The sequence below is a fragment of the Chaetodon auriga genome, chromosome 17 (genome assembly GCF_051107435.1).
Source record: "Chaetodon auriga isolate fChaAug3 chromosome 17, fChaAug3.hap1, whole genome shotgun sequence".
Lineage (NCBI taxonomy): Eukaryota > Metazoa > Chordata > Actinopteri > Chaetodontiformes > Chaetodontidae > Chaetodon > Chaetodon auriga.
The window spans coordinates 21,725,364-21,838,349 of NC_135090.1; the positions used below are offsets into that span (position 1 = coordinate 21,725,364).

Below are 112,986 nucleotides of genomic sequence, written 5' to 3' on the forward strand. Positions count from 1 at the left end.
TTACAGTTTAGCCTGAGCAGATACAATGCAGATATAAGGACGGTCAGTCCGCAGAGGATGTGCTCTTCGCTGAGACGAGGACTGAATTCACAGATGCTTTAAACGCTCATGAGGTCAGAGGATGGCGTGGAAAGGTTTGCTTTTATAACTCGCACCTATTTATAAGGCTAGTGGAGGCAGATGATGGATGAGGACGATGGCCGGACTACTGAGCCACGGCATTGAGGAGAAGATGCCGCAGTTCAGCTCAGGCGGACACAAAGAAGCCACGAGGCCGAGTCACGACGCAGAGGGTCTGCTCTGCGCTCGCATGTGTGCGACTTAAAGGGAGCTTAAAGGTACGTCGGGTCAGGGTTAGAGAACGTGTCGCCTGTCAGAGTGCTGAGTAGATTTATGACGGCACAGCCTGACGCCCACTGCTGGGCCTAAAGGAGGTCAAGACATCATTTAACATGAATACTGGGACTCCACAGCAAGCTTCACCCACCGTTTGGCACATTCTCCGTCTGCTGAGAAGAGTTTCACACACTAAAACAGGACAAAACTATATTCAGGATAGACACGGAGGAGCAAAGACAGGCATGACCTAATGTCCTGCTGTGTCCAGGTTCAGGTGACAGCTTCATTGGTTAAACTGGGCAGACGTCACCATCGTCTGCAGGCAGACGTGTCCTTGTACGTATGTTCAGGCGCTGTGATCCCTCTGAGTTCTACTTTGTGTGTTTCTGTCACTGCTATTGCAAAAGCATCACATTACTTTTCAATGAGTGAATAAATGCTCCGTAAGAGAAGAAGTCCTTGAAAGCAACATGCTTTAGAGACTTAGATGAATGGAGTTGTGTGCAGTTGTGAGTTCAGAGACTGGAAATGAGACAGAAGATGCCAAGTGTGCCAGAGGAAGTCAGACAAAAAAAGTGAAGTTCACGGCTTCGTGCGCCTTCAGAAACACAGAAAAAAGACTCTAACGTCACTGTAATGTCACGTTTAACATAATCTCTATCTCCAGCTGCCGGAGAGGACGATTCACTCTCACACTTCACTGATCAAGACCCACGATGGCCCTGAACGTCGCGATAAACATCTGTCCTCTGTTCGTCCTCGCGCTGCTCAGAGACGTCGTCCTCTAAACCGTTCAGTGTCCAAGCGCACGAGGCTCAGATCACATCTGAGAGTTCAAATAAAACACATCTGATTGTAGGAGGCGAGGGATGCCATGAAATGAAGGTTAGCGGTGGGATTTCTGTCTGATCGAATTAACTGAGACGTCAGTCATCCCGTATAATTACACCGGTGGTCACTTTGTGTCCATGCAAACCAGGAAACAGCAAAGTTTCCTCTGAAATGACATCGATTCAACTCCCTGACTGCACAGAGGTCTGCAGAGGAGAGCGAGACATCAGGGAGAGGTGACCGCTTCAGAAGAAACCACAGGAACGAAGATCCCGTCAAAATAAAGGCACATTTAATATGACGGCCAATCAGATGTGCTTTTGATGTGTGATGTGGCCGATTTTAATTATTAGACTCTATTTTGTGTTTATTTACTGGAGGATGATCAAACTGTAGTGCTTGTTTTGGATATTTCCGTTCAGAGCAGCCAAAATCTGGCAACATTTTGTGCTCCCATGTCGAAAAAACGGACAGATTTTCAATCGTCTGGTGTAATTTCTGAGGCAAAAAACAATATTTCTTCCCTACCTTGACTAAGATCAGTTACTGGTCCAGGGGACTGAGTAAAGGACCTTTTCTTTCTCTTTTGAAATGCGCTGTCTTTCCACTGTCCTGCTCTGCCTCACCTGGACAAATAAAGGTCAAATCCAAACATTAGAGCAAACAATTAAAGCACTTAGTAAAACTTTATTTCTCTACATCGTTCACAGTTTTATAAATTTGAGTTAACATTTGACTCCACTAAAAGATAAATAAATAAAAACCCTAACCACAGCTACAGACAGACAGAAGAAACGAGCACTTACTGAGCCCCCTTAAGAAATGGACACACTCATTTTAATTCACTCAGACACAAAGAAAAAGCTCTCTGATAAATATGCAGCTTTAAAGACTTTCAAGGCGGCACCTGAGAAACTGAATCCAGGAGATAAGAAGAGTGAGAGAGGCGATGGAGCGATAAAAAAGGTCAACGCGTGAGTGCCAACATCCAGGCCGAGCAGCTCCTCACATTAAATAAGGTTTTTTTTTTTTACAGCCACAGCTGAGTTTAAGGAGGCGGGGCATTTCTTTATGTTGAAGCTAATCAGAGGTCCAATAAGAGGCTAGAGGATGGTCAGGTGACCAGTAAGTTCCATTAGATGGTAGTTTTGACATGACAAATCAAAACAGTGTGTAAAGTCAAAGTCAAAGTGACAGCCGGCTCCGAAGCTCTGCGCAGCTTTCAGCCTCTTTCAGTGTGTTTTCCAGCTGTTCACGAGCTGCTTCGTGTTTGCTGAGAAGAAGGAAGTCGAGTCACTTTGTCCGTGGTTGTCTCACCTGAGCAGCTCCACGTCCTGTGATAATCACGATGCTAAAGAGGTCATTTATTAAGCTAATTGATGCATTAATTGGAAAATACCTGTCTGTCGGCATCGTTTAACACATAGATGTCACATGACAAACTGTCAGCTGTCAATCGCCGTCATGAACTCCAGCCATCACTCTGTTTTGTCACATTTTAGAATGAAAACTTCTGCCTTTTAGCATCTTCATCACAATCCTAAATCATTCAGAGTCGTCATGTGTGATTTTTTTCCCTCCTTATGGAAAAAACAAGCTCCGGGACTGGAGCTCGGCTGTCGTCAGCCGCCTTCAGCTGCACCATCTATCAACTTAAGCGTGATGAGATGAGCTCCGCGGCTGCATCCACAAGGTCAGCACACAATTTGGAGGTCGTTTTGGGGCTTTAGCCAATCTTCCACAGTGGACTGAGCAGCTCCATTAGTCCACTGCTGTCCAGATGGTCTGTTGCCAGTTAAAAAAATCAATAGCTCCTGCTCTCATCCGATAAAAAACCTTGTTTTCTTAAAGACACATAAACGATCAGGTAATGCTACTGCGCAGGGGTTCACTGGGTTCACGCTGGTTTGGGCAGCAGAGGTTTGGATTACTCTAAAACACAAATCCACCATATGCTGCTCTGGAAAGCACTGTGACGCATAGATGTGTCTAATTAATCAAAAGTGGGACAAAGCTAATGAGAGCAGTACATTATACATTCATTAACTGATTTAAAATGATTTAACCTTAACGATTTTGCCTTAAGGAGCCGCTAACAATGAAATACAATTTACAAATTAATTTTTCAGGGTTTCAGTGGTGAGTTTTGGGTACTATAACTGCCTTAGCACTGTTTTGGATGCTATCACTCCCTGACAGGAGAATAATCCTGGAGGCAACCGTCATGTGAAAATCAATGAGGAGGAAGTGCGGCAGGACAAGTATGTAAAAACAAACAGACAGAGGGCTTATTAAGGGAAGACAGAGAGGGCGAGCAGGGCAAAGGAAAAGAAAACACCTAGAAGAACGTCCGTGAAATGAGCAGACTGACTGCGTGAGGGCGGGAGAAACGGCTGAGCTTCAAGCAAACACGCTGCGTACTCTGCGTGAGTGGAGACAAAAAGAGGTAAATGGGTGTCCAAAGACCGGAGCCACAAATTAAGAACAGAAGAAGAAAAACAATCACACCATTAAAAAAGTTTTCCGATATAAAAAACATAACCCTCACTCTTATCCAATCTAAACCATTGGCTCATCGTCGCTGTCCTCATCCCCCTCAAAGAGTCCCTGTCGGGGTCCCAGGGTGGACAAAGGGATGGAGGAGGAAGAGGGGACAGGGGGAGGAGTGGAGGAGGGAGGGAGGGTGAGGTTGCTGTTGTAGCTACAGCTCCTGCTGGTGGAGGTGCAGCCGCCGGTGCTGGTGCTGCTGTCGCCGCCGCTGCCTGCACTGCTGCTCCTGCTCTCCTCCGCCTCCCTCTTCACGCCCTCTATCCACACCTCTGTCTCGTTCTCTTGGCAATGATGGTGGTGGTGGTGGTGGTGTTGGGAGGGTGAAGGAGGCTGGGGAGCGGATGGAGTTGAGGGAGAGGAGGCGGAGGTCAGAGTTGAGGAAGTAGCGGGAGAGGAAGAAGGTGGAGGTTTAGAGACAGAGTTGTGGTTGCTGATGTCGCGGAAGCTGGCGAGGGGAGGACGGAGCCGGACACCAGAGCGGGTGGAGCCCTCGATGGCTTTCTGGAGCTGGAGGAGGAGGAGGAGAAACAGGAAGTGGAAAAAGAGGAAAGAATAGAAAGATGAAGGAAAAGAAATGGAGAGAGAGGATGGTGATTAGCGAAAAGGAGAGATGGGTGAGTGATGGGATGAAGGGATGCATGAATAAATTCAGGAGGAGAAGAGAAAGAAAATGAGGTTTCAGGATGGAAGAGTGACAGAAAAGGAGGAGACGGAGACAATAACAAGGAAAGACAGAAGGAATGAAGCAAATCAGAGAAAGCCTGAAGCGGACAGAGAGGATATTGATTAACAAAACCCTCATACATAATTCAAAAAACTTTATGAGAGTTCAAGGAAAACAGGAGCAAAAACCAACTGGATTTTGTTTCCTTCAATGTCAAGACAGACAAGGGAAAAGTTAAAGGCAGAGATCAATGTTTGGATTTAGAGAAGAACAGAACAAAAGGAGGGGTTTCTTACCTCTTTGAGCGCCACGACTCCCACCAGTTTGCCGATACTGGTCACATAAGCGTGACTTAGGCCCAGCAGGGAGAACAAGGTGTGGGTCTGTGGAGACAGAGTGAAAAGGTCAGCGTCAGACCTCCACCTCTCAGACCAGGACGGCCTTTTCACACCAGTCTGCGAATCCACAGAAAGTCCTTCGGTGGGTTTCCGTGCACGAAGCACTCTGTTCGTACTCCAGTGAAGGTCACGCTTTGGATGAGCTCTTTGTATGCATCAGCACACCTCCATCACCGAGCCTCCTTTTGTACATGATATTAGCATGAAAATGAAATGAAGACAAAAACAAACTGCAAACAGTTTACAGGCTTCAGCGTCCTGAAAATCCTGGATCACCGTCACATTTGACCTAATGTGAACGTTTCATTTCTCATCATTATTATTGGACAAGTAATTAAAATATAATACAATAAGAATAATATACTACTAATAGAACATATCTGCTGCCCATTGATGCAATCCAACATTACTTTGCAGCAGATTTAGAGGACAGCGCAACAAGACGCCTGAAAACTAAAAATCAAAGGGACAAAATGCAAAGAACGAATCCAAAGAAATCACATCAGATCCTGCAGACATTCCAGCCGAAGAACAAACGTATCTGCAAAACTTTGGACTCAGAAAAATAAATTCTTCTTCTGCACGAGCAGAAAATTCCACATCACGTCAGACGATGGACAGCAGGTCACAGAGGGAGCTGGTTATTAGTTTGTGTCCGTTAACGACTGAAGACTCGTCCATGACATGATGATCCGTCGCCTTTAGATCCACAGACGACCTCCCTGACTGTCAGCACACACAGTGACATAAAATACCAACTGCTTCACTGAGATCTCCTCCTTAAGCAACTACTGTCAGGAGGCCACTGAGCAAGGCACTCAGCATCCTGCCTCTAAACGGACACTCAGCCTCTAAACGAACTGTGAAGCATGAAATGTGGCTGCTTCTGTTGTTGCTAACGGTTTAAAACGCGGCCTCACAGCGTCTGTTAACAAATAAAAACTTCCCTCATCTCGAACCGACAGGCGCGACTCCCACACATGAATGTTTGGGTGTTTATGTAAGAACGCCTCCGCCCACCGACGGGTGCAAATAAGATTCTGTTCTCAGTCAAACAATGAAAAGCCGTCGAGTCTTCCTCCACTTAGTCAGACGACGCCGTGTGAATAAATCCGAGTCTTCTCTGTGAGTGTTTTTCATGTGCAATTACCCCTCTGTCAAGGTTATCCACATCCTCTGCTGAGTGAGCCTTTACAGAGGTAAACAACTTAAGGAGCCGAATGTGGGAACATCAACAAAAGACCTGACGACTGCTCGAGGTGCTGAACTCCATTTATATGCCTCTTTGCTTGCATAAGACCTGTGACAAAAAAACATAAACTCTCGTCCACGGTGAATTTACACTGCGCAATAAAATCAACCGCAGGCTGTCCATCCAAGTCATTTCATGCAGATTATGAGGTAATGAAGAATAAATTTGAATGAAAATGGGATAAATTGACAATATTTCCTCAGTTTCTTTGTCTATTTTTCTTTCTTAAATGTCACAATAACTGGTGATGGAAATGAGCCCGTTGGGTGAACAGAGTCGGCTGAGGCTCACACAGAGGTGCTGTTACTGTGCGTAACGCTGGAAAAGCAGAGCAGGCTGATTCTGTGACCACTTAAGATTTTTTTCTATATCAAACATATAGAAAAGGAATCCAGCCGCTGAGGGTGAAGCACATCCTGACAGACGGCTGCTGACCGAAGAGGCGCCTCGTGTCCACAGCAGGTGACAACAAGCATTCAAATAAGTGATGGTGAGCAGCTCGAACATTAGAACACTAATCAGCACTAATTTCAGTGGCAAATTCATTAAAGTGATGCTGCTGCACGAGCCCGGAGAGATTACAGCGTCCTTTCCATTCCCCCTCACACAAACAGATTTAGCTTTTTTAATCATTTCTACAGAATTCCTGGATTGTGGTGTTTGCTTAATGTTGACTTCAGCCTGTAGGTGGAAATTAAAGGGACCCTGCGCAGTTTTTCACCACTTGTGGTCAATGGTTTTAGGAGCGGGGCTCGAGTTGGTCGCAGTAAAGCCAACAAACTTAAATAATAGAGGCGGGAAAGCATGAGACTACTAGCTAACAGGCGTGGATGCAAACATGGTCCAAGTGTTTGAGAAGAGAAAGGTGTTGTCTGTCTCTGTATGTCACCTTTAAGTTTCCAACCAATAAACCGCCACCCACCATCAGGTGAAACCATCTCTCTCACTAACTGACAGCCCATTGGTTCACACACACCATCCTGTTCTCGTTTATCTTTGCGTTACCGCACCAACCTTGTGTAATGATGTTCTCTCAACGAGCTGGAAGGGGGACGGGTCCACTCGTATGTCATCCATCTCCATCGGCTCGTCCATCTCTGCCTCCTCCCACGCTTTGATCTGCAGCAGCAAACAAGAAAGGAGGTCACAGAGGTGGACGGGCTCAGAGTCGCTCTCATGGTGGGAAAAATCCCCTCTCTCATTCAAATGCATGAGTTCAGGCAGAGGTAAAGATCAGCGTTTGTTTTTATGAAGGGTCACACGCTGTACATGCAGATTCAACCACTATCCACCAATAAATAAAGATGAAATCACTGAGCAATACGTTTGGGTAGAGCTGGAGGTGTGTGTGTTTGCAGAGTGTGTGTGTGGCTGCAGGAGGGAGAAGCCGGTTAGCTACATGAACGAGAGGTTTGCAGCTGTGAAAAACCTTGAAAGCCTGTGCTGCGTCCTTGCATGTCACCAGCGTCCCCTCTGAGATTTAGGACGTCTGACACCTTTTAGCCTCTCTATGGATTTTACCTACAAGCCTCAGCCTGCTGTGACAGGGGCAGCAGTCTTGTAGAATTTACAGGGCGATGTTACGGGCCATTCTGGGGAAGTGCCAGGAAGAGTAAAGGGAGCGCGGCAGACGGAGCGGGACTGGAGGGCACAATATTGTTTTGGTGCTCTTAACAAAAAAAAGATGTCTCATTTACAATTCTGGCTGTGATCACACTGCAGCTAAAAAGTGCCCCAATTCTGAGGCTGGTCCTCGAACGTGACACGGATCTCCAACACCTGTGACCTACATGTGACATGGGTTTGAATGCTGCAACTGAGATCTGCCAGCACTGACTGCATGTGAAGTAAACCTTAGAGGACTCAGTCGGGACTGTTGGTTTAATGAGTTAATTTGATAAATGTCGATTCAGGACTAAAAAGCTCATAACATAACTGAAATATGACCAAAACAGCTGCAATTTTCTCATCATGTGTCAGTAAATGTGTTTTTAGATACACGTCAGGTCACACTGCTGACAGCTACAGGCTTGTCGTTTTAAATCTGATTTAACTTTCCATATTTAATCATGCAGAAAGCTTTGGTTTTATGTTATGTTTTACCCCAACACCACAGTCACATCACTTTTATTTACATAGCACCAAATCATGACAGAAGTTATCTCAGGGCACTTTCTGTGTCGAGCAGGTCTACGCTGTGGAAAAACTCCCCTTTAACAGGCAGAACGCTCGAGCAGAAGCAGGCGACCACCTGCCTGAACGGCAGGATTCAGGTTAACTGAATTCTGATTGTCTACTCAGGACTCAGTCTGGTCTGTGTCAGTATTTGGAGACTCTTCTGTAAAACCATGCACATCCATCATCATCCCTCCGCGCTCACCGTACCTCCTCTGCTGTCATGGTGTCTGACAGGGGCGGAGGACAGGGCTCCTGGAGGAAAGAAGGAAGAGACAGATGAGACGTTTGTTCGTGAGGGATTTTATAAAAGCGTCCTCTGACACTCGGGTCCTTCTACGCTGGGCGGGATGTCACATCTGAATCTCACACGAGGAGAGCGAAGTCAAAGGAAGTTTCAACTTTTGGTTCTTCTGGTTTCACGATATTACAAGCAAATACGAGAGATTATTCTGTCTCTTAAACTGTCTAAAGAGATAATAACTTACTCTGAAAATACAACATTTAATCTAGATTTAATCTACCAATCATGACAAATCACAGCTTTCCCTTGTCATCAGGCTGCTCTCATCCGGTTTCTTCTGTTCATCTTTCACCCCCGCAGCACATCCAGCAGCTCTGTGAGCAAACTGGATGCAGAGGGTGAAATTCAGGCCAACACCTGCTGTGACCTGTTTTGTAAAATCTGAATTTATTAGCGACGCATCCCTCATTCATTCTCTCGCTGTCGAGGCAGCTGCTTCTGTCCTTGAAGCAGCAGAAATAACGGTGACTTGCTGAACAGGGTGCAGTAATTGTCCGGTCGCAGCAGGAAGCTTATGTGTCAACTGAACACAAACGAAAGGAAGGTGTGACACACTGACATGATCCTCTGTTATTCTATCACTGCTACTACAGCAATTCTATGAATGCAAGAATTAACAAGATGCTGACACTATCACAGCAGCCTGATAATACTATAAAGGTCAGCGTCTGATTACCTGCCATCTGTGGCTGCTAAAGTAGACAAACACCAGAATTCAGCCACGGTTTGGTTTGATTGTTGGTAGCAATTTCCTACTGTGAGTCTATTTGATATTCAGGGCTGTGGTACTGCGGCTCGGCGCTGTAGAAACAATCCCCCTGCAGGAACAGGACTGAAGCCAAAAACATAATAGAGAATCAGACTGGTAATTTACAAGCCACAGCAGTGGGCACAACAGAAATCAAATTCTAATCTTGCAAGCTTACAAGCATATGCTTCTTTCCAGTGCCGTTCTCATTCCTGCTCGTGTAAACACATGACATGTATTGCTTTCCCTGTGAGCCAGGCTCACCGCCAAGCTGAATAATAACTCTACCTCCAGTATCTGGCTCCCCCATTTCCATATGAGAGAAGGTTGGAGAAAAGATGCTCGACTTCGGGGACTATGTCTGAGGACGAGGAAGCGGTTGTGTATTCGTGTGCCTCTGTCAATCAGATAAGTGTGTGTGCCTGCCTGAATAGAAAGCAGAGCCCGTAATGAAAAATTCACCCGGCAAAAAATAATGGATAAATATTTATATGCTGGCAGTGCCAGTGTGAGGACATGGGTTTTGGGATGGTTTTGCCAAATGGATGGGGGTTTATTTGCATTTCAATGATTCTTAACACAAGGGAGAATTTCTTGACTAGCGAGGACTCTTCAGACATCTGTGAACAGCCGAACAGAGAAAAGGGCACAAAGGTTTACAAAGACAGGAAACACACAGACGTGCTGAGACGCGACATGACGGACAGCGTAGAGGCCGAATTCGAATGTATTTTCTGTGTCAGAGTATGCTTAGGACTGGACAGACGTGCAGTAAAAGTACATTAAAACACACATAGGTTTGTACTTCTATCCCAGCATGCATCCCTCCCAACCCTGACCCTAACCTAAACCTAATCCATCATACCCTTAAAACCAAGTCTGAGCCCTCACACAGCCTTTGAAGGTCTGTCTGAAAGTGAAGACCAGCCAAAATGTCCCTATTTTCCAGACATGTCCTCACTGCCAAGCTCTAAAATTCAAACTGGCTCTCACAGAGATAGTTATAGGAGAAGACACAAACACAAGCGTCAACTTCGGTCACTTTTGGGGACGTGACTTAAATTCATTTCTGCCTTCCCTTAAATTAAACCACCGTCCCAAAAAGCAACTGCTGTCCCCAATTAACTGGTCTTTCGTCTGCAATTCGTCCCCGAAAGCAGCCCACGTCAGAAACACACACACACCTGTGACTGTCCCTCCGTCTGTCTGTCCTTAGGGGTGAAGAGACTCCTGAGCGTCTTCCTCACAGACTGCAGAGGACCTTTTTCTGGGGGGGAGAGAGAGGAGAGGAGAGGTGAGGGGGGAGGTGCAGTGGGTGAAGGTCAATAAATTATACAAATGCAGGTTTGAAAGACTTCTGGTGAAAATAAGTGCAAACGGAGAGACTGCGACAAGCGAGCGACTCCTCACTGTTGTTGCCTGATAGCGTTTGACTGGGAGACAGCCTGTTGTCGTGTGTGACGGGCTGCTGAGGAGTTTACTGTGCCACAATGGACAGTCACACTCCATCTGGTCACTTGCAACGAACACGCTGCCAAACTGTCCCTCATTGCTGTTCGGGCCGCAAAGTTATTAATTCCAATCTTCTGACATCTGTCGAGGTCTGAGACAAACAGACTCGTTCCAGTCAATGTGGCAAACAGTGTGAAAGACTGTCAAATTAAGAAAATAGACCGTTCTGACCTTTTCTCTCGCGAGCTAAAAGGCTGGAGGGACATATGGTCGGCGGCAGGATGCTGCCAGCTCTGAAGCCTTGTCTGTTAGCGTCAGGAAGTTAGCGCTTCTTTCCACTTTCAGTGCTCAGGGAGGAGATGAGAGCTAATGTGACGCTCACCAAAATAAATACACGTATGGCCTGTCGCTGTGTTTGACCTGCACATGCTTTGTTGCTGTTGTTCTACAGACTGTACAACATCACGTCGCTCCTCGTGATTAGATTAATTCCTTTCATACTTCATAAACGAGATGTGTTTGTGTCCTCTGGGCGTGAATGTACTTAACACATATGAGAACCTGGCGAGGTTCAGAGACCATCTGGGCTCTGACTAAACGCTTAGTCATATCAGTTGACATATTTTTCTGAGAAGTTAGAGAAGCAGAGCAAAGAATAAATCCTATCACATCTCTGAAGTATCAATATTACGATGACAAGCCCCATAATACTCCCACTGGCCAGCTTTGACTCTGTGTCAACTGAGATGAGGAGAAGAGAGGAGAAGGTTTGATTTGTTTCTACATAAACATGCAGGCAGCACATAACTTCAGCTTGATTTGAGGGTCACAAACAGGTGATCGTGAGTACAGTCTTCAGCCTTTGTGAACCTGGCAGAAGCTGTTTTCATCCCATCCTATTAACACCATGTTAATTCCATTTACTCCTTCTCCCAGAGGCAGCTTGTGCAGAGATAATGCATGACTATGACACCTCTACTGACTCAAAACAAAAACCCAAAAATGTACTCGTCTCAGCTCACCAGGAGCAGGAGCAGTGTGGTTTGAAGAGGACTCCTGAGGCTTCGACGGAGGCAGGGGGCCGTTCCTCTCCTCCTGCACCGGGCTGCCCTGCAGACAGCAAACACACCGGGCGCAGTGAGCCCCGTTAATGAAGCACCTTTCAGCACAAACGGTAGGTGTTGGTTTAGAGACGGTATAAAGGTACAACGAGCAGCATATCACAAGAGGAACCGCCGTCTGCTGCTCACTATGCTCTTTGCAGTAGCTTTCTTTGGCTAGCTGCTGTTAGCTCAGTTAGCCGTGCAGCTACTCGCTGACCGGCTGTGGCCCAGCTGAGCGCTCAGAGCACCGGGGGGCTGTTGGTGTTTAGAGCCGGGCTCAGCAGCCTCCCAGTGACCACGGCTGGACCGAGACTGAACGCAGCCTCTGAAAACTGACTGCTTGAAAACAAAGGTAAGAAATGAGCGTCCCACCTTCTCTCCGTCCTCCTCTTCCTCTTCATCCACAAAGGCGAAGGATTCCCAGCTGTGTTTCTGAGACTGGTTCTGCTCCTGCAGGCTCTGACCCTGAATCCAGATCCAGGTAAACAGATCAATACAAACTGGTGATGTCACTATATCTGAACTGTGTTTCACTTTGTTTCTCCTTCTGGCCCTCTGAGGTGAATTTTTAATCATCTAAATCTCACGTCTTAGGACAGGATAGGATCCTAGTCAGAGCACTTAAATCCCTAATTACCTGTCAGATAGATTGAAACCACAATATTTTACTGGCTTGTATTCATTCATTTTCCTCATCTGGCATCGTCGTCTGTCTCTCCATAGAAAAAAACCCACAAAACCTGTTCCACTAAAAACAAGAGGCGCTCAGGCAGCCTCATTTCCAGACATAATGGTGTGAATTAAACACAACCTGTTGTGTTATGTAGATCAAAAAAGAACCCAAGTATTGCACTAAAAATTACTTTTATATCTGCATTCGAATAACCCACAGTTTTGAGTTCGTGACGCCAATTTCAGCTCGAATGGATTCACAGTGGGATGAACTGACTACATGTCACAGAGTCTTTGAGTGAGAACACCACCTGACAGCCGTTTGGTTTCTGACCGTCCTCACCTCCATCAGGAGCCTCCTCTCTGGGGACAACCACCAATCACAGAGAGCCAGAAGCTCCAACCGGTCAATGCTGCCCAACAGGATCATTGAATCTAGAAGCAGGAGGACAGACACAGACTGAACTGCCTCGACTGTTTTCATGATTTCATTCATGCTTGAAGATGATGACGGTAACTCTTCAACCTGAGTAAATTCAGAGTGAACTCTTTTACCTTTCGAGTCGACCAGTGGGATGGATTTGAGCGAGGAGGAGTCCAGCAGGAGTTTGACCTCTCTGTAAGTGGACTGAGACGATATAAACTTGACTTTTGTCACCATGATGTCTTCTACAAAGATGTTGTATTGGCTGTGGAGCAGACAGACACAGACACAGACACAGACATGGACGCAGCCGCAGAAACAGAACGAAACAATTTGTCAACATGTTTTAGAAATCAATGCAGATAAAGATGTGAAACAAAAATGGATTTCTGAGCCCTCACTGAGCCTTCATCATGAACTGGAAGCACAGTTGTTGGACATATAAGACGCTGCAGCTGACCATTCGGCAGCTCAGCAGCAGCGGAGGACTTTCAGGAAACATCTGCCGAGTGAAATCAGCACGAACCTCATGTGTCCAAAGCCGAGCTCCGGCAGGTACGGCAGCTTCTTCACCTGGATGATGGAGTCGTACAGGGAGGGCTGCAGGCCCTGGGCCACCATGTTGGCCAGGATCACTGCCACCATCATGGGCAGGATGTGAGAGATCTGGCCCGTCAGCTCGAAGCAGATGACCGCCGTGGAGACGGTGTGAGTCACAGCTCCGGTCAAAGCTGCCGCTCCTGTCGGAGACATGGGATGGGATGATGAGGAGAAGGAGGGGGAAGAAGAGGAGGGAAGGATGGAGGTTAAAGAAGAAAGACAGAAGAAGAAACATGAGGATGAACAAGATGTGAACAAACAGCAGGTGGCAGGGACACAAGGGAGAGGAAGATGAGAAGTTTAGGACAGAGGGATGGAAAGAATGGATAGAGTAAAACATGAGAAAAGAGGAAGATTATGTGGGCAGGTGAAATGAAGGAGGGACAGAAGAGCTGCATCAGAAGGAAAAGGACAATCAAAGAGTGAGACGAGGAAGAAGAGGGAATGAGGAGGAAAGAGCTCCATGAAAGGGTTAGGAAGAAAAAATACATGAATAAGGTCAAAATAAAAATACTGAAGAGAGGGAAGGATAAAAGGGATGAAACAAAGGACAGAGGGGGAAGGGAAGGAGTAACGTGAGGAAACAAGGAGGGATCAAGGGACAGAGAGGAGAGATGGGCTCTGTAGGGCAACAAGAGAGGGGCTGAAGCAAAGCCACGTTTCTGGGTCAGTGGCTGAGGTGAGGACGGCAGAGGGAACCCACAGTGACATTTCACTGTCACAGCAAAGTGGCCACATGCTCTGATGGAAAGGAGGAAGAGGAGGATGAGGGAGAGGCTGACAGAGAAGGGGAGGGAGAAGAGGAAGATGAGGTGGGGAGGACAACTTGACAACAAGTGACAACTGGAGGGCCACAGCGCTTGACAGGAGAGGAGGAGGAGAAGCTGGAGGAGGAAGAAGATGAGAGAAGTGACAGGAGAGAAGAAGGGGACATCTTGACCACCGCTGACAAGCTGAGGGTGCAGGAGGCTGACAGTTAAGGAGGAGGGGGGAGGACAGGGAGGTGGCAGAGGGGAGGTGGGTGTGCCTTGGTTACATTAGATTCTGTGGTAACTGCTGCTTCTCAGACTTTGTCCATGCATCTTCATCATGACTGGAGGAAAGTGAGGAGAAGGTGTGGATGTACTGACAGAAAGTGAACTGAAGACAGGGGGATCGCTCAGAGGAGGAGAGGGAGACTAACCAATGACTGCGTACCCTCCAGGGATGATGCGGTAAAGGATGCCGTCAAACACGATCCCATGAGGAAACAGGGTGGCCATGATCTCCCCAACCAGCCTGCCGAACGCAGCTCCTACACGAGGGAAGAAAGGTTCAGACGTTTCAAACTACTGACGCTAAATATGCTTTCAAAATAAAAGACGTAAATACAAGACGGTGTGGAGGAGGGCCAGAGAGCAGAACACCTCTCTGGTTCTTTCTAGAAGCATTTTACTACAATGAAATAATCATGACGTTAAGTCTGAGACATCTGTATGAATGCAGACAAACAGAATATCATTACAGCCTCTGCTCGTCTCTGAACAGCGTTTTTTTTTTGGTGTTTATCACCAGAGCAAACAGAACGGAAGTCATCGGTGTTTCCAGTGACAGCAGATGGTGAAAGAAATCACTCCCAACCGGATTATGTCCCAAATATCACGTCAGAGGAACGCCTGTAACAGTCACTGCCATGTTTTCTATTTTTCACAAACGGTCTCATTTAAAAAGTTTGCAAGTCTACCGCTTTGTGCAACTGTACTGCGTGACAAAAGGAACTGAGTTTATTTTGCAGTTGTTTACAGCTGGTGATGATGAATATTTTAAAGTGAAGCACTGGTAAAGGTCACGCTCCAAAAAACAACAGATGAACTCCAAACTACTGCAAACACTGATTCCTGAAACGCTGATGTGAATACTAAAAACCAATCTCATATCAAAGTTAATGAAACATGGACCTTGGGAACAGAAAATCAGTTTGTTCAGATGTTACTAATTAAACAAGAGTGAAAACCATGTTTTCTAACCGGAGTTTCGCAGCAGTTACTCTGCAGCACGTTTCGAGATTTCAGCTGCTGAGCATACAAAATTCAGTATGACTGCAGTCAAAACACAACTGATAACAGACAAAAACTGACCAAAGGCGCTTTTGCTCACCCAGTATGAAGACAGGCATGAAGGCCCCGGATGGAATGGGCATGGTGGTGGCCACTGCAGACATCCAGAACTGCAAGACAGTGAAGGTGAGACGCCAGTCAGACTCAGAACTGCTGACTGATCGATGTTAGAAACCACCTGTGGACGAATCGAACCAAGGCCAGCAAACAGCGTCGAGTCATGGTTTGAGTCAGATACCAGTATTTTCTGATTACAGCCGATATTGGACAAAAGCAGGTGACAAAACTCCATGTCTGTGTCTGAACCCAACACACCGTCAGTGTCCCACTTTGACGAGCTGAACTCCACCTTCTCTTCCAGGAGCAAACAGGTCAGCAGCTATTTATCTCTTTTGTTTGTTTGTTTTCAATGATATCTCCTTTGTTGGTTCAGGTTACGCACCTAATACTAATGAGATCGCTTCAAGATGTTGTGCTGCACAGCTACAGCAGTGACGTAACGTCGCTGAGCCCTTTGAGCTCTCCTAGTGTCTGATTTTTGCATTTGATTGGGAGAAAAAAATCTTATTTGGTCGCAGCTTGATGAGTTACACAAGTGTGTGTATGTGGTGGAGGAGGGGACCCAATCACCCTTGGGTGTCCTTGAGCAAGGCACTTAATCAACAGCTGCTTCAGTGTAGCTGCAGAGCGCCTGTTGCTCCGCTGGTTGGCTCCCAGGCGAATACGTGGCAGTGCCGGTCTGAGCTGGGGAGACGCTCAGAGGTGCAGACTCCTCTGCAGCCTAAACTGAAGCTAACCTCGACCACCACACATCGCGCATTCATCACAACGTAACTTTGAAACACCGAAAGACACGTTTTGTTCTCGGCTGCAGAGAACTCATCAGAGATAATAATCACCTTTACACAAACTCTGGGTTTTTGGTGTGTGTGTGTGTGTGTGTGTGTGTGTGAGTTTCACCAGCATCCCCTCACAGGCACCATACCGAGCTTCCTCCTTCTGATTCGAAGGGATTGGCAAGAAAAACTGTTACCATTTTAACAGTCCAGATAACTATTGTACGCATCGTTTGTCATCATCGTTTGAGAACTTAATTACTGTGGTACAAGATAAAAACTCATTAGCACGTCTCTCACAGGGTGGCTGCTATCCTGTGACAGAGAGGGCTGCGCTCACGGTCGTCTTCTCTCCTTTAATCCCGACAGTCAAACACAATCATGCAGAAACACACAGCGCACTGAAACGGGCACACGCAAGCATTCGGCACACTCTTTCATCAGCGTCATGCGTGCTGAGGCAGACGGGAGCAGAAACCCTGACACGCAAATTTAACTCCGCCGTTTGGTCGAGAACGACGTGGAGAGTGAAAATGAAGAGCGCAAATATGGCTGCATGTTTATGTGAGATGAAGACGGAGATAGAAGGAAAACAGGTAAGTTAGAGCAGAAATACAGACTGAGATTGTTGTTTCTCATTTAGCACTCAAAGTTTTGTCCCTCCTTCATCAGATTTGAATGAAACTCGGTGTGTGTGTTCGGGAGAAAGGGCGGGACGTCGACAGTGAGTTTAGTCAGGATTGGTCAAAGGCATCGTGACATATGAGCAAATATGTGATGATCTACCAGCACCTGCACCGATCGATACGGCCGAGTTTCACGACTTTAGCTCGTTCCAGTTTGCAGTAATTTGAGCTGCTGCAGCAGAAAAATAATAACAAAATTAATAATAAATCAGCACAAATACAATGTGGTTCTGCTCCTTCAGGGCTTGAACCTTAATAAACAAGATGCTTTTAGGTTTTCTTTAAAAGATGGATCAACACAGAACCAGAATCAGGGACCCATGGTTGTTTAAGACAAATACGATAAATTTTTATGTCAGTGGTTAAGGTTAGGGTGTGTGTGTGTGTGTGTGTGTGTGTGTGTGTGTGTGTGTGTGTGTTGTGTGAGAAGAGCTCTCAGATTTGGTTGAATTCTTCAGTTTCACTACACTCACTCCCTCTAACTGAGACTAAACCAGCACAGCGTGAGACGCTGAGCGACAGGCTTTAATACTCTGTTGATAATATTATTTCTGTGGCATTTCTGTCTAATTTGACCTCAAACAGAACACAAATGAAAACGTGAAAGATGTGTTTCGACATGAGAGCGGCTTGTCTCCAACTGTAATCTCAGGAAACAACACGGTTGAGTTGGAAATGGATTACTAAAGAATGGTTAAATCCCAACCTCTTAGTGGTTTAACTGGCCAGAGACCTGACGATGCTGGACAGCACGACATGGATGTAAATACTGAGAGAGACTGCAAAGCAAACACAGGCCAGCTTTTGTATTTACTAAGAAAGTAATCTGCTTTAACAGTTTCTCACTTCTCCGCTCGAGCTCTTGGGAAGCTGCAGATTTTCAGCAGACTGGAGGCGGAAGCGACTCGGTGCTGGTTTCTGTGGCAGCCAACAGACTGTGGGCGGGCTGGAACCGAGTATTTAGAGACCAGACTTTGTCTGTCTGTGTTTTTCATTTATGAAACACTTGAACTTGGAAGGTCTGGTCACACCATTTCTAAATAAAGAACAAGACTGGGGGAGGGCAGATTGACAGAGGAGCGAAAAGCACTCTGAATATCAAGAGTCCAAACACGAGGAGGACGATGCTATGCCTTCAGAACGGCTTTGACTTGTTTGAGACATCGAACTGACGGCTGTCGTTCGGTGGTGATTTCCCAGTGGGTCAGTGCAGCAGTATGAAGTACTCAAGCACATTAAGCAGTACTTGCACTAATAAAGAAAAAGGATTAAGGTACTGTCCTGTTCTTCTGCACACTGAACTGTCTGCAGGGGGACATTAGACCTGAAAACCTTCAGCGGTGGTTCGATCTGGGCTGTGAAACGATCTTCACAGGTCCACTTTACCCCCGAGACTGTTGTGTCTGTCGATACGTCTGACACCTGCGAGGACCTAAGCAAACGTGCCATCATCATCATCACAGGTGAAAAATACTGTTTGAGGCACGTGGAGATCTGCAAGGATAATACACGTTTCTACTTATTTTTGAATGAACTGTTAATCATGTTGCTGCCAGTACTGGTGCTCTCTCTCCCTCTCTCTCTCCCTCTCTCTCTCTCTCTCTCTCTCTCTCTCTCTCTCTCTCTCTCTCTCTCTCTCAGGGTCTGATCAGGTATAACTGTTCTCAGCTCTATTCCAACTCAGTCTGACTGTCATCAAGCTCCTTTCCGATGAAATCCTCTACTCTGAGACTGTCTGGATGTTAATGGAGGCACTCGTTAATCTGTGGGCAGGAGCAGTCACTGCACTTCAGAGACGTCTTAAACATGGACACGACGTGACCGCACGGTGCCTGCATGAGACCTTCTGACTCCCACCAGACAGCTGTGTACAAACCTGCGTTCATCACCTGTGAACCGATTTATGAACCTTAACTTGCAGCGACTAATTGTTTTTTTTTGGCTAATTGTCTTTTTACTGTGATTTAGTTGTCTGCGTGCACGATGTGGGACGTTTTCACCACCAACCCAGCACCTAGACCAGATCTGTGTGTGTGTGTCGATGCTAGTAACGACTGAGATAGCAAAGACTGTAACTCTCCAATGTGTGTGTGTGTGTGTGTGTGTGTGTGTGTGTGTGCATAGCTGCTTTCAAGAAAACATAAGACTGCTAGAACTGCTGGCAGCCTGCCAACACTGTTGACCTTGGACAGGAAGAAAAGGAAGACAAAGACACACACACACACCCACACACACACACACACACACACACACACACACACAGATGTCCCCGTCACCAACACACAACATGAGTGACCTGCAACAAATGTCCCTAATGAAGAAGAGGAGGAGGATGACGAAAATGCTGACGTCAGGTGGAGCCAGGCAGACACACACACACACACACACACACACACACACACACTTGTACCCACACACATACAGAATCCCAACACTTACACAAACACACACAGAAACAATGACACACACTTGACCTGCATAAAAACACTGATTCAATCCGGTAAACACAACACACACACACACACACACACATTTTCCAGCAGCCACAGACCTTCATGAGGAAGAAGAGCAGCAGGATGAGGAAGACACTGACATCAGGGTGCAGCCAGGCGGCGGAGCGACCGAGGCCGACCGGAGGAGGAGATCCTGAAATCTTTGTCCATGTGAAGTTGTCAAACAGGGAGTTGATGCACTCCCTGGGCATCAGCTGGAGAGGGGGAGGAGGGAGGAGGGCAAGGAGGGACGGAGGGTGGAGGACAGAGTGGAAGCAATTGAAGAGAGAGGAGTCAGAGAGGGAAAAAAAGCAGAAAGAGGAGAAAAAAGAATGGCATGAGAAGCAGCAAAGAGGGAGAGGAGAAGAGGAGGTGAAGAAAAGAGAGAGGAAGTGACGAGGAGAAAGATGAGGGTGTGTAAAGGAAACTGGAGACAAAAAAGGGTGAGAAAGGGATGAGAAAGATGGATGGGGAGAGAAAGAGAAACTGAGTGGAGGAAGAGGAAGAGGAAAGGGAGGGATGTGAGAGGAAGAGCAGGGTAATGAAGAGAGGGGAGAAGAGGCCAAACAGAGAGGGATGAAGTTTAGCGACAAAGAGGAAACGGATGAAAGAGAAAGGAAAGAGTAAAGACAGAAAAAGGAGAGAGCAAAAAAAAAAAGTGTGGGGAGGAAGAAAGTCAAGAGGGATAAACAAACAGGAAGTCATCCAGAACGCTGGAAGCAGACGGGGACGGGTGGCCGTGTCCAATGACTCACTCTCTTTAGATGACTCATGAATGACTAATTCACTTCAACCATTTTGCTCCACATTTGCATCGATGCCTCTGAATGTGCTCGCAGGCACAAATCGCAGCGCCTCCCGTATCTGAATGACGCCGCCGGGGGGAAAAACAACACCAACGTCATTTCGATTTTTCTACTTTTGTGCTTCCTACTCGAGCAAAGGGGTTGAGTCGAGGCCCTGAAACTCCGCACTGGGTGTGTGAGTGGAAACGTTGAAAGGCTGCTGTTGGCCTCGACGCAGCGCCGTGTAATAATAGGCTTTCCTGTACCTTTTTGAAGTCGCGGGTTCACGTCTGGTTCACAACCCGGGTAGCATTTAATCTCCTCTCGCTGCGCCGCTGCGTCTGTCACTCAGCGCCGCGCTATCAAGTTGGAACGGAGGGATTTCGTTCCCCAGAAGCCGCACTGCACCTTTCAGGGGCCAGGAGCGTCAGCCGAACACAGATTCGTTTTCTGAAGTGAAATTACTGGAATGAGAGATCGCATCGCTCCGCCGCCACGTTAAAACGACGCTGCGAGTTTGTTAGAAAAGTCTGAGATATTTGTACGACGAGGGTGTGAAAGACACACACTGACGGCACAAACAAACAAAAAAAAAACATGCTAAGGTGTTCGCTGACATATGCACACATTTAAAACAGCATGTAACACACACACCTGGTTCACACTAAGCGTTCTATTCTGAGCACCTGTGAAACACATGATTAGCTCTGAGCTCCAGGTGGGTGAGCTGCTGATATGTAGCCGTCTGAGCTTTTACCCTTAAAGTCCCTTTGTGCTGCAGCACAGAGGGCTGCGAGGCTACGATGTAGCCTCCGTTCACGGATAAACGCTGACGTCACAGTGAGGCCGCAGACGCACATGACCTCACTGATGGTGTTCAGAATGTTCGAGGTTAGAAGAAGATGCAGCTTTGTGCAAACTGAGCACTTTGAACAACATGAATTCCTTCTGAGACTCTTAAAAACTTCAGTGGATTCATCCCAGCACACTGATGCCACTGCAAGATCAGCTTTTCAAAGGTTCACGGAGCAAATGAGCAAATGTTCATGTTGGCGGCTCCCTGTGGCCACAACTTTGCTCCGTGTTGCTTTGAAGCAGCGTAAACACGCGTGTCGTGGTGTTTTAAAACATGTAAATGAGTCACTGCTGAGGTGGATTTTACCGCTCTGCATCTGTCCGCTTTGACACCGGTACAAACAGATTTACATCCCCCAGATTCGGTTTTGTTTACACGAGAGGCAGGAAGGAAAACAAGGTATGAACTCTGACCTCTCCTGCCATGAACTGTCCAAACCCGGGTGGGAACGTTAAGGTGGCGATGACCAGCGTTACCACGGCAGGAAAGATCAGCCGGCTGCGGAGAAAACAGGGAAAAGCTTAATTAATGAAACAAACATTGGTGATTACCTCTTATGAGCAAAAACTAAAGAAGACACCCAAAGCACAAGAATCAGATCAAAGCTGTAAACACAGAAAATCTACAAGCTGTGACTCGCAGGTCAATACTTCAAATTAAAGGTATAGCAGTGACAGTACAGCAAACCGCCACATCTCCCCCCATCAGTCCCCGACAGCCTCTCCAGGGATTAAACCATCACTTCTTCTCAGGTCTATCCCTGTGATACTGTTCTTCAGCTTTAAAATTTGCAGCAGATATTCAAAGTATCAACCCCACCGACACACCGAGACTCACTATTTGGTCAGGAAGCTGGTCATGGCGTTGTGTCGCCTCATGAACAGCACCACCTGCCTGTTGAGATAGACGAAGAAGGCCCCCAGGAACCCACAGGAGATCCTACACAAACAGACAAACAAACGTCACATGAGCCCAGTTAAGACGTAATCACACCATCGTGCACGCACCTGTACAGTAAGCATGTACAGATCTACATGAATATTTATATAACACACACATCTTCACTTCTTCTACCAAAACATCTATGAGACATGAGGTCCCTCTTTCTGCCCCTGAGGTCAATGATGAGCTGATAATTGGATTTCAGTGCTTCAAATGTTAGATTTTACATAAAGTTTGACTTATTAACATTTTTCCATCTTGTCCGTTGGGAAGTCTGGACACACACGGAGCCCACATGAGCACACAAACATGCAGCTATGTGTCTTTATCTCAGTTCTCCAGTCGCTCACCCAATGATGGCAAACGCCGGCAGCTCCTGCAGGTCAAAAGGGAAATCCATGCGAAAGTTTGTCCTGAACAGAGCTGTGATGGTTACTGGAAGATGAAGGAAATGTGAAGAGGTGGAATTTATTTCACCGCTTTACGTGATAGATACAAGATGAACAAAGATGATTCAAAAACTGGATTTAGTCTCATAACAAATGTGATCTTTGTCGCAGCAGCAGCTGCTGTAGAGCTTTTCACAGCGAGGTAAATAAATGGTACATGGTCTGTGTTTTGCAGTGCTGTTCCTCCTTGTATCGCAGAGTAATGGGAGAATGTCGTCCCAGTGAAATGAGCAGACGTGTCTCAGTCTGTCTGGAATCAATTTAATATTCTTCTCAGAAACTTCAGTAACCTGAGCCAGGCATCAAAATAACCTGCTGCCACACGGTGGAGGAGGACACCATCTAGTGGAAAATGCATGATGTGGCCACAGTTCATACATTCAGTCAGTGCCACTGAAAAGATGTGACAGTTCGCTTGGTGACAGTTACTGAAGTGAGGCTGCCCTCTAGTGCATGTTTAAAGAGAAAGGGACTTAATATTGTCCTGTATCTCACACACAAATGCCATATTCACACTTTGAATGTCGGTATGTAGATGAATACCTGCGTCCTTGTTGAACACAGACAGCACTCTGAATATGAAGGCGCTAAAGGTAGCAGCAAAGTATCCTCTCCAGTAGTTTCTCACAGCAAAGTATGTGGACGTGACCTCGATGCTGAAGAGCACACCTGGTGGAGGAAGACACAGAGGCATGGAGCAAACGGACGGTGACTGAAATCAATGCACTAATCCACAGCTAAAGAAAGGGACATGCAAACAAGCCGACGCTTCCTGGAAAATGCCCCCCCCCCAGCTTCAGTTTCCTGTGCGCGCAGACGTCAAATGAGTGGGAATGTCCTAAAGGTGAAGGTGTGATTATGACTGGTGAAATACACAAATATCTAATGCAGAGATATGGCAGGAGAGGAAAGGAAAAGGCTGCGTACCTCCGAGTGGAGTACCAAAGCAGCAGCCCACCCCCACAGCACAGCCCACTGTCAGGATGTCTGTGTAACAGTATGGATTCTACTGATGCAGAGAGGAGGAAGAGGAGACAGGATTGACACCATAGAAAAACAACATAGGGATGAGGAGGATCTCACGCAGAACACATTTTTTAATCACACCAAAAAGATGAATGTAAGTGAAAATATTTCCTGACATCAATTTACCTGATAAACTCCTGAGAAGAAGGACATGAACCTGCTGAGGACTGCAGCACAGATACTGGCAATGTGGACAAACGGGCCCTGAGTGGAGGAGACAGACAACAGGAAAATGAAATCTGATCATGTTAATAAGCAGTACACACAGTCCAAGACCCAAAACCAGCCCACAGTCAGACTAAGTATAGGCAGAGACTGATTAATTAATCTGTGCACAGACATGGACGGCCCAGCTGTATCTGAGTTCACCCACCTCTTTGCCTACAGGCATCCCGCTGCCCAGGGCAGCAGTCAGACCGATGACTTTAGCAACAAAGGCCTTGAGAGTTAAATACTCCTTCAGCACCACACCTCTCAGGATGGTCTTCAACTCAGGGATACCAGAACCTGAGACACAGCGACAGAAAAACTCACAGCAGTGTGGAGATTTTTATGGAGAATGACGCTGGAGTAGTGCAGTCAAACAGCTCAGTTACACCGTCCTGGTTTGATTACATTTCTTCTGCTCAGTGCTGTCTGCTCTTGCTTTGGAGAAAAAGAGCTGACAGGTAATCACCTGAAGTGAAGAGGTAAGAAATAATGTGAACAATGTTGAAGCTGAGGTAGATAATCGTCCATCCTGGAGGGCTTCGACTGCACGTTTTCACACAAATCAAATGTTACAGCATCTGATTTCACTGATTGGTAAAGATGAACATTATCAATAATAATAATAATGACTTCCTGAGAGACTTACCAGACCACACAACTGTAGCACCAGTTACCATCGAACAATAAGCACAAGCAGCGCAGTTCATCTGGCTCTGACCGTACGACCATATGTGGGCCATGTGACCAAAAGAAGGTCTATTTCATTATAATCACAATCCACAATCTAAATTTCCATCAAAATCTCAGTTCTCCATTTGCACCATTAAAGAACAATATTGTGTTAAACTTAGCTCTTTGTGGCACAAGCTTCTCATCTGCCGTTACATCTTAAATTACACTTTACACATTTTACGAGTGGCTGAAAACAGTTGAGCGTGAGGAGAAAAGGGGGTACAGACCGATAGCTTGAGGAGAGACCAGGTGACAGAAGAGGGAGGAGAAGAGGATGAACATCAGGGGATATGAAACCCAGGCCAGGAACTGCAGGGGGATGTTCCCCCTCAGCTCGCCATAAATCCATTTATAGGCTGAAGGAGGGAGGGACGGAGAAAGAGAAGGGAGAAAAACAATGATGGACCTAATTCAATGGCTTCTGCTATGCATTGTGGGTTCTGTAGTCTTACCTTGCAGGCTCTTTGCACTCGCATAGTCCATCGTCCAGCTGACCAGAGCCATCGTGATGCCCAGCAGAACCAGGAAGATCCAGTCTTCTCCCAGCCTGGTCACAAGGAATCTCTGGACCCGTGCTATGCAGTCTGACCACAGCAAACAGCACAAGCACTTTAAATAAAAGAGCATCCATCTATTTATTCACCACTTCCTGTTTCCTGTGGGTCGCTCACCTCTACACTTGGAGTAAGAGCGTTTCTTCTTCATGGAGGACATGAGGTCGGGCTCAGCTGCTTGCCCATCGTCAGCCTCTGCCTCCATGTTGGACTGACGCCTGTTCCTTTGTCTGCTGTGATAGCCGTGCTGATGTCCGTGTCGACCGTGGTATCCATTTTGACCATGGCTGCGGCGGCCGTGTCGTGTCCTCCCGTGGCTGCGGGGATGGTTGCCATGTTTCTTGATCTGTCTCTCTGTCAGCAGGCGTGTGGCCTCCCGTCTACCAGAGCCTCCTTGGTGCTCTTGGTACTCCCCATACAGCTGTCAATCAATCAGTAAAGAGCTCCATTAATCACTTAGAACAGACGACAACAAGCGCTATGAATACCTGGCATCCATTCATTAGACACAGACGTGTACAGGTAGTCCCTGAGCGGGCGAGAACGTGGAGTGTGATAGTACTCTCCCTTTGGCAGCCGAGCAGAAAGAGTCCATTTTAAAAATAGACGGGACCACGTGTTGACCCAAACAGCTCCAATGGAAGCGGAAACATGGGCTCTGCCTCTAGATTTATCACCTCTGGACCGACTCCACGAACTGCCCGAGACATCTGGGGAAGACATTAATTCTCATCTGTCTCTCCGTCTCTCACCAGCACAAATGTCTGTTTCAGTAGGAGATGCCCTCTTGCATTCGTCTCATCCTTTACGGCAAACGCGATATCTCACATAAGTCTCAGTGCACATTGTTCTCCTCCTCTACATCCTGAATAAAGATGCGTCAAAGAAACCCCTGTCTGTGGTCTGCTATCATCACGGCTCATACGCGTCTTCAATCTGAACAATCGGCTCAGTTTCAACGTGGACGCCAAAGATTAGAGTCACCAACTCAGGATCCGACCAAATCTGGCCTGAATCCTTGACTAACTGCCAGAAAATGTCTTTGCAGAACAATATGATCTCACAGTGAAGCTGACCTTTGACCTTTTGGATGTAAAATGTCATCACTTAGACAGTTTTTTCACAATGAACACGTGAAGTCCAAAAATCAGCCAGGTCACAGTGACCTTTGACCACCAAAGTCAAATCAGTCCATCCTTGAGCTCAAGAGCACGTTTATGGTGAAATGTCATTAAATTATTAACCACAGTAACGAGAACAGTTCTGTGTGGGGACGACAGAGGTCGCTGAAGTCATATCAAACCTGAAAGTAAAACGCAAAGACTTTAAATTTCATGTTGATGAATTTTACGACCATAAACACAAATATAAAACATACAGGTTGTAAGTGTGTCCCAGCTCTTCTTCCTCATTTCCACGACTCGGAAAGATAATCAATCTGACAGTATTGATCTACACCAGCACTGTACCACCAACATTCAATCAGGCTCATCCCACTGTTGTGACTGGCGCCGACGTCCGTGCTGCAACCTTTCAACAGCTTCAAATTTAGCAGGTTCACGGACAGACAGATTGATGGATTGGTAGATTCACACAGGCGTGCACACACACGCACACACACACATATACATAAGGTTCTGGTGGTGCTGTGTGAGCAGAGATGTCCGTCAATGCGCTGTGAAACCTGAGCAGCCAAATACACAATGTGCTGTAACTGAATGCCAACACACGACACAGACTCAAACAACAGACGCCCCACACATGACTGGACCTGGCAGGCGGTCCTGAAAGCTCATGTCTGCGAGGGCATCACGCACAAAGCCCAGCGAGACCGCAACCATTTCTTGAGAGTTGAAATTTTAACGTCTTTCGGCCTAATCTGAGAGAAACATCGCCCTGCAGAGCCGGAGAGCCCCCCCCTTTAACGTTAACATTTTAACAGCCCTTCGCAGTGGTTAACTTCACTGTTATTAAGCCAACGCTGGCTGGGAGAGCTCCACTCACATAAGGTCACTCACGTAAGCGCATCTGATTTGCTGCTGCTGCTGTGTTGTGCCTCGTAAACTGTTGTGGTCTGGGTGGACCGACGTGCCGTTTCAGGACAGCTCATTTAATGTGCCGTGTCATAACGTTATATTGGTCTCATCACCTACTGTATCTGCTGTGTTTTCACTCAGATCCACCTGCTGTGCTCTGTTAACTGACCCTCTCTCTCCTTGTCTCACCCCTCCATATTTGCGTGTGTGTGCTTGTGACACATAATGCACGACAGGTAATAGTAGTGACTGTCAACGTCTCCACTCTATGGACTAACCCGGCCATATTTTAGCTGTCAATCCACCAAACACTCTATAATGTGGACAGTGTCGGCCTGCCCTTCCTGACGCTGTGGGAAGCAGCTATAACTCGGGGCAGCTGGCTAGCTTCAGCCTGAATTCAGCCATGATGACACAGCGGTAAAGACGTCATTCACTCACTGTTATGTCTGGAAGAAAAACGTCATTGTTAAGCAGCTGACTAGCCAATAGGCTACATTAGCTAATTATAAGGTTGCATAACATGAACAGCACTTTGGATGCTCACACCTCAGCAATGATTGTTATTAACTTTGAGAGCAATCGCGATGATTAAATATATGTAGTTTAACCCACATTAATCAAATGAAATGATGTAAAATGTGCCTCATGCACTCTAGAAAAACATTAGCTGAGGTGAAACCAGCAGGTTTACAACATCAAAACCACTGAAATGAAACATCTCTGTTGGACTTGGTTGAGACGGTCGAGTTGTATGTTTGGAAATGCAATCGGCAGCTCGTTACTATACAGCCGAGGACAGGAGGCCTCCAACATGGCGTCCACAGAGTACGTTATGTTGTCAGAAATCCATCCTTCCCACACTCTCCCTCCATTACCTCTTTCCACCTCTCCTTCCTGTTTTGACCAGTGAAACTCTACTCTGCACTAATCACTTGTACTTCTTTACCTCCTTCCTCCGTTGCCCCCTACTCTCCTTCCTCCCCCGCCCCTCTGCCAGTGAAACACTACTCTGAGCTAAATTTAGTGCCGGTGTGATCCAATATTCCTCATTACACTTCCCACACCTCTCTTCCTCTCTCTCGCCATCAGAGTACCTTTCAATGCCTTATCATATTCCTTGGTTTCTCCCATGTCCCTCTCTGTCTCTCTCTCTGTCCTTCCAGTTGTCTCTCAAGGACTTAGGTGAGGAAGTATAAACAGACAAAACTACTCCAAGAAACTGAGTTGCCCCAATATTCCAGATTTTTGGTGGCTGCTAGAAAAGTACTGAGGTTTGGTACCCAGCCCCAGTTCTCGACATCAAATGCACTCTCATCCACAGACGAACACACTCATCAGTAAACACACATATACTACTCTGCACCTCTTACTGCCCTGTGAACTAACTGAGCAACAAACGCTCAGCATGTTCAGAGTGTTGACGGTTACGTTACGGTTGTTTGCTCGGTTAACCACTCAATAAGGTCCGGAGGATCATCACTGAACAAGACGGGGTGCGTTACTTACGTTCACCCGTCTGAAGTGTCAGTCGTGTTGCTTGTAGCTATTGTTTTATATTTCCATGATTAGCCAAATCGGCTCCTCCTGACCGCAGATAATTAAGACATTTTTTCTGGTGTTTGTTTCTTGCATTTTTCACCCTTATGAACAACAAACTTTGATACTCGATAAAAGCTCCTCGTGGTTTCCTGCTTTGATCCAGGCATTTTGAGTGTGTGTGTTTTAGTGCTTCCTATGCAGAAAATCACTTCCTGCCCTCCATCTGCAGATTGTGCTGTTTGTGGTGTCACATGCAACCTTTTAGTGCTGGAAACCCAGCGAGTGTTGTTGTTATATTGACACCATATCAACAGTTTTGTACCAACAGATACGGTGATGTTTTTTTCCAAAACAGATTAAATCGCGTTGTGGGAATGAACTGCACTGAATGTCTCTTGTCCGTCCTGTGATGTCCACATACCTCCGCACAGAGCTACATGCTGAATGTGAGCGCATGCCGTGATAAGCTGTCATTTGAAGTCAAACCTAATGCATATGAAGGTCTTCTAAAATAGAGAGGGCTTTAACTCCATACATTCTCCACACGGCTGCCAACTCTGCCCCAAACATGCCCTGTGTTTACAGCAGGGGTGTAATTACTATGACGATTATTACATTAATAATAATAATCATCATTATTACTGATTATTAGAAAACACAAACACACACACACACAGAGGTGCAGACACACAAATTCAGATTTTTTTAAAAAAGTGAGAAGACACTCTTGTTTATAGTCCCCAGCCCCATGAGTGACAGCGTAAACATAAGGGTTACCAAGAACAGTGCATTCACACACACACACACACACACACACACACACACACACACACGTTAGATGACTTTACACTTCCTGGATTACCCAGTGGCATAGGGTTTCAACAACCATTAAACTCTATAGGTCACCACCATCACCAGCACTCACATACCAGCCAATCAACACCGCGGGGGCTCTGCAGCTGTATGGATTAGTCCTTGAGGATTATAATGTCAAACGTACCTTTAATATTGCTCAAAGTTGGTGAGCGACACTTTTGTATATAAATTACATTCAAGCCGCACAATTTCACACGATGCTGATTAAACCTACTCCCACCAAGAGAATCTATCTGTATCTCCCCTCCCCCTCAAAAAAATGTATTGTATATCATGTCTATTTTTCTGGTCCCTCAATGTCAACAACATTTCGGGTTCTTTAAAAGAACATCCCAAAGCCGTGATGAAATCCTCCAGATGTTCTGAGACATCCTTCACGCCGCCTTGTCCAAAAACACACATGTCACTACACGAATGGTGAAGATTAGCACCACTGCAAATGCACGATCAGATTTCCCCTCTTTGGAGCACAGACGGACAGACCACCAGCACACAAGAATGAACACACACCTGCACAAACATGAACGCACACATTCTGTAGATGAACACACGTGTACATGGAAGGTACACACACACTCTCACACATAAAAACATGCAAACATTCTGTGTTACACACGTAACAGAAGTCCTTCCTACACGCGCTAAGACCAACCAGGGCTTAAGAAATGAGGCGCAGAAAGGGTAGAAAACAGGTGGCCGATGGGTTAAGAAGGAAATAGCAAGATAGCGATAAAGCGTGTGTGTGCATGTGTGTGTGTGTGTGCACGAGTGTATGTGCATGCCAAGATCAGGGGTGAAGGAGGTGCACAGCGTCTAAGCACCTGTTGCATGACCCTGTTGTTATACATCAGCTAATTGGTCTTGTCCATGTCTTGAACTCACACAAAAACACACACACACACACACACACACACACAGAGTATGTGGATCAGTCACATGCACGCACACACACACAGTAAGTTAGACAGGCTCCATCCATGCACATGCAGCTTGCACTGCCAATACAGGTGCGTCATGCAAGAATGACACAGAGCGGCTCAACTACAGGAATGTAACGGAGAGACATAACTGTGCCAACAGGCCGAGGTAGAGACAGACAAACGGACACCGAAAGACAGAGGGACCAACAGAGAGAGAGAACAGGAGGAAGGAGAGAAGGACACAGACCAGGGTTTGCTTGTATCTCAGAGCCTTCCTTTCCGACGCATCTGCGGCCATTGACACACTGTCACTGACCCAAAAATAAACCCACCCGCTCACCGTCTGTCTCAGCATTACCAGGACCACGCTGGACGCCAGGACGCTCACGCACACACACACACACACACGCTACAGGGATAGACATACACATGCATGGATCCACACACACATATTCAGACATGGTGTAAACTAGCTTCAGCTGGGGTTATCCCCCCCGTGAGGTGAAGTCAGCAGTTAACTAGAAAGACTAAATGCCAGAAATGTCAAAGCACTGCACCAAATGCTTCCTGCTCGGTCTCTAAACAGAAGCCTGTTGTTGGTTCGGAGCTTACAGCGGGGTCCTGTGATTTCCACGATGCGGGAAACATTAATAGAAATTGCTAACACAACTAAATCAAATGCACAATGCAGAATATTGCAGAAAAATTGCTGAATTCAGAGAAATGAAAACAGAAAACGCAGAATATGGGAAAAAAAATTAAATGGATTTAATTTCCTTCTATTTATAAGTGAAGCTGCAGCAGCAGATCCAGCAGTCAGATCAGTGTGTGTGTCCCTACAGTGGTCAGTATTACTGGTTTCAGCTCAGGGATTATTCCTGCCGTGGGAAAATATGGAACCACAGTCCTGAATGTGCTGTGTGCTGCTTTACATGCTTTAAATCTAAGTGTGCTCCCTCTGTGGTTCATGCCTTAAATCACCTGAAGTGATTGTTTTCCTACCAACACTGAACATCAGCTGTCGAGGCAAAACATGCATTAATAACACCTTTAAGTTTATGACTATGACAGCGAAGGTAAACACGTCAGGTAAATCTGTCTTTCATAAACTTTGAGGATTACTGAAAGTCATTCTGCTGAAATAAGGATGTAAAAAAGCTTTCACCAAAAAGAACAAAAACACAAAGTGTCTCAGAAAGGGGATGAAAAGCGACCGAAGTAAAAAATGATTTGGTACGCCATCGAAAAGCATACAGGATTTATCACGTGTGACTGTTTCGACACGACAGAAACCAGAAACAGAAGTTTACATAACAATTCAGTGAGAGGACAGAGACTGCTTTAGCCAATATGTTAATTCAGAGCAACCGCTGAGGTTTCAGTATCTTCCTGAAGGAGAATTTAATGCAGACAAACAAAAACTGCAACAAACAGTGAATCTTTCAGCACACTGATCTCGTGAAAGCACTTCAGCTCTGGATGGATGAAGATGAACACGGGTGAAACCTGACCACAGTGCTATCCGTATCTGTGGGTGTGTCGGCACACCAGCGTGATGTTTTAAAGGGAGGCGGGTGGAGGAGCCCCGGCAGGTGAAAAGTCACGACTGTTCAACGTGAGCATTGTCTCCACACAGCCACCACAGCCAGCGCCACACCTTTCAGATCAAACAAAATTGATAAGTGCACATGAGCTGCTTTCCTTCATATCTTGCTCACATGAACACAGTAAATAAACTGAGGTTGTTCCATGAATGTACAACCTCAACCACAGAACCTAAGTCCTCAGGAAACTGAAGGAAAAGCCTCTAAACTGGGGTGGACGAAAAGGCCAAAAGTTTCTAGTATGGTGGAGTAATTGCTTTGTAAATTCAACCAAGAAATGGTTTAAAATAACCGTACCGTACGTCATCAACACGACTGCCAACCACTGCAAAGTGTCTCAATGTTTCAGCACAGCAGCTTCAGAGACAAGAATCTTTCAAAAGCCTCTCTGTGAGGCAAGGATGGACCGTTCCCTACCTCATGCCTGACAATTAATTCATATCTTGACAACTGCACTGAGTAACCCCGAGTCTGTTAAGTTGACAAATACAGCCAGCTGTCTGGAAATTCAACACACACACACACACACACACACACACACACACACACACACACACACACACACACACGAACATGCGCATAAATGCATGCACGTAGCAAACATAATACTGACTGCAAGGTGTGTGCAGGTGATAAGAATGACATGGAAAAACTGCTGGAAGGATGGGTGTGGCCAACCTGAGAGAGAGAGAGAGAGAGAGAGAGAGAGAGAGAGAGAGAGAGAGAGAGAGAGACTGGAGGAACAACACTAATGAGAAAACACAGCATGCTGGTGACAACAAAGCAGAGAGACGCTCTGACATCAGGGCTGAAATGAGTCTTTCTGTGGACGTCACCACACGCTGCTGCAGACTGACCACGAAAACATGAAAACTAAGGAGGTGGACTTGAATTTGTCTCACAAGTCTACACTTAAATGGCCGGCAGGGACAGCAAACCACGCGTTTTTGGACACGAGCAGCACCACGCTTTGACACCTGAGCAGTTCTACAGAGTTGACCAGGTAAGACGGGAAAAACAACCTCTGAGGGAAGTTAAATGATGTGGATGCGTGACTCAAACTCAACTTAACAGCGAGCAGATCCCTCATCTGTCACGTGATTTCCACATATTTGGTTTGTTCACTCGCGTGTCATATTCACGGTCGTCTGTACCGTGTCATTACACTCTGTGTGTCCCGGTGCATCGTTTTGTGTAAAAAAAAAGTGTGTGTATAACCACATTTTGCATGTGTGGGCGGGTGGTGGCATCACTGCATGACTGTGACATTTTTGGTGTCATCATTTCTGAGTCCAACTGTGTGTTTTGACGCAGTGCTTTGCTTGTGTGTGCATTTCCACATCGAGAATGTCTGTGTGTCTTTAACAGCATATTTTAGTTTCTACTGTCACAGTGTGTGTGTGTGTGTGTGTGTGTGTGTGTGTGTGTGTGCGTGTTGATGCAGGAGAGTTATTCGTGCATGTGAATGTGAGAGAACAATGCAGACAAACGGGTTCAGTGGCATGCATCCTTTGTGGAGGGTAAATGACAGTGTCAGTGTGAAATGCTTACTAGATACCAGTGTGAGTTCATAGAGGTGTGTGTGTGTACATGCTTGCTGTGAGTCACACCTAAAGTACACTCTATAGTCAGATTTTCCCATGTGCTGAGAGGTGAGGATGACGCTGCATTATTAGCACATGAACCATGAAGTCACGGTGCTCATTTTGAGGGTCTTCACTCTGACTCCACCACAGCAGCCTGCTGTGCACATTACATGCTTTTAATGGTGAAACAGTCCTTCAGATGACAGAAAGGGATGAGGCAGGCATGACAGCAACTTCTTAAGCATTATCTGACTGACAAGCTGCTCATCGACGAAGAACTTTTCTCTGATTACTTTCAGTCAAGTAGAGGAGGAACGTCTACTAAGTGCTTTGTTGGATTTCACTGACACGAAACCTCAAAATGTGTGTGATGGTTAATCTGAATTCAATATTTTAAAAAGCTGAGCACTTTCTGCTCTATCCAGGTACATTTCAAGTCCAACAGAGTTTAGAAACGGTCTAAAATTGGTATTACAGTCAACCTCAGACAAGCAGTGATTGGACCAGGTCAGCAGAAATCTCACCCTTGGCTCCATTTGTTAAAGAAATGAGGTGAACATGAGGACAGCAGGAAACGTGTCGAGCCTATTCCTCAATCCTAAACGGCTGTCCTTCTTTTCAACCCGCTGATTTGAGTGTGTGATTTACTTCTCGTGTAAAATACAGTTGTTTGAAAAGACCTGGGACACAAATTCAAATGTACGGGATCAAAAGTGCTCAGGGGTCATTTGCATAAAGGTACACAGACACAGAATCCCTCCCAGTCAGTTCGCTCTGGTTCCCCTGTGACGTCCAGTTCTCTGTCAGTTATGATTTCATGTACTTCACTTCCCTCAGCGTTAGGGTTGAGCGGTGTGACGGTAAACACTGTACGACGGTGGAATGTCCCTTCAGCCGTACTTTGACGGTTTGTGATGATAATGCACCTTTGTTTCGTCTCTTGTTCCCATTCGGAGCCTTAAAGCTTCATTTATGAAAGAAAGTCAGTTTTACTGCCACCACGTTGGCTTTACAGCGAGTGTCTTCTTTCACTTGTGAGTCAAGCTAATGTCTGAAAACTGCTCATGTGAGGAATAAAGGTTAAAATAATAATAATAATAATTTGGATTTGTACAGCTCTTTCAAAACAGAGTTAAACAACCCTTTACAAGACAACCTCAGATCCTCAGGCAGGGAGTCCCTGAGCTGAGGGGCCTGTCGCCTTTGGTCCTGATCTCATTTCCTGCAGTGTTCTGACACCCCACCAAGTCAGCAACTATAAAAACTTCTTCAAAAGCCTTTTAGCTGCAAACAGCACAAAAATATGAAGACATGATCCTCGACTCTCTCTGAAGCTACTTGAACATTATCCTGACAGACAAACAAACAACCCCCCTCAAACGTAACATCAACCACTCCTTGAGACAATTCACTGCGTGGTAAAAATAGGACCTTCGAAATGAATAACGCAGTTCTTGGGAAATGTTGGGATAAAATATGTTTGGTGCTTCGTGTGTGATGTGAGAAGTTTAATGGGCTGCTGAATGTCAGGTTATCCTTTGAAGGCTTTTATGGATTTTGGGTCACTGCTGAGCGACGGTAACGCTGATCTCTGCCTCTATTATCCATGAAACTAACACCAGGTTTAGTATACGCACAGAAAACAAGCTGTATCTGCTGTGCGTGTCAAGATAGAAAAGGTCACACTTCATGTTTGCTCAGTGAGGACAGATAAAACAGGCCACAGTACACATTTGCATCACTTTCTGGAAGTTGATCCCGATTACTCGACATCCTTCTGGGTGTGTGTTCTGCTGTCTACTAGAAACTCACGCATCGCCCTTAAAGCGGTGCAGCTCTGAACCTGCTCGTTCTTCCAGCTACTACTGCATGTAGAGTTATTAGAGAGGCAGATGCTCCTGAGCTTAGGGGATTTAGGGTGGCTGCTGAGCAGAGGTAATGTTGATCTGTGCTCCTCTCTTCCTCTCCAGCATGTCATCCAACTCCACGGCCGATAATCTGTGTGCGCCGGACGACAACCTCTGCAGTAAGGACACGACTGGATACTCTTCATCATCGTTTCCTACACTTCCTCCTGTGCTTCCCCCTCAGCCCATCTCCTCTCATTTCCCTTTTTCCCTTGTTTCTAACCCTCTTCCCATGCCCATACTTCAGTATTTGCTAGCTTGGATCTGCCCACAGACTGTGTAACAGACGTTTTGCCATCTTGCTTTTTGGAGCCAAAAGTGAGACTCGAGGGGTGGATGTGCATCACTATGCCTCTATCCTGACTGACTGGTCACTGTGGTAGCAACTTGTCAATCATACCAGCCACAATCTAAAGAATAACCTGCTTTATCGTATGGTTTACTCTAAATGGGACTAAAATTTAGGAAATGAGCATCATGGCATACTGAAGAAGACTTGAAACTACAGACTGAGAGCACAGTTCATTAGGAAAGTGTTTTCTGAGGTAATAAATCAAGTGAGAGGTTATTCCTCATTGACTTGTTTTTGCAAACAGTGGAGTCGCCCCCTGCTGGTCAGCAGAAAGAATGCAGGTTTAATCTTGTACATTAGCTGCTGAATAGAAAGTAATCAACAGGTTAATTAATTATTTATCTGTCTATCATCGCACTTCAATTTCCTGCCTACTGAGTGTTTTCATTAGAGTTTGTCATAAATACAAGCAGCAGCCTCATTTTGTCTGTAAACCTGGTTCATCAGCTGACAACAGACAGACGCTGAACACTTCTGTTGAAGACCTGCAGCTGCGTGATTTGTTAAGCAGTCAGTGAACGAAGGGTCTGGTTCACAACCATTAAAGTGACATACGCAGAAATGATCTCTTCAAGTCCGACAACGTCTTGGTGTTTAACAACCACAACATATGTCATTACTTCTATGTACTCAACTGTGAAACTGCCCATTGTCGACTACAATCATGTCGCAACATCCATCCTCAGGTGATGTCACGTGAGGGCCTGGTGCTCTGGTGATGTCACATTGCACAATCGCATGTACTGACTCACAGATACTGATGAGAAATCTTTGTGATTGGAGTTAATTATTAATTTATCTCGATAATCTTTTCAGTGACCACGTCAGTATGTTGGATGTTTTAGTTTTAAATCACATTTATTTTACATTAGGATTGAACGTTTCCTGAAAAAGGCCATCATGTTTAGGATACCTGGTGTGTTCTTCCCACCGTCTGTGCAGTAAATGGTTTGTTTTGATAACTTCTGTGTCATATGAAAGTTACAGAGCCGCAGCACATCCTGTCTAAAATTAATCTGCACTTTGAGCTGCATCATAATACTATTACTCTGTTTTTTTCAGTAGAAACAAACTTTTTTACCTCTTTAAGTAAAATACTGCCAGGAGCCCTGAACACACAAAAAATTACTCAGGCACCTAAAAAAATGTACCTCAGTCATAATCACTCAAAATATTGTCTTACACAAGCCCTGAGAGGTTTAGCTTAGTGTAAGCTGAGCTTACTGCTAGGCTCATATATTTGCTTAACTATCCAATTTCAGTTAATTGGGTGTTAACGACCTAAAATGTTGGACTTGTGTTGAGTCTTTGTGAAGGAGAGTTCTTAAAAGTCCAAAGTCAAAGAAAATCTAAGAATGACAAGAAATTATTTTTGCCCTCAGCACACCTGAGAATGTGCCAACACCAGAACACGATGTTTACCCAGACCAAAGGCTTCCACTACAGCCTTCTTCTTTCCAACAATACTGGATCCACCTCAGGATTTCAATAGCAGGTGTGGAAGATGAGGGATTTGCAAGCAAGCGGCGAACACGCATTGTGGTCATGTTACGTAAGGGTGTAAGTGAAGGGTCAAAATGGAGGATAGACGTGACTGAAAACTGAAAAGACTGAGTGAACTCAGGGACAGCGTTAATGTGAACATAATCTAATACTGGGTAAAACCTTGTGCAATCAGGGAGACACATATTTCCTGCTTAATGTTTAAATAAACTCTCGGGCACAGCTGCTCCTTAATGCAGGTTATCAAACAACCGGCGCCGTCTGAACCTCTTATTCTCCAAATGTCAGTGCGTGACTCACCCGAGCATGTCCGGGCCAGTCTTACTGTCCAATTATGGTCTAATTGTGTTATGTTGACAATGCAGAAACAATGCAGAAATACAAAACTTGTTTCATTATCAGCCAAGTGAGACAGAGGCAGTGAGCGATGCAATAACATGTCAATGACGAGTAATTGTGATATTTGCTGTCCTCGAATTATGCAGACTCAAAATGGCAAGAAGTACTGACACAAAGACAAAAATATATACCTAATATAAAGCAGGCTTTCCTGCAGCCCTGCGCAGAGCACTTAAACCACAACCTTAAGCACAGTTTACTGCCAATTTTCATACTTCAACATCACTCTGAGACACAAATGCATGCCAACAATTGACAACAGGGCTGAGGACTTGAGAGTCTCTGTGCTGTCTGAACTCACGCAGAAGAGGCAGGTGACTAGGACATTCCTGCTGTGTGACATTCCTCCTAATCAGGTCAACTTGTCCCGTTGAACACAAATAACTTTGTACTACACAGTCTTGAGAATGCTCTTCCTCCTCTGGGACCTGACATTCACGCACGGCCGTCTCGCTCTCGCTCTGTCTCAGTTGTACGGGAGCATGAGCAGGCCGTGATCATCGTCCCCACACTGCTCCTCCTGGCCACCCTGGTCACCTTACTGGCCGTGTGCCTGATGAGGTATTGCCATGACTGGAAGCAGACACGGATCACAGTCCCTCAGCACAACCACAGCTCATCGCGCAGACACACGCAAAGGCGCAGCCACAGGCTTCACCTTCAGGGCATTGATGGTGAGCAACCGAGCATAATGTGCCTCTGTGTCCGTTTTTCATCTTATGCTAGTTAGATTCTTCATTATGACGCAGTTTTGACTCAAACAACCACAGATGCAGATTTATCATTTATCTGCCTCTCTCTCTCTCTCTCTCTATCAACAGCACCCCCAGGGATAAACCCAATGGAACATGAAGAGCTGCCAATGTCAGTTCAACAAGTGCAGCAGCATGTCAGGCCAACAGCTGCAGTACCACAGACGTCCACAGAGAGGCACCACGGAGCGTTCAGCCAGGTCACAGCCCTGCCACTGTCCTTCTCCATCAAGCCTGATGACACAGTCAGCTTCTACAGAGCCCGCATGGACAACAGGGACGTCATCCTGAGGGTGCTGAAAGGTAAAATCTAAAACTTCCAATTGCTCACTCACTCGTTTCTTCCACAGTCTGCGTAAATGTGAAGCAGGGCGTTTGGAAAATGAGAGCACTGATTCTGAGTGAAATGTCCCCGGTTGAATAAAAGTAAAAACAGTGGCCTAACCTCTTCCTCAGAACCATCAAACAGCAGTGAGAAGCATCACTTCCTGGGTTTTGCGTCCTTCGTGTCAGGACTGGGGCCCCACCCTTTCCTACCTGCTCTGCTGGGAGTGGTTTCAGTGCAGTCGCCTCTCATGATGGTCGTGGAGGAGATGCAGCACAGAGACTTGTTGGGGTTCCTGTGGAGTTGTCGACAGGTGCAGTAATCTATTAAAAAAAGTTCCAGATGATGCTAATTTGAATATTTAAATTGGCAGGAAAACAATCAGAGGTCATCATACAATTGTGACGGGATGTTCAGTGCAGCCATTGTTTGGGTCACGCTGTGCAACACATGCATGGATTTAATATCTAAAATGTCAGGTGTATTCGTTGCCCTCCAAAATCAATGCACAGAAGTGGACTGTAAAACTGCTCTTGGCCTTTTGGGGGGAGTACAGGGCAAAAAACCCACTACTGAAAGAGAAACACCATTATCCATATTCACAGTACTTGACACTGACAGGTTAAGGATGTTCACCTATTTCTAAGACGCTGGCATACTGGCCTGACAGACGTATGGTCCTGTGTCAGAGCTGCTTCTGATCACAGACAGAGACGTATATCTCATAACATAAGACAGGTCTGACAGTCTGACTCCATCCAACCATAAGGAGACTGACATTAACATGTTTTCCCTCTCCTTCCTTCTCCTCCTCTCTCACTGAAGGATAGCACAAGCGTTGACATGACAGAGAAGAGGCTCTTCACCATGGCAGGACAAGTGGCCTCTGCTCTGGTTGGTTAAACTGCTGTCTGTCTGTCCTTCTGTTTGTCTGTCAGTCTCTCTCACTGTTTCATGCACCAATACACTGTTATTTGTGGGAATTACTTGGGAGAGGAGCCTCATTCTCCCAGTCCGTCTGTATCTCAGAGTGAAAGACGTCTGAACAATTCTTTCTCCTCAGATTAAGATTACGTTATGCTGTCATGTTAAACAAAAGGCTATGCAAATTATGAACACAATATAAACATCAAAGTTAAGTCTCACTGATGTTATTGTAGGGCTGAATTTGTCTGCTACTCCACAGCCAGGTCCTGAAAGTCTGCCTCACTAGCATCCCTCTTATTACCTGTCCTTATCTGAACATGTTCAAGGAGTACCTGCACACTCAGCGCTGCATCCATGGCAACGTGGGAGCTCGCAGCGTTCTGGTTGGTGGAGATCTGACAGCAAAGCTGTGGGGACTGGGGTCGGCCTACCGCAGAACAAAGGCCCATTCACCGGGGGACGTAGAGGACATGGAGATGAGGAAGTGGCAGGCACCTGAAGTGCTGGGCAGGACAGCCGTCAGTCAGAGGAGTGATGTGTGAGTGTCCACGTCCTCTGTAAGAATATTAAATCATGCATTGAAGATGGCTGAATACACAGCACATCAATGAAAGTGTCATCAAAGAGGAATGTTACAGATGTAAAGAACAGCACATTTCACCACCATGTTTAACATAACCACATACCATCAGCAGTATACAGTCTGTTTCAAACACTGAGATTAGCTGGCAGATGCACAAACATCATTATCCTTCGATGCTCCAAAAGTCAAGCTGGGATGGATCATGAAGGCTCAAAGGTGTTTTAACAAACCACTTCACATTTCTGGTACACAATTTAGAGCAATGAACAATTTGTCCACACCAATGTTGATTGAAGTGTCTCTAACCTAAACGTCACAAAGCAGGGGATATAAAGTGTGCAGTTCTGTTCAAATTTGCACTTATGCACTAGATGTAGTTTAATCTGAGACCAAAGTTGTATTCCTATATTTACTGACATTACCTCTTACTCTTCTTGACAGATGGTCCTTCGGTATCCTGCTCTATGAAATGGTCACACTTGGTAGGTGTTTTGAAATTCTAGACATACCTCCAAGAGAAACTGTAGTGATCCACAGAATTGGACTACATAATGTTTAAGTAAAATGTTGATTACCATGACCAGCAAAGAATAAGTCTGGAGATAATCGATAATACACTAAGACATGACATGAATATTTAACCAAATTCTTAAAATTCATACAATGGGGGCAAGTTAACTATACAGCAAGACTAGACACTATATAATACATTTTTCTGAAATGTAGATTCAGATGTCCTAACCTTCTGTGTGTATTATAGTTGCAGAGGAGCCTAGAATCTTTTTCTAGTGCGTGTTTGTTAATATGTGCTTCAATCTGATCTCTAATACTCCCCTGTGTACAGGTGACCCACCATTCGCGCAGCTCATGGCGACTGAACTCCTGCAGTATCTACAAAGAGGAAAACATCTCAAACGGCCGGCCACCTGCTCAAACTCACTGTAAGACGAACAGCCCCAACTTTGCAAGCAATGTGCAAACGTCTAAATCAGCTTCAAATCATGTCGTGCCAGCATGTCAAAAGTCAACTTTTTGCAGAATCTATAGTCCAATATCAGAAATGAACTATTTGCTTCAGGGGGCTTTACAATCTGTACAGCATGACATTTTCTAGCTGTAAACCCTGGCTAAATACATCAGCCATCGCTGGCAGATGTCACACAGTGCTGCAACAAGACTTTTGTTTTGAGTTCCCACCAATCAAAATCCTCATTACAAGTGTTTGCAATTATCAAGTATTATAAGCTGATGTTCAAAGGTTCTAATTTTTTATTCTTCCTCCCACTGAAGACCTTGGTGGGTTACACTTACTAAGTGAAAATCAGGTGACCATAACTTAAGTTGTATAGAACAGGAAAGCACTGAACACACGGGCAAGCTGGTTGAGCAGGAACATACTGTGTAGCTTAAACTAGCCTAGCTTACTGTAAGTTAGCTCACAAACTAGCAAGATAACTACTGTCTATTTTTCATTGTTTTGTTTTCCTTCAGCCAAGGCAAATAAAAAAAAGGTCATTTCAAAACACATTTAACTTAAAAATCTGTTGAATTAATTTTAGAAATTTACCTAACAACGTAAGTTACCGTTACGTTAACATTAGTTCCAACAGCACATTGCTAATGAAGGACAGTACATTGGTAAAATGTTGGATTAACCTGCTATATTTCTACACTAGCCTAAGAAAATAAATATATATTAATAAATGTGTATTTTTCACTCTTTTACCCTGGTCTGTAGGCACTCCATCATCAGGTCCTGCTGTCAATGGAATCCCCAACAACGTCTTTCAATGTCTGAGCTAATTAGAAAACTCGAGGCAGGAGAGAAATCAGCCAATGGGAGGACAGTTATCAGAGTGCCTGAACCACTGAACATTGAGAACTACCTCAGAGAGGCGGGATATGGGGAGGCATACAACTATGCTGTACTCTAATTGGCTGAGAGTGTCATCAGTCAGTCTACATTGGCGCTGTTGTTGCTGCCCTTTGGCCGGTGGACTATCTTCACACTAAGGACTAAGAACTGCTGCAAGAAGGAAGAATTCATTAAAAAGAACTTTATTTGGGAAAAAACACATTATACTCATTTCTTGTACATGAAGCATACATTGTGTTTTACATTTGTTGGCACTTTTGGAACATTTAACATGCATTACAAAGCACTCATTTTATATGATTAAAGACTAATATATTGATTGTAAATGTTTCTTTTGTTGTCAACTACGGTCATCCAAAAGACTACAATGAAAGAAAACAATGCATCCTGGACTCTTTAAGTACAACACAAAGCTTTTCAAGGTGAACAGCAGAGGTTAGGAGGTGCACTGTGCAGCAGTATGAAGGTACCATAGTACTGCACTATAAAACTAGGACTTCTTCAGTTTGATGTCTTCTAAATGGACCATCAGGTGATGATGACTTTTTGTTCCATACCTGAAAGCTTTAGCTGCAGATTTTTGCGTCATTACAACACAGAGATCAGAGTTAGTATGATTCCATGTATTCAGATGAAAACTGAAAAACCTCTGGCAGGGTTATTTGTCTTTATTAAATGACTCAGACAGAAAAAACGTCAGCTGAAAATGGAGTTTGGTGAACTGCTGGAATTAATGTCAATAGGGAATGAAGTTTGGTCTAATTCTGTTTGAAATCAATATTTCTGCTGTGTCACTATCATCTATTGTAAACCACATACAGCTTTATCTGCTGGTGTTATACTGTGTTCTGTAACCTGAACAGTATTGTATACCTTAAGTTGAACTGAATCTTAGCCCTGAACAGTCTCTGACACCTAAGCATAACCTGAGCCCAACAGGATCCTCCTCAAGGACTGAAGTTCTGATCCAGGTCACAGTCTGACACAATACAGTGTAACACCTTGCACTACATTCAAAGCATGATAGCCCACATCAACATAATGGTTAGTGAAGATTACAATTAAACTGGATCAGACTCAACTAAGCCAAGTCCAAGCCAAGTCAAAAAAGAGGTAGAGTCAGGGTCCAGGATTTGGGTTTAAGCCCCAATGCTAGACCCTGACTTCGGCTGTGGCAGGAGAGGGTAAAGTCTGCATTCTCGGCTCTGGGCTCTTCCATTCAGGGATCTTCATACAGTATAATGTAAACTGTACAATCAACATATTGTCAATAACTTTTACAGGAAATGAGTTGATGAGTAAAGTGAAAATACATTTTAACTTAACATTGTGTGTAGGGTTTAAATGAAGGCTAAAGCAAAACAATGTCACGTGAATTACAAACAATTTAAATATAGTGTAAAAAAAGATGGAATATTATGTCCCCTGTTCTTTTTAAAATCACATTCACTATGAAATGAAACACCTGACAAAACATAAAGTCGCCTCAACAGTTCAGTAGCTTCACCAGCCAGAGAAAACACTAACTAAACACGAGACGTCACATTTTCTCATTCTATCCATTTATCAAACAGCTTAACTTCAGCTAAGCTCTTCAGCAGTCGGCTAAGGAGGCTGTTAATGACTTCATGCTAATGTTGTTAGCTCCAGGCCTGTTCAGCTGAGCTCGCTAGCTTAGCTCCTGGCGCATTTATTCATTTCTCACGCAACTCATCAGTGTGTGAAAATGGCCTCTCTCACACACATACACAGACGGACACACGACTTCACAACAAAGTACACGCTGCTATCGTTATGATTCGACAACTATAAATGGTCTCGTCATTTTATTATTATCTGAGTTACATTTTTACCGCTCAGCTGCAGATCCTCAGCGTCACCAGGCGTCTCACTTCCGTATGCGCACAACAGCGCGCCAAAACTTTTGTACTGGGAACGATATGGCCCGCCCTCCTCTGCTTCTAATTGGCTAGTACTCGTTGTCTCCGTTGTTTGGATTGGTTAGATTTGGCACGAGGAGTAAGATTGGTTAGGATTACAGTAAAAGGAAAGCCAATCAGAGCCAGAGTAGGACGGGCCATGCCGGGCCGTGACGTTGATTATGAATCCATGTAAAACCTGGCATGCCAATATAAAATCAAAACATTATACCAGAATGAATCACCCGTTCTTTGTAGATCCATTTCAGAAATAAAAACACAGGCATCGCAGTTTTAAAACAGTTCCTTGATTATTTATTTGCATCATAGTATTGTTAGCCTTTCCACGTCACACTCAGTCCCTCCAAGATTTTGCAGTTTTTTTGATTATTGCAAGCAAACACGTTTTAATTCTGAAGTAGCTTCTTTATATGTATAAATAAAAAAGGCTTTTTGCAGAATCCACTTATTTTGTGAGAAAAGTGCTACTTTTTGAGAGGGCGATGATTGAATAAACAGAGTCAAGGTGGTCTGCTTGCTAAGAAACATTAACCCAGTAATCACCACACAGCTGCAGTGATTTGACTGAGAAATTGTGGCTCACATTTTTTTTAATTTTTTTTTTTGGTCACAATATGCTGAGGAATCTGCTGATTTAAACACTCCAAAATCCTGGGGCGACTATCACATATAAACACACAGCTATCAAAGATTATTATCCTTCTCGACAGAAAATACTGTAATAGCCACAGTCACTAACAATAAAGCCAAAGATAGCTAGCTAGAAAGGTAAATACTGTTGGTACACGCTATGTGACAAAGCTATGAGGAAGACAGCAAGTTTCCTTGATCAAGGTAGCTACTATTCAGTCACGCTTTTTGGGAAAGGCAACAGATGTCATTGCTTGAAATAACAATTGTAAAAAAGTAAGCACTAATATAAAACAAGGAATGATATGAAAAGCAGTTAAAAAACAGACAATCCTCATCTAAACCTATTGTAGAGACTAGTGAGAAAGGCCACAAGGTTCACAGAGAGATAACATGAGAGAACTCCTACAGTAAAAAGCTTAAACAAGGCAATCCAGCAAACAAATGTGCATTTTAATATAAAGGCAATTCTTTACACTCATTACAGTATAGCTTAAGGTTTTCTCACTCACACACTCATTCATTCAGGTTTGATTTTTTGTCATCCGTCATAAACACAGGTCCACATGTGGCTGCCAGCCAAACTTCACGTCACTTCACAAAATCAAGCCGTGACGTTACCCTTCACTCAGACACACACTTCTGTGTAGATCAGGAGCAGCTGGTTGTACCATTTGTACCAAATCCTGAAACTGCCTGACAGAATAAAACCGTCACAGATTTTGCAGATTAGAGTCTGTTTTAAGAGGAGAGTCAACAATAAGTCCCCTGTTAAAAAAACTTAAAAAGGCCGATCTCCTGGAGATGCTGAGTGAAAAAATCTTAATGTGAAAACAGTTTTGGAAAAGCATTTTGCTGTAGTGTCTTATCAGCCGTTGGTGTGCTCCGTGTGTAAAAACAAGGTCGAGATGTGAGAAAACTATACGCAACATCAGCCTCACATGAAACCTCAAACGCTCTCCGAACCTTTTGGGATTTGGGTTGAATTTCTGCAGCCGGTACCCTGTAGTTTAACTCCACCCTGTCAAGTGCAGAATAGGACACCGCCAAAATAAAAGCGTCACCTTTTAAAACTGATAATGCCTATTCGTACAAAAACATTATCATTTTGAAAGTACGAGTTTTTACATACATCACATTTACGTTTTCCTTACAAAATACTTCCTGAAAATAAAACTTGTGTATCAGTCAGAATTAAATTCGCTGATTTGTAAGTTTTAGGTAGATTTTAACTAAAGTCTGAATGTTTCTTTGCTGCACTTCTGTCCTAATTCTGTGCTGATAGCATCTTAAATCAGAGGAAGAGCTGCGATCAAACACACATTTCAGGAATAACATGAATAACGTGTTCCACTAAATGAGATCGTCGAGAACATTTTCCTCAAAGACGAGATTTCAAAGCCGAAGAAGAGGGCAAATCTTCCAGAAATAACTTGTCCTGTACAAAATGACGAATGAGGATCAGTGTGTTCGTCTGTAAACTTCTTCAGTATTTTCTTTCCTTTTGGTTTGTTGGATTGAAGCAGAGATATGAAATGCAACAAACAAAACGAAGCAGGATGAGCGCAGCATGGGTCAAAGCCCGCGAACAGGCAGCCCTGTTTGCAAGTACAGAGCTTTTAAAACGTGCACATCCTGTGCAAGCACTGAGCCTGATTACACAGCGATTTCTGCACTGAAAATACATTCAAAACATTCATTTCTGCATCTTACAACACAGGCACAAGACTGAAATTGTGCATCCAAACAGCAAAATGAAATCACTTGGTAAAAACCGCAGAAATTGACTTTTCAAGATCACGTAACTTCACCAAAATGTATTTGGTAATCTACAGCATTTTTGACTCACAGACATGACAGGCTTGCAGGGATCAATACTGTAACTGAGACAACACTTGAAGATGTGACCGAGTGGACAAACGAACACCAGACTGAAGTGCTGCAGCCCTGTTCGGGGCTGAAGAGCCTTGGCTTTGTTTGGAAAATGAACTGTACCTCATACATTCACCTGCAGGACTCTGACTGCTCTGGAACCAGTTCCACATCTCCACCGGGTGCGGACCAGGAGTTTGGGGTAAATGCTCAGGGCTTGACTTTGAACACGGTGGATTCATCAGTCTCTCAGGTTGTTAATGTGGGCGCAGATCTTGAGGGCAGGACCGAGCTTGATGTTCATGGTGGACATGAGATGCTCCTCCTTCAGCAGCAGCAGGGCCTGTCCGTCAATCTCCTGTGACAGGAACTGGGAGGCGAGCTCCTCACAGCCTGCGAAGAGGAGGAGGAGGAACACAGACAGAAAAATGAAGAAGGAGGAGAAAACCGAAAATAAACCAGGAGGGAGGAACAAAGAAGTGTGGAAGAAAACAAGAAAAGAGCAGAAGTTTATGATATTTCAGCAAAACCGTATATAGAGAACTGGGGCTGCATCTAATTTAATTTCCATTATTGATTCATTTGCTGATTTCCTCCATTCACTGATTGTTTAGTCTATAAAACAGGAAAATATTGCATGTTTTGACTGACATTCAAGAGGGTGAAACTAGTCATTTTAGGCATATCTGCTTAAAAAATGCCATTAATGATGAAAGGATTTACTATAAAGATCTTCCAACCTTGTAGTGAGGAAATAAACTGGGACACCTCCTCCACGCTCCACTGGCCGGGGCTGGCAGGCAGGCAGCTGGGTGCAGAACTCTCCGTCAGGAGCGGAGGAGGAGGCGGCTGGTGGCAGGAGGCCGAGGAGGCCGGTGAGAGGGACATGGGGTCGTCTTCGTCCTCCTCTCCACTGGACTCCTCCTCTGAATGGCTGGACTCTGAACGGCACTGCGGGGGGGAGGAGACGCAGAACAAGCCGTGAGCAAGGTGAGGGGTGTGTGTGTGTGTGAGAGAGTGACATTCTTAACACATATAACAAACATGAAAACAACAGTTGGCAGCATCACAGAGAGAAGACAGGAGAGTGATTCTGGTTGTGTCCTTTGGTTGTACAGCCTGCAGGGCCTGTTTGGAGCCACTAGGGGGCAGACAAGCTTAACACAAATGACTGAAGACTGTTGATGGACCCATAAACTGGCCTCCACCTCTGAACACGCCCAGTCCACTGCACTGACACTGTTCATACATGATGTGATTTTACTTTACACCATGTGGCCTAAAGTATGTGGACACCCTTCTCCACACACTGGTCCAGGGCCTCTTAGTTACAATAATGGGAAATCTTAATGCTACAGTTTACATTGATATTTAAGACAAGTGTCCCTCCCAGCCTCATGGCAACACTTTGAGGAAGACTTTCCTGTTTCAACATTACAGTGTTCCCCTGTACAAAGCCAGGTCCGTAACGAAATGGGTTCCCAGTTTGGTGTAAATGAGCCTCACTGGCCTGCACAGAGCCCTGAACTCAACCCCAACTCCAACCTCAACACGTTTGGGATGAACTGCAGTGAATCTTAATCTGGAGGTGCAGCAGATTAATGCTCATGGTTTAAGAACAAGATTTCTAACAATCATATGGGTGTGACATTGGGGTGTCCACATACTTTTGGCCATGTAAAGACAGCTGAATTGATCTCAAATTAACTATCCTATCCTTACTAACTGCAATCTTCTTGGCAAACTGAAGTGAAATTCATGATAACATCAGCATCAGATCACACCAGTTGTGGATTGGATTGAATTGTGGAAAGTTTTTATGTTTTTTTTATCTCAGAACAGTCATCTGTGGCTCCCACACAGCCCCACCTGAGCGTCCAGGTACATGCCACAGTCTTATTACCTCATAAATTCATATAATTTCACGCTCATCTACCAAACTTTTCCAAACTTTCAAATAACCAATTAGTCTTCCATCGTTTCTTCAGACCCGTGTCAGGTGCAGTTCCTTCTCACCTTCACAGGTATGGGTCTCCCTGCTATCTTGGCACTGGCTATCTCTGAGCTGGTCCTGCGGGGAACCCTCCGCCTGGTGATCCCTCCCTCCTCGTCTGAGTTGGAAAGGTGACCGTGGCCCTGATCCTGATCCGGAGCGTGACCTTGACCTTGACCCTGCCGCACGCAGAAGTTCTGCCTGAAGCTGACGTTGTACCTGGGGAACCAATACATACTGTATCGTAGACAAAGAGTGACATATACGGTACTGAAGCCAAGACGAGCAACACATACAGTTTTTATCTCTTTGCACCATACTCGGTATATAATCCATACACATGTAGTGGGCAAAGGGACAAATGCAAAGCAGAAGCAGAAAATGTAAAATCATACGCTGCCTCAAACAATGCAGACAGTGCATTGTTCACATAGTGAAACGATAAATACGATGTACATTTTAATATGGAGAAAATCCAAAAGAGAGTGAAGGAACAGGACTAAGTGGACTGCACTGCGGTTTGACATGGACACGGATGTAAGTCCACATGCCATTTTTTAAAGAGGAAGGTGATGAAGTGGCATTATCACAGTATCCAAACATCCCATTAATACACGAGAACAGAAAACACACATGCTGTGAAATATACAGCTGCAGCCACCTGAGAATTCACACTGTGCTGCCGAACTGTTCCTCCATCGTCACTGACTTTCTCTTCAAACGTGACACAGATAAGCGCTCAGCAGCAGTGTTTTTTCTAACGTGGCTTCCACTGCATATATTAGATTTCATGCATCTTGAAGTACCTCTTGGCACAAGACATGGAGCAGAACCTTTTGGTGCCTCTGAACTGGCTGGCAGGAGCAAAGTTTTTACAGTACTCACACTTCAGCACTGAGGGGGAAACAGAGCAGATGGTAAAGACATATTCAATGATTGTGTACATAAACACTGTAAAATCCAAGAAAACACACAACTGAAAATGAAGTAGCTTTCAGATTACTTATCGTCACATAGAAAGAGAAAAGAAGGCTGTAACGTTTCACTGTGCTGTTATGCTGCCTTCCAGTTAAAGTCGGAGGTGGGAAATTTCCATCTCAAAGGTGGTGATTAAAGCCTCGGTGCGTTCCTGTGGCCCGGCTCAGACAAACAAGGCTCATTTTCTAAATTATGCTAAATAGATTTGGCAAGGTTGACTAGCAAATTAGCATGGACGGTTAGCTTTAAGTGCGAATTAGCACTTAAAATTCACGCCCTTTTAACTCCAAAGAGTTTGGATATATTTTAGTCACATGATGCTAAAAATCCAGTTTCAGTGCATTTAGAGGACTGTAAATATGTTAAAGAATTGATAAATGATAACTGCACCCACAGATGAGTCCAGAACATATTTGGGTAATTTTCCACCCTCAAGCACGTCTGGAAGGCGGCAGCACTGTCAGAGCAGTTTGACTGTTACCTGTCGCTGTCGTAACAGTCTCTGATTGGTTCGTGTCCGGGCTGTCATTGGTTAAATCCTCACCGGTTGAGTCCTTTACTGAACCACATACCTGTCAATCAAACACAAGCACCGGTAAACGAAACGTGTCGTACGTCTTGTGCCTGAGAGGTAAGAGAAACTACAAATCCCATGCACTCACAGGGAAAGGCTCTGCCCCTTCCTGGATGACGAAGCCCTCGATGAGGTGCGTCAGGACGTTCGGTTTAACCACAGCCTGGGGGGGAGGAGCTCTCTCGCCCTGGCCGCAGACCCCACGGGACACTGCCAGCACTGGGGAGGGAGAGGAGGAGGCTGGAGGAGGAGCACCGGAGCCTGGAGGTGGGGGGTGAGAGGAGCAGTAAAAAAGTAAATATTGTGTTACAGCAGCAGCAGCGAGCCTGCTGAGAACAAAGCAGAGAACTTTGTTTCTATGCTGTTACCTGCTTTGATGGGATTGGGCGGGAGTGCTGAGGCGTGATCTCTGACTGGCTGGAGCCGTGGAGGGGAGGGGCCATCTTCGTCATTGGCTGAAGTGGAGTCTGATTTTCTTTTTAGTGAGCCAGTCAATTGTTTTCCCTAAGAAATAAATTGAAATCAGTGTAAACAGCAGAATGGGTGAAAAGACACCACAACTTCTACCAGACTCATGTAGACCCTCAGACCACCTCAGACCACCTGAGTGAGACCCAGAGGCCATTTTACAGTGTAGCAGCCCAAAATCAATTCGCCTCAGAGGACCAAAAAATCTGTACAGTATTTAGACACTTTGTATTACTGCGAATGAATGGAGAACTTGTTTCACAGGCAGTGTGTGAAATCTTGACTAACTAGCAGTCATCAGCTGACCTGTGGCGTCTGACTTTCCGATGAATCTCCATTGGTGGTCACACCAGCTGATGCTCCTCTCTGCTCTTCCGTCGTCAAGGGGAGGGAGAGGGAGGAGCGAGACATGGAGGCGGGAGCAGAGGAAACAGTGGGGGACTGTGAGGAGGCAGGGCACGAGGCCAGGGGTCCATTCTGAGCCTGTCCAGAGCTTTGATTGGCCTGCGGATGCACCTGAGAGACCTGAGCCAATGAGGGGGCCTCTTGGGGAGACTGAAGAGTCTTTAGCCCCACCCCTCGGCCAACGACCCCGCCCTCTCTGGAAGCGATGGAGGCCACCATGGTGAGCAGGCTGGACGAGCTGCTGAGGACGGTGGTACCGTCCTGGCAGCAGCTGCCTCGAGCCAGAGCCAGAGCCTGCGTGTTTCCCAGCGTGCTTTGCCTCGCCCCAACAATTTGGACCGGGATGTGTGGCGGCTGGGCGGAGCCACTGGTGGGCGGTGGGGCGGGCAGGATGGGAGGGGGGTTCCTAGAAGGGAGCTGGAGGGGCAGGCGGAGGCCTTGCAGAGTTTTGGGTTGGATGGGGATCGGCCCGTTCCCGTGGCCCGTTTTCTCCGCACTGAGCGACGTCTTCTGCAGAGGCTGCACCACCAGCGTCTGAGCGTTGACCGCCGGTTTGATGGTCGCTGTGCCAACAGGATACCCGTGGGGCTGGGATGCCGCGCTGGACGTCAGGACCAGGGTGTGTGCTGCTGTGGGAGCTGTGGTTCCTGTGGTGAGAGTCCGGGTTCCATGAAGCAGGAGCTGGGAGAGAGGGATGGAGGAGGTGGAGGACGAGGAGGAGGCGCCAGAGGTGGAAGAAGGGTGGGCTTTGAGGTTGGTGGGCTGAGGGTACGTGGGGATTTTGATGTGGGGCGGCTGGGGCTGAGGCTGGCTGGGCTTAGTCGGGGACTGGGAGTTTGACTGGTGGGAGGGCTGGACCAGGGAGTATGCAGCTGGAAAAAGACAGAAAAACGAGATACACACGGACGTTTGTGACATTTTAGCATCTTTTAATTTCCTTTGACAGAGTACAAGTTTACCCAGTATCACTGTACAGACAAAAAAAGAGTTCATCAAGTTATGATTGTGAATGAATGCGACCCTGTTAGCAAACAGAAGCTGGAGTGACAGTTTTCAGGCTGCCCTTCCTTCCTCCCTACCTGAGTCGCTCCTCTCCGGGGCTTCAGTCTTAACACCAACACCTTTGGTGCTGGACACACCTCGCATGGCCAGATTCTGCACCTGGAGGGACGGAGAGGAAGACGAAATAAAAGATCAACTCCGACAGGCAGTCAGTGCAGGGAGGAGTCAACTGAAAAGACTCAAATCGTCCCACAAACCTGATCATTATCCGATTGGCCGCTGGAAGAGGAAGTTGGTGTCGTTTCCTGTTGCTGAGCCTGTGGCTGCTGGGCGACGGTTGCCACCGCAGCGGTTGCAGTGCTGCCAGGCATAAAGATGAGCTGTGAGGAGATGGGCGCCCTCAGGGAGCGGTTGACCTGCAGGACGAAGGGACGACAGGACGGCGATCAAACACACAGAAGCTCAGGTGTTCAGTATAATCAAAGGACACACACTGATGTGCTGAGGACGTTCATGTCGAACTCACCCTCAGGTACATCTGTCCCTGCCCTCCTGCTGTCCCGCTCAGCAGCACTGACTGGCTGATTGTGGACGTTGCTGAGGCGCCCATAGGACGGCTGCTGGTTGTCGAACCTGATCCAGATGTCACGCTGGCCTGTCAAAGGATAACGAGTGACTTCAGTGAGAAGAACAAACAATCTTAGCTTTATGTGACAGAGAGCAGCCAGCAGGACGTACAGCTGTGGTGCTGGTGGTCTGAGACGAGCTGCTGCTGGAAGGACTTGACTGACGACTGGCAGCCAGAGTCGCCTGAGAGGAAGAGGAAGAGGAAGAGGAAGAGGAAGAGCTCTTAGTTTCAGTCTACTTCAAATAAAATCACAAGTTTAATGTTTGCACAGGCTGTCAGGCTGCTGAACACAACTCCAAGCTGCTGGCTGGCACTAACCAGTTTATCTAGAAATGATCGATCTGTTGACCAGTTTAAAGGTGATGGTGTGTTCTGCTGTTTGTTTTAGTCACACAACATTTGACCATGAGCACACAGAAAATGAGACCTTTCTTCTGTCTGTTTGTTCTACTGTCAGCTGGTTTATCAGGATGATGCCATCTTATTTTGGTCTGTGCTTCCTGATTCATTACGGGATACAACGGGTCTGAGACGGGGCATCCTCCAAAAGGCTCAGTCGTTCAGCACTTTGTGAACACATGAATGGATAAAGGAGATCAACACATGGACTCAGGGACACTTCCTATAACACAGTTTGTTTGTAAATGATTGACTCTGTTTTTACTTTGTTTTAAAAAGCGGCATCATGAGTGACATGACATACACACACCTTTACCTGTTGCACGGCGGCCAGGTTCTGCAGCTGGGCGTTGTTGATCTGCTGTTGCAGCATCAGCTGCTGGAAGTACTGAGCTGCATTGGGCTGCCTCTGTAACGCCTGCAGGGCCTGGACGGAGGAGAAAGGAAGACATGAAGAAGAGATGGAGAGGAAGCAAGAAGGATGTACTGAAGGAGAGAAGAAGAACCAGAGAGGAAGGAGGACAGAAGGAAGGAGGAGAAATTCTAGAAAAAATGTGAAGACTTGGAGGAAAGAAAGAGGAAGTACAGTGGTATGAAAAATGAGAGAAGAGGAGGAAGAGAAACGAGGGCAGAGGAAGCAGAGAGGGGGGGATGCTGCAGCAGAGCGTAAAGCCTCCCGCCAGCTGCCTGATGTACGAGCAGGGGCTCGTACAGTAATAAGTTGAGGGATGAAAGCGAGCGCGGCGGGCTGGATTAGTGTGCGCAGGGTGACAAAGACAGATGGCGGTGCAGGGTGACAGAAGCCGAGGAAGATCCTGCACAGCCTCCATCAACCCGGCACAGCTCAATCTCTCTTCGCCTCCCTGCTCCACTCGCTCTCCATCACTTTCTGCCCGTCTGTTTACACACGAAGACAAACGTCCTCCTGATCACAGACGCAAACGAGCTCCGTTCACACGTCAACAAACATCCAAATTCTGATTTTCAAACCAAAAAAGAGTGAAAATCAGTTTGTATGCAGCATTATGCTTTACACCACCCAAAGGTTTATCACCTAAATCCACTTTAGCCAGAATTCTGCCACTAGACACAGGCCACTTTAAAACAAACAGATTTTCTGATTAACCTACTGGAAGCAGATTTATGTTTTTAATCTTTCTTTCATCTTCGTGAGCAGCCAGAAGCTTCCTGAAATCTCATTTTGTTAAACGGAGACCTGAACCACATGTGCGATCCGCTCCCCAGGCAGGCAGCCTACTTGTGGTCTTGTTGAATGCTCCAGTTAAACATTTGTGACATCTGGCAATAACAACACCAGCTGAATCTTTTCATTTTCCTTCACCCACAATCCTCAACTTTGCCTCTCAGCTTTGCTGCTGGACCGTCATCGTCTGGGCGAGCGAGACGGGCGGTTTGGTGAATGTTTGAGAGCAAAAGACAAAACAGGACGGATCATTTAAAGTCCAGAGAAAAAGAAAAAGCTGTTCTTCACGTGGAGGAAACACATTTCAGTCCAGTGAAAGTTACAAGTGAATCCTTTCAAAGTTTTATAGAACCAGTTAGTTTCGTATTATGTTATCAATCCTCAATAAGACTCGGATAATCTTAAAAACAACGACAGCAAACAACTGCTGCATCATCAGGTCTGCTTATCCAACCCCTGACAGAGTTAAATGAGACTCAACACTGAACAGAAACGCTAAAAACACGACAGAAAATGTATCAAAAGGCGTTATAGTTTAATATTAACGAGGCTGCAGTAACTTTGGAAAACTAACTGTGAGGCTGAAGCTTTGATTCAGCCAAAACTCAAAAGGATCATAATTTGGCACAAACTGTTTTTTACGCCTTTTTGACACTGTGAAGAGAAAAAAAGCCTGTAAACTGTAAACAGACACACACACACACACACACACACACACACACACACACACCTACCTGCACAGCCTGTCTTTCATACAGAGACATGGAATTCATTGGAGAGGGGCGGGAGCTCGTCCCAGACGCAGCGCTCCCATTGGCGGAGGCCCCCTGCTGGTTCTGCTCTCCGTCCGTCTCCATGGCTGCTGAGGAGACAGAGCGGCCGTCCGTCAGTCAAACACAGAGAGAAACACACACTGCGCTCCGTCTGCGAGAGGCCAGCTGGTGAGAGAGCAGCCGTCAGCGTCTCTGACAAACACAGCGATCCGCACACAAATCAACTGTTCTCCTTCAGTGAGGAGAAAACTGACATGTTACAGGTTCGGCTGTGTTTGTGGATTAGAGGATGCTGCCGTGATCACCATAATTTATCTTCATTAACTGCACAACATCCCCCAAAAAAACTCAAATTCCATATATCAGTCTCACGCTGGCTGCTGGGGTGTGAAGGGTGAACTTCATGGTTCAGTTTGACTGACGCTCAGCTCTTACATTACACAGCAGAGCCTGACGGATGCATCAGATAACTGACACTGAGGCTAAAAGTGTGCGTTCACAAAAACAGACATGTGTCAGCTGAACGGGGCTCACCCACAGACTGAGAGCTCGACTTCAACACAGTTCCACTGATTCATACTGATACTGAACAATCCTGACAAATCTGCCCTATTTCTAAATCTGTATTTTTTGCAAATGAACACACCACAGCAGAAAAAGTGCACATGAACGCACCAAAGAAGAGATTAGATCAGAAAAAGTGCACTGGAATGCAGCACAGCAGAAATTGGAGCAGAAAACGTGCACATGAACGCACCACAACAGAGATAAGAGCAGAAAACGTGCACATGAACGCACCACAACAGAGATAAGAGCAGAAAACGTGCACATGAACGCACCACAACAGATTAGATTAGAAAAAAGTCTGGAGGTACAAGCAGGTTTTGGAAAAGAACAAAAATAAATGCAGAAACAAGAAGAAGCAGCAGAAACCAGACAGACGGTCCGACTCATTTTTCTTTCCATTTTATCTCCTTTACTCCCCTCAAACGACCCCCAACCCAGGAAAGAACATGTGAGACTCTTGGCATCTTCAACTCTGCTCCCCTTTCAGAAACTCTCTGATCTTTGTTTTCACAAACGCATCAAACTCTTTATCTCTTTGTTGTTCTAGTTTCACCTCCTCTGGACGAACCTGTCCACATCTGGTGTTCCATCCGCTTCATCCCTGCAGTATCATTATTACCACACGCGCACGCACGCACACACGCGCGCACACACACCTCCCGTCCCAGCGCGAGCAGTGTGCCACCTTCAGCCTCCACCAGCCTCCTCTTTAGCTGCATCCACCCTCAGACACAAACACAGAGCTAGTGTTAGCCAGCTACCCTCCACGCTTCAGACCGGTTAACGCTGGATCCACCGGAGGCTACTCCTCCTAGCATCCCGCTAACCGCTGCTGCTGTCTGGCTCGTTAACGGGGGCTCTCGGTCCGTCCTTACCGTCGCCGGTCCGGGTTTCTCAGCCTGCTCCTGCACCGGCTGCCCGCTCCAAACCGTCTGCAGGCGTCGGAGCGGCCTCTGGAGCCTGCTGTTGTTGCTCGGGTCTCTTTGCTGTGCAGGACGGCCGCAGCAGCAGCAGCGCTTTTACCGTTTTGCATAAATTTGCAGCTGATGTGTTGTTGGAGGGCAACGCCTCCTTTTTCCGCTGCTCTGCCTTTTCCGGCGCGACGGGATGACGGAGCAGCAGGACGGAGAGAGGGGGACACTTTCCCCCGGTGCAGGGCCGGACCCGACCCTCCAAACAGGATCTCATTATCCCCCCAAATGTGCAAAGAGTGTCTTTTATCATGATGCATTTAGGGGCCGACAAAGTGCGCCAGTGTTAGAGAGAGAACAGCTTGCAACGTGGTTCCAAGATGTTAAAGTATTACAAATAATTTTTATGAAAGTTAAAAGATATTCATATTAACAGTAGCTAAAACTAAATCTATGCACTGCCTTGTTCGTGCCACCAAATTTAAAACAGCAAACCCAAACCGTCTCATCTGTTGTTATCCCCAAATTTATTTTGAGGCCCTCAAATCCCGACGTGCCATTCAGTGTAGGCTCGTGTCTTTATGGCTGTTTTTGTTAAAATTAGGGTGGTTTTCATACTTCTCATATTTGATGCTTTTTACATCTTAAAGCATTTAGAAAATAGGCTACAACATATTGTCTGATATATAAATTCTTGGAGTGTGTGTTTTCATTATTTTCCTTAAAACATATAAAGAATGAGACGAGATGTGACTTTGAGTTTTATCCTACAGCTGATTGTTATATGTGATCACTTCCTGAAAATCATAGCTTCACTGCTTATAATGTGCAACATATTTACTTCAAGAGCTCTTCCACTGCACCCAAAACTCAGAGAAAAAAGACTCTTAGTCCACATTCGGCATGTCGTGTTACATCATGAATATTTTATTTAACAACTGTGGACAGTACAAACACAGGTGAAGCAAAAACAGTTGGGGTGCATCACTGTGTGGCACAGAGAAATGTTAAAAAGCCTGGATATTCACACTGAGGCTACAGTGCCTGGTTCATTCCCATCACACACAAAGGTCATCACCCAGATCTCGTTAACTGTCACCTGACTCCCTGAACGTCCTGAATCACCACCACAAACAGCAAAGCATTCGCATAAAGTTTGTTTTTCAGTGTCCAAATTGTGGAAGTAAAATTTTTTAGCCATCAAAAATTCTCTTTTCGCTGTTTTTAATTCCTCCAGGAGTGTGAATGTGGCGCAGCACCTGTTAGCAGAACCTGCTGAGTGTGTTTCATTAAGCGGAAGTGAGGGAGTGATTTCATCCTACACACACGAGCGGTGCGAAGCTTTCTCACAAACACACACATCGAGTAACAGTCAGTGAACGCGTGAGGTGCAGAGAGGCACAGATAGCAGACTTACAGTACATGATACTCAAACAAAGTACAATCAGTACATTTATTTACACAATCATAACACACAGATCTGGAGCAGACGAACAATAGACAAAGCAAAGGTCACAGCAGCTGATGGCGGTGAGACGTTTCTCTATGACTCATTCATTTCAGAGCAGATTTATTATATAGTAGTTTGGGTATTTTGCCAGAGAAGGATGACAACATGGCGGCCGAACACCTGAAAACCACCAGCAGCTCTGAGTGAAGTCTGATTAGGCACGCAGATAGAAGTACGTAGCTGCGACGGACTGAAGAGAAAGAGAGGAGAACGAAAGAGAGGAGGCAGTCGTGTCGGCGATTGACTGCTGTTCACACACAGAAGGAGCAAAATGTGCAGATTTAAAGAGGTTTTCAACTAAAATCAGCAGACGGTTCCTCCCTCCTTCAAAACGAACATGTGCACCCCAAAGGAAAAGAATCCCAACACACGCAAGTCAACATAGAAATAGTACTCTTTTAAAAAATACATATTTACACATGAATACTTATACTCTCCTATCTTTGTACAGCGACGGTTCGTACATGTGCATACAGCAGATGGCTAAGGTTAGGAGCGGTGTGCGCCTGGGTCCACATATTTGTTTCAAATCCTTTCGCGTACTTTTGTGATGCACTGAATTCAGCTGACTTTGAGAAACGAGTTAGTCTGAATGTACTCTGACCAGGTGAGAAACACACCTCTGAGTCGTCCAAAGTGACCAAACCTCTACTGAACGACAAGGCTGCTGGTGAGCGTTTCATCTGCAACCCTTGATTCACTTGTAAATGGGCAGTTTTACCTCCAAGCAAATCACGACAGCTTCTGCTCAGCGGTGTGAGTCAGAGAAAACAAGCTGTGATCGTACCCTGGAGTCGGCCTCAGACCTGCACGTCACACTGCAGCACCAAAAACAAATCCCTCCTGGTCAGAAGCACCATTTAGGCTTTTAAACCTCCCTTATTAATCCCAATTCTCAATTTGTGTTCTCACCTTTGCCTCTGAGACACCTTCAGCTTCACCTCTGTGCTTAGAGAAAAGGAAAAGGGAACAAATCTCGGAGGTATTTGAAACTGTGATATCACAAAAGGCAAACCCGGCCGGGCGAGCTGAGCAGCAGAAAGTGTTTTGAATCCATGTTCGACTCAGGTTTGAGGAGCAGTGTGGGCGTAGAAGCAGGACCCTGCAGGAGAGGCTGACCACAACACTGAACACCACCATGAGAGGAGGATACCGAACACCTCCTTCAGTGCAAACACAGCACGTCACGATCATCCACAAACACGGCAACACACGACGAAGCCACGACTCCGACCATGATCACCTCACTGTGAGAAATGTCCACCTCAACAAGGACTTTTACATCCCATCACAGCGTCTCGCAGGCTTACGCTTCTTAAAACAGGAGAAAAATGTCAGCAGAGCAGCATTTTTCACCTGTTTTTCAATTGGTCATCGAACGTTCCACTTCAGCATAAATCACCTGCAGTACTTGTCCAGACAAATATTTCTCCAGTGTAGTCAAATAATAAATAATACATAAATAAATAAACAAAGTGCAGCATGAATCACGGCAGCAGAGACACTTATTTCCCTCTTCAGTGATTCACGCAGTCTCCACAGAATACAGAAAATGTACCTTGTGTCAAACACCAAGCATGCTGTACACAGTTTGTACTACAGACACCTGTGAAGGCCGACATGCTACAGCAGACTTTTCAGACAAAGCGTCACAAAGTAGAAGCGGTCTGGTTTTGACAACACGTGACGAGAAACACTCATTTAATCATTATCTAAATTTCCATGTTGGAATACAGAGTTTGCTAAAAGTTGCAGCTCAGTTTGAAATTTCATGATTTATCGACTGCGGCGGCTCTTCAATGAGCAGGTGAGGCGGCTCGAGGGGCTTCAGAGCTCACGTCATGATAAAAACACGTGGTGTTCAGTGTGTCTTTAAAGCACCTGAACACACTCGTCATGATGGGTCAGAGCTGCATCGTGCTAGCATTGAAAGAAGTTAGCACACCTGAAGGTTTTACACCAGAATACAGCTTCTTTCAAGAAAAACTAACTTCGACTTTGAAGGCAGATTGTAGTTTTAGTTCTTCAGCAGCGTCCAGGTGCCAGTTTGCAGGTGATCTGGGTCAAAGCCCACACAGAGCTAACGGCTAACAGACAAAGACACTAAGAAAACTGTTTTGTTATATCAATAATTAAAAAATGTGTCGTCTTTTTGTCTTTAATTCAACACTGCACATGAGGATACAACTTCAAAGCTAGCTCACCAGAACAAGTGCAGGATCAGCTAACAGGCTAACTTCATCACATCAGTGTTTTCCTCTCATAGCTTTACCTTTAAAATCACTAAAATCACCAAAGACACACTGCTTTTAATATGAAACTAAAACTTCAATCTGGTAACTTCAAGGTCAGTCACGTAATCACCGAAATTCACACACAATCCAACTTATCATCAGCACAACTGAAGAGTCGCTGTAGTCGTTTCTCCCTTTGTGGAAATACAAAAAGAATAACAAATGAATCAGATTCGACACTCAAACAGGAACCATTCAGGACAGCTGCTCTTCCACTAAAATGTAGTTTACCTGTTTTTACAGTATGAGCTCCTACAAGGTTGAAGTTTCTTTATTGATTGCACATTAACTCTTATATTCTACTACAGCCTGGTCAGATATACACAGTCGCTCAGGTAAATATCGTTTTAATTACGATTCAGCTAACTCGACATAAAGCGCTGTTGTGCTCCGTCACGTCTACATCAGCGATTGTGGCTCTAAGGCTTCGCTTTGCTGCTTTACAAAGTGCATCTAAACAGAGCAACAAATGCGATTTACAGCGTTTAACCGTCAGTCAATTTGAAAAGTCAGAGCTGCACGTCAAGTGATGAAGGTAGAGCTCGCTGCATTCACCTTCAGCTCGTCTGGAAAGCATCTCGATTATATACTTTATATAATAATCAGTTTCTATGATAATAAATACTCTTTCTCTTTAACAAAAAATAGACATTGCACTTAACCCTACTGTGATCTACATCTGTAAAACAGTCCTCAAATGCACAAGCCACAGTCATGATTTTATCAACACAAAGACCCTCCGGTAAAGCAATAATCCACAAGATTTAACAATAAATCCACATATTTGCTTCTATGTAGTTACCGAGATATAAATCTGAGCCAAATTCTCTGGAAATGTTGTTTGTTTGGAATAAAAGTGGACCTGAGCACCGACTTCACCATCTGAAAATCCAAGAAGCAGCAGCATGGGACCACAAAACGAGCCGTTAGCACCGCGGACGGCGTGGAACTGAGCGAAGCTGAATAAACTTGTGGATTAGAGCTTCAACCATCAGTGAATAAACTTAGCCCGACCTGTGGCTGCTGCTGATTCCCCACCCTGAAATTAACAACCAGGAGAAACACATCTGAGGTCGCACGTGTTCACAACATGGCAATTAAAGTTCACTACTTTGGCATTGCTAAAAGCTGAAGGCAGAGCTTCAGCTTCAAAGTTCCCTTCTCGGCTCTGTGATTTGAGAACACTTCCGAAAACACAACACGAGCGAACATAATTAAATACAACCGGATGACACTACAGCTAGAAAGTTATATTGCACTAAAATATCCACTATAACAGGAATATGGGAATAAAGTTGCATGGTCACAGCCCACGTCGCCTCAGTCTCACCACATGGACCTGAACCATCTGCAAACACCTGCACAAAGGCTGCGCCATCACCAACACGCTCTGCTTCTAGTCTGCAGTGACTTCACCTGCACCTTTTTTCACCTGTTAGCAACAACCTCCATGAACACAACCTGTGTTTGCCCTGTTGGAAAAGTGTCGCCCTGACTAGACGCACAGCTGTCGTGAAAAGGACTCACCCCTGTAATGAGTGTAGCTTAATTCCTAGGAATGTACAGTAGATTGAATCTGTGGTTTTGTACAGCCGCCGCTTCCCTTTCACAGTTTAGGAAGGGAGGGTTTAAAAGAAGGAATTGTAGGAAATGTCACAGATAAATAGGAAGTCTACGTAGCAGAAAGCATGACCTTTTAAAGGTCAAAGCCTATAAATTGATAATGCTGTTGTTCTCAGCAGGTCTATTATAAAATTATGTAGTTTCTATTCTCCCGAGGTGTGATTATTAACTACAATTTACAGCATTTCTGAAATCTGTGGTTCTTCCTTCATTTTAACCCCCTTCACCCATTAAATCTACACACTCTCCTGCACCGTGGAGTTTGATTTATCTTCAAGGGGTGTGCTTTCAGCTGCGGGGGGTGGAGCTGCTGCCGGCGCCTCCACCAGTGGGACCTTCTCCTTCACCGGCGAGGCGGGAAGCGGCGCGGTGGTGCTGGCGCTGGCGGGAGGGTCCTCGGCGGACAAGGAGGTGGGAGGCGCGCCGCCGCTGAAGCCGCGGGCGATCTCGTCGAAGGTCTTGCCCCTCGTTTCCGGGACTTTCAGGAAGGTGAAGATGAAAAAGATGATGAGTAAGCCGGTGAAGATGAGGAAGACCCAAGGCCCGCACAGCTCCTGAGGAGACGAAGGAGGGGAGTCACAGATGTTACATGTTTGTGCTCACAAAAGACAAGAATAGAAGCCCAAACTAAACCCAAACCAAGCCCTAACCAGTTCAAACCCGGATGATCGCTCACCTCTAGTTTGGGGAAGCTCATTCCAACCAGGAAGTTGGCCGTCCAATTGCAGCAGCCGGCCACGGCCATGGCCGCCGGGCGGGGCCCCTGAGAGAACAGCTCAGCCACGATGAACCACGGGATCGGACCAGGGCCGAGCTCAAACATCGCCACAAACAGCATGACGGCAAAAATGGCCATGTAGCTCATAACGGTAATGTGCTTCTGCTCAGACAGAGGGAGGAAGAGGGAGAAGAAACGCAGATGACGACATCTTTTATGTTCGCTGATTGATATTTCAATTCAATGATTATCTAATGATTAGTGGGAGCGTCTGTTTGGGCTGAGCAGCATGGAAGACGATTAGAGCCGGGCTAAAAGAATCACTCCAGGTTTAAGGTCAGCCTCAGCGTTCAGGCTAAAGGTCAGAGTCATGAGTTTAAAGCTGCACTGACAGAGTGCAGCACCACACGGCGGGCGGGCGCCGTTAGCAACTAGCTGGAGAATAAAGTGGCGCTTTCAGCTGCTGCAGAGCCAGACGTTTCCCTCAGGAGGTGTTCAGACCAAACTGGAGCTTAAAATGAATGTTTAGGGCTTTGTGTCAACAGCTGTGTGCAGAAACTTCATAGTGTGACAGTACGTCAGTGTTGTTTACAGCTTCTATCAATTAACGCAGCTTTAAGAGCTTTCAGACATTCTTCTGCAGAATTTGGGATTGGATCGGAGCCTGTGTATATGTCTCATGTCCAAACACTGTGTTTGTCGAGGACGGAGACAGGGCTGCATGAGTGAGCAGCGCTGAACTCACCAGCAGGAGGGAGACGGTCATGAGAAGAGCGCTGACGGCCATTCCACCCAATCCCAGGAGGTGCAGGGTCCTTCGTCCCGCCTTCTCCACCAGGAAGAGCTGGAGGACAGACACAGGAGGAGTGAGGCGCTGCTGAACGCTCACAAACACATGCAGGGACACAGAGAAGCATCCCGGCGTCACTCACGGAAACAACGGTGAAGACGGTGTTGACGACTCCGGCTCCGATGGTGGCGTAGATGGGCTGCTTCACACCAGCTGATTCAAAGATCCCCGTGGAGTAGTAGAACACCTGGGGGACACAGAGAGGACAGAAAAGATAAAATAAGGGATGAGGATTTACATATTTTATAGTTATAGTATTTAAAAGTCTGATCTTATGATCACCTATAATGTACCAAAATGCACTCTGACTCTGCCTGGTGTGGGAGGACGCAGGTGACATCTGCTTCCTCAGAGACGACAGGTGTGACAAAGCGGCCTTTGTACTCTCCCTGAACGGACTGTGTTTGGTTTGAGTTATTACAGCCTCGATCTGCTCGGATTTATGTGTGTTACACAGTTAGGTACAGAGCCGTATCTCACTGGAAAGGTCTGTCACTCTTTACGACTCATGAATCCAGGAATAAAGTTACGTGAAGCAACAGAGAGGCTAATCTAGAAGACAGATCTTTGAGATAAATAAGGAAAATAATGACATTTCTTCTTTAATGGTACGTTTAATTTTTAGGTATAATATGTTCTTAATAGGTTTGGTTTTGATTTAGTTTTATAGTAACAGGACTTTAATGTAATATGTACTGCATGTAGTGAATGCATTGATTATGTTATGTTCATTAAAACAACAATACAGTAACAACTAATAGGAATCTGTGTGTGTGTGTGTGTGTGTGTGTGTGTGTGTGTGTGTGTGTGTGTGTGCTCCTGATGGTCAGCAGCTTGCATGCCATCAGTGTCTGTGCGTGTGTGTGTGTGTGTGTGTGTGTGTGTGTGTGCGCTGCCTGTTGCTGACTCACAGCGTTGATCCCGGACAGCTGCTGGGAGAGCTGCAGCATGACGGCGATGAGGAGGGGCTGTCGGTACGACGCCGAGCGGAAAAGCTCGGGGATGGTCACCTTCTTCTCCATGGCCATCTTGGCGCTCTCCTCCTTCATCTCCTGCAGGTCTTTGCTGACGTCTTCACTGCCGCGCAGACGCACCAGTGCTGTCGGCAGGACAGGAACAAACGTGTGAGGTGTTTACAGAGTCAGTGCTAAATTAAGGTCTTTTAAGGTTTAAATTTAGCTGATTGTAAACGCAGTTTGACATGAAGAGCCACTCAGGAGCTGAAAGAGTTGAGCTGAGCTGAGCCCAAATGATCTGACTCCCAAATCCCTGGATTTTGCCTTTAAAGCCACCACATGAGGGCATCTTTGTGGTTCGAGTCCAGGCGGGAACCCTCATTCCATCCCTCTCCTCATCATTCGTCACAGCCCTGCACCGACTGGATAAAATTCATCACAAACACCTGACAGTCACAGAATCCATCACCGTGGAGCCTGAGCTTCACCTCTCTTTTTGTTCGGATCGGAGGTGTGAAGCAGAAGTGGGTCAGTGCCTCAGAGCCCACCCTGACGGGCTACCTGCTGAACAGATGCCAGAACCTTCTGCCTGTTGGAGGACTCTCCTCTCCAGGCTAAAACATCGCTATGACTCACTTGATCTCAGCTGGTGTCTCTTAACTACTGAGGAGCAGCAGTACTGCGTGTGATGCAGTGCTGTAGTCATATCAGCAGTAGTAATGACCTCCCAAGTAGCACAAACAGCTGCTACTAATAGCACTTCTGCTGATACTTAAGATACACTTTGACTGATACTAGTAAAACAAGTAGTAGTGTTAGTTGTCGCAGTATACTAGCAGCAGCAGCAGCAGCAGCAGCAGTAGTAGTTGTAGAGGTTGTAGTATTGTAGTAATAATAGCGACAGTGGTTACAAAGTAGAGAAGTAAGTACTGATAGTAGCAGCATCAGTATTACGAGTAGCTGTAACTCTAAGTGTGCTTGTAATACCTTTGCGTGCCTGCTCCTCCTGTTTGAGGTTGATGAGCAGGAAACGAGGGCTCTCGGGACAGAAGGGCAGCAGGATGCACTGCAGCACAGCAGGGGCCACAGTGAGGGCCAGCAGCAGGGGCCACAGCTTGGCCGAGCCCAGCAGAGCCTCCAGACCAAAGATCTGAAGACCAAGGAGGACAACAGGTCAGAGTCAGACCCACAGCGAAGCAAATACTGTAGCAGAGTACACAGTGAGAGTTTCCCTTGGACGCCTCCTGCTGACCTGAGCTATCAGGATGCCCACCACCACACCGAGCTGGTGGAGAGTGCCGAAGGCTCCTCGGAGGGGAGTGGGTGACACCTCGCCCACGTACATGGGAGTCAGGCCGGTGAAGAGACCGCAGAACAGGCCGATGACCAGGCGACCGGCGATCACCATCTCATAGGAGGAGCAGATGGTGGAGAAGCCCATGAGGAGGCCGCCGATCACTGCCAGGGAGTTCACCAGGAACATGGAGCGACGCCTGAGGAGGAGGAGGAGAAGGAGGAGGAGGAGGAGGAGGAGGAGGGTATGGAAAGAGAACATTTGATTGTTCCATGTTTCTAAAAACATGCAGTTTAGTGGATTAGCTTCAGTGTTGTTTCTGTTGGTGAGGAGAGAGGAGGCTGGTGGTGGGAGGAGCAGCTGAGAGGTTTGTGGCTGAAAAGAATAAAAATTGACAAGTTTATTGATTAACTGAGAAATAACCATCAGTGTGTCAGGACTGGTTGACCTGCATGAGAGTGTGTGAAGGTCAGGAGCTTTCCTGTCTAATTAGTTCATTGACAGACGAGCGTTAGTGCAGTTTGACACTGCGGACATGTGTGTTTACGTGTGAGTGTGTGTCCCTGTGTGTCAAAATAAGGATATGAGGAAGTCTTTTCTATCACCAGATCCCTTCAAAAGGACACATCAACGCTTCTCAAGGCTCAAGGCTGTGTTAAACAGGAGGTGAGTAGCTTAGCTTAGCATGAAGGCTAAAGGGGAAAGTGTTTTTCCACTGTGAATCCTGAACTCCTTTAACAGCTTGTGGAAAACATATTAACGCCAGGGTTAAAACAAACAATCTGAAAGCCAGAAATGAAAAAGGACTGTGGTTTGAGGCACAGAGGCAAACGGAGGAATGAAGGAACGACTCTGGGGAACATTAGAGCTGAGCAGTGGTCTCAAGACAGACACGCTTCATATCCTCCATTAGCAGTAATGGCTTGTGACAGTTGAGCTGAGCCACACAGGAAATACACAGAGCCATTAAAGGGAAAACAAAACACTCAGGAATTCTTCATATTTACATTTAACAAGCCCAAAAAAATCTTCTACTTCCTGTGGTTAATACAGACAGGAACAGGTTAGCTTCTCATTAAAGACGACCACAGAAACAAAACGTCACACCTCAGCTGGTCACGTCGAACACATTCAGTCCCCACCTGCCAAATCGGTTCGCCATGACGCCAACGCTGAAGGAGCCCACCATGCCGCCCACGCTGAAGATGGCGACGGCGACGCTCCAGACGATGGTACAGACCCCCGGGCTGATCGGCTTGCCATAACGCTCGACCCAGGTGTCGTTGAAGAAAGACCGTAGTTTCTGAAGGCGGCGACAAATAAAGAAACAGATGAAGGGAAGAGACGAAAAGCAGCTGGCAGCAGAAATCAAAGGTACAAACGTTAATACTGCAGCATCTTTCCTATCTTTAGGAAACACATCTTGTTTAACTCGCTTTACACTTCTAATTGAACCTGAAACCAGAAATCTGGTCATGAGTGAGCTGTCGAGGTGTTGGATGTATTTCAGCTCGGCTGGCTGTTTCCCCCTGCTCCCAGTCTTTATGCTAAGCTAAAGTACTTATACTTAACAGATATGACATTGAATTTTCCTAAATGTATGTAGCATCTAGCATCTTTATGCAGCTTTAGCCTCTTTTGAGCTCCTAGAAAATATCTCAACTTGATATAAGTCTAAAATATGTTTGAAAACACGTCATCCAGACTTCACAAAGTGGCTTCACATGACAGGATGTGCAGATGTTTCCCTTCACAAACACCTGTTCACATCTGGAGATCTCACATGTTACCGGCTGATCACCAACCTGCTCGGGAGCGTTGATGACTCCTGTGTTGTAACCAAACTGCAGAGAGCCGATGACGGCGGTGGCCAGAGAGAACAGGAGGTAACCTGTTACCTGCTTTTCCTGCAGCGAGAAGGAGAAGGAAGAACAGAAGAAGAAGAAGAAGAAGAAGAAGAAGAGATGGACATGAATGTGGAAGTTAAAGGAGGGGTAAAAGGAAGGAGACAGAGAGAGAGAGACGAAATGAATCTGAAACCTGAGCTCATAATCCGATTTTCAATAACTGCAGACCGCAAACAGATGCAATAAACTGCATGTTGATGCCAGACAGGTGAGTGACGCAGCGACACACATACACTCAAATATCAGATGTCAGACTACGCTCAAACACACCCCACAGGCAGCCACACAAGATTACTCAGAGCATTTAAAGTACTGCCACGACACCAACAGTCAAATACAAAGAAAAAAAGACTGTAAAAGGTACCAGGAGTGCAATCAATGATCACTTTAACGATGAATCGATCAGAAAACGTCAAGAAAATGATGAAACACGCTCATCACAGTTTCCCAGAGGCCAAAGACTCGTCATTTACTATCATACATAGCAAAGAAAAGCAGCAAATCCTCCCACTGGAACGAAAAAATGTTTGATATTTTTGCCTGAAAAATGAAACGATTGATCAGTTATCAATATAGTTGGCGTTTAATCACCTTTGGATCCACTAATCGATGAATCGCTGCAGCTGTAAAAGCCACAAATAAAGGTTTAAAACCAACATGATGTGCAGACTTTATGTTTCAGCTGCATGAAGAAAGACGTCTGTGTGATCAAATCTTTCTCTTCTTCTTGGATATAATCAGTTAATGCAGAAGAAATTCAATAGTGAAGCCGTCCATCTGCTCCGAGTCGGCCCCCGTAGCGCCGTCGATTCATCACTGTAATGAAATCAGGGCGAGCACTGAAGGAGCGTTCGCTGTCGTCACGGCCATCGGATGTTCAAACGTCTTAACGAGCCTCCATGAGATGCATCATATCATTAATAAATCAGCTCATCGCTCCCTGTCCTGAGTCAAGTCGAAGCCCTTTATGTTAAATGAACTGAACGTAGAGAAGAAATAATAAGAATAACTGTAATTTATACTGAGAAAGTTTATTTTTTCCTTTTTATGATCCCATTTCATTTTTCTTTCATTGATGTGTTTCTGTTTTTCTTACTTCTCGTCATTTTTTACCTGTCCTCCAGTCCTTGAGTACCACGTGAGTAATACTTGAGGTAAACAGTATGTTAACCCGAATCAGAATCAGAATCAGAAAAAGCTTTATTGCCAAGAATGCTTTTACACATACGAGGAATTTTTTCTGGTGAAATTGGTGCATGACACATCTACTAAAATATGACACATCTACTAAAATAAGAGCATAAAAAATAACAATTTAAATATATATACAGAGGTCTGTTATTGTTAGAAACACAGTACTTAAAGTTTTGCAAACTTAAAGTGTGAAAATCAGGATTCACGAGTATTCAAAACACACATGCAGTACAATCGTATTATATCACCAGTGTGTTGGAAATATACTTTAATATACTTCAAATGAAGTGAGATTAAAGTACACTTGAAGTAAGCATGTTAATAGTGTATTACAAAGGACTTGAAAACAAGTATACTTTTCATAAGTACACTTTATTACTATTAAAAGTATTTGTAATTTAGTCAACTTTTAGTAATATATTATAATACTCTTTCAAAAAAGTACCCTTTTTATAAGTACTTTGAAATACCACTTTAAGTATTGCAGAATTAGTATATTCATTTTTAATACAATGACATCTATTTAGAAGTACATTTTTAAAAAGTATACGTCAAACATACTTTAAATGAACTTCAATTAAGTGTACTTGTACTGACTTTTCTACACTTAAATTATATTTCTAATACACAAAATAATACTACTCGACCTGTAGTTATATAGCATCTTGGGGCTTTGTATCAAGGTCGCAGGGGGCTGGAGTCTTCCCAGCATGCACTGGGTCAGATGTGGGGTACAGACATCAGGTTTACTCGTCCAGGAGATTTCTGGCTGTCAAACCTTTTTAGTTGTTCACTTTTTCTCACGTTCTGTAAGTTTTTAATGATTATTAGACAGATTAGAGGTCAGAGAAGGTGAAAGTTTATTAAAGGCTTCATGATTGATCCCACATATGAAACTGGTGGGAGGTCACGCCGGGTCACCGCAGGAGAAATTAGGCCACTGTGTCTTTGTTTCTGCTGATGTCTGTAATAAAGAGCCTCTGTGCTGACGAGGCACAAAGTGCTGCTGTTATATGAGACGGTGCAGAGACCTGGACGGCCTCAGGTGATCCACTGCCCTTGGTACCACAATAACAGAGCGAGGTCGGACAATATTAGCGAGGACCGCACTTCTCAGGATTCGGTGGGCGTCGACTGCTCGGGACCAATCAGAACGCGAGGGAGAAACGAGAATGGGAAATGATAAGAAGGTCAAACTGGAGCGGTTCCTTCACAGTTAGTGGTCTGTGCATGAAGCTGGCAGCGAGGAGGCCAGATGCTGTTACTGTGGACGCTGAACCAACGAGCCAAGAGGTGAATCACGACGGCGTTCAGGTCATAATACACGAGGAGGCGTCCTGATGGAGGAGAGAGATGGAGGATTTTGTGGTCCTGCACATGGCTGTTCCCAACAATCCCACCCTCTGTCCTCTTCGTCTTTGCTTTCATTGTCCACACACAGTGTTTTCAGTGCTCTGCAGCTCTCAAAGTTAATGAAATCAAACAGCCTTTCCACTGTTTTGCCCCCCCCCCCCCTCTCATTTGCATGTATTCCCTCAGGATTTAGGTGACATTTACGAGCGATCAATAATCCGGTGAGTCTAAAAGCCCCTGCATCTCTCTGGGTGTGTCCGCCGATTTGTCCTGTCGTGTGTTTCAGTAACTTTAATGAACACTGGCTGAAAAGTCACGTATTTAATGACATTTGAAAAAGAATCGATGTGCCTGCTGGATGCTGATCGATGAGCTACAGGTGTTTTTAACTCACGTGCAGGTTTCTAACATTCCTCTTTAGATCTGGATTTAGCAGTAACATTACTTCTATTCTTCAAGTTACTCTGAGTGAATGTGAACCAAGATGGAGAATAAAACCTACTCACTGATGATGATAAGCATAACATGACCACAGCCAGGCGAAAATCATGACAATCAAGTATAAAATGATGTTTATGTGCAATTCATGATCTTGTGTGTCAAAGAAAATGTAGAAATGTTGCTTTAATCACAGACTCTGTGATGTGTTTGATGTCTGTCAGTCAGACTGCTCAGGTTCAGTTTTAAAGTGTGACTCAGCAGCTTCTTTCTTCAGACTTTTGTTGGTAACACAGACTCACAGTTTTCAGTTTGAAGTCTCTACAGCCGAGCTAAAATAACCCTGATGGCACAGTCAGTGTTATTTCCTCTGAAAACACTGTGCAGCAGCTTTACACACAGAGCAGCGGACTGCTCCTTTAACTGTTCAAAAAAGTCAATGTCAGAGAGGTCGCTGGCCTTTGAAAGAAACCTCCAGCAGAAGAACGTCAAAGAAACTTCAAAGTGATCCTTCATCATGCTTCTGACATCATCACCATCACTTTCGAGTTAATTAAAGGAGGCAGAAAGAGAGGAGCCCTGAGCGCGACACAAGACCCAAATGCATCTCAATGTGGTGTCTGAGAAGCCTGCAAGCAGCTCTATCAACCCCGTGAGACACACACACACACACACACACACACACACACACACACACACACACGCTCTGCTATATTTGCAATTCACCTTCCTCTTTCCTCTGACTGTGTCTGACTCTGCTTTTTGTCAAGTCACAGTGACTCAGGAGAAATTACTGGTCACATGACGGCTCCCAGAACGTCTCAGATGAGGATCAATAGCAAGAGACCAAGAAACCAACACAGCTGCTCTTTAATGACTTCAACCAGAGCGTTGTTATGTTAGCGTCTGTAATGTTTGGAGAGATGAAGGTCCGGCCTGCTGCTCTTCCTCTGCGTCCCTGTTTTGATCAGGGTGAATCGTCCTGGACTCTGGAGACAAACCCTCAGTTCAAACAGCTCACATCCTTTTTGTGTGTGTGGCATTATTCAGCCCAATCCCCATTCAGCTGGATTTGAAGCGCTTTAATCTCATTGGTCCAAACGTGACAAAGCCTGAATGTCCTGCGTTGAGCAGAAACATGATCAAACCTTTGAATACCGGCTGAGAGTGTTTCACGTTTCAGGCGTTTCATGAAGCTCCAGACAAACTTCCGCCTGTTCTGTCCTTCTGCAGCATCCTGTTGCAACACCCGCATTTGCTGAGCAGATGTTGCGTTACTGTGGCAACCATTGCCATGACGACAGAATGAGATCACGCCGTCCTCACACACAAATCCAACTCGATGCTTCGCATGTAGCTTGATGACGGCGTGAAGCAGCGTGGGATTATGGGATAAAAATGAACAAGCGTGCTGCATCACCAGTGAGCAATGCAAACAATGCTGGGTGGCTGACTTCCTCCCTCACTGTCAGCTGGAGGGGGTAAAGAGGATACGACGCCACCGACAGGCGACCGAATGAAACGCGCCCTCACGTGAATAAAAGGAAATAATTCAAGAGCACAACCCAACAAATAATATGACACAGGTCGAGCTGTCACACATGAAAAACACATTATGCTGTTAAACTTTAACACTTTGACTAAACAAGCATACAGAAAAGCTGGAGATCACATGACTGCAGGTGTTTCAACTACAACTACAGCTGCTGTAAGCCTGAATCGACGACTCAGCCCATCGTCCTCAGACTTCACTCGTGTGTTTTCGCTGCACAGCGGCGTCATCTTTCCTCCTGCCTCCCTCCAACCAAGAGTGTTCATATAGAGTCCCTCCCCTCCCTCCCCTCCCTCCCCTCCCTCCCTCCTTCCTCCATCTCCATGGCAACAGCCTGGAGGTGACATTTTATTGACACAGGCTAAAAGTAACCACAGCACACACACACACACACACGCAGCAGAGTCTCATAAACTAAACACGACCCAGCCTGCTGCAGTGGTGCACGGCGGCGTGGACACACACATGCACACACACACACACACACACACAGGCACAATGAGTACAATCCGGCCTACATCTGGCCCGAGCCCACAGCTCCTCCTGGAGGAGTCAATCAGCTGAGCTTCGGAGTGAAAGCAGGAGGTTAAACGCATCGACCTGCTTCGTCTCACATCGCTCGGCCGTGCATCGACGAGCTGGTCAGTGTTTGACACGAGCCATGAGAGCAGGATGCACAGCCAGAGCATGACAGGATGCCCTCAGCGACACAGGAATGTACACACACACACACACACACACACACACACACACACACACACACACAGGATGACACACATAAGTGCAACTATACCAGCAACTCCACTGGAGTCTGGAGTCACGCTGCCTTTGGTGTCTCTTAACTCCAGTTTGTAGCACAAACTTTGCACGAGTCTGTGTTTATGAGCACCAGCACAACAGGTTTGACTGTCACACCTTTAAAAATCACCACCGGCTGCGTTGCTTGTGTTGTTTTATACAAATGAACTTTTTCTCTCGTAACTTTGTGACTTTTGTTTAATTAGCTAATCTCACTGAGCTCAGGATGTGGCTTGCAGGAGAGGCCCGAGGCCATCAGACAAAGAAAGCAGGTGTAAGAGAAGCACGTGCAGCATGAGACACGATCACATACATCATGAAACGGATTCGGGTCATTTGCTTCATTCTGCTCTCTGATTTGATTTTCCACAGTTCTTTGAGGAAACCTGAGAGGAAGAGCGTGATGAACATGCTGCGTCCGTCTGTGGCTCCTGTGTGGACGTGCAGGCGGCTTTTTAAAGGAGTGAAGAAGGACTTGTAGCTGCATTGCATTCTGGGCTGTTTTCTGCTGCTCTGACTGCAGGAACTGCAGCCTTAAAGTGCAAAGATCATCATCAAATTAAAGAAGATTATCATCAGAAATATTTTCTGCTGTCAAATTCCAAAGCATCTGAAAAAGATGCTTTTTCATGGATGTTTGGAGGAAATAAAAGAAAAAATCCCTTCAACCTTCCACCGTCTCTTTCCTAATTTTAATCCTGATCCTAAAACAAACACGATCCTTACCTTAAACTTAAAAAACAAACTTCTTCTTCACTCCAACCTGCCCGTTGAATTGATTGAAAATGAATTGTCTCTTGTTTTGAGGATTTTTATACAGAAGCATCAGACTGAGGCTTCGTGTTCATTACATCTGTGTTCAAACAAAACTCAAGCGTGGATCCTGAAAAACATGGCAGACATGCACAGCACACAGTGTTTCTCTCACACACTTTAACACACGTCTGCTGGCTGACTCAGAGCTGTCATGGCACACACACACACACACACACACACACACACACACACACACACACACAGGCCCACGCCGCCCACACAGCGCGGCTCAGACACTTTATATGTGATTCTCACACATGAACCAAAACCATAACTCTGACACAGACTGAAGCTGCAGCAGACACTCACGTGTTTTTCAGTATAAATTCTAAAGAAAAAAAACAGAAGCTCCTCCTGAACGTGTCTCACAGCAGAAACACGCAGACTGAACATCACTTGCCTGCCTCTCCATCGTCTGAAAACCAGCTGGGTGGATTTGTTTACTCCAGCTGAAGGGTGCAGAGAGGGTATCTTCAGGTGGTGGTTAAAAGCTGTGCGGTACCCGCCCTCCGGCGCTGGAAGCTGCGGGAAAAGAAACAAACCTCATTAGGCGCTGTCCGTGGTACCAGCCGGCTCTGCAAGGACGGACACGACCGCTCTGCCCTCCCTCCCATCCGGAAACCGGCCACTAATAACCGACATGATGCGTTTTAAAGAGCATCTCTGAGCACACAGAGTGCAGGAAATGATCGCAGCGGTTTTTTCTCCGTTAACCTTTTTTCTATGTCTGTACTGTCGGTCAAACTGGAGCAGGCTGGAGATTTCTCACAGCCCGGCTCGTCCCAAAGACCCCAAATCCAGAGCGAAGCGGATCCCGGACAGTAAAGCGCTGCTAACCTGTCGTGACCGCCGGGCCGGACAAAGGAAAGGCTGGGTGAGCTGCGTCGCTGCCTCCCTCCGCCTCAGTTCGCCTCATGCAGGAGCTGCGAGGAGAACCGCACGTAAAAGCACGCACTTGTTTTTATTTTTTTATTTTTTCATCGCGTCCATCAACCTATGAAAAACTGGGACGCTGCGATGCCGTGACGTCGCTCCGCCCCTCAGCTTCTACGTGCAGAAATGCGTGACTCCTGCGCGTCATCACCGCATCCCGTGAGCCGAGGCGACACCGCGTCCTATCATGGCTGCAGCCGTCATTCGGTTAGTTGGTCATTTCATCTGAGCGGGCGCATGCGCACGGACATGGATCCCGAGGGTCGTGAGGAGGGATTATGAAGCCCCCCTCTCTGCCCCCCTCCCGTCCTCCTCGGCTTCCCATGATGCCTCTCTCCGGCGACCTTGACAGGAGCCGCCGGGCGCCTGATGCTGCGGATGCTGATGCAACGCGGTCCGTTGCTGAGGCAGGCCAGGTGATGCTCCAGTTGAAGAAGTGATTACTTTTCAAGCCTTTTTGTGTGAGCAGACAGTGAGTTTGTGATCAGCTGCACACATCAATGTGAGATGTAACCTGACACATCAGGTAGACTCACATCACGCTCACACTGCAGGTCCGCGGGTCTTATGATCCGCTCGTGACTCAGAGACAATAACAGAAGTCAGCTGACTGTGTGTCACGGACTTTGTGGAAAAGGGTTTGCAGTGAGTTTAGTATCAGTTCTGTCAGTGAGATTAAAACAACTTTTAACACTTGAGATGTTTCTCTGCAGGAGCCGCTAAATGGACTGACCAACACTGTGAATACATTAGTACTTTATGTAACACTGCCTTTCTGTTTCTTTATACTGTAATTGTACTACAGTGTCGTATATCTTTCCTGATGGAGCCGGGGGTGGGTGGGGGGGTGGGGGGTCTGAGGACAGAGTTTCATATGTTGTTTATATTGTGGAGCCCTCAGACGCAGCTTCGTGATTTTAGGCTACATAAATAAAACTCCTTTGATTTTCAGTGCTAAGCGTCTCCCTTGTTCCCTCATGTTTGCCGTCTTCTGTCTCATTTTCTCATAAAATGAAAAAAGTTGGTAGTTTCTCCTCATGTTTCGACCTTGTTGACACTTTTATCCGACCTGATCCCATAAACCTCCATCAGGCAGTTTGTGAATAAAGTGGTCTCCTCTGATAATTCAGGACGACAGAGGAAGATTTAATATGACCTCACTTTGACTTTTCAAATGAAAAGCTCGTAAAGATCGACCTCATGTTCGTAACAGATTTAATGCACATATTCTAATTTCCTTTTACATCTGAGGCTGACTGGGAACAAAAAACACAGCAGTGTTCACAGTAACATCGTATATTCACTTGCTTCTGTACAGAAAGAGCTGATGCTTCACATTAAGATACTAGGATGAGGACAGGTTTAGAGGGATGTGTCCAATCAGATTTTTCCAGCGAAAGAGCCCGCCTCCATCTGGTCGTCCCACCTCTGAACCTTTAGGAGAGAGAACGGACCAAGATGTCACATTAATACCTGATGTGATGTAAGCAGGACGTCAGCAGACAGACGATAACGTGTGTTTAGGTACTGAAGTGACACATGAAGAGAAAAAAGCACATAAACTTATTCAGTCTTGAGACGGAGAGACATTAATGCAGTTACAGTTAATAAGCAAATAAGGTGTCGATTCTTTCATCTGGATCTCTATGATCCCGTTTACAGCCGGACATCCAGATAAAACAAAAAAACACGTTAATGCAAAGTGCATCACGATCACATCGGATCTGTCTGACCACATCTGGAGGTAGTCTGACTCACATGGTGTTCGGGTCTTTGGAAACATAACAATCACACAGATATTTGTTTTTAGCTAACATTAAAGCAAAAAGGCCGGTAGAGACAAGCCTCTAATTACTGATTATACATCTAATCTGTGCCATAAAAGCACCAAAAGAATTTGTTAATTAGCAGGACTGAGTGAAAAATGAAAGCATTACAGGTGGGAAATGAGTGATTATCAATAAAAATAACTGTGTGTGCAGCTGATCTGCTGTTAACAAGGCAGCCGCATCACGCAGGAGCACAGGAGATCTGGTCTCAGTGAGGACAACGAGGAAGTATTAAAAACAGCAGGTGTAAACACAAAGGCAAGGTCAGATCACATACTATCCTGATGCAGATCCCAGGTGTGAACGGGGTGTTTAGGTCTGCACGTGCATGTGGTGAAACTTACCCAGCTGAGGGGACAGACGGACTTGTAGACCCTCTGGTACCAGTCGCAGGGAGCTGTGTCCACGTCCTTGGCAGACAGAGCTTTGTTACATCTGTGGAAATCTGCAGAGAACACAGACAGAAAAACGAGATGTCAGAGCAGGAAATAAAGAGCCGGCAGTGATCCCTGACGTGGCTGCTGATCAGAGCGAGACAAGCAAACAATAAGACGCGACACAGCTTCGATTTCAACGCTGAGGTCCTCAGATGTGGAAAATGCAATAACTGCGTGAAGCCGATTGTCTTGTTTACCCAGATAGTTCTGGAAACAGTTGCGGGTCTGGTTGGTGTTTGGGAAGCGGGCGTCGAATGGAGCCGTCCTGTAGTTCTTGATCTTCTCCTCGATCTGGTCAGACATCTTCAGCTGCTGGATATCTGCAGGGAATCATCAGCATGAGAGCATCTGTGAGCTGAGATCACACTGACTGCACACGGTAGAAAGACAGTGGATCTGCATCATGAGAGAGGCCTTAAAAAAAAAAAAAAAATCTAAAACACACTGTACAGGGCAGTGAATAGCAATGAGCACCAAGCAGTAAACTTCATCATTTGCTCAGTTTAGACCCGTTTTGTTAACTATGTTGTGTGCCGAATTTACCGGATGACCTCAATGACTAATAAGAGACCTACGATTGGTCTCAAAGAGCAACGCGTCTAGCAATTATACAGGAAAAACTAAAATACCGCATTTTCCAAACGGAGTTCGGCATACCACGTCTGTAAAGGAGGCATTTGGTTTGATGGAAGCATGTTCGGCTAACGTTAGCCAAGAGTCGGTAACTGTTCAGTGACAGCGAATGTTTAGCTGCTTGAAAGAATTAAATCCAAAAAATGAAAAATAATGAATTTCTAAACCTGTTCACGGACGTTGATCCTCACAGATAAAGATGGGCTACATAAACGTTAAGCCGGTCAGCTGACAGCAGACGTAAGCTAATGATTTAGTGGACGCTTTTTTTTACATTTAAGCTGTTTACGAGAAAGAAATCCATAAATGACAAACATAAATACATTAAAGACGATTATTAACAACGTACTGATGAAGCACAATCATTGTATTCTTGAGAGAAACTGTTTACCTTTCACAGAGAAATTCCGCTATAATCGCACTCAGCGGCTTTTTGACTGAGGGCTGCTCAGTCGCAGTGCATGCCGGGAAACAGAAATGACGCTTGGTACCGTTTGAAAAGACAGCACCGCCACCTGCTGGACACAAGGAGGAGGTACAGCCGCTGCCTGACATGATGGCGGTGCAGAAAGGAGGCCTTTCATGCACCACCTCTGCTTAAACACCGAGGCATAAAGTTCATTGTTGACCTTGAAAATATACCAAGTCTGACAGAAAATCTGAACATAACGTCCTGAAAACAATTCATTGTGTTTTAAAATGCTGTGCAGTGTCTCTGTATCTCTAATAAAACTTTTTTTTTGTCTCTAAAATGCAAAATGGTAAACTGAAACGTGGAAAGACAAATTTCCTGGAATATTTATGATCCTCAGTGGAGTTTGAAAAAGAATCAGTGAAGCTGAACAAAATGTGAACAAACAAATATGTCAAATAAATAAGAATTATTTTATTTTTATAATCAGTTGTAAGAACAGCCACAGACTTATATCAGTCACTTTTGAATTGCTTCTTACAAATCAGGTCCTGTGGTTTTTTTTGTCATTAATGTCCTTTCCTTTCCTTTCCTTCCCTTTCCTTTCCTCTCCTCTCCTTTCCTTTCCTTCTCCTTCCTTCCCTTTCATTTCCTCTCTTTTCCTTTCCTTTCCTCTCCTCTCACTGAAGAGTAGCTTGTCTCCTCTCACAGATCCTCCTCAGATGGCTGGAACATCTGGAGGTGAACCAGCTCGTCCTGTAGTTGTCTCCTGGGGTGAGTCGACCACACAGCTCCCTGCTGTCTGTGTCATCAGGCTCATGTTGCCAAAACCTGCAGAGATGAGATACTGTTGGTCGAAAGCATGATCTATAATTAAAGGAAAACATCTCAGCTGTCCTTTCATGTCACCTGTACGTGGTTGTTATCAAAGAAATTTCCTTTAAAAACAGGAAATAAGAGTGTGAGCACAGCGGCCATGTCTGCTGCTTTCCTTTGAAATCAAAGGTGAACAGAATCAGCCTGGAGTTTCTATGATGTTTGTTTTCATCTCAGACCTGAAACATCATCTCATATCTGAGAAAAAACCCCAAATATTTCATTTATTAGAAAAGAAATATTAGACTAAAACTTGTTTAACATGTTCCTGATGTTCAGTGACTGACAAAAACCTAAAATGAAGATGACGATTTTGTTCACTGTGACTTTAAAGTTCAGCAGAGTAGTTTAACAGTAAAAGACTTAAAATTCTAATCTGTAGGTTTTTAATGTTAAACTGCATGATTTTAAAACACACTGATGAAATGTCCCATCATAGTGCTGAATACTGCTCACTTTAAGTCTCCTGTTGTTGCATCTCATGCTGTGACCTCCTCATTGTTTATTTCACTGTGTTATTTATTGATTTTTATGTTTGAATTGTGAGGAAAGTTTGTCTGAATCTGAGTGGACTCAGTAGATTTAACGTAAAAACCTCTTTTGTGTACACAGAGTGTTTTTCACTCAGGGATCGTCTGCTTCAACGTCTCATGACCAGAAACATGTGGCCAGACTCTCAGGCTGCAGGAATAGAGACCAGCGTCAGCGGTTTGTCACCTCAGGAGCCCAGTTTGTCCCCATCCAACCCTCCTCCTCCTCTTCCTCCTCTTCCTCCCTGTCATTACTCACTCTGGTCCCTTCTCCACCAGGGAGCCGTCGCTCCACCGCCAGCCCCCGTCACCTCCGCTGCTCCTCAGGCCGAGCCAGTACGAGTCTCCCTGGCTCAGACTCTGGGCCCTGCTCCACAGAAACACCTGAGAAACATGTCATCAGTTTGTCATTTCTCTCTCTCTTCTCCACAAATCATTTGAAGTGTGATCTACCCCCCCACCCCCCCCCACCCCCCCACGCACACACACATCTTCATTAGGAACAGCATCGAGGACATAAACCGTGTTACAGTAAAACAGTGAAAGACAAAACCTCAGATGACCTCAGGCAGCGACTGCTCCTGCAGACGTCCCCATATTTCACAGAGGTCTTAAATCTATTCTTAACTTCTCGCTCTCATGGTGTGTGTGTGTGTGTGTGTGTGTGTGTGTGTGTGTGAAATGTGTGATCTTCCAGCTGATATTTCAGGGAAAGCATCTCGACTGTTTACAACTGGACAGATGCAGAATCTATCACACACATAAATACTAAGAAAAGAAGTCAGAGCTTCAGTTTCCAGCGATGATCTGTGAAATCTGACGGAATATAAACACACTTAGAATAACTTCATGGATGGAATATGGGAAATGTCAAAGTGTGTGTGTGCTCACCTGCTCCTCCTCTGTCCTGACTGTGGCCACGGCGCCCCCCAGTGCCATGCAGCGGTACTGGCTGCTGATCCAGTCGGCCCTGTCCTGACTGAACAGGAAGCATTTCTCTCCCTGACGCGTCCAGTTGGCCGGACATGGACTGCACACTCTCTCTGGGTTCAAAGAAACAATCCTCAGTGTTGGTTTTAATCGGCTTCAAGCTCCAAATGACCTTCTCACTACAGAAATGTCTTGCTATGTTACGCTTTTCCAGCAGTGAAAACATCCTTATATGACTGTTTCAGCCCTTTCATGCAGGAATTACAAAACCATAAACTCCTTTTTTCCAATCAAATGCAGAAAAACTGCCTTAATACATCAAAACGACACTAAAATCATGTCCAGATGTTTCCCACTGAGTTTTGTTTTGACCATTTTAATTAATGTGTGGGTACGAGTGCAAAGTCCGTCATTATTTTAGGGGTGAATGGAAGATATGTGGTCCACTGCAGTGGGCAGCCACAGAGAGAAAAGCAGAGAGAACTCCTGTTATCTGGATCCAAAATGCACAGCTGACGTGGTCATGCCTGAGCTGTTTTTGGTTTGTGTGCTTTTGCAAATCACTATGCAAATCAGAGCTGCTGGTCAAACGGTTTTTGCAAATAAGTCCTCGTGTTTAATCTGCAGATGGATGCTGGACTCCGCAGAACGACGGGAGAGTCAATACCGACAAAAAATACCAAACTGAATTTCAGATTTTCAGTCTCTGCGGTCATCTTTTATGGAACTTTCTGCAGAGAAAAAGAGGGAAAACAAGCAGCTCATGATAGATTTGCAGACATCTGCAGAAGGTGACGAGGCTTTGTGCTGATTTGCATTGAATTTACGGGCCTTTTAATCATGTAAAGATTACATTTTAAAACCCTTATTTACGGAGGGGAGTTTTGCTGAGAGCCAGCTGCACACCTGGAAGCTGCAACTTATGGCGTCTTGTCATGAACTAAATATAAAAGACAATGAAAATCAGGAACAGGCTGATACCTGCATGTTTAGCTGAGCGTTATACACCTGAGGGTCTTGTCAAAATGCAATCTTAACCTTCACACCTGCAGTTCACACCTGCCTCAAAACCTTCATCTGGACCTTTCTGTTAGCTTAAGTCTCAGCCCTCAAACAGCCCTTTGAAGAAGCGGCCTGGATCTGAAGCCCGGCTCCCCATCAAAGAGCTTACCACCGGTGGTGGAGTTGCTGACTGGGCAGTACTGGTTCAGAGCTGGATACTGGGAGAACAGGAGGCGATACGACTGGTTGAGCCTCTCCAGCCTGTTCGTCAGATCTCTCAGTTTGGTTTCCTGCAGGCTCGACTGTGACTGGAACAAAAAGGTGATCTGAACCACTGCGATATCAAACACACACAGCAGAGAGACGAAAATGACATACACAATGTCTCATCACGCGTTTCCATGGATACAGGATAATAAAGGATGTGTCGGGGGGGCTTGGGGGGGGGACAAAGCGGACTGATTCACTGGAAACAAAAAGAGTTAATCTTCTCCACAAACCTTCAAATGGAGACATTCAGGCTAAATAAAGACTGAAAAGAATGGCGTCTCCGTTTCTGACTCTCTGACAGCTGCTGGCATGACAGTAAAGAATATTCTGGATTTCCGATGTGAACACATGACCAGTTCACAGCTGCCGTGAAGTTTTAGCTTTTAAAAATACATTTCTCCCATTTTCAAGATGCTTTTTGTCAACAAAACCCCAAACCAGCGATGAATCAGGGCGTATTGTCTCAGATCTTCTTCCTCTGTGGTGCCACAGACGCCGCTGACGTCCAAAAACCACTAAAAACACATCAGTGAGCCTCACTGCTGCACTGGCTGACATGTTCCTTCATTACCATGAACACACACTCTGCAGTTGATTCTGACTCAGTGCAACACACACAAATACTCACGAGAACACTGAACGTGGATTAATCCGCCGCTGAAAATAGTCCCCATCAAATGTCAACTCAAACTAAAATCCACAGAGAGCAGCTGTTTCATTAAGGTGCTGAGCCTTTTAAAAACATAAAACTACATATCTGGGAGTCATTTTCAAAGATTTTAAAGTAAAGCTCATTCAGTTTACACTGAGAATGAGAACGAGTCGCTTTATGACTGCGTATCAAAGATGTGCATGAATAATAAAAACCTGTTTCCATTGACGGGTCAGGATGAAAAAGTCAAAGTACCCTGAAGTACTCACAGCAGAAAGTCTGCAGCAGAGTGATGATGACGAGCAGAAAGCAGAGCAGAGAGAAGTAATGAGCCAGATGTCTGTACTGACTGAAGCAACCTGAGACACAACAAAGACAAAGAACAACACTTCAGCTTTACACAGACTCTTACTCCATCTGGAGCAACACTGCACATTTAAATAAAGGGCCAGTTCACCCAAACCCGCCCAGCAGTAAACCCTGTGTGGCTGAAGGTGGACGTGTCGTTGCACTGCCTCATACTGCAAAGCGATGGAGTTATTATGCTGCACGTTGTTGTTGTTGTTGTTGTTTTGGATGATATTCTGCAGGTGTAGCTCGCACGCCGGCGCTCACTCACCTCCAGTGGAGTCCAGACACGCTGATAGCTTCAGTTTTATCTGCTGAAGTGCTGAAAATGTTGGTGAGACTTCAGCCGCCCCGCAGCGAGGTTTGTCGAGTATCTTAAGTAACTGGGATATTGTTTCTGGAAGGAAACATTTATGTTCAATTTCAAATGTCACCGTGATGCTTTGAACACAGCTGATAAAATTCACTCCAGCTGGAGGGAAGCGGCATCTCTGCAAACCTCAGCAAATAAAGCTGAAGCTCTCTGCATGACCAAACATCACCGGAGATGAGAGGAAAAAAATACTCTTAGCTATTTTTATGACTGTTATTGTTGTTTAGAGCAGAACCTTTCAACTATTCAGCGGATCCTCAAAGCAGAAAGAGCAGCTCGTTAATAACATCATCAGCTGATGAGTAAAACTCAACAGTATTCTTCTCAAGCCCACTTCACTCAGTCCAGGCGAGCCATTGATTAACGGTATCAAATATAAAACCAGTCAATTGAAAGCACTTAAAAAATCCACTCAATGCACTCGATCTCTGCGAAACGATAAAACAAGTCATTTACAGTCAAAATCATGATTTCATAATGAAAACTAGAACCATTCAGTGTTAAAATGCACACAGGAAAGACAAATACTTTTGTCCGTAGATGCTTCCTGTTGTTCTTCCAGCAGAGCGGATCCATTGTTCACTCCCATGGTTTCATCAGTTCCAGCACGAATGAAGGTTTGTTTAGTAACTGCTGCATGAATGCATAATGTCTCTGTGTTAGCAGGCTCTCTCTGGCCTTCTGCGCTGCTTTAATAGCTCTTTGCTTCTCAAAAGCAGGTACAAATGAGGAGCCCAGTGTCCCTCAGGTGAGTGTATAATGTAGATTTATATCTCATATGAAAATACTGGCTCCTCTGCAGCTGTATGCAAAGCAGAGCTGATATCCAGACAAGCCGCAGAGTTCTGTAGCTTCTGCGCTTACAGCCACCATGAAAGTCCCTCATTTTACAATATTTTAAGCTGCTCAGGGGAACTGTAAGAGTTCACACCTGTGCTGTACCTTCACCTGAGCCACACCTTTTTGTTTCTGCTCTGAAATGCACAGTCTTCAAGCATCACTTCCCATGACTCATCACAATTCGTAATGGTTTTTGAAGGCACAGACTGACGGCGGCGTCCTGCTGAGGCATCAGATCAGAAAACATTTGCAGATGATTTCATTTGGAGGACTTGTGGGTTTGTTTCGCTGCTAAAAAGATAAATCAGAGGCTCCTCTTTTCTGCTGCAGAAGACACATTTCCAGAGGAACTCTGCTGCTGAACTGGCATTTGAAGACAGTCACAAAACAATGTACAGGACAGACATCGCGCAACGTAAACTGTTCAAAGGAGCAAGTTTGTACTGAATTCATAAAATATTTGAAATAGTTTTATTCAAAATCCTGACATATTTACAAATATTTGACATCTTATAGTGCATTTTCTTCCTCTTTCAAGTTTTACAATTCAGTTTATAGTTTTGGCTTACACATGGGGGGGTGGGGGGGGTGGGGGGGGGGACTGTGGACTGAACACAATGTAACACTGGATATATTTACAGCCAAAGACACAAGAACAACCATAACAAAAAACCTACTCAATGTTAAAATGCACACCAAAGGCGAGAACAAGCAAGTTTTTCTGCATAAAGTTGTATCTCATATTTTGTTTTATGTCAACATTCAGCTTAGAAACTACACAGTTTGGTAGTAGGAGGTGTTTGAACTGAAGTCTACGTAACAAAGACAGGAGGAAGAACATATGAAGGACATGTCACGTGCATTTGGCCCACTATCACAGGAAGGAAACAGGAGCGTGGTTTCAAAGTGCTGCTCGTCTTGGCATTACATTTCACGCATATTGTTTTACTATCAGTAAGGAAAGTTCAACACAGGATGTCATCTGAGTTTAACTCAGAGGGGACGCGGTCATAACAAACAAACCATGAACGGTTGACTCCTGAAGATGTGCTTCACAAACAAACACAGGGTTAAGAGTGGGTGAGAAAGTGCTATGTACTTATTAAATTTAAACTTATTAAAATGATTTACAACATGAGAAACGCCATAATAATTAAAAACAGACTATCTGACAGAATTTACATGTACAAAAACCTCTTTTGTTAAAAAAAAAAAATCATGAAGGTGCATCTACAAACGGTTAGCATGAGATCAATAATGTCTCTTTTAATCTCTTAACCTTCTCTGAAAGTGTGTGTGCGTGCGCGTGTGTGTGCGTCTGACTCTGCCATGTGGTTTGAGCTGGTCGGAAATAGGCAGGATCAGATCGGTCGTCCACAGGTAAATCCCGCTGTAAGCCACGGGCGGCCGAGGAGACATCAGCTTTGCGGCGGCTGACATGCTGAGCGACGGTTAACGCTGTCAGGTGGCTTCTTGGCTGTAACGTGTCATGTCTGACATTGAGCCGTGGCGCTCTTATGTAACGGCCGGAGAGAAGCAGATCCACTTAGAGACAGAGAAGACTTCAAATTTAAAACATCACACTTAGTTCTGCAGTGACAAAATGCAATTTAACATTTATGAGGAACACATAACACGTGGATTACACTGTTTTTGGTTTCTTTCTACAAAACGCCTGTTGTTGAGTTTTCAATATGAAATACTATATGTATAAATCAGTCTTCCAACTCTCTCTCTGCATTTTAAAAAGTCCTGCAGCAGCTTTATTCCTTTGTTTCCACAAAACAAGAGCAGATATTTAATCGTCAGTACGAATCATCAGTTCAGATCTCCATGTGGCTTCATTTGTTCCTGTTCTTTCACCTCCTGTGATGTTTATGTTGCTCGCATACCAAACAAAACAAGCTGGTGCGGGCGAGCTAATGGCAACAAGCAACCTTTGGACCTGTTCTGATGGAGTGAAATCCTATTATGTGTGCTGGATCTCTCAGAGCAGCCGTAGTCATGACCACACGGCCGGTAAATCCAAAGCTCTGCGCACTTTGGAGCCTTCAAAGTCGTCCTGCTGACAGCGTCAGAGCGAAGAAGTGAGGGTGTAGGTGGAGAAGGCAGAAAGATCGAACAGGAATGGCAAAAAAACATAGAAAAAGCAAAATAACTCCTTGCTCCGTCTGTTGTCCACGGCTGAGATTGTGTTATTTAACTCCTGCAGAACAAAATGAAGAAAAACCAAAGCAAGCGAAGAACGAAATCGTTCCTGCATCTTTGATCCGTGACAAAATAACATTTAACCACTGTCCATCTATCTGTGACGTGGGCATGTTATCCAAAATGTGGGGTGTGTCGGGGGTCCGATGTCAGTCCTCAGTGGCAGGGGTCAAAGGAGAACTCGGTGAGCCCTCCGTGGAGCTCCACCACCTCCTCCGACCACGACATGACATCACCAGTGAGGTGGCCCCCGCAGGTCGCCTGGGCGTAGATCTCGTTGGGCGCCAGGACTCTGGACCAGAACTGGAGGTCGGACAGCTCTCCCATGAAGGACTGAGTGACGTCGAAGCGTCCTCCCATCGTGTCCTGTGAGGAGCAGTGAGGAGCAGGTCAAGATTGAAGAAGATGGAAAGATGGAATCTGTCACCTCACAGTGCCAGTAACATCCAACCCTCGCTTTCTAGAATATCTGTGCATGTGAGCTGAGATTTGGTGAAATGTGTGCATCCACCTCCAGACTTCTCTATCTGAAAGAAGCTGGAGGTCTTACCTGCTCTTGGCCCAGGATGAAGGTCCCTCCTGGTTTGATGGGGTGCCAGGACGACAGGTTTTGTCCTGAGCCTTTCTTCACCCCGTCCTGGTAGGCCTCCCAGACACCATCGCGTGTCGACCACGTCACGCACACGTGATGCCACTTCCCGTCGGTCATGGTTATGGGCAGTGTCACCGCCTACACGCACGGGTGGACGGACAAGAAGACAAAGTTTACAACTTTTAAGAAATGTTACAAACAAATTTCCTCTTTGAAATACAGCTTCTTAAAACCGTCATTGGTAAAACAAAGCCACATATGCATCAATTAAGTGATCTGGTCTGAGGTTAATGGGATAACTGAGGTCTGACCTGACCCAACAAGTTACATCAAAGTGCAGACGTCACCCTGATCAAATAATCATGTAAGAGCATCCACACAGAAAGAAGGCTTTTCCTTTGTTTCATCAGGACAGAAAACAACAAAAACACTGGACCTTCTTCTTTCTTAACATCATCATCATCCATGACAAACCTCTGCTGGATGACAGCTTTACATGCAAGCGCTCACTGATGACGGGAAGTTGATGAGTACAATATGAGAATCTCCACTCTGTTCATCCTCATAAACTCCAGCAGATTAATTAAAGACGAGTTTAATCTGCATTCTAGAGATCGTTTGACTGTGTCATTGATCAGTTTGATGATTGCCAAGTGTGTGACTAGAACACACATGACAGTTTATCCCTCGGGGTAATGTCACTCTTACAGATAATTAGGCCAATCAATTCTGATAATCAGATTAATCGCTTTGTTGATTTGTTTGTTGAGCTCAGAACTGGGGCAAGGAAAGGAAAAAGACAAACATCTGTCTTCCGTGTAGGTGTCAAGCCTTTCAGAGAATGAAAGATTAGGAGGCAAATAAAATAAATGAATAATCTGTGCGTCAAGAATCTGCACAAGTTAACGTCTCGTTAAATCATCAAGTGTCATTCAGACTGTCAATTATCATAAAATGAGATTAATGACACAAAAGGCTCCGAGTCAGAGATTCTCAGCCTTTTGTGCGACGAACAGCCTCAGAGAAAATGCAAAAGGCTAAATTATTTCCACAGCTTCTGATGCACAAATGCAGATAAGTAACCTTTTCTGAGCTGTGACCTCCTCTGCAGGTCTGAAATTTCAATGACCCAGCGATGAAAGCGTTGTGACTGAAAATGGCAGTTTTCAAAGATCATCAAGAGAGGAACGAAACAGAAATGGTAGAATTTATGTTTTTAAATACTTAGCATTAGCATAGCAACATGGATGTATTGAAAGCAGTGAGGCCATGTCATGCTTTCTTTTTTACTGCCTACAATAACTTTGTTTGCAGTATTTTGCTTAGAATTACAGATATAGTATGTGTCATCACTGCACGTGTATTTACTGAACTAGAGTTACACTGTGGTAATTTATATTTTACCTTGTTTTGCCTTGTTTTATTCAAGTAGCTATTGAAAATGCTGCACTGGTTGTCTTATCAACTTGTAGGAAAAGACACAAACAGCCCCAGCTGACCAATTACAGGTTTTCTGGTCTAGCAGTGCTACCAGGACCAAGGACAGTGGTCTCCCAAAGGTCAGAGAAGCAGCGTTTTGACTGGAGTCTGAAGTCTTTAATTGTTAAATATACAGTAGAACCACTGTTTTCTGTAAAAGAATTAGCAGGAACCATCACACACAGAGTGTGATAACTGTGTGTTAACTCAACAGTGTCATTCGTTTCAATGAAGCATCCAAATATGTCATTCTCTACATCTCCTGGCCCTTGACTTTAACTTCCATTGCATTGCTCTCACCTTGTCATTGATGAGCAGCTCCATGGGGTTGCTGCCCCACTCGATGAGCACCAGCTCATTGGCTTGTCCCGGTACGGCGTAGGAGAAGGGAGTGCCGAGGCCAGGACCCGATCCTGCCTTCAGCCACAGGCAGATTGTCAGGGCAAAGATCTCGTTGACCACCGACCGCTTCATCCTGGCGTACATGTAGTTGGTCCTCATGGGGAAGTCGAGCAGGAAAGCGGTGGGACTCTTCAGCTTGTGCTGATTTCCTGGTGAGACGAAGAGATTCAGACTCAGGTCAATCATCTGTAAAGGACGTATATTGTTCTACCACCAGCAGCTGGTTTCAGCTGAACATTCTGCGCTTAGCTGTAGCACTTCAGCTACAATTAACATGTAATATCTGCAGACAGTTCGCAGTTAATGTGCTGTGGAATGTCTTCTTACTTCACCTGCAGCTTTCTATGGTGTAGGGTTGTACTCACACTCAGCCCATCTTTGTTTTGTTGAGGAATATAGGTTTTAATCTTAAATGCAGAGTTTAGTCTAAATGGCAGTAGATGTTAACAGACCTGCCAAGTTTAACTTTTGAGTAAAACTGTGACCTTTTCTGTGAGAAACATCACTGCTCGTGTCTGAAATGTAAAAGCAATTATTTCATGACAACTGTACAGTAGCTCTGTGTGTGTGTGTGTGTGTGTGTGTGTGTGTGTGTGTGTGTACCATGGTTGGTGTTCCCATGGTGCAGTTGGCTCAGCACTGTCTCCAGCTTGCTGTGCCCTGCGCCCCGCACACTGGTCTCTTTGCTGCTGAAAGGCAGCCTGCGTGGGTGATGATCGTCACCGTGGTGGTTATCGTGGTAGTCGTAGCCGTGGTGATTGTCGTGGTGATCGTCGTGGTGGTCGTCGTGGTGGTGATCGTGGTGGTCGTCGTGGTGGTGATCGTGGTGGTCATCGTGGTATCCAGGTCCGTGGTGATCATCGTGGTGATCGTCATGGTGAGCACCGAAACTGTGATCATCGTGGTGGCCCTGATGGTCGTCACCATGGTCATCATGGTGGTTGCTGCGATGGCTGCCAAAGTGGCCTTGCTGCCGGCTGTGGTGTGAGTCGTAGTGGTAGTCATGATGGCGATTGTGGTAACCATTGCGATGGTTGTACCTGTGGTAGGGTTAATTTTGTTAACAAAAACTGTGGCTAAATGTGTCATCATTTTTTCCATGACAAGAGAAGACAATAATGAGGCAGCGCCATCACTGAACACTGGCAGTATTACCACTAACCTGTGGTTACTGTGGTAGCTGTTACGATGGCTGTCATGGTGGTCATCATAGTGACCGTTACTGTGGTGGTCATCATGGTGGTTGTCGTGGTGGCTGTCATGGTGGCCATTGCCATAGTGGTCGTCATGATGGTCATCGTGGTGGCCATTGCCACGGTGGTCGTCGTGGTGGTCATCGTGGTGGTCATCGTGGTGGTCATTATGGTGACCATAGTCATGGTGATCTCTGTAGTAGCTGTGCAGCTGCTCCTCCAGAGCGGTGATCTTCCGCTGGAGGAGTTCTCTCAGGGAGCTGGAGTAGGAGCTGGTGGAGTTCCTGGCCTGCAGAGGCATACATACATCATGCAGATGGAGGGCAGGAAGTGATTTTCTACATAGGAAGCACTATAACACACTCTATCAAAGTGTGTGTTTTGCAACAGAGAAACCACGAGGAGCTTTTATCAAGTACCAAAAACCGTCTTGTTAACCGTCTGCGGTCAGTTGGAGCCAAGTCGGTTAAAATTTCAAACTTGACACAACACAATGAACAAAAATCATGATATGACATTTAAAGTTGCAGGCAAATAGTTTCCCCTCCTGCCTTCGAGTCCTCCTTCCGACTCTCCCTTGCTCATCCACATCTTCCTCACCGGCAAATCCGGCTTTGTTCCCTGCCAGCGCACGCCACGATTAAGCCTCGTCAGGGAGGATGAAGCTAATTGAAGGTGAGGCTGGCTAGCGGCCTTCGGCGCGTGGCCAGAGGCCGGTGGCGTAGACATCCTGTTAGAGGAGGGAGTTATGGAAGGTAAATCCTGGCTCCGCTTCTGTTTTGTCTCACACCTTTGAGGGAGATTGAAGGGGATTTCTGGCAACACCTTCCCTGCGCGTGGCCTGAGACCACCTGTGCTGATAATGAGGCTTTCACAGGCCAGCGGGCAGCAGGGTCTTAGTCTCGCAATGCGACACCATCATCATTAAATGTTGTAACACAAGTGAGACAGCAGAACCATATGTATGGCTTGTTTTAGGTGCTGGGACACAATTTGGAAAATGTATCACATACTCTTACATCATGTGCAATATCTATAAATTGCTCTCCTAGAAATAAAATTCTGGGAGAGCAAACAACAACAACAGCTACAAAGGTTGCCAGTGAGCTTTGATTTGCTGCTTTGTCAAGTTCACATCGAATTTAATTCAAGTTAAAAAGTGAATGCTTTTAGATATCTGGATCAGTGAGTTCCACATTTTTTGGCTTGTGATGCAAAGTTGACTGACTTGGCTTGGTTTCCCCACAGGAAACAGATCCTTAATCTCAAAGCCAATAACCGGGAAGGAACCATTAAATTAATGTACAAAAAACAATACTGTGATTTGATGTACTAGAGATGTTTCTCGGAGATCCCTCCTCCTCATCCTCCATCACGTCCCTGTCCTGCTCTAAGCTTCACCTTCACTCCATCATGTGATAAACACATGGATGCAGGGGTTGTTTAAGTCAGGGGTGAGAGCTAATCAAGTTAAAGCAGCTTCCTGCTTGAGCTCAGGCTTGGCCACTGATATCCAGGAGAGAGACTGAGAGCCGGAACGGCTCAGAGGCAACCGACAAACAGCTGTGATGTTCGCTTTGTAGGCGGTGTTTGTCTGACAGTGACTGGTGGGTGGGTGCTGTGTGTGTGTGTGTGTGTGTGTGTGTGTGTGTGTGTGTGTGTGTGAATATCACTTGAAACTCTTATGTTTAGGGATGATTATTTTCATCATTGATTTATCTGTCGAGTATTTTGTAATTGATTAATCATCCCAGAGCACCAAATGACTTCTTCAGATTACTTTTTTCAACTAAAAGCTCTTCATTTATATCATAAAAGAAAAAGGAAGGCATGGAAATCCTTCCATGTAATGTCTGATATTTTTGCTTAAAATGACTGAAAGGATTAATCAATTATCAAAGTAGTTGCTGATTAATTTTCGTTTGATCAGCTTATCGATCAATCAGCTAATCGTTGCGGTCTCTTTGTGTCTATAGACATGCCACTAAAAGCACCTGAAAGTGAAAATATGCATCATTAGTCAAAAATGGCCTTTTAGTGTAGTGAACACACACAGTGTCCTTTGGGTTTCCATCTCTTCATGAAACACATCCTTCTTACAGCATTTTGGCAGCGGACATCACTGGCAGCTGATTCGGTGGCTGAGCCGGTGACCTTTAATGACGCAAGATATGACCCCAATTAAGTCAAACCTTTGATAGGCTTCCGCCTCCCTGCAGACTGTTCAGCCTCTCTTTGCAGACACATTACTAAGCATTTGAAAATGTCTGCATGGTGCAGACGGCGTAAGTCCTCCTTCAGGAGCTCTTATAGAATGTTTACCCTTTTAACCTGAAACATCAGAGTTTTAATTACAGCCATGTGACTATATATAGATAGGAGACAGACCTTGCTGCAGTTTTACAGTTTTTTTTTTCTTCATAGAAAAGAGAAGAAACATTTGGATTCAATTCTTTCAATTTTCAATTCTTACAATTGTCAGACCTCTGTAGGACACTGTAGCCTTGAACGATGAGCTTAGCAGAATCAAGTTTGTACTTTTAACTGTTAACAATAAACATCACAAAATGCAGATTTGTATCAAGACTTAACACAGTCTCAACTGGTTGTTCGTATACTGCGACTACAAGCTTGACATCGCCTTTACACCGTTGAGGCTGGAAGATAAATTGCAGTGTTGTCGTTTGACTGTTGCTTGAAACCTTCCACCATGTTCAGCTGTAGTGTTTGAAGCTACAAGCCAGAAAGTCAACACTGCAGATGAGCTTGTGCAACTCTATACCAGCGTCCCTGACGGTTTTCTTCATTTATTCTAATTGGATCCACTAAATTTGCACATTTGATTCTATCCACCAATCTGTATCTCTTTAAAACTACAGTGTTGCTCTTCTTTACTGGTTTATCCTCACTTATGTATCCAAAAATATGTCGTTTCTCTGCATTACAGATTTTAGCGCTCACCTGCAAGTTCTCCAGCCTCTCCTTCAGCGTCTGCAGGGTTTTTCCTGTCTGCTCAGGGGAGAAGGAGTTGTGTTTTCCGTACGACGAGCCCTTCCTGTGGTGGAGGTCGGACCTGTGGCTGCCGTGGGAGTAGTGGTGATCGTTGCTGTGATACGCCGAAGGCCCGTGGTGTGACGACGATGAGGAATGGTGGCTGCCGTGCTGCTCGTGGTGGTCGTCGTGGTCGTTCCCGTGATGGGTATCGTGATGGTTATCGTGGTGATTTTCGTGGTGGTTGTCATGATGGCCAATGCTATGGTGACCACCGAAGCCCTCGCACAAGGTAAGCTTGGCGGTCAGCTCTCTGATGGTCTCCCGCTGGTCCAGGATGGTCTCCTTTTGCCTCACAAGGCTCTCGCGCAGGTGCAAGATGGTGGCTTTGGCCTCATCAGACATCATGCCTCGCCGGTTACCGCCGTTAGTGTTGCCATTACTGCTCGGTCCATGGGGCACACTGGGTGGAGAATAGCAGCTGGGGTCTGCTTCTGGGGGAATTGGAGTGCAAACAAATTTGGGGCTAATGCCATAGTCGTGTTCTATACCAGGCAAACTGCCTGCTGCTGCTGCGCACGACACAATGTAATAGAAAATGAGAGAACGTAGGGGGAAGAGGGGGAGTGCGAACCCCAGAGAGGCTCCAACCCATTGCTGCTGCCTTGCCGACAAAGGCATGAGGCTCAGAGGACTGACGTCTCTGGCCATATTTGGCCGGAGTCAAAGTTATTCCTTGACAAATGACAGTCCTCCCAGGCCTTAGCTTTGTTGTGACGAACACCATGAATGGAAGTCATAGGCGTTGGATTGAGAGGCGTTGCGGCAAAGCATGTCAACAATAAAACTGCAGATGAAATCTCCTCCCAGATACCATAAATCCCCTTTAGGTGACAGATAGCACAAACTCCAAGGTGGTATTCCAGAAGCACACAAAGGGTGCTGCCAAACTCTTTAGCTGTTTGCTTTCGAGACAACCATGCAGTATCACACAAGGTTTCTTGGCTCCATGGCAAGATAACAACCTGTGAACGCTGGGCTGATGTATGATGATAGGTCCTTCTGTTGTCTCGGGCAAGAGGCAGCCGCCAGCCAGGTGATCCCTCTTGGCTCCAAAGACGTCCTGTGTTCGACAGCCAAGAGTAATCCCTTTAACTTTGGCTTCTAACCACCCATCAGACCGCAGAGTGCTCTTACCTACAGGACAGAAAGTAAAAAGATAAACAACAAGATACTGTATGACGAAAACAAAGAAAACAAATAAAAATACCTGAGATATAATGGAAAATATATTAAAATGATGGAGTATTTTGATGTTATTGCGTGTAGTTTCCTGTTTTGAAGCATGAACAATGTAAATTGCAACCAAATAGAGCAAGATCCAGAGTAGATGAGAAGAAAGTGGACAGAATGAGAGTTAAAGGACGGGAATCTGAGTGAGGACTGAAAAAGAGTAAATACAGCATTGTATGAATCGATGGCCGCCATATTAGTACAAATATGTTCAGGTAGATAACAGGAAGTGAATGCATTAGTGAAAGGGGATCAACATCAGAAGCAATTCATCTCCAATTATCAAATCGCTGCTTCAGTCCGTCAGCATTGAGCAGCAGACGGCAGTGACGTCAGCAGGCAGGTAAACAGCGCCTAGGGGAGGCCAGTGGGGGGGGGGTCCGTCAAGACTGCAGCAGGCCACAGTGTAATAAGATTAAAGGCAATTAATCTGCCCCCTAAACCACAGACCAGCCATTCAAATAATGAAAGCTGGTTTTCATCTGAAACAAGGGCGGGCCTGTGGAGTCCAGTAACTCACACCAGAGCCTCATGAATCAGTGTCAGAGCTCGTCCGCCCTCGGACAACGTGTTCATTGGCTGTTTAAAGACAGAACAGTGAGGGGAGACAAAGACGTGTGAGAGTGGAGGGACCCCAGCAAATACGCTGATGTTAGCGGAGAAGCCGAAACCAAAGCTAAACGTCCCCGCTTGTACACAGCTGCGTTATTTCATTATATCAGGAACTGGATGCCTTCGTGATATGAGTTCAGAACAGATCCCATGAATATTTTCACACACACACACACACACACACACACACACACACACACACACACACACACACACCGGGTCAAAAATAAACTGACATAAAGTGTAAAATTCGTTGCTTGTTAGCAATCAAGAAAATCAAGGTTTTTGATTGTAGAGTATTTGCTGCCATGGCAGAAACATTTCCTGCTACTTAAAGTCAGCAGAGCTAATCATTTAAACGTCTCCTGCTGGAGAAAAACAAATTTCCTGCTTTGAATGAAAACAGCTCGGAAGTCCAAAAACCTTCCATGTGTGTCACAGTATAAGGCGAGTGTCCCGCGTTGCCTGCTGGGTCAGCCAGAGAGCAACATGCAAAGCCAAGAAGAAGTTTGAGAACACACAGGATGCTGTTCCCTCTAAGCTTCTTATCTCCATAGCCTATCACTAGTTCAAACACCCACAGCACCCGCTAAGTACAAAGCGCCGAGTCTTCGGCACTGCGCCGGCTGCGACAGCACTGGTTGCAAACACTGTCAGACTTTGTAGGTTTATGTTCACTGTTGAAGCAACACTTTGAAATTTTGAGATATGAACCTATTTGCTTACTTGTCAAAACTCAGAAAAGATTGATACCAGCTTTGATATCTGTTTGTTAAATATCAACCAAGAACTTAGCTTAGCGTAAAGACTGGACACAACCAGCTATTCTGGCTCTGCACGAAGGTATCAGCATCGAAGCCCTTTAAATTTCTCCAATCAAAATGTTAAATCTGTACAAAAAGAGTAAAAACAAGTTGGATTTTATGGGGGTTTATGCGCTGGGCCTTCTGATGGTTGTCTGATGACCTCACAGTGCCAACAAGACTCATGAAACACAGTCGTATAAACAAAAGCATATGTAACATATCAATGCACTGCAAATGCGGTGCTAAAACTTTAATACAGACAGGTGTGTCAAATGCTTCCAGGTGTATCGGTGCTGATTTCTTAACCACTTGCTGTCTAATGGCAAACATGTTTTTTCTTTTTTTTTTTTTTTTAAGTCAGCACACTGAGTGCAGTTTAATGAGGTGTTCAGAGATGTGCATGCAGCCAACAGATGAGGGCCTCAATCTGACAGTGAGCCCGCTGTCTGATACTTAAAGACAACATTAGAGGGGATTTAGAGACATGATACCTCAGCGAGGCACGAGGCATCGCACACGAGCCCGGAGAGCATCACTTCATGACCAGCATCTCTGAGGACAATGACCCCGAGGGCTGTCTTTCCCTGCTCTGAGACGAAGGGACGGAGGGCAGTACGCCTGTATAAATGACCACTTGTGGTGCAGCTGCTGCAAAGGTTTCGCAGCTGCACATCGTCGCCTTTTCTCATAACTGACATGCTTTTCAGGATTTAAATTAAAATACATTACTCGCTATAGCAGGTAATACAGTTAACAGCAATGTTCTGGTTTCCAGTGCAGACTCTCAGGGGCGTCAGGCTCACAGCGGCCCCTGAAGCCGCAGTACTTCAGGCCGATTCGAGCATCTTATCTGCTTGTGTTTGCTTCAGCGGAGGCAGAACAGGCCACAGGAACACGTCTCCCCGCCTCTCCTCCTCCTCTCAAGGGTGACAGACTAATAGGATTGGTTGGATTTAATGCCATTTAACAAGGGATTGGCTGCAGGGTCCCAGTTCGGCCAGAGGAACTTTTCCTCCCTCACCCCGACCAACAAAGTCAAGCCATTGTTATCACACGTGTCGCTGCAGAAGAACGTGTGCGTGACAAGCAGCTGGTGATCATCATGAGGCAGAAATGGCAAATATGAACAAAAATCACATCATTTCATGGCAAGTTTGGAGTTATTCATGACGACTGCATTATGTTTAAATAATCGATGAATATTGTCCAGTGTTCACTGACAATCAGGAGATGAAAAGCGTTGACTGGACTCACAAAGCTCAACTCATGCTGTTACTGCTGTTCTTACCATGATACACGCTATAAAAACTCTAAAAATGTCAATAAACCTAAAAAAACTCCCTCCATTACATCCTGCTTGGCTTGGTGGGAGTGCTCATGCTAACATGTGCATGCACAGTGTCCATACATGTGCATGTTCATCTCGTCAAGCCAATCCCAGCCCCTAGTGTGGATCAGTTATCCAGGTTCACTGGGTATACGTCCCACCATGTGGCTCAGCCCTCACAGCTTAAAGATGCTCTCCCTCCTCCTCCTCCTCCTCCTCCTCCTCCTCCTCCTCCTCCTCTGCGGGTCCTGAGCTCACCTCCCTGCCTCACGCAACACATCACACGAGTCAGCCCTCCCTCCCTCCCTCCGTGTCAGGTGCTCTGGCTGGACGTAAACTGGAGGCGAGTCATGTCAGTATGAACGTGACTCATTAAGAAGACGGACTGGGGGAGCGTTCCAACACTTGGATGGACATTAATTTGTTAACCAGCACAGAAATGGGCAACTGTGATGGAAAACACTGTTCAAGACAACAGAGGGCAAAGAGTCTCTACATGAAAACTTTCCCCAAACTGCAGCTGAAAGCATCCAATCAGAGAGCCTCAAAATCTGTCATTTTGCTGAAGATGTCGAATATATTTTGAGATTTTAGATCAATTTCGGGATTAAAAACATCTTTTCCTGTTGCGTCCTGGCCAAGATAGGCAGCAAACAGACACAAAAAAAGCTTTGTCACTAATTCAGAGACTTAGAGTTAAGAGACTTCATCTTCATCATAACTGACTGCTCTAAACTGAATACAACTTAAAGAAACAATAAAAAACCTCATGCTACAGATTCTATTAGCATAAAACCACTGCTGACAGTATGATTTCATTATCAAAACTTCCCTCTCAGTGCGTTAAGCAAAATAAATGCATCAGAGAGCAAAGTTGTGTGAATCTGTCTCTGTCTTTAATGTCCCCTCAGCGGTCTTCGTATCTGTCAGTACATCCTGATAAAAGCCTCCCTCGGCATCATAAACAAGCTGTTTGAGTGCTGAAGCTTTTGTTCAGTCTGACACAGTCTGAGCCACTTTTCCTGTCTGCACTTAATTAAAGCTTTCATTTTATTTATTTCTTTAATTTTTTGGGGGAGAATAAATGGCTTCAGTGTTTTGTCCTGTGGACTTTTAGCTGGAAGGACTTTTCATTAAGAGAAATCTCATGTGAGAAATTTCACTCCTTCATTTCTGTGTTTTATCATATCAACATTTCTAAAGTGATCTAAAGTGATGTGGTTCATATCATGTATGTGGGTTGAGTTTTCACAGCAGCAGGAAGAAGAAGAAGAGGAGGAGGAGGAGGAGGGGACGGTGGCGGCGTGACAACAATGTGAGAACAGAAGACAAACGTTAGAGACAACAAAAGTGTCCAGCCGTGTTCGAGGCGACAGGAATGGATAAGCCAAAACATGATCTTTCCTTAAAACTAAGTGTTTTTTGAGTTTAAACCAAATATTAATAGTAGTGGTTTGCAGAAATGTACATTTTTCAAGCTAATTATTTGTGTAACTATGTTCTGTAATGGGGTCTTTTCATAGTGAGGACTTTCAGCTGTGACAATGTTTAGATGTGAGGTCTGCAGTTATGAGGACTTTTGACTGAAAGGACTTTTTGTCCTGAAGATTTTAGTTGTACTGACTTTTATTTGTGAGGACTTGTGAGGACCTTCTCACAGTGAGGACTTTGGTTAACTTTATGAGGACTTTTAGTTGTGTCTAATTCTGTTTTTTGAGCAGTTTGTGAGGACTTTGTTTGTTTTTGGGACTTTTAATCTGACTTCTCCGCCCTGTCGCTCTTCCTGCTGTTTTAATTATACATTGCAATGCAAACAACATTGGAAAAGTCTTATCATCGTCCAGGCCATATGGAAAAAAGGGACTGTCTCCACTTCTCTCCATAATTACCAGCAGACCCATGCTGTCAATCAAAGTTAGGAGGGCGATGAAATACGACCTAATTTAAAAACCATACGTATTATTTTTGTATATTACTTCTCATTTTGTAACTTTGACATCATGTCTGAGTCCCAGCCACCGTACTGTCGTCATCCTCCAGTAAAACTGCTTATATGTAAATGTATAATGTAAATAAGACTCCATTAGTAGAAATACCCCAACTAAAATGCAGTTGTGAACAGACCTTTGGTTACTCACACACTAATGCTGTGGACAATCTGTCTGTCACTGCAGAACAGGCACCAGCTAAATTAAAATCCTCTGAAAAAGCCGAAGATGACTTTCTGATTGCCTTTTGGAGTCCAGTCCCGCCTCACACTGACTGCATGTAATTACAGTTTAGAGCCTTCTACTGTGGAGCCGCCACACACACGAGTGGCTTAACTGCACCGTCCTTTTTTATTTCAGTACGTTTTAATGTCAGTAATTTAGTCTGTCGTGACTGTCGCACTTTGAACTGGATCCACTGGCCCAACTGTGCCACCAAATGCAAAGAAACCTGGAGGCAGCAGGTTGTCTAACTGTGACAGTCAATGCTAATATCTGTCAGCTGTTTTTTAGCATAGCAGCATTAGATAAAGGCCCCAGCCATGACCTCCTGGAGGTGCATGACGAGCAAACCCTCAGCCAGGTATTTTGCATAAATTATCATTTCCAGAACAGTGTTTGTGATAAACAAATCAAAGCTGTAAATCAGTAATGTAGTATTTAAAATGCAAATGTTAATATAAACGACTTTGATGAAATTATGATGTCATCGTCACATGCACAGGGATCGGCCACCAGCAGCAGTAAAAACAGGAAGTGCGTAAAGGTTAAACTTCTGGAGGTATAAGGCCGTGTGAGCGACAGCTGGGATTTATGCTTCCCACAACATCATTAGGGGGGACCAGGGTGAACTCAGGCCACAGCGGACTCAGGCTAACCCCTGCTGGGTCGTTCGGGTGAGTCACAGGTCAGTGCCCTGCCTTCACCCGCAGGTTAAAACCCCACCTGAGTTGACGCAGGGGCAGCTTCATCAGAGACCTCCGCGCCTGGGGTCGCCCCGGCTGGGAATTCTTGTGATGCCCTGGAAAGCTCTCAGGCTCGAGTGCAGAGAGCGAAAACATTAACCAAGTAATGCGACAATGCACTGGCTCAGCGCAAGAGCTCACGGGAGGTGTCGCGCTGCTCTGCAGGGAGCTCGGGTTTCCCACCAAAGGTCTGGACTCTCTGGTGCAACAGAGGGACTTTAATCAGGCATTAGCACAAAGCGAAGGGTCAGAGGTCAAATATATCACCAGTAACAGAGACAGAGGTTTTCTGTTTTGAAACTGGCCACTAATGAGTTCCCAATTTAATATTCATCCCACTCTGTGAAGCACTCTGCAACTTTAATAGGCACTTCACGTGGAGTTGACTCTATTTTGTGCTATTTAATTTTGATTGTTGTCCCTGTGAAGCACTCTTGTGTTGCATGATAGTGTGATAATAAAGAGCACGCCACAAATTAGGGTTGGGTTGTAAAAAGCTGCTCAATGGGGAGACAGCAGATATTAAAACATACAATAACAGTTTCCTCTGAAGGCCCAGACTGAGAAAACACTCATCCTTAAACACAGCGACAAGTTAAAGGCTGCAGAAAGTTCCAGTGTCAGGATCCAGTCTGTGAAGGTGGACAATCCGCCCAGCAAAGGTTTTCAATCACTGCTCAGTCTTTAAAATAACACCACCGTTTATCCTCACTCTCGGCTGTCGAGAGATGGGTTTCTGATCTGAGGGGTGATGGATCTCCTCACATTTAGTTTGGCTCCTGTAAGCCGCCTCTGGCCTTACTGCCACTAATGAGGAGTCAAACCAAGGTCTCAGCGCTGCACGTGGCCTCCGGCCCATCAGCGCCGCGCCGGAGGCTCGGCGGGATGCACAGGAAGGGAAGTGGAAAGGATGCAAAGGCCACAACAACGAGAGACTCTGCTCTCTCGTACGTCTGTGTGAGGCTGGATGAACTAAAGGACCTCAGCAGATCCTTTGATAAACAGATACAACGTCAGAAATTACACATATTTGACATGTTGAACCAAAATTATGCCAATGGCTGATAGCAGCAGAGGTACAGCACTGTGTATCTGAGTTTCTTTGCTCATAGAGTTTAAACATGATTTAAGAGGATGTAGTTAGACGGTGAACTGCAACAGCAGAGATGCATAAGGCGATTGCATAAAGGCTAAAGACGAGGTGTCAAACACATCAAGATCTTAGCCGCACGTGATCTAAAGCTCATCAAAACTGCACTGAATAATAGAGGAGGTCGAAGGGGCAGCACATGCAGAGGTGGGGACAGGAGCATGGTGGTGGTGGGTGGGGGGGCGTTAGAGTTAAACAAGAAAAACATTCACAAAATATCTTACAAAAAAACTTCAGCACTCAACTCCAACCAGGACAGAAACAAAAAAAGGAATCCTATTCAGTCACATTTACGCCGCCTCAAGTCAAAACTGATGTCATTTTTTAAAAATGTAATGTAATAATTTTCATTTCGTGTCGATAAATCTAATGTGTAAACAAGCACTCGTGTAAGTGAGCCGTTCTTTCAAGGTTTCAGTTCAAGTCTTCTCAACACAAACACCAGTTCATCTCAGCACAACTTCATATAACGGCTCTGCAACGTGATTCGGCGAAGGTCAGGACGCGTCTTTGGCTAAACCTGCTGCCCGTTAGCGACCGACACCAGACGCACTTTATGAAATGACTTTTAGGTTGATCACAGAGAATCACAGAGCTACAAAAGCACATGAACAAACTCACGTTTTCCTGTTTCTGATCAGTCTGTCTCACCTTTCATTGATTTTACAGATGTATTCTCATTTCAGAGCAAGTTCAGACATATTGTCAGTAGAAATCAGATCCTCACTGCTGTGCTGTATGTGCTGTATGTGCTGTATGTGCTGTATGTGCTGTATGTGCTGTATGTACAGATGTAAGCTAACAGCTTATGGTTGACGGTCACTTCTGGCCCCTCGTGCATTACATCACCAAATGAATCCCACCTTATATTTACACATCAAATAAATATTAGCAGGTTTCTCTAAAAGCTGCAGATGCTTTGAACAAATATAATATTAAGATCTTACTCAGCCTGCAGGAGCATTATTTATTTATTTATTTATTTATTTATATCATCTGCGTCTCTGTAAACAAACTACCTGAGATGCTCAGCTCTCACTTTGAGTTCCACCAGGAGCTGACGGAGTTGCTCACATGAGAGGATATTTCACATTTCTTGGTAAACACTTTAAAATCCAGAAGGTTTTCTTTAAGTTTGTGAAAAAGAAACAAAAGTTTTCTCACCTGCCTGCAAGTTTGACGTCCCCGAGCTGTTTAGTCCATTCAGCGCACTGATCAGCTTGAGGAGGATTGGCTTCAGGTGGATAATTTTAACTCTCTCTCTCGCTCGCTCACTCACTCACTCTCACACACACTCACACACACATACACACACCTATACTCCACCAGACTGACTGTCATTTTTCTCACTTTCATGACTAACATGTGATTATGTCATAATGCAAACCTGCAGCAACAGATCAGCCTTTATTTAACCATTAATCTACGTTTACATGCACGTTAATATTCCACTGTTAGTCTGAAAATGACATTTCTATACGGGTCATGTAAACAGTAGATTCCCGTTGGATTTTCTGAATTAGGCCTTATTCCAAAAGGAGCGTTTTCTGATTGAGACATAAGGGACGTGCTGGTATTTTTCAGGTTTTAGGAGCATTCTTTGGACGTGTTCACAGTGCACTGACGATTTGGGTCTCATTTGGGGTTTTTGCAGCAGTTTGGGACACACGGCCTGTTTACAGTCAGCTCTGCGCTCTGCTTAGCCGTCAGTTTGCAAGGCTGCTGTAGAGATGCATGCACAAAGAAAAGCCCTCATTTCTGGTCAGAAGGCGAAACAAACCTACTTTTAAACATTATCTTTATCAGCCATGTAAACAGCTTAGTAGGGATGTTGTCTTTTTTGGGAATAAGGGCAAACGTCCATATTTTGTACATGTAAACGTTGTCAATGATTTGTTTCAAAGTTAAAAAAATCCACTAAGAAAGCCAAAACCAAAAAGAAGCAACAAAAGGTCTTATGGACGGTCATCAGTTCCTTCATCAAACAAGCTGTTTTTTTTACTTTTTAATTTATCTTCAGTCCTTTTTAAACAGAGTTTTTCTACTCTACAAACACATTTCATCGTCTGACACAGACTGTACGCACTCCATGTGAAATCCCGGCACTGGGTCAGACTCTATTTGAATTCCCTCCAATCACTTTGGCATCTGAATTCCTTTAATTGAAGATTAAGTTGAGGCTTTAGCCTTGACCCAGCCCCCCTGCATGGATCTCAACCACGCCCACCCATTTACAATTTTAAGGCCATCACAGGAGATGGACCAGCCCTCCGTCACGGCAGAAGACTCAGACAGGAAAAGTCCCACATACCTGATTGGCTGGAGGACAGACCTACTAATGATGCGATCAGAGAAAACAACAAGCCAAAGATGTGATTTAAGATGATGTAAAGCAGCTGGTGTTTCCATCAGCTCCTCAGAAATGCAGTGATGTCATCTGAATTAGGAGAAAACAGTTCATAACAGTTATAAGAATATTCACTAAGATACCAGAGGAAGGTTCTGGTGATCTGACTCCATTAATGTGACCGTAGACAAATAGGAGTTAAGCAGCACAGCTTATCAGAAATTAGTCTAAATGCAGAGATTTTAAAATCAGAAAATTCACCCTCAGATGTCAGTCATTGGTCGCTGTGGGTGAACGACGAAGGAAGGTGGAGCACGTAGCTGCCTGACGCCTTTTCTTTCAGGATTCCAACATTTCTGCTTTCAAACGCTGTTAATAGATACACTCTGTGATGAGCAGGGCTTTGGTTAAGGTTTGTTTCGGTTTAACTTGGCAGCAGTGAAGGGAAGGATCACGGTTTGGGTTAAAATAAGCACTTAGCTGGAGGGGAGGATGCTGCCTTTCTTCTCAGGACTTCAGTCCACACAACTCGTATCCAACATGCCAGAGTTTATTCCCCAAAGGTTTGTGAAAAAGGAAGTCAGATTCATGCAGAAACAGACTGAGAAGTGGACGATCCCTTATTCCCAAAAAGACATATTCCTACTAAGCTGTTCATGGCTGATGAAGGTGAGTATTTCTTATATTCCTGTGTGCAGGCAGCCGTGCGTACTCGCTACCAAACACAGCCCCCCTCTCTCATTCAATCAAACACCTTCCTGAAAAGGTCGGTGTTGTGATATTTGCACACATCTAAAACCCTGTTGATCATTATGTTTAAAAGCCAGAAATGTGGCCTTTTGTTTTGTGCATGCATCTTCGTCCCTGCTGTCGGCTCAGCAGCGCGCAGAGCTGACTGCACACGTCTTCATCAGAAAAAGGCCTGATCTGGACAATCTGGAAGGTGCTGTTTCCATCACCTGTGTTATGTAATATTTGGAGTAATAGTGGATCATCAGTCACTGCGAACTCACTGTCTTCTACGGCTGCCTCGCAGTCCTGCAGCACAAACCAGTTTCCGCAGTCCCCGTGTAGAATCTGCTACAGATCCGACCTGAAATGTGTTCAGCTGTGGGCTTCACACGTAGGTGGAGAGTGGCACCGATAGTAAGAACAAAAGTGTGAAAGTTAAGTGAGTTTCAGTCTACAAAAAAAGTGAGAACTAAACCAAAAAACAGCTTTTGTGTTTGCGTTGCGTTTTGGTCTATTTTCTGCCGCTGCCTGTGGGTGTCGATGAAGCTTTCTGCGCGTCCTCCTCCCCGACGGGTTCCTCGCTGTATGTCTATATTGGTTTTAAAGGAAGCCATTGTTCCCTCTTTGATTCTGAGACTCTCTCCTTCGCCTGACATTTACTGTACTTTTGATTTAGTAGTGAAATGAAGCTCCACTGTGGCGACTGGAAACATCTTGATGCATCATCGTTAACATCAGAGCGCACTCAGATATGCAGAGAAAATCACCAGCAGATATTACAAAGGCCATTTGTTTTCCTTTTCAGCTCCCATGTAAAAATGAAAGACAGGCATTGAAAAATTAATTAAGTCTCTATCTCTCTTTGACACGACAGTCATTTACTCTAATTCCACAAATTAGCATCTTAGCGGGGTTTAAATATTACAAAGCTTTTAAGCTGGAGTCCAGAAAGAACACGGCTGAAACTTTTATATTAAGGTTTGAAATTTTAATTCTGCACGCTTATTAATTTCTTAATTTCGCATTAACTGTTTGAATCCATTTAGGAAAAATTCTGACCGGATTTTTCATTATGTGTGTGCAGAAAGAGGAACTCATTGTCTGGATGTGCAGACGTCAGCAGAGTCATGAAGCTCTTCTTCTGATTAGCATTGACATGTTGTGTGTACGTGTGTGTGTGAAAGCCGACTCCAGACACACACACATGCAATTCTTTTTCAACCTGACAGATGACAACAGGTCATGAGTCATGTTGAGGTGACGCAGTGCTCAGCAGTAAATTTTGCAGCAGGTCTGGACCTTTCCTCAGCTTAAGCACGTTTCATAAGCCTGTTTGAGGCTGACCTCCTAACCCCGGGGCAAACTAAATCCAGGTCTTTTCCCTGCTCTGACCCCAGTTATTCTGGTTATGGCAGCACGGTGACAGCCAACCAGCCACCCAACTATTATTATTCTAACCTTGAGATGAGGCTGTCGTGGTAAAAACGCTCCATGGTTTGCTCCATTTATAGAAACGTGATAAAAATAAACAAGAGTGTGGTTTAAAAAGAGCCGGCTCATTGGCTGTTACAGTTAATTAGCAATTAACAGCCCACTTTATCCATTATACAAGTCACACAGTGTGAATCTTCTTCTGTTGATAAATAAAAGTCAATGTAATTCAAAAGACTTTCAGCTGCTGAACTTTATGCGAAACATTATGCTACATGTTGACTTGTGGTGATGCTTCCTTTTCTAAAACACTACAAAAAGTTAATGAAAAGAAGAAAAAGAAAAGTAATCTTCAAAGTGTCTTAGACCTGAAAGTCATTAATCCTAACTCCAAACAAATCCAGTGCAAATGACCATCTTACAGGCTTTAAACGCTGCAAGCCTTTTAAGTCGGGGTCCGCAGAGCTTCTTAGAAGTCATAATGCACTTACAGGGAAAGTGTGCAAAATTGTGTAGTGTCTTTATGTAACCTGCTCAGAGGATTTGATCGGGCTGAGGGGCCCGAGGTTCAGCGTGCTCCTCGGGGGCTGCTGCAGGAAATCAGCCTGAGACCTGGGGAATCACAGCTGAAAATAAGAGTCGCTTACCTTTTCTGAACGAACTGCAGTTTAATTTTGGAAATATGAATTATGTCGCTGGGCATCGTCTGCCTTCTCAAACGCTCCAGTCCAAGACTGCTGGATACACAAATCCAGAACTGTATAATTTGATGCAGCTTGGTGTCATTGATGACGTGCTAAATTATTCGTAATAGTTTCTAAACCAGCGGTGTTTTATTCATTTTGCCATGAAGCAGTCAAGGACGTCACTCTTACTAATTCCCAAACTTGCATTAATCAGTGTCAGGCACATGGGAGGCAGAATAACAGACACACACACCTGACAGATTATCAGCTTATAAAGTTGTTATGCTAACGTGTTAGCAAAGTAAGTGCCTACTAACACGCTGGACATTTAGATACACGGCTTACTGAAGGAATTACCCTGTAAAGTATTAATACCTTTTACATATCAACCTGGAAACTGGTACACGATAAGAGAGGAAGCAGGAAATGTAAAATTTAAAGAGCATTGTTATCTTACATTTTTATTTAGGTTTGCTGTAAAGGAAATTCATTGTTCTATATTTTCAAAGAGATTAATGAATAATTTATATCTACACATTTGTGGTCGTGTTCAGTTTAAGCCATTAACGATGGTTCAAAATTGCTGCCACAGAAATGGATTCAACAAATGGAGCCCTGACTATGAAATCGGTGAACTCTTCCAGAGTTTGGACTCTAACATCATAAACTGTAAAATGCCATGAAATCAGAAACCGTTGCATGCATTTCCTCCTTTTAAACCATCTCTGTGTCACTTTTCTGTAACTACATGCAAATGAAAGTGGATGATTCCCCACGCAGGGACTTCAGCTGAAACCATCCTACAGGTTTCCCATCAGACAGCAGCTACCGTGAGTCCCTGCTCGGGAAAATGACGCTATTTTTACAGACCAGCTCCCTTTTTCTAGGGCTGCTGAATGATAGCTGTCAGGAAATGATTTTATTCCCAAATGTATTCACGGCAGAATGAAACAAAGCTCTTCATGCGCTAAAAGCAGTTCAGTCAGTGTCGGAGTGACAGATACATAATAGTTTTCAGAGTGAGATAAGCCCATTTTTAACACAGCCACACAGGAGCGAAACTATGAATACATTTGAATATTTCTGTCCAAACTGTGGATTAGAAAAGTTTCTCATCTGATAAAACATTTGATTGACAGCTCAGGAGCTGCAGTGCCATTACAAACAGCCTTACATAACCTCTAAAAGTTCAGCCTTTTGTTAAGTGAGAGAGAGCGAGGACATGTGAGTGAACGAGAATGAGAGTTTGTGAATATAAATGTGTCTGAAGAAGCCTTTTTGATGGCAAAGTCGTAAAAGAAATGATTAAAATGAACCTGTGTTGCTTTTGAAAACAGTTGTTACCTTAATGGTGGGTTGCACCTTGTTGCTGCTGTTCACTGATTTTGTTTCAGCCTCACAAAACATTTGGAGGTAAGCAGGGCTTGGCTGTGTCGGGCTGGTTTTATGTTCCTGTTGGTTTTATGATATTCCCTCGCCGAGTTGGGCTCCTATTGCTAAGGCGTCAATTTCGTGTGATGGGAAAACTTTTTCCATGTAAAAGATGTTTGAAATTAACATTTAACCAGTGACATCTGTGCCTGATCATCCATCCCAGGCTGCGGTCATCGTGATGATAAAAGCCGTCAAATAAGGGTGACTGATAGAAACAGACGAGTCGTAAACAAATTATGTTCTTACCTCAAACACACTTGGTGAAAATCACGAAGTTTTCTTTTGTTTCGAAGCATAAAAAGCAGAATATCATGATCGGTGCTGCGGCTTGGAGACCACACATGCATGAGGAAAATGACAAAGCACACAAAGAAATGCACGACTTTGTGCTGGTCTTATGCAAAATGTCATGCACACAAATTTTTGAGGGTTTTTTTCATTGGAGCTTTGGTTCAGACTAAGAATTGATTGAGCCCAGCAGGTACTGATGTCAGCAGCTGCCATCTGTTGTAGATTTTAAATGGAGCAGGATTGATCAGTCACTGAATAAATTTGGTTTATAACTGAGGAGACATTTTCCAGAACAGTCGGCATGTTTCTCCAGGCTGACATTCTGAGCAAAGAGTAAAGACAGACATCCGGACAGATGCTGGACGGATTCATGCTGAGGACAAAGTTGATTTACTTGGATGAAAAATTGATATTCAAAGATCAGCTGTGACTCAAATTCGGTTTAGGGTTAGGGTTAGCGTGACTTTCAGACTTAACATAATTAAATGACTGTCATGGATGAGGAAATTAGCTTCAGAGACCAAAACCGTTTCTTAAAACCAGGCTGTAAACGTGTTTATGTCTGCTGTAAAGTTGGTCATTTTAATGTGGGGGTCTATGGGGATTGACTCACCTTTGGAGCCGACCTCAAGTGGCCGTTTGAGGAGCTGCAGTTTTTGGCTCTTTCCCTGTTGTTCCTGTTGGTTATCTGCTCTCATTGGCCAGCTTCTGTCTCAGTTTTGTGTAAATATGAGTCAAATAAAGTAAATTTCAAAACTGATTTTTCCTTTAAAGGATTTTTAAACTCGAGGCTTTTTCTTCTTCAAGTTTTAGAAATATTTTGATGATGTGCACACTCTGAAAACGTCATCACTACCGTGTGTTTAGATGAGAAAACATTTTAATTGCTCACAGACAGCTCGATGCTCCCTTTGTCGAGTGTGTTATGTAATTATGGCAGAATGAAACTCAACACATCATCAAGACGCTGAAACACTTTTTACAGAGGATCATTTGGACCGTGACCTGCAGGTCATCGCTGACGCAGATGGATGATTACGTCTAATTGTCTTTTATACAATAACAGCTAAAGATGGCGGAGGGAGTGAGCGTATGAATAACAAGGTCAGAGAGAGAACTGGTGTGCATCTGCTTTCATCTGTACGTTATGAGTCACAAACTGAGAGAAGAGGTGAGCATAATTAGACACAGCAGCAGGCTGCCATCATCTCCATTTGTTTCTTCACAAGCCGTCTTTCCTGCTTTCCAAACTTCTCTTTTTTTCTGTTCTTTGATGGCAATCTTTCCCCTCTGCATCGAAAGTAGCAGCGGCACAGCTCTCACCATGCTAACATTATGGTGTTCTTCACAAAATACACCAGAAGACAGATACCAACGCAACGATTACGGTCAAATTTGTGTCATTTGTGGGTTGTGAACCACTATTACTCCACTGGGACGATCCCAGTGCAAATGCCTCTGATGGTATTTGCCAAACCAGTTAGTCCTCATTATTGTTGCCTTCTCACTAACTGTTTCTAGCTTTGCTTTTGATGCGTGAACCACTGCAGCTCCCGCTGCGCCTCTCGTGTATGATTGGATTTGAGTCAGCGAGTGAAGCATCTATTTATTTGGAAGATAAATACCCAGTTTTCAAAAACACTAATTAACCATTCTCTGCTTGTTTGGACTGGTTGAGCCAACTTTGTAAAGAGCTGACAAGTGTTTTATTGTGCAGCAGAGAGAATATTTTAATTAAGACGTATAGGAGGGTCTAATGATTGTAGAAATACCTTTAAGACAGCGGCAGGTTTTCTGAAATAACCCTCTGGGTTTTTGCAGGTTCACCAGGGATTTATCTGCTTTAGGAAAACTATTGACGACCTCTGTGATTCAAATGTTAGAGACAAAACTGCAGCTAAGACATTCAGACAATACATTAAGATTTTTAGATACTTTAGGCAGTTAGCGAGTCGTCCTTTGAGTCTGAACCAAACATTGTGAAGCTTAATAAACCAACTTTAGCTCGGCAGCTCGCCTCTGTCCTGATCAGTCAGTAGAGGCTGTCAGATCCATCTTCAGTCAACTCAGGAGCTCCAGCAGTGATCGGCAGGGACAGTTAGCATCATACTGTACTGTACGTAACATGTGCCGGTGCTTCAGTCTCATCCACGCTCGTTGCATTGTGGACATTTTTTCTGTTATTTGTGTGCAGCGCTGCTGATCTGACTGATTCAGTCTGTACACGACACGAGTTGCACTGGTGCAGATTCTCAGTCTGCGAACCTGAACCTGGATTGAGGCGCTTCATCCCCTGCGGGTCAAACATCCTAATCAATCCTCTTGCCCCTTTGTGTTGTTGTAATCTCATCAGTCCTCACTGCAACACACAAGTTGAGGGATGAGCGTCCTGACTCTCTGCATGTCTGAGGGATCAGAGCAGCTCAGCACCACACCCTCCACCCTCCACCCCTCCCTCGCCGCATGCCTCCCTGCTGGGTGGTGCCATCTTATGGTTGGGGCTTGCTACTGCACTGGAGACTGCAGATTTAGCACCGCAGTTTTCCTTTAAAGATGCATGACTAGGCGTTTTTTTCTTTTTTACATTTTACTGCGTTTATTGGAAGCTAATATCATGCTGAAAGGAAGGTCACTGGTTTACATCCCATGATTGGCTGGGGGAACTGGGAGTAGAAAGTGAATTAATCATTCTCTCTTCTCCCTGAACACTTCCCGTCCAACTGTCCTTGGACAAAGCGCCCAACCTTCAGTCGTTCCCATCAGCAAACAGCAGAGCACCTGAAGTCACCTCTTCCTGTTCAAATCAAGGGTAACTTAAAGCTAAGGTGCAGTTAGCAGGTGTAGCAATAACACATCACAGTGGTGCCAAAGGGAGCAACAAATCAATAAATCTGCTGCTTTTTCTTGCTCAGTTCACAAAACCACACACAAAAAGACTTCAGCATCAGTAAATCATCAGGTGAAACATATATTTCTATTAATAAAAGAAGCCATCCGCACATTCACCTCATCAGCTGTGGAAGAAAATCTGCTTCTTTAGTTTAATGGGACACAACAGAAGGTGGAAGTGTTCGCTTCAGCCAAACCACTTTGTATTCACCAGTCACAGCATCAAACAAGTGTAAACTGGTGTTCAACCAGTATTCCCCAGCAGCTTCAGGGCTGAAAACCTCATGTAATCAGCTGATAAGTGTGAGCTGCTCGACAGCGGCTCCGTCGTCCACCTCAGCACGCCGTGCATGTTAATGACGCTGCTCTGTCTGAGCCCGTCCGTCCGTCTCCGGTTCTTCTCCCTCCTCTCTGTCCTTCTCGTCTTTTACTTAATCTTTCCCTCCCTTGCATCCAGTCCTCCATCTCTGCCTGTCTTTCTCTGTCTGACCTTCTTGCTTGCACACACACCGTTTATCACAATGCGAGGCACATCTGACTGCAGTATTCTCTCTCTGAGCAGCAGAGGAGACCCTGCAGCCGCTGACCCTCTGATCAGATGGATGGAGAAAATATCAAATCAATACATTTTTCTTAGTTTAAAGCCAGCGGGTTGGAGTAAAAATGATGCAGATTAACTGAAGGGATGTAGCAACATTGCACACATGCTATAGAAGCAATGTTCATGTATGTATTCATTTGTTTTATATGCATTTTACCTTGTTTTACTGTTTTATTTATTGGCATTTATCTTGAGTGGTTTTATCATGTTTGTCTTGTGTGTGGTTCATAAGATGTGTGGTAAGATGGATGCCTGATGGATGCAAACCAAGTCCACCTGCAGGTACAAACGAAGCAACCTCCACCTCCTTCTTGTCCTTGTCCTAACCAGAGGTTCTCCAAGTAAAAAGCTAAATTCTCTCTTAAACAGAGAAATTTGACGGCGTGTTGTTGTTTTGGTGAAGGGAAGAGTCGTTGACCTGCACATGAAAGGTCTGATGAGACTGGAGTCTGAACAGTACTAATATAGATGTTTGAGAGAAGGTCAGGTGACACACTGGCATCAGCTTTTTAAACATAAAAGAAAAAGATACACCCAAAAGAATCTGCTCAGTAAAGAAACTTCATGGACTATGGACACGTTGAAATGACTGTTAAAGCCTTTTTTAAAGTCTTTTAGTACAAACCAACTGCGACTAAACTGCATGTGTCAGCAGGCGGTGGGTGTGAGGCTTTGGCTGTCGGCTTGGATTCGATCTCACGGCTCCAACATCCGACCACGTGAGCCAACCGGCAGCGTTACTTGTTTTCGAGGTGTTGAATCTACAGTTGCCTCTTCAATCAGCGGGATCGTAGCGGTGGCCGCAGACATGAGCCTCACAGCCAGGGTCGAGCTGACACAAGCCCCCCGCCGCAGCCCTTTCCCCTGGGTCGGCTTTAATGTCATTAACAGGTGGGGGGCAAAAATAGATGGGAGCATAACAGGCACACACACACACGCACACACACACAGAGTTAAGGAGCTGGGGTTGTGTGTGTGCGTGTGTGTGTGTGTGGGCGTGACACATTTCCACACAAGTACATTTTAAAGCTGAGAGACTCGTCCAGCGCAACTGTCCACGTTAGCATAAACAAACAGATTCACTTACAGAAGCTACAGTGTGACTTCACACACGCACACACACACACGCACACACACACACACACACATTTTCGTCATTTGGCTGTGGCCTACACTGGGGCCTGTAAGCTAATACGCAGGCATGCTTACGGACACACACACACACACACACACTTAGATATATATTCCTGCAACCCTATATGTACGTGTGCACAGGTACACACACACATGCACATGCAATACACAAACATATGCATGCACACACACACACACACACACACACTCTCTTAAAGCCCCCATCCTCCCTCAGACGTAACACAGACTCCCACTCTGACCTCCACCCCCTTTTCCCCTCCCTCACCCGTCCGCCTCGCTCCCCCTCACTCCCTCACCTCTCCTCGGCCTCCGTCGCTCCGAGCAGAAGCACACACACA

General features: G+C 45.2%; 6 protein-coding genes across 9 annotated transcripts; 1 reads left to right on the plus strand and 5 right to left on the minus strand.

Moving 5' to 3' along the window:
* Positions 1–3,608: 3,608 nt before the first annotated feature.
* Positions 3,609–30,848, minus strand: LOC143335761 (chloride channel protein 1-like). Its single transcript, XM_076755375.1, has 24 exons — positions 30,798–30,848; positions 25,294–25,597; positions 25,075–25,206; positions 24,850–24,978; positions 24,054–24,187; positions 23,807–23,884; positions 23,582–23,660; positions 23,198–23,323; positions 22,556–22,640; positions 22,101–22,202; positions 21,677–21,761; positions 19,682–19,837; positions 15,649–15,718; positions 14,696–14,806; positions 13,439–13,652; positions 13,044–13,177; positions 12,832–12,923; positions 12,189–12,260; positions 11,736–11,823; positions 10,446–10,528; positions 8,420–8,464; positions 7,049–7,153; positions 4,681–4,767; positions 3,609–4,227 (listed from the first exon to the last, which is right to left on the minus strand). The coding sequence occupies exons 1-24, from the start codon at positions 30,846–30,848 to the stop codon at positions 3,730–3,732; spliced, it is 3,060 nt and encodes a 1,019-aa protein (XP_076611490.1). The 3' UTR covers positions 3,609–3,729.
* Positions 30,849–32,911: 2,063 nt separating this feature from the next.
* LOC143335762 (tyrosine-protein kinase STYK1-like) lies at positions 32,912–42,686 on the plus strand. Its single transcript, XM_076755378.1, has 10 exons — positions 32,912–33,157; positions 35,711–35,766; positions 38,372–38,575; positions 38,723–38,956; positions 39,110–39,291; positions 39,804–39,872; positions 40,232–40,443; positions 40,930–40,970; positions 41,333–41,429; positions 42,227–42,686. Exons 2-10 carry the CDS (start codon positions 35,712–35,714, stop codon positions 42,420–42,422), a joined length of 1,290 nt encoding a protein of 429 aa, XP_076611493.1. The 5' UTR covers positions 32,912–33,157; position 35,711; the 3' UTR covers positions 42,423–42,686.
* Positions 42,687–44,575: 1,889 nt separating this feature from the next.
* LOC143335745 (polyhomeotic-like protein 1) lies at positions 44,576–56,885 on the minus strand. 3 transcript variants are annotated; one of them, XM_076755355.1, is made up of 15 exons: positions 56,673–56,885; positions 55,192–55,316; positions 53,564–53,680; positions 52,965–53,036; positions 52,753–52,881; positions 52,484–52,642; positions 52,304–52,385; positions 51,126–52,096; positions 50,720–50,855; positions 50,440–50,612; positions 50,259–50,349; positions 49,606–49,693; positions 48,823–49,018; positions 47,547–47,757; positions 44,576–47,199 (listed from the first exon to the last, which is right to left on the minus strand). In XM_076755355.1, exons 2-15 carry the CDS (start codon positions 55,312–55,314, stop codon positions 47,048–47,050), a joined length of 2,700 nt encoding a protein of 899 aa, XP_076611470.1. In that variant the 5' UTR covers positions 55,315–55,316; positions 56,673–56,885; the 3' UTR covers positions 44,576–47,047. The 3 variants fall into 3 exon arrangements, with proteins under 3 accessions (XP_076611470.1, XP_076611472.1, XP_076611469.1); XM_076755357.1 differs by having other exon boundaries at positions 53,570–53,680; positions 55,192–55,319; XM_076755354.1 differs by having other exon boundaries at positions 55,192–55,319.
* Positions 56,886–57,614: 729 nt separating this feature from the next.
* On the minus strand, positions 57,615–74,988 carry LOC143334928 (solute carrier family 2, facilitated glucose transporter member 1-like). The gene is made up of 11 exons (XM_076753957.1): positions 74,849–74,988; positions 74,412–74,533; positions 67,759–67,860; positions 67,096–67,256; positions 65,912–66,152; positions 65,647–65,809; positions 64,615–64,802; positions 63,786–63,890; positions 63,599–63,697; positions 62,812–63,015; positions 57,615–62,689 (listed from the first exon to the last, which is right to left on the minus strand). The coding sequence occupies exons 2-11, from the start codon at positions 74,421–74,423 to the stop codon at positions 62,372–62,374; spliced, it is 1,593 nt and encodes a 530-aa protein (XP_076610072.1). The 5' UTR covers positions 74,424–74,533; positions 74,849–74,988; the 3' UTR covers positions 57,615–62,371.
* Positions 74,989–76,142: 1,154 nt separating this feature from the next.
* On the minus strand, positions 76,143–78,329 carry LOC143334929 (cytochrome c oxidase subunit 6B1-like). 2 transcript variants are annotated; one of them, XM_076753958.1, is made up of 4 exons: positions 78,235–78,329; positions 77,408–77,530; positions 77,118–77,218; positions 76,143–76,378 (listed from the first exon to the last, which is right to left on the minus strand). In XM_076753958.1, exons 2-4 carry the CDS (start codon positions 77,511–77,513, stop codon positions 76,325–76,327), a joined length of 261 nt encoding a protein of 86 aa, XP_076610073.1. In that variant the 5' UTR covers positions 77,514–77,530; positions 78,235–78,329; the 3' UTR covers positions 76,143–76,324. The 2 variants fall into 2 exon arrangements, with proteins under 2 accessions (XP_076610073.1, XP_076610074.1); XM_076753959.1 differs by lacking the exon at positions 78,235–78,329 and adding an exon at positions 78,011–78,141.
* A 6,349-nt stretch (positions 78,330–84,678) lies between these two features.
* Positions 84,679–102,286, minus strand: LOC143334841 (uncharacterized). Its single transcript, XM_076753772.1, has 7 exons — positions 102,247–102,286; positions 92,912–94,138; positions 89,920–90,239; positions 89,361–89,797; positions 88,656–88,906; positions 86,835–87,014; positions 84,679–86,650 (listed from the first exon to the last, which is right to left on the minus strand). Exons 2-7 carry the CDS (start codon positions 93,650–93,652, stop codon positions 86,441–86,443), a joined length of 2,139 nt encoding a protein of 712 aa, XP_076609887.1. The 5' UTR covers positions 93,653–94,138; positions 102,247–102,286; the 3' UTR covers positions 84,679–86,440.
* Between the last annotated feature and the right edge of the window lie 10,700 nt (positions 102,287–112,986).

Excerpts from the sequence above, each read along its gene's own strand:
- LOC143335762 (XM_076755378.1), top strand. The coding sequence starts at position 35,712 with ATGTCATCCAACTCCACGGCCGATAATCTGTGTGCGCCGGACGACAAC. Across the intron at positions 39,292-39,803 it reads TCCTGTGGAGTTGTCGACAG|GATAGCACAAGCGTTGACAT; the intron begins GTGCAGTAATCT and ends CTCTCACTGAAG. Across the intron at positions 40,444-40,929 it reads GTCAGTCAGAGGAGTGATGT|ATGGTCCTTCGGTATCCTGC; the intron begins GTGAGTGTCCAC and ends TCTTCTTGACAG.
- LOC143335761 (XM_076755375.1), bottom strand. The coding sequence starts at position 30,848 with ATGGCCGCAGATGCGTCGGAAAGGAAGGCTCTGAGATACAAGCAAACC. Across the intron at positions 21,762-22,100 it reads ACCAGCTTCCTGACCAAATA|CCGGCTGATCTTTCCTGCCG; the intron begins GTGAGTCTCGGT and ends TTTTCTCCGCAG. Across the intron at positions 13,178-13,438 it reads CTCGGCTTTGGACACATGAG|CCAATACAACATCTTTGTAG; the intron begins GTTCGTGCTGAT and ends TCTGCTCCACAG.
- LOC143334841 (XM_076753772.1), bottom strand. The coding sequence starts at position 93,652 with ATGGCCAGAGACGTCAGTCCTCTGAGCCTCATGCCTTTGTCGGCAAGG. Across the intron at positions 90,240-92,911 it reads AGAGGCTGGAGAACTTGCAG|GCCAGGAACTCCACCAGCTC; the intron begins GTGAGCGCTAAA and ends ATGCCTCTGCAG. Across the intron at positions 88,907-89,360 it reads CCATGGGAACACCAACCATG|GAAATCAGCACAAGCTGAAG; the intron begins GTACACACACAC and ends TCGTCTCACCAG.
- LOC143334929 (XM_076753958.1), bottom strand. The coding sequence starts at position 77,513 with ATGTCTGACCAGATCGAGGAGAAGATCAAGAACTACAGGACGGCTCCA. Across the intron at positions 77,219-77,407 it reads CTGTTTCCAGAACTATCTGG|ATTTCCACAGATGTAACAAA; the intron begins GTAAACAAGACA and ends TGTTCTCTGCAG. Across the intron at positions 76,379-77,117 it reads CCGTCTGTCCCCTCAGCTGG|GTTCAGAGGTGGGACGACCA; the intron begins GTAAGTTTCACC and ends TCTCTCCTAAAG.
- LOC143335745 (XM_076755355.1), bottom strand. The coding sequence starts at position 55,314 with ATGGAGACGGACGGAGAGCAGAACCAGCAGGGGGCCTCCGCCAATGGG. Across the intron at positions 50,856-51,125 it reads CGGAAAGTCAGACGCCACAG|GGAAAACAATTGACTGGCTC; the intron begins GTCAGCTGATGA and ends TTTATTTCTTAG. Across the intron at positions 47,758-48,822 it reads GGAGACCCATACCTGTGAAG|TGCCGTTCAGAGTCCAGCCA; the intron begins GTGAGAAGGAAC and ends TCCCCCCCGCAG.
- LOC143334928 (XM_076753957.1), bottom strand. Across the intron at positions 66,153-67,095 it reads ATGGCGAACCGATTTGGCAG|GCGTCGCTCCATGTTCCTGG; the intron begins GTGGGGACTGAA and ends CCTCCTCCTCAG. Across the intron at positions 63,698-63,785 it reads CCGTCTTCACCGTTGTTTCC|CTCTTCCTGGTGGAGAAGGC; the intron begins GTGAGTGACGCC and ends TCTGTCCTCCAG.